Source organism: Pholcus phalangioides, unplaced genomic scaffold (assembly GCF_987345545.1).
Source record: "Pholcus phalangioides strain wild (caught in Gottingen) unplaced genomic scaffold, Ppha-v1.0 ptg000005l_1, whole genome shotgun sequence".
Classification (NCBI taxonomy): Eukaryota; Metazoa; Arthropoda; class Arachnida; order Araneae; family Pholcidae; genus Pholcus; species Pholcus phalangioides.
In genome coordinates this window covers 14,978,632-15,122,810 of record NW_028301598.1, presented here as the reverse complement: position 1 = coordinate 15,122,810, position 144,179 = coordinate 14,978,632, and the positions used below count along the sequence as shown (strand labels likewise).

The 144,179-nt window shown below is 35.9% G+C and overlaps 2 protein-coding genes and 1 long non-coding RNA gene across 10 annotated transcripts; 1 reads left to right on the top strand and 2 right to left on the bottom strand.

Moving 5' to 3' along the window:
• Positions 1–33,775: 33,775 nt before the first annotated feature.
• On the top strand, positions 33,776–132,400 carry LOC149086349 (uncharacterized). Of its 8 annotated transcripts, XR_016192698.1 has the most exons (7): positions 33,780–34,236; positions 35,796–35,897; positions 45,701–45,891; positions 65,405–65,903; positions 67,421–67,522; positions 127,715–128,041; positions 132,114–132,400. It is a non-coding gene; the product is annotated as an uncharacterized LOC149086349 (long non-coding RNA). The 8 variants fall into 8 exon arrangements; XR_016192696.1 differs by lacking the exon at positions 127,715–128,041 and having other exon boundaries at positions 33,776–34,251; positions 132,114–132,341; XR_016192697.1 differs by having other exon boundaries at positions 65,405–67,522.
• Positions 103,270–103,836, bottom strand: LOC149086351 (uncharacterized). The gene has a single exon (XM_089232368.1). It carries the CDS (start codon positions 103,834–103,836, stop codon positions 103,270–103,272), a length of 567 nt encoding a protein of 188 aa, XP_089088494.1.
• Positions 109,655–110,821, bottom strand: LOC149086350 (uncharacterized). The gene has a single exon (XM_089232367.1). It carries the CDS (start codon positions 110,819–110,821, stop codon positions 109,655–109,657), a length of 1,167 nt encoding a protein of 388 aa, XP_089088493.1.
• Positions 132,401–144,179: the final 11,779 nt, after the last annotated feature.

The window sequence follows — 144,179 nt, the reverse complement described above, 5'->3', positions numbered from 1 at the left end:
GGAAATACACACATTAATTACAGTGCTTACAATCACTTGACTATGTTGTACAAAGAATAAATACTTGATATGATTGCAAAATAATTTTCTACTTTCTACAGAATTATTTTGTATAATGTATATATCTTTCTTATAAAATATACAATTTAAATAGAGCATAGCATAAAAGCTGAAGGAAAAACTGGAATGATTTCATATTCTTGAATTTGAGATGTAAAATTTCTTCAACTGCTTCAATATGTGTATTGGTATAAACAACATGCTGCACTCTGTTCATAGGTGTTTACAAATGTCATGTATGTTATGTTGATTTCTGTTATTATTAAATTGTCTAGGTAATCACTGATATTTTAAAGGACATACTTATTGTGCATAACATTAGAATATATCTAGCAATCAAAATACTAAATTGTAGGACTAAAATGTCTTAATGTGGAGTGCTGGCTTGTATATGGTGCTTAAGAAACTCCTGTATCTTAGTGCAAAAGTAAATTTAAAATATCGAAATGTATATTCTATACACACACAGTAGTTGTGATTCAAAGTATAATAGACTTTAATCTACCTGAAAGTGTTTTTTTAATTCAATACATCTATCTGGTTGAAAAAACCATTTGACAACATTGATATTAAGTTTCGAAACTGCGTTTCTGAGGTAGTTCTGAGGTATTTTAGGTAAAATGAGCCATAAAATTTGTGTATTATCTATTGCAGACTCTTTGTGTGTCAAAAAATTCAAAATTGCAAATTATAATTGGTATTTTGTTTTAATTATTGTAATAAATTATTGTTTAATAAATAAAGGATTGTAATATGCAAAAGGGTAAGCTCTTCATCATGTTATATAACTATTGTATTCGAAACATTATCGAAAAGCATTCATTTAATTAGACAGGGATAATCCAAATTTCTCACCAAACACTTATACGTGAAGTGGTTAAAATTACTTTCAAGCTCTTACAGCCCGCGCATCCATTAGGCATTATGGCTAGAGCTTGAGATCCTACAAATAACACACCAACTATGGGCACCTTGGCTAAAGTTTGAGCTCCTTAAATTTTAGGAAACTCGTTTTTTTCAACATTAAAGAGAAGAAATGTTGATTCATCAGCTATGACTTACTGTTCTTCTAACGGTGGTTGGTTATACTCCTGGATTTTTTCCTTTCTTCAAAGTGGCCCACCAGTTTCAATTTCTTATGAAATCCGCCTGCAATTCAATTGATTCCAGCCTCTGCCGCGAAGCTGGGTTGGAAGATCTCTCGGCAACGGGATAAGTTCGGTGTTCATCCATTCATTCAGCCTAGATGCGGTGACAACAAAAAATCAACGTTATCCCTTTTGCCGAGTGTTCGAAGGCCCTTACCAGGCTAGAAATCCTATATTCTACGAATTTCACTCTAATTTACTGAAATGATAGCGCCACATCAGTACTATGATGTGGTTTAGTACAAGAGTTTCCCCTCCTATGCACTTGAGGCTCCGGGCCGTTATACAGATATGTATCTATGCGTCAAACTGGCCCTACCCAGGAGCCTATGTGATGTGACGCCCTTCTTCTTGCTTTTCGAAAGGTTCCTCTCCGGCAACCGCTTTCAAACGGAGAAAGAATTATAATTAAGATCAATATCTTAGATTGATTATGTATTTGTATTTTTCTTTAGTACTTTTTAAAGTTTAATCTCATTCCTTTTCCAGCTACTTCGTTGGGCAATTTTGAGGCCTTCGAATTTGTATTTCTACAATATTCATTGTGTATACTGAAATATTATTTAAACTTTTAAAATTTCTCAAAATATTATAATTAATGAAATCAATCAATGAGTAATCAATTTAATTTCTAAATTTCGAAATTTGCGCATAAATCATGAACAGAAAAAGACGCCTCTTCCAATTTCGCTCCCCCACTGACAAAAACCACTGTCCAGGACCTAAGGGATGGAGCTCTATTAGCCCCCCAAGGATGGGTCATCGTTCTGAATGTGTATGTGATGGGAAATCTCGTATCAAAATCATGCACTTTGCTTTCAGTTAGAATTCTTGAAAACCAATATTGATTCCACGTTAGAATCAGATATTGCGCTCAGTTTTAATCAATTCTGCTTTCCGTATACCGCTGTATATCTTCCGTGCCGACGGAAAACATCGAGGGACGCTAGCAGAGGGGCCTACGTACGTTCTTGGGAGGGTGCATAAAACGCTTGAGGGTTCGTTTTCTTCCCAGGAAATTTTGAGTTAACCCCTCTTCAAAAAGCGTGAAATTCGTTGGAATTGGTTAATATCATATGAAGGATATTTTTATATTTCACTTTTTTTTACCAAAATATTATTCTTTCCCCCCCCCCCCCTAATTTTCGGTTGGCTTGGCTTGGGCACCTGTCCCCAAGCCAAGCCGGGTACGCCTCTTTAGACTATCATGCCGGACAGTTGGAGATCACAGATTCCGGATTAATACATAAAAAATATAGAACCTAAGAAAACATTGAATTTGGTGAACATTGTCTCTTCTCTGCATTTTAGGATCCTTTCTGTTTTACGAACTATCCATATAGTTCTAGCTTTTTTTCTTGCTACAACACTTCTGAAATTTATTAAATATGTAGGATTCTAAGTATATGGATTGGATTCGTTCGTTCGCATGGATTGGATCAATTAAATACAGTAATAATATAAATATAATAACATAAACATAAATATTTAAAATTAAGACTGTGCGCAAAATGTTTTTTTCTGGACCATGTGTGTCAAACTGGAATAAGCAAATCAAAAGTTAAATAATTGCACTGCAAAACATGTTATAATAGTCTTTTAACATTTCTCGAGTCGCAAGCACTCTAATCTATCCATCAACAAAACAATAGCCCCCTTTCCGCAACTTTGATATGTACGTATGCCTGAAATCTGCATATTTGTCATCCTTACAATTATATTGCAATTATTACAATTGCATAATTGAAATACATTGCGATTTCTACATTGTGTTTAATTGAGGTGTACTTGTTCAAGTGCCCGCGAGCACGAAATCATGCATACGCACAGTGACATCTTAACGCGTGCACTCAAACGGGCACGTCCTGGGGTGCCTCAAGTGCAAAAAAGAGCCTTATGGAAATGAAATTTGTTGGAAATTTTTTAAAAATTGATAGACAGGCATTTCTAGCCGGGTTATCAGAAAACGCAGGCCTCAGAAAAATCACCGCCCAGTGGCCCATGATGCTATTAAGACGGTCCTCCATGCGCATTGAGCACTGTTGGTGCTTCCGGGAGCACACCATGGTGCTCGCGAGCAACAAGTTAAAGATGGATGTTGTAATTAATACAGAAAGATTAATTATAATAGCGAAATCATATTTCTCTGAGATTGAATCATACATTCAATCAATTCGTATATATGAATCATACATTCAATCTCTGAACATGCAGAAAAACGTGCGAAATACGTACAGTATCTGGGAGAACATATACTCAATGTATGTGTATATTTCACCTTGTTGTCCATTTCTATTGTATTTAAAGCCGGTTGCCCCCCCCCCGCCCCTCCAAATCACAGGCTAAAGCGATAAATTCATAAAATATTATTTTATTCGCATGGCCAGCTTAAGCGAGGGTGCAAGGACTCCGGCGCACCCGGGTGGCACCGTAGACTTTAGTTAAGACCCCAAAATTTAACATAGTAAAAAATCACATGACATCTCGCTTTTCAGTCATATCTCGACGACAGAAACGTTGAGAAAATGGACAGGGCCAGTAATACCAGAAACAACAATATAAGCTATCTTGGCAGCTCCAGACAATCTGTACCCTATTACTAACTTATTTTTTGCGTCTCTTGCCTGTTGCCCCTCCCCCATAGCTTCTACATCGTGCTTCACACCTTTGAAAAATTTCTTAGTAAAAATAATCTCGTTACATATCATCTTCACAGGATATGTGATAATCGCTCACAAAAAAAAGTGCTGTTTCAAGGATTAAGTTATTTGGCATTATTAAGAACGGTAAAATAATTCTGCAGTGAAAAAAAACCACAAAAATCTACTTCAAAAGCGGGACTTATGGTCGCGCACATTTTGTTCGGTAAATGATGTGCCGCTTTCTGCTGAAAAAAAAAAAATCAGGTTTATCTCGAGGTACCCTTAACTGAAGCCCTGTCAGTCTCCTGCCAGTGTGGCCATTAGGGGCAGCATATGAGGCTTCGCATCCGGGCGGCATGTAAGCTCGAGCCGCCCCTGCTTGAGTGTGTGTATTCCTTGTTTGTGTGCTGGAGCCCTCCAGGCCCCACCCAACTATGGGATCATTTCCATTTTCCATCCAGTTTGCAAAATGGCCGTTTTCGAGAATATCTTCCTGACCATGAATTGGTGGTTTCTATCTTCCCCCATGTTCAGTTCCTTTCTACTTGCGAAGAATATCTAGTATTGGTTCTGAAGGGAGAGAGAGGGGCGCGAGGTGCGTTGGGAGCAAGGGGTAACACATGTCAACACCAATAGATTTATATCTACTGTAGCTGGTGTTGCAGCTACGTGCTGGGATTATAGAGAAGGGAGGGGAACGGTTGTTGGGAACAGGAAGCAGCTACACGTGCCTTTCTTATCTCGGGTGACTGCTACTTCTACCGTCCACAGAAAAGGTTACTAGAAAAATCATGTACATTTTTTGATGGCGCGTTTATTGTGAGGATTTCCATGGCCTTTGCATTAACAATACCCTCTCGACACAGGGCCGTAATTTCAACTTTTTCCAGGAGGGGGGGGGGGGGCAAAGCACGTGTATTCAATGAATGTATATATATATATATATATATATTAGTATATAGCATTTTTAATGCATTTTCAAAAGCCAGGGCCATGGCCCACACAAGGGGTGGGCTGACAAGGCTGCAGCCCTGGAGCCCGGTACGATTTTCACAATTTTTTTTGCTTTTTCACGCTATAAATTCATCATAAAGGGGCCCGTCAAAGTCTGGTTGGGGGCCCCGCAAAAGACCCCAGCCTAGGGGGCCCTGCTCCAGGATGTGGGGGGCCATGGCCCAGGGTGGCCCCCTAAATGACGGGCCTGACCCTAGATATTAACAATGTTATGCGGAATAAGAAAAGATATCATTGTGGAGGGATTATCCAGAGGCAGAAATTTCACAGAGTATAGAAGTTTCCAAACTAGACTTGAAAAAATATCGTTGTGGAGCAGTGATTCTCGACCTCAGGACATAAGGGCGAGGGGAGGCAACTGCTCCGTGCATTAACGTGGGAACAAAGAACACCGTTTAAAATTATCGAATTCTAAAGTTGAGGGGTGGAAAAAATCCTAGTTACTGCCCCCTTACGGTACTGTGGCATTCTAAGGGAGCCACTGGTGAAAATCAGATGATAGGGGAGCCACGACAAGTGGTGAAGGAGGCTATAACGAAATAAATCTTTGTTGTGAAATACGTTGGGAAAAATATGACAACTTTCAGAATCCAGCAGAGTTGTTCATAGGGCCACGGCCATCTTGAATTACGGGTCCATGTGGGCATTGGCCGGGGTCCTCATATCCATATGGACCTTGCCATGGCCCCCACTAAGGGGGGGGGCTGGCAGGGCTCTAGCCCTGGGGCCCGGGACAGTTCTCATTTGTTTTTGCTTTTTATGCTATAAATTAACTACAGAAGGGGCCCGTGAAAAGTCTGACTGAGGGCCCCGCAAAAGATCCCAGCCTAGGGGCCCCGCTCCAGGATGTGGGGGCCCTGGACTCTGCAGGATGATCATTTGATCATTTTTGTCGCACCACGGTCATTTTCTGCACACGAGGGCTAATTAGATCAGGACCTACAATTTATTGCCGATTCCGAAAGGCAGGCTTGTTTTTATACTCGTCGAGAGGTTGGTCATGTCGCCGTTTCTGTTGTACCCCTGTGTCAGGAAAATTTTTTTTCTGACAAAGACGAACCGGATATCGAACTCACGACACCTCTAAACACCTTTTGGTACTTTCGGCGAGTATCTTATCGACCTGGGCTACCGCGCCCCTGCAGGATGAAATCAGGTTCTATGATTTCCGAATGAAAATATGTTAATATTTAATTTGTTCCTTTCAGCTAATTATGGGTGATCCATGAGACGACCATTCATAAAATACCCCAGGAGAAGGGAAGCTCACTGAACCCTAGCCTAGGGTAGGCGTTGATTCAAGGTAATGTATTGGAAAGGTCGATGTATTGTGTTGGTTCTAAGCAGGGTTGGCAGGTTTTTGACACATGGCAATTTTTGACGTTTTAAACTGTCACGTCAAAAACCCCTCTGTCAAAAACCTTTGTCAAAAAACCTCAAAAATATTGCTTTCCAATAAAAAAAATTCCCATTGGAAATGCACACGTTAATTGTATGTAATGTTTAAAGTGACTGTATAAAAAGAATAAATATTTAATATGATTCTAAAATCATTTTCTACTCTCTACAGAATTATTTTGGACAAAAGAATATATATATATGGTTTTTTTCATGTAAAATATACTATTTGACACATTCTCTGACTCAAGATGATTCTCTCTCTTGACCTTCCAAAATTTTTTCAACTGCTTATATATGAGCTTTGATATAAACCATTTGCTGTACTCGTTTCACGACAGATGAGTGTTTAAAAATAGTTTATTACATGATATATGCAATGCTGATTGATTATTATTAATGTTGATGATTTCTGTTATTATTAAATTATCAAGATGATCACTAAGATACTCTTATTGTGCATAACATTGAAATATTTCTAGCTATCAAAATACTAAATTCTAGAACTAAAATGTTATTTAATTTGGCAATGCTAGCTTGTACATGATGCTTAAGAAACTCCTGTAACTTATCCTTAGTCAAACTTATTTATTCTTACTTCTGCACTATGATATAGTATATTTATAATGCAATGGTTTTCGAATTGAAGCTGTATTTAATTTTTAATATACAAAACAAATGCTTTGGGTATCAAGTTCTATTGGCTCTGCTTTGGTTGAAAATACTTTTTAAAACTGAATTTATACACCCTGAGCTCTAAGAAATTTTTAGACGAAAATAAATGAGTTTAATTAGTGTATTAACAGATTCTATGTGAGAATTTTTACATGGAATAAAATTTTGGACAGATCAGAAAATTTAAAATATCAAAATACATTCTCAGTAATTATAATTCTGAATATAAAACCCTTTAATCTATATAAAAGTAAGTGTTTCTTTTTATTTAGCATATCTATCAGGTTAAAAAAAGCTATTTCACAACATTGACAATAAGTCTAGAACCTTCTGAAGTCTAGAACCTACCTCTGTGATGCTCATACATATTTTGAATAAGCAGCTCTATTCCACTTAGCAAATTGAACACGGGTAATCAGTAGCTTAGATAAAATAAACCACAAAACTATATTTTATATGTTCTAGACCAGTGATTCCCAACGTGGGCGCTAACGCCCTGTGGCGGGGCGATGAAATGTTCCAGGGGAGCGGTAGAAGCTACGGGTATAACATAGGATCCTATGGGTTAGATTGCGTTGGGGGGCGATGGGAGAAAAAATTTTCTGAAGAAGGGGGCGATGGGACAAAAAGGTTGGGAAACTCTTATGTTGAAAAATTCAAAATTGCAAATTATAATTAATATATTTTTTGTAATAAATTAATGTTTAAAAATAAAACATTGATAAAAATGAATGATGATGATAAAAATTGAATTTTTTAATTCCTAAAAAAAATATGAGTTTCTTGAATCATTTGAATTTTAAGCATTCCAATATTTTGCTCGCAGAAATGTGTCACATCAATTTTCGCTGTGGATTTTTGGATTTCTTTTTACATAATCGACCGTACTTGTTTCCCATTTCGGTTGAGGAAAAAAATACTACCATCATTTACCTAAACTGTTCCGTGGTTTTTTTACATTGGTACCTCGTGTTATCAGCACGTTGTGCTTGAATTTGATACTATCGTGTACACACGACTTTGGATAAACGTCGAAAAATTCGGTAAAGTGTCAAAGAAACATTAATATATAGTTCAGAAGTCCTCAACCTTTATACAGTCGTTAGCACTGTCTGTACCGATCATCGAAATAAGAGCATCCTTACAACAAATTTGACATACGAACGCATGAAGTGACGATGATTTCAATCCTTGAATGCAATTCCTCCACGGTGTTTATTTGCCGATACTCAACTGCCTCTTTTTTTTCAATTTTGTTCCTTCTTTTACCTTGGGGCATCGCCAACCTTTGTCAAGGGCGTCACTGTGAGCTTTCCTTATTAATGGGTGCCATTCAATACCATTAGGCAGTTCTTTGCTAGACTATTCTGGAGAGCCGCGGCTACATCTCCACTAGAGCAACGGGAGCCAACAGAAGACAAAAGTGTGAACCACTGCCAAGGTCGTAACTAGATACTTGGTTAAACAGGGCAAGTACGTATTTATTTGTCCCCTCGTAGTGCCGAAGAAGAGGTTGAAGGGTTAAATTTGCGTTCCCCCTATTGTCCTGCGCTCGGGGCACCACCCCTATAGTTGCGACCCTGACCACTACCAATACTACCATACTCCATACAGAAATTAGTACTATACGTATGTTATAATTAAATTATAGAACCATGCATACCACATGCATGATCAGAAATGCCTGCCTATGAATTTGCATGCGTAACTATCGAAACGTTTAATCAGATCTCATTTTCATGAGGTCCTCGCCATCTGGATCTGAGGCCCCCCCGGTAGGCACACGCTTTAAAACTCCCCCCCCCTCCCCGAAATTATATTTTTCGCAAAGTTCAGCCTATATCCTCCCCCCCCCCCCCGATCCAAAATGTTTACCCTATCTTTTATAATACCGTATAGCAGAGCCGCCCACCTTTGTCAGGGGCAAACAAAGATTTTTCGAAGACATTCTTTGTTAAACTGCTCTGGGAAGCTACGGATAAACATTCATTAGGGGCGATTCAAGTATTACGTAAGCAGATTTTCAGCCATTTTTGACCCCCCCCCCCTTGTCAACAAAACACTGACCCCCCCCCCCCCCCCTACCCCCATCAGCAAAATTTCGTCAGCAGCTTAGAATATTTCATATCTTCAAAAAAGGGGGAGGGTTGATGACGTAAGTAACCTTAAAACCCCCCTCCCCCTTGTCATAAAAAGTCAACAGATCAGAAACCCCCTCCCCCCTCGATGCTAAGCTAATATTTTAATGACCCCTTAGGGTAATGGACGCCGCAGGTGGATAAAGTTTGAGAACTTCTGCTCTATAGAATTGGTGGGTTCGTGTCCCCACCTTAACCTTTTAAGCCCTCCCAGTATTTTCAATAACTTTACGCTTATGTAACCAGGGCCGCAACTAGAAACGAAAATTTACTCAGGTGCCCCGGGCCAGTGTCAAATTCAAAGCTCTTTCTGATACAACACCTCTGAAAACAGACTCCCCCCCCCCTCCATGCCCTTTCCCTAGATGAGGCCCTGTATGTACCTATAAGACTTTCGTCTCTAACTTCCATGGCTCCCTTGCCCTGGTGGATATGTATCCGCGGCTCCCCAGGATAGTCTTACAAAGAATCGTTTCAAGGTATTGAATGGGGGCACACGTTAACAGGGACAGCTCAACGCAGCTTGGGTGGTTGGTTGCGCCCACTTTGCCGCGGCGCACACTTTGATAACCACTAAACTATATTTATCGGAGTGGAGAAAACGTGATTACATTCTGATTTCTTACACTTCCCTGTTTATCAATACTTTTATGAAGGTCTATTTTGTTCATTCGAACCTTTCCTAAAGATTTCCCCGCAAGTTTCAGCACTTTGTGGGGTCCTGCCAAAAAGCCTCCTAAAAGATACTCCTTGGAAGGCAGCTTTGATCGTGCTGTATGTGTTTATGCGAAGTTGATTTTTTGAGCGATTAATAGCCAAACATAGAAACCCTAAGTATATGTGTCTCACCCACATATTCTTTCTCCTTTCTAAAAAGTGACCTCATCTTCCGATATACTGAAGCTGTAGCTGTAGCTGTACTGACGTGGATGATAAAGCTGAAAGGATGTGGGGTGGAGGAGGGTGAATGTGGAAGAGCTCTTAGGCAAGATTACCTTTTTCTGTTACAAACTTTTAGCTGAGTTTCCCCATCTTTTCCATTTGAAAAGGAAAGCAAATGTCTCTTTTTTTTTTTCCTTTCTTTTTTTCAGTTTTGTTCCTACCTATACCTATACCAGGGTTTTCCGGGGAACCCTAGGGTTCCGTGAGAGCTTTTTTGGGGTTCCGCGGAATCGAAAGGGATCCCCAAAAATCCCGGAACCCTGGTAAAAAATTTGAAAGCTTGAAAAAATTTTCTTGTCACTGTTTCACCTGAAGCAATTTTTTATTTCAGTTGAAAACGGGTATTCTAAAATAATTCAGAGTAAATATTGGATAATCGACCAGTAGAAGACATCAATATTCTTGTTGGCTCCTTTCTTTCTTCCTATTCTAGCACACAAGTCCTTCAGATGACAACAGTCAAGATGACTTCCTGGGAATTGGTATTAACAAAACTCTCAATAGGATTTTTATGAGGGTCCCCCTTCAAAGATTTGGAAGTATTAAATTGTTCCTTTGCATTCTACGCTCCACCCTCCCAGCCTGCCTCTCTTTCTTGGAATCGCCAATTGAAATTCATGATGTCGGATTCTTATCACTTTTCTGACTAGAAAATCCTAAATAGCAATCCTAAGACAGAGAAAAGGGAAAGCTTTTGCCTGAGGTTATATTCTCCCATGCTACAGATTCGTTACCACAGTTCGAACCTCGTTTACACAACGTGCAAGAGGCCACGTCAAAACGTCGTTTAAGGGTGAAAATCGTACAATTGAAACTTCCTTGAAAACCACCCCCCCATCCCATAGACGTCACATAAAATATCACAAAAATTCAATGGTTTCAATTGCATTTTGTTTGTTATATAATAAGAATTCTTGAGAAAAATTACCCACAATATTAAATTTTTCAAAACAATATTATAAATAACTTGGATAACTAATTCGCATTTCATCAGTGTTCCTTAAATCCTGAGTATCCTTATATTGTTCTTCTGAAGATTTGAAAAAAAAACCGTAACTAATATAATATAACGTAAATTCTTTTTTCCTTCCCGCACCTCTCAGAGCAATGCTACTTATCTTCCCGCACCCCTTTGAAAAAATACGTTTTTTATCGGTTAAAAAATTCGGGGTTTTTTTCTGCAATTGATTACATTACAAATACATTACATTGCAATTGTAACATTACAATTACATTACATTGCAATTATTACATTCCAATTACATTACATTGCAATTATTACATTCCAATTACATTACATTGCAATTATTACATTCCAATTACATTACATTGCAATTATTACATTGCAATCCAAATTCTGAAATTTTTCTGTCATTAAGTTTAGATTTTCTTCAAATATGGAATTTTCTCCCTCATTTATTTTGAATTTTCAACAATTCTGAGAGATTTTTCTCTCTTAATTCTTAATTTTCATCAATTTTCGGATTTTTTTACCGCTCATTAATTCTGAGTTTTAATTGATGAGTAGGTATTTTTCAGCATTCCTGTATATTCTGTAATACACGAATCTTTGGGTGGCGATTCCTCAACCCCACTAAATATATAAAATCAAATTATTTTCGCACCGGGCCTCGCGTCTCATAAGGGTGGCCCTGTATGTACGTACTTGTTCTATGTATCTAGAAGGTATTGTCACGGCCCGTGGTCTCAAGTGTAGAGGGGGCCACGTGATGAAGCATGTAAATATGCGAGCAATCGTTTCTATTCATGTAAAACGGGTAGGGATGGGGGAAACATAATGCATTCAAGACTACCCTGATTACAATTACGGTCTGCTTCTCGCATGGACAAACAGGACACGTGCCCAGAGCCAACAAATTTTCGGGACCCCAATATAGGCTGCTTTTGTATTTTAGGCGTGGGCCCACATGACGCCCCACCCTTTTCTAGTGCATACGCCTCTGCCTCAAAGAACATTACAAATTAGAATGGAGTGATAATAGTGATTTGGCCAAAAAACCGAATATTCGGCTAATGTTTTGGCCAAGTACCGAATATTCGGCATTCGGATATCAATTTCCTTAAAATTCATCATTCACATTCTTCACTATTAGTCCATCTCTAACTATCAAGGGCAAAGAAAATTCAAATTTTCTATTTAAGACGGCTCTGATTATAATCAGGGTCTGCTTCTCGCATGGGCAAGCAGGACACGTACCCAGAACCCCACGAATTCCCAATTCACAACCGAATATTCGGCAAAAGGGCCGAATACGGAATACAAGCTTCACCCCATCTTTGCTACGTATAAATATAAAGGGGCCCGAAAATTCACGTTTCCCCAAAATGCGAAATTTTGAAAAAGCCCTCATTCCAACACCTCCACATGCCTCTCGATATGTGCCCCACTCCTCCTTCTATTCTCCACCTTCCACCTCGCCCCTCGAGCGTTGGGTCGTTTTCCAAACCTAGAGGAATGAAGGGTGGGGGGGGGGGGGTACCGAAAAAAGCTCAGGGATTTTTCTTCCCCCAAGGAACCTCATTTCTTATGCGTCGTATAAGCCAATAGTTGAGCGTGGGCGTCTCTGTGACTCAAGGTTTCTGGAATATATAATTAGTTTGTGACTCCTTCCCTATGGACAAACTGACCGCCTACGTTGTCAATCAAGTATTATAGCATTTTCTTCACCTCAATCTCTTCTCTGTTATAGAAAGAATGACATCCTCCCTCTTTTCAAATTCATACCATACTGGGTACCTCTTTCCTCTCAGACATTAAATTTAGTCCACTATAAATCATTTTCAATATCAACTTAAACTGTCGGAATGAATTTCAGCTCAAGAACTGCAATCGAAGTGGAATTTGTGATGGGTGTTTATGTTCATCTTCTATTCTCGTGGATATGTTCTTCATTTATTGCTGATATGCTTCCTTTTGTTCTCTCTGAAAATGGCGCTGTTTCCCTATGAAGGTGAGTGCTTGGGTCATACTAGAAAGTAAAAAAGACATGAGAAAATAGTTTTCTTTCTGCGAGAATATTCCACTGGATGTGAATATCGGAGAATAATCGATAACATTCATTTGTCTTTTAAATAATTAGTTTTTTTTAATAATTTCGTTTATGGTGGAAATATTTTTCAGTTTTCATTGCCGGGAACATTTAAAACAAAACAATCTGTGGCATTGTGAATCACCAGAGCCGCAACCAGGAAGAGCAGGCAGGTCTCCTGCCCTGTGCGCTGGACCCGAGGGGGGGGAGGGGTGTGTAAATTCCATTCAGAAACGTCTCCTTCAACATTACAAGGGGGCGTCAAAATGTGCGCTTGCCCCGGGTGAGCAAGCATCTAGTTGCGGCCCTGGTAATCACCTCGGGAACAGGTGCAGTATAATCCACCGCCAGAATGTAGTCCTTCCAGAGTTTGTAACTTAGATTAATGTAATCTTACCAAAAAATTTTGTACTCATCATCAAAATAAGAGCACCCTACATGGCCGTCTTATGAGCATCATGGGCCTCGGGTCAATTGATTTTTTCTGAGCCCCTTCACCTGGAAAATTATCAAAAATTTCAATTAGTTCTCATTTTTGTGAGGTCCTCTTCTCTTGAGGCCACAGGCGTTAAAACGACACTGGCACCCTAGCGGCAAATTTGACATACGAATGCATGAAATCAAGATGATTTTAATCCTTGGAATATAATTTGTATACAAGGGGTTTAATTGGTAGGTATTAAGTGCTAACGAGCACGAGATTAGACACAGGCATAGACAACATATAACAGACGCTATGTCTATATAGATGGTGATTCCATGGAGACCTATGGGTGCTCTTGAAGTTGGCTGATTTAACTTGATATTCATGCTTGACACTCCCAGCATGTTCAAATTACACAAGTACTGATGCTTTGAACAATGTCTTTTGTCAATATTGTTATTGTATTGTTTTTTTTTTCCTTTTTCATTTTTTTTTTTTTGGTTTATCTTATGGACTCCACAGATTACTGATTTGTCTGCTTTGCTAGGTTACAATAAGCATACTATAATAAAGCATTTAGATCAAACATTACTCCAGTGTGATGTTTGATGATTAAGTTCAATTTCATCAATAATTATCCATTCTTATTGTTATTTAAGATGACACAATCTCAATGGCTCTATATATATCTCTACCTTTTATGCAAAAAATTTTATTTTCATCAATTTTTCATTTTATTTTTATCAATTCTATTTTTTACATGAAGACACATGTCGTTTAGGCTAGATCATATGGTTTCTCAGAATTTTATTCTTGTTACCTGTTAAAAAGGTGCACAGTCAATGACATCTGAGGAGGGCTTGACAAATGCCAAGTCACCATCGCAATTTTTAAAATTGACACAAAAAGTTTGCACCAAAAAAAAAATTCTCAGTGTAGTTACTAAATTTGAGTCAGCACAAAATGTTTGGAATTTATATCAGCATATCTGCCGACATATAACAAGGACGCTCTGCTCTGGAAAAGTTGAATGATACATTATTTTGGCTGAGTTTTTCTCAGGTAGAAAGTTTTCCGTCTCATAAAAAATTTGTCTGTGCTTAGATTTCTAAGCAAGCCCTGATCCCCTAAACCAGAATATTTTGTATTCTGCAATTAGCCCTCAGCTGACTAGAAATGTTCTTCAGTATAAATTTTCATAATCACGTTTTCTAAACTTTCCTTAAACTTTCCTTCTGTCCTGAGATTGCTCTGCGAGGTACAACACAGTTTTCTACATATTCTGCTTTGAAGTGCTGATCCAATGTTAATTGACACATTAAAATGTAAACTGGAAAATTTGATTTCTGCATTTTTGCCCAGCTTAACTATCAACATGTCAACATTGCTGTTTCCTCAGCTGGCCACAATACCCATTCTTTTAGTGCCAATTGCAACTTGGCACCAAGGATTTCTCCAAATCTTGTTACCTGATGTTTTTTATATTGCCACACAAATCAAATCAGGGATACAGTTTTTATTTATTTGACATGGGCAGCATTGTGGAGATCTCCATATATGAAATGCCTTAAGCTAATTAATTATCTTTGCTTTGAGAAGCCTAGATATAGTCGACGCTCGTTGTAAGGACTCCCACATTATAGTGACCATTCCATTGCAATGACTTGTAGGGTAAGTCTGAAATGCTTTTGTATAAGAAATACTACAGGTAATATAAATGTGTACCTTTCAATATAACAACCTCCAACAATATAGTGTCAGCTTTCGACAGAAAGGGGGGGTCGTTATAATGAGCATCAAGGGTTTCTTGTAAAGTAGATTTCTATATAGAACATCTTCCCCCTCTCATACAGAAGGGGGGGGGGGTGCACTCACTTTGCAGCCATAATTGCCTTTTTGTGAGCCATATTAATTCACATTTTTCTACATTTTGAGTTTAGCTTTAAAAAACTTTCCATTCTTCAACCTTATTAATTAGTTCTTGTAAATTAGATAATGCTGTCATTGGTTTTTTGTCCGTGCATATCATTATCACATCATCAGCATAATGCCCTAGAATGCCCTTAGGAACTCTCGGAAAATCATTCATAAAAATATTATGGATTATAGGTCCTAATATGATTTATACCAGCTTTAATTTTTTTCCCCCAGAAATTGATTCATTTATTTTATCTTGAAATGTGTCCTATTTGACAAATATACATCCAAAAATTTTACAAAAATTGATGGGAAACCCCTTCTAATCATTGTGCACAACAATTCTTCGTGCCATATTTTATCAAATGCATGTTTATAATCAAGAAGGACTGCTACTGCATAGTCTTTATGAATTTTTGCATCCTGTATACATTCAACTATCCTCAATAGTTGCTCAATTCTACTTAAATTATTTTCATCTATAAAAGCAATTTTAATCTACTTGAAAAAAACCTTTTCAAAATTTTTTGAAAGATGTGGCAATAAAGAGAGAGGTCTTATGAAGAAGTGAAAGCTGCAGGTTTACCAGCTTCAGTTATAATTCTTATAAATACAATTTTTCCAAAAATTTGGAAAATAAGCCAATTTAACAAGAACATTAAAAATATTAACCAATGAAATTATAAAATTAGGTGCCAGCATTTTTATTGCCTTGAAAGTGATTCCATCCATTCCCGGAGCTTTCCTTGGTTTTAATTTTGAAATAATTCCTTCCAGCTCATTAACATCTGTGGGTGGCAAAAAACTGTTATCCATTGGAGGTAAATTATTGAAATAGTCATGAACTATTCTTTTTTTTATTCTCCTCTCATGTTCATAAGTACAATTTAAATTGGGGAGAATTGTAATTCGAAATCTTCTGAAAACTCTTGTGCTTTCTCATCATTATGATATTAAAGTCTACTATGTATAGTTGGAATTATTGAGTATTTGTTGCTCATCTTTTTATAAACATCATATATTGTACCATCTACAGCATTTGCATCCCTAATCCAATTTTCAAAGAAAATGAAGATTTTGAAAGTCCCTGATTTCTTGTTTAACTTTTATTGTATGTACATTATACAATTGTTTATAAATATTGTTTATAATTGTTTATTATATCTTGTTCTTTGATACAATCTCCTTATTTTATTTTTATCTGGAATTTTATTCTTTAAATGTTGAGGCAATTTTAGTGGATTTATATTCTTAACCTTTTCTCTAGTGGATACTAAAAAAGCCTCATGCATATCATTTGAAATTTCCTCCACCATTTTTTCAATTTCTTGTTCAGTTTCAATTATAGGTACCAAAACTGGTTTTTCCTGCAATACTTGCTGATATTTTTCCAGTCAGTAAATTTGTACATCACTTTTTTTGCTGGAGCCAACATATCAATTTGAAGTTCAACAGGTAAATGATCAGATTTTAAAGCATTTAATACCTCAGCATTTATTTTACAATTTATATTTTTTAACAATGAGATGTCAATAATATCAGGTGCTTGTATTGTATTATATGGTACATGAGTGGGTTCACTAGTATCCAATATGTCGATACCATTTCTATCACAAAATTTCTTTAATTTTTTTACCCTTTTTATTAGTGATCCTAGATCCCCAGTAGTTGTTTTTACAATTTAAATCCCCTACCATAATATCATCATCATCAACAACCATTTTCAATCCACTGTTAGATGAAGGTCTCGAAATTTTTTCATTCTGCTCTGTCTGATGCTTTAGCCATCCAGTTGACTCCTGCCACTTTCCTGATCTCGTCAATCCATCTTGCGTGGTGACGCCTTCTCGGACGGGGTACCACTCTGGAATACTTATGGTTCATCTGTTGTCCTGTCTTTTTGCAATATGTCCAGCCCATTTCCATTTCAAACGTTTGATTCTTTCCTTGATATCATATACCTTTGTGTGTTTCCTTATCCAAGTGATTCGTTTTCTGTCTCTTCTTGTGATGCCTAACATACACCTTACCATGCTCTCTTGCATTGTCTGTAGCCTTTGTATCCTCTTGCTTGTAAGTGTCCATGTTTCAGATCCGTAAGTCAGTGCTGGTAACACACACTGGTTAAAAACTTTTCTTCTCAGACATAATGGCAAGTAACTCTTCAGAATTACACAGTTTTTTGCCAAAAGTGTTCCATCCAATCCTGATCCTTCTGTTTATTTCATTAATGATTCCATTATCCATGGTGATTTCTTGTCCCAGGTATACATAGCTTTCTACTTCTTCTATCATCTTCTTCTATATCTCTTGAGCAAGATTGTCCTCTTCAACGCAAACGGGTTGAATATAACTTTAGTCTTTTGCAGATTCATTTTCAAGCCCAACGTGAAGATTTGCCTTCGTCAATTCTTGTATCATTTCTTCTAGTTCGTCTGGACTACTGCTGATAACAACAATGTCGTCTTCAAAATGCAAATGGTTGAGAAACTCTCCATTTATTTTAATTCCTTATTTATCCAGTTTTCTGAATACTTCTTCTAAAACAGCGGTAAAGAGTTTTGGTGAGATAGTATCACCCTGTCTGACTCCTTTTCCAAGTTTAATTTTTGCTTTTCCTTTATCCAAATGTATCGTTGCAGTTGCTTTGTCATATATTTTCTTGATGATATTGTGTGATGTAAGTCTTCTCTACCCCAATTACATCTAGAGCTTTAACAACAATAGATGTGAAGGCAGAGTCAAATGCTTTCTCAAAATCAATGAAGGCCATACACAATGATAATTTGTATTCCTTATGTCCCTCTGTAAGTTCCCTGATTGTTTGGATGTGATCCATTGTACTAAATCCACTTCGAAATCCTGCCTGTTCTTGTGGTTGAGCATCGTCCAATATGGATTCAAGCCTATATGTCAGCACTTTGGTGAAGATTTTATAAATTACTGATAGGAGACTGATTGGTCAATAGTTATTGATATCCCCTTTTTCACCCTTTTTGTAAAGAAGAACCATCATTGCGTTATTCCAATCTTCAGGCACATCCGATTTTGTTTGACAATTTGTGAACAAGGCAGCTAGCATATTGGCAAATTCTTCTCGTGCTTCTTTAATAATGTCTATTGAAATCCCATCTTCACCTGGGCATTTCCCTTTCTTTCATAATCTTATAATCTTGTAGACTTCCTCTTTCATCACAGGTGCTACTTGTACAAATTTGGATTAATTTTCTTTTCTTTCTGCTCCCTTTCCTGTCTCGATAATGTTCTTCGTGTTTTTTTTTTATTAATTTAACAATACACAAATATACATATGAAATTGAGCGCTGAGCGCGCACACAAACAATAAAGACATCTATGTGGCCCCAAGGAACAATTGTCCTTCCAGGAAGCCGATAAGAATTATATCTTATCTGTTTACACAAGCAAAATAAGAGATAAAAAAAAATAATAATTAAATTAAATAAGAAATAAAAAGAAAAAATAATAATTATAAAAGTAAAGGTAATTATAAAGTAACCGCTGTGGTGGTCGAGTGGTTATAGTGACGGACTCGCGATGCGAGGATCCGGGTTCGAACCCCACAGTGGTGGTCGGCTGAAGTTGGTTTTCTGTGGTTCCCAACTTCAAGGCGCAAATGCGAGCCGATCTCCCTGTTAAAAAGTCTCGCCACAGAGAGCAACAGTCCTACAACGATAAATCATTCAATCATAACAATTCACTCATAGTTAGAAAAAAAACTGGTGGCAGATGGCAGCATTACACAGAAACAAACTTTACGTCAGGTTGCACTACACGTACACGCACATTCCCGCATGTACTGATTCGTTGGGGGGTGCATTTGGGGTGTAGCAGTAGTAGGTAGGGCCTCCAAAAAATGGCCCAGGGATCCATGATGTTCTTAAGTCAGCCACCTCGTTGGGCAATTTGCCTGTTGTGGCGTTGTATTTGTATTGTATTTGTATTGTATTGTATAATACAATGAGTGATACATATATATATTTTTTTTTTTTCTTCTCTCTTTCTTTGAATATTTCTATTTGTTTAGCCGCCAATTTGAACCAAAGTACATTACAATGTTATTAGGTTTTCTATTTGCATGAAGACATAAAGCAATGGAATAAAATTTATCAGAGAAAAAAAAAAAAATAGACGATTGTAACCTCACAATTGTGAAGGTTTCGCAAAAAATTCGAGAATTATATATATTGTAGGTGATTCAGTGTGCAAGACATAATTTATGTAATAGTGTCTAGATATGCTATTGGCAGGACATGTGAAAATGAAATAGAGCAATTAAAACATTTCATAATGCTAGGAAAATATCATTTTCATTATTTCAGACGTTTTTACATATTGATATATTTCATACTTTTTGTTAGTGTTGTTAGTTGTTTGGTACTCCGATTGGAATAAATTCATTATTTTAGGTGCATTGAAAGAGAAACTTTTCTGGAAGAGATGTTTTTTCGTTTTTGGTATTTGATATTCGTTTTTAAGTCTTACCGAGAGGTTCTATTTGTTTTTCTCTGTAACCATTCGTTGTTTCTTGTTAAGAAGTTAATCATTCTGTAAATATATAGCTGTCTGATGTTAAAAATATAGCTATTTATATTATTATTGTTTTCACGATATGTGTCCATTATCATACTTCTTATTTTATTATATATGTTGCTTAGTTTTTCAATGTTGGTTTGGTATGCACCTCCCCAAGCACATAAGCCATAGGTTATTATCGAGAAAACCCAAGCATAGAAAATATCTTTTAGAAAGTCTGCATCTATTAGGTACTTCAATATATATATCAGGACTGTGTGTAATCTGAGTTTTTTGACAAGTTTGTTGCAATGAGCACTCCATTTTAGGTCATCTTGAATGATTATTCCTAGATATTCATACTCGTAAACTCTTTCTATGAGTTCACAATTACAGTTATGTTGTGGGTGACAGCTATGGATTTTAACGTGAATTTCAGTGTCATGATGAATGCTTAATGCATTGATATTTTGTTTTACTAATGTTTAGTTTAAGTTTATTTTTTGTCATCCACTGATTGATATTTCTAAGGTCATTTTCAGTTTTTATTAAAAGATTTATTATATCGTTATCTTCTATATATAATGCTGTATCGTCTGCAAATGAGATTAGCTGTCCGTTCAGGTGAATTTTGCAAAAGTCATTTATATAAATTAAGAATAATGTGGGACCCAACACTGATCCCTGGGGAACACCTTTTCTGGTTTCGTGGTAATCACTAATTTCCTTATTTATAGTAACAGCTTGGTGTCTATGTAAATAATAAGTTTTGAACCATTCAAGTACATGTCCCCTGACTCCAGCCTTATGTAATTTTATTGCTAATATATTTAAGTCTACGTTATCAAATGCTTGCTTTAAATCCAGATAGACTATTATGCAATATTTGTTATTATTGTAACCATTATTTAGATAATTAGACTTTTAGTATAGCCATTTCAGTATTTTTGTTTTGCTGGAATCCATACTGATTACATGCAATAAAGTTGTTATGGTTTAAGAAGCTAATTAGTTGGCCATTCTTATGTTTTTCAATAACTTTTGAAAATATTGGAAGAACTGAGATTGGTCTGTATTTAGCCATATTGTTAGGATCTCCTTTTTTCTAGATTGGATGTACAAGGGAGAACTTAAGTTCATCGTAAAAGTGACTTTTACTTACTGAAGAATCAATTAGGTTTTTTAAGGTATCAATGTGGTATAGTGCAATAATTTTCAACATTTTTGGTGTTAGCCCGTCATACCCATTTGATTTATGTTCATTTAAATCATTTATTAATTTTTTTAAAGTGGGTATTTCAATTTCCATGCTGACCATTGAATTTGAAACACATTCATTGTCATCTTCATACATGTGTTCATTATCTTCTCTATCCAGGTTTCTTGTAATAAAGTCTATGTTAAGTTGATTTGCCAATGTTATTGAGTCTTGGTGATTTGGAAAAATTTTATTTGAATTATTTTTGTTGAGTACAAAGTTGTTTATATATTTCCATTGTTTTCTTTTGTCTTTATGACATTCAAAAAATTTGTTTTTTTGCTATTCACATTTGGCTTGCTTAATTTGGTTTTTCAGTGTCTTATCATAGTTTTTGTATTCCATTTCATATGTAATGGGTAATATGTAATGCCTGGATACTTTTTGTATTTTTTATATAATTTTTCTTTGATGTTTATTTTTTTTATGAGCTCTTTTGTAATCCATTTATTTTTACCTGTTGATCTTTTTGCCTTTTTTTTAGTCCACAGGTTTGAGTTAAGTGTGTTAAGTGTTATAATATCTAGGAAGCGTTTATATTTTTGATGGACGAACTTCTCATCACAGACGTTTTTAAAAGAGATATTTGATATAAAGTTTTCAAATTTACTATAGTCAATTATGGTTTTGGTACATTCAATATTATTCGTTACTTTTCCTATATCTTGAAAATCAATGTATCCTAATATTGGATAATGGTCTGTTAGTTGAGTTTTGAACACATTAAATTTTTGTGTAGTATTTTTCTTCGTTCTATAAAAAACATGATCCATACATGTGCTTCCTACTTCAGTTTCTCTAGTAATAGATTCCTGTAAGGACACAAAGCCACCAACAGCCATTATATCTAAGTAATTAGAGATTTGGTTATTGTTATCAAGTATATTTATATTTATATCACCAACAATTAGCATATTTTGTCTTTTGCTTTGAATAAGTATCTTAAGCTCATCATTAAATTGGGATATGGTGAAAGAATGTGATCTATAGAGTAATAACACTTCAACATCATAATCTGGGAAGTTTATCCATACGCTTTCTGCAGTTTTGAATTTGCTAGATTATATAGTACTTTTAAGGGCTTTATTTACATACATAATGACTCCGCCTGATTTGTTGTATGTTCTACAATCAGAATATGAATAGTAGTCAGTAATGCATTCATAATTAATAATGTTATAGTTGAACAGTTCATCCTCCTTCACCTATTTCTACCTTTCATATTTCTGAAAGACATATTATATCTATTTGAACTTGTAGAGATCTTAAGAATACAAGGAAAGTATCAAAGTTAGATTTTAAACTTTGTATATTTACAATTAGGAAATTTATATACTGGTTAGAATTTTGAGAGTAATTAAAAAACTTATTTACATCAGTCAATTCCTCCAGAACACCTTCGTTCTGTTCCAGTTCAATATAATTTATATATTCATTGTTCGTCATTTCTGTTCAACTTCCTGAGGTCTTCCTCATCTCTAATTCTCCATACATGGCCGTTTTCAGTTTTCCGGAGAAAAATTTTCCCCTCTTTTGTCCATGCATAATTATAATTATAAGTCCTTTTAAACTCTCTGACCAGGTAAAATAGATGCTTGCTCTCTTGGGAAAGATGCTCATTTACATATACCCTGTGAGGTTTGAAGTTGGGATCAATTTTGTCAGCTTTAACTTGATTCTCTTTTGCCTTCTGTATCCACAGTCTTTTGGAATCTTCATTCACGAATCTCACTATTATGGGCTTGCTTTTGGCTGAATTTCTGGTAGGCACTCTGTGTAAGTTTTTTATTGGTGTGTCTTCCTGTATGCCAATCTCCTGTTTTAGAGCATTGACAATTTCTATAACACTTTCTTGGGCTGTTTCAGGAACACCGTTGATCTCAATATTATTTTTCCTGCTCCTATTTTCCAAGTCGTTTACTCTTATTTTCAGCTCCTTCATTTCATCCTTCAAGTTTTTATTTTCTAGTTTCATCTCCTTATTTTCTTTGTCAATTCGCTCTATATATACACTGCTGGCCACCCAAATTGCAACACCAAGAAAGACAAGAGATATCGCAACAATATTTATTTTGTAGATAACATGTTGACCAAGCATCAAATGATTAAATTTATAGACTTCTGTGAAGTGTGGTTCCTGCCAAAATCAGTAGCCAGAGTAGCCGCCATTGTTGGAGATCACCGCTGCCACACGCCTCGGCATTGATTCAAAGAGACTTTGGATGTGTTCTTGGGGTACAGCAGACCAAGCAGCTTCCACGCGTTGCCAAAGTTGATCTGGTGTGGCAGCTGGGGATGTAATCTGGGTCAATCGTTGAGCAACCATGGACCACATGTTTTCTATCAGCGAAAGATCCGGAGAGCGAGGTGGCCAGGGAAGCAATTCAATCTGGCGATTGACGAAGAACCTTTGGACAATGCGTGCCACGTGTGGTCGCGCATTATCCTGTGGAAATATGGCTGTGGGCAAGCCCTGAAGGTAAGGAAGGACAACTGGCTCCAACACCTCGGAGATTTAGCGCTGGCTTTTTAAAGTACCGACAATGCGTACTAGAGGAGTGCGAGAGTGATATCCAATACCGCCCCATACCATAATACCCGGTGCAGGACCAGTGTGGCGGTGCATAACGCAGCTGTTCAGCATCCTCTCTCCACGGTGTCTCCAGACTCGAATCCGACCATCGTGGTGTTGCAGACAGAAGCGTGACTCGTCAGTAAAGACAATTTCATTCCATTGTGCCGTCCACATCCTTCTTTCATCGCATCATTGGCGGCGGAGACGTCTGTGGTTCTGCGTAAAGGGTAGACGAAGCAATGGACATCTTGCGGACAGACCACTCTGCTGTAAACGGCGTCGAATGGTACGCGCAGACACTGGATGATGCGGTACAGACTGAATGTGCTGTGCTATGGTTCGTGATGTGGCTGAGCGATCCGCCACTGCCATACGCACAATACGCCTGTCATCACGTGAAGTGGTGCACTGAGGTGGATGCGATCGAACACGTCGGTCCGTCGTACCCTCCTGCATCCAACGATCACATATCCGCATTACAGTTGTTTGGTTTCGTCCAACACGACTACCGATTTCTCTGAAAGATAATCCACAATCTCGGTAGGCCACTATCCTTCCTCTGTCGAACTCGGATACTTGATCAAAAGATGATCGCTGTTTTCTACGAGGCATAATTGATCGTTTTTTTGAAAAAACCACAAGAAAAACACAATTGCCGTACTTCAAATCGTCGAAATCTCCAAGCATTAAATAGCGCTTTGAAGTGGCACCACAGGCGCGCGTGATGTGCGTCTGCGCTGAAATTCTAATCATTTGCATATCTCACCTCCGCTAATGCATGTTGTAAATTTCATATTATTTGCATGCTTCCTTCAGGGTGTTGCATTTACGGTGGCCAGCAGTGTATTTTCATGTCATTAATTTTTTTTCCAAGTTCTTCCATGCATTCTGAGTTGTAGGTTATGGCTTTTACTAGTCCACTCGTTTCTTTGCTTGTCTCTTCATATTTTTCCTTTAGATCTTTGATGGATTTATTAAATGAAGCTTTCATTTCCTGTCGAAGATCTTGAATAATTTTTTGTATTTTATCCAAAGAGGGACTGGAATCAGCACTATCCGGGTTGATCTCTTTCAAACACTCAAAACACAGAAACGCCTCCTTTTTTGTCCTTGATATTTTTCTAAAGGATCCCTCAGTTGTTCCCGCACAGACAGGATGTATAAATCGCGAAAATTTTTTACATTTGAAAAATTCTGATTCATCTACAACGAAATCCCTACACTTTATACACTCCATGTTTACTATGGTTTTCACCTTCAGATTCCTGCACTAGATGTCGACACTATCGTTCTTTGTTATTATCGCATGTGATTATACTTTATGTCACATATATTAATTTTAACGCATGCTTTTCTAATAATTAACGCTTATTTAGCTACTTGTTTGGTTCATTAGTCCAAAAATTCTCACCTTTCATACATTTTCTGGTAAATATAAATCCAAAATAAAATTAATTACGGAGAACACTTTTTAGCGTGTTTGTTTACATTGGCGGCGTTGCCAACCTTCGATAGAGTATTATAAAATTCCTCAACAATACTAATGATTTCATTTCCATCTTTTCTTTTTAGTGCAAAAATTACCTTTCTCCCAACACACAGTTTTCGTTTCGCTGATTTTAAGCTCCTATTATCTTCCAATGCTTTCTTTACAATATTGCAATTAAACTTCCTGACATCTTCTGTAATCCGCTTTCATACTGTCTTGCAAAGTTCTGCATATTCCACTTTTGATTTAGGATCATTCTTCTTATTCTGAAATTCTCTCTGGTCTTTCATAAGTTTCTTTGTTTCTTCTGTTATTTTCTTCACCGGTTTGATTTCTTTTTCTCCAGCAACTTCATTTGCTACTTCTTTTAGGGTGGTGGTTTTGTTCATCGTGGTGACATCTTGTTCATCCTCAGTGGTGTTATACAGCAAATCAAATTAGTTCTTCAGCTCTAACTGGAATTTATATCCATGTTCTTGAAGCTTTACCATATCAATGACAGTTTTTCTATTATTGATAAGTTTCGCTCTTTCCATTCTAGTGTTAACCCTTATTCTGCATCTAACCAGTCAATGATCACTTCCTGTATTGAATTTGTTGAGAACACTGCTTTCGCCATTTCTTCTCTCGCCAATTCTGGCATTGAAGTCACCCATTACTATCTTGATATGATGCTTCCCTTTACTATTCAGCTCGTCTAGTTCTTCATATAAAAGTCTTCCACTTCTTCCTCAGAATAGCTTGTTGTTAGTGCATAGATTTGTATAATCTGTATCCAGTATCTGCATGATGTTTGCAAAACCAGCTTTGCAACTATATCAGACGTACTGTCTAACTCAACTACGTGATCTTTCCACTTTTTATGAATGAGAAATCCTACTCCACTGGTTCTTTCATTATCTGTTCCCTGTAGTAAAATACATGTCCACTGGCAAGTTCGATTTTCTCCTCTCATTTCCTTCTTATTTCACAGATGTCTAAGATGTCCCAATTTATTCTTTCCAGTTCTTCTTCCAACTCCTGCAAACAATTTTCTGAAGAAAGAGATCGTCCGTTATACATGGCCAAGGTCATCATCTTATGGCAGCCTGGTCCAACCCAGAGATTCTTAGCACCCTCTGTCTTCATGTCTTGCTGGTTGCTGCTGTAACCGGGGACACTCAGACTGCTCGGAAGTGAGGGCCTTAGTTTATTGACAGAGTTCATATTTCTTTTTTAGAGGGTTTTTGGCCATAATTCTCCACACTGGCCAGTGCGGGTTGGAGGAAGCCCACGTGTCCTTTCACCACGTGTTAAACATGGCTACTTATAGGCTGCACCACGAGAAGGTGCGGATTGCACTTTAGGCCTCTACTCCTAGTCGATTCCTTCAAGTCCTTATAATGTCAATTAAAATGTCTTCTCCTAGTTAACAACTAAAGACTATTCAACAGCCCAATATATATATATATATATATATATATATATATATATATATATATATATATATATATATATATATATATATATATATATAGTAGGTAAATAAGTCTCAAAAATCTTTTAAATCATGTTTTTCATCAATTTCATTACCTGGCGGTCTATAAACAGAAGAAATTCTAATTTTAACATTCCTGTTTATAGCAACTTCCATTGCTATTGCTTCCATAGTTCCACTGGGCGAATTAATTTGAGAAAATAGTAAAATTTACGATTTAAATATATGGCAACTCCACCTTTCCGATCTGTTCTATCCAATCTAATACAATTAAAATTTGCAATTTTTGAATTTTTTCCAGGTTTAAGGAATGTTTCCGAAATACACAATATGTCTATGGCTCAGTCTATTACCAGTTCTCTCAACTCTGGTAAGTAAAAATACCATTAGCAGTCCATTGTACTATGGTTGAAGGTTTATCTCTATATTTTGCCATTTAATGTGCAAATAGCTTTTTTAAAAATTAATCCCTTGTATGTAATTTTCCAAAACATTTTTTTTTTCTTTTAGATTTCTTCAGTATTAGGAATCATAGCATTAATTATACATTCCTGAATTTTACTTATATCTGTATTTGGTGCTATTTCTGACAATTTATTCATACATCTCATTAGTGTAGCAAGTATCTTATTTATTTGCATTTGTACTAACTTCTGCTTGGTTCATTTGTATCAACATCATCAATAGACAGTTCACTTTCAGATACTTGAGAGGAATCAGCATTATTTTCTCTGTCTGATCTGACAGCTTGTACGTATGTACGTCTATTTGTGAATATATTTGTTATTTTTCAGAAAGTCTTTCATTTTATTATTAGTTTTTTTTTTGGTTTATTTTATTTTTATCAGTATTTGCCAAAATAAGTACATTTGTTATATTATTTACTTTATAATGCTATTTACTCTCATGCTATAAGATCTAATTTTATATATTGACACATCCAATATTCTAATCCAACCTTCACATTTCTCTGTTAGACTCAATCATTCCAAAAAATTACAGCCCATCTTTGCCAGATTATCACAAATAACCTTTCAGATTATCACAAATTCAGCTTTTTCCCAAGAACTATTATCGACTGGAACAACCTACCATCAAATATTGTAGATTGCACTACGATTTCTGAATTTTCTCGTACCATCAATCGACACTTTTGCCATATATAATTCCGCATCCTCTTGTGTAGGCCTCGGCCAAACAATATTGTATAAATAAAATATAAAAATCTAGCGTTAACTTTATGTAAATATTTTGGATGAGCTGGACACCCAGACCAGATTGATATGTGCAATCCCTGACAGACAGTTGCAGCATTTTCCAGGTCTTTCCATATTTTCTTTTTACTACACCTGTATGTCCAGTGTCCCCATATTTCATACAGCTTTCATTATTACTACACTGACTTTGCCCATGATTGAAGCACTGACATTTGTAGCACATAGTTGGTCTTCCAGGTCTTTTATATGCTTCAATGACTACATCAGAACTAAACAAAGTTTTAACATTATATATCTTATCAAAGTCTTCATTTTTGTTAATCTCCACTAATAAATATGGCAAAGGTTTTTTGGCCTTATAACTAGTAAGTCTAGTTACCGGAATAATATCATGACCCATTTCTTCCCATGTCTCTTGAACTTTTTTTGTTTCACAAGTTATGTGAAGTCCACTTTATAACCACTCTCATTGTATCCTCATTAGGTTTCCTGAATGTATGATATTGAATTTTGTTGGCCTTCAGATATCCAGTTATTTTACTATGATCTCTCTCTTGCGGGCAATCAACAAAAATTTTAACGTCCTTACCCATGGGCTTCGCCTTAACTTTTGAACACGCATATTTTTTTTATACATGTTTCCAAATTTATCCAGTCATTTACTTCTGTAAGAAGTATTCGCGTAGGCTTGCCATATTTTTTTTTACTTCCCTGACAACACTCTTATTAACTACAGTATTATTATGTCACTATTATTATTTTCACCAGTATTACCATTTTCATGTGTTGACTCTATAGTATAAATTGTATCCTTTTCCTGTACATCACAGTAAATATCAACACTCTTGTTTACAGTCTATGTTTCTCTATCAGTATTTAACACATCTGATTCTATACACCTACTTGACATTATTTCACTCATATTTTCTTTTTGCAATCTAGTTCTTTTACTTGAATAGGTGTCTCTTACTTCCTATTCCTCTTCTGCTTCCCATTATCAGAATTATGATTACACCCTTCCCCAAAAAATATTTACAATCCAAAATAATATCTTTTGTCGTCAAATACTATTTTTCATGTCATTTTACTACAATCTGTTATTCTTCTAATTAGATCAGCAAACATATCTTGCACTACTACATTTTATATTACTTTGAATCCCATTTGCATATTTAGCATTAGTTAGACATGCAATTTCGCTAAACAAATCCCAATAATGATTTTTTCCTTTCTCTGTATCTGAGCATAATTGCCCTAACAACTCCATTTGAAATATATTACTACGCAGGAGACCAGGAGGTTACCTTCCAAAAATACATGACATATTAGGTGCCATTGTAACACAGCAATAACACAGAGAAAACCCCTATCTTTTATCTGAGTCTTCCCCAGTTTATTTTCTGTCGTTCAAAGGTCTAGCTGCGACCGTTGTTATTTTAAAACTCTTCTTTTCACAATAGTTATTCTTCCCTCTGTTTCATTGCTGTATCACTGTCTGTTTAGCCATTTCAAGCCTGAACTCGCTTTCACCGTTGATCTCACTCACAATTTTCGAAGAAAGCAATTTCAGTTGCTGGTGATTGGGCTAACTACGCTTGTCATGTATGGATATAGCCATTATAAAGGCTAAAGTGGTCAGGGGTCAGATTATAGACAACATAGGTACATAACGTGGTGTCAGGAAAGAAGAGCTTTCTAAGATGATTTGAGATAGGTCCCACTCTTATTGCTTCTTAGATGTACGGTGCTGCTGCGAACTGTTGTGTTCTATAAGTTAAAAGTTAAATAAATGGAGACATTTAAGCTACCTGGAGAGTTGATATTCAGCTCCATAAACCTGTCTGATCAATGGGTGAAATGGAAACAAAAGTTCGCGAATTTCATGCTTGCTTCCGAGAAGATTGAGAAAAGCCTGATGAGGTTAAAATTGCAATTTTGTTGAACGTCATTGGTGATGAAGGCGTGAGTGTATTTAATACATCCTTTCATTTAATACTGAAAGTGCTACAAAATATGATGATGTCTTAGCAAAGTTTGATAGATATTGTCTTCCTAGACGTAACGTTGTGTTCGAACGTTTTAAGTTCTTTTCATGTTCTCAGAAAGAGAACCAAGGTATAGATGTATAACTTACAGAACTGAAAACTTTGGCAGCCTCATGCGACTTTGGAGAGCAAGAAAACAGCTTAATTCAGGATAGGATTGTCTCGGGCATCCGTGATTCTAATCTGCAAGAAAGACTGCTTCGAGAACCTGATCTTACAGTAAGCAAAGCCGTTGATAGCATACGTGCTTGTGAGATTAGCCGACGACAGATGGAGAAAATCCATGAGCCTCATGTGGGTCCTGAAGTTGATGCTATAAGGTCCAGAGGTAAAAGTATATTCATGCCCGAGAGAAACTGTAATTCCTGTGGTCGAAAACACAAGAGAGGGCATTGTCTTGCATTCAATAAGTTGTGCAATCTGTGCAAAAAGAAAAATCACTTTGCGGTAATGTGCAATGAAAATTGTTTTCCTAAGCCACAATCTGCTGGTAATCATAGACGGATTGATGAGGTCCTCCACAGAGACAACTACCTTCCATACAGCAACAACGACATAGAAAGTTTATACATTGACAGTGTCTTGGAAATTAATATGATCAGTTCCAGAAATGAATGGCTCAAGGCTATATCAGTTGAAGGAAAAGTAGTGGAATTCAAGCTTGATACTGGGGCACAAGTCAACATCATTCCACTCAAAGTATTCAAAAAATATTCTCTAAACGTCGAATGTAAACAGAACTTATCGCCAACTGATGTTGTTTTAGTTTCGTATGGCAATCACAAATTAACTCCCGAAGGAGTCATTTTCATTATCTTGTAATACTGAAAAATGTTCTAAGCTGAAACTATCTGTGCTGGTTGCCATTGTTTTTTATTGAAATTCCATACTCTTACTCTTTCACCATTGTTTAGAATTCCTAAGGGGTGAGCATTTCTGTCATAATATAGTTTCTGCTTTCTTTATGGCAACCAGCACAGATAGTTTCAGCTCATGGATCTCCAAGATCATACATAGCGAAAACACCCTGTGGTAGAATTCTGCGAAGAAACAGAAGTCATATTCGACCATCACAGTGCCAAACTTTCAAATACAATGCGTCACAGGAGTTTGATTACCTGAACATTGGCTCTGAAAACTATGAGCATATCCAAAACGATCTTCCTACACTGCCTACAGACGTTAATCAAAAGATTGCTCGAGTGGGGAGAATTTGCAATATATTTGAATGACTACGTAACCTAAAAGCTTAAGAGAGGGATGTCATGTATGGATATAGCCATTATAAAGGCTAAAGAGGTCAGGGGTCAGATGATAGACAACATAGGTACATAACAATGCTCATGAGATTTTTCATGCCCTGGTTGCTAGTAGCCAATGACATAGCACATAACAATTGGTGTTATGGAGATATGCTCCTATTACACTATGCAGGTTGTTGTCAGGGTAAGAACATCAACTTTATCTACAGTCTGACAACAATCGATAGATGATGCCTTCAGGGACTCCCACTCGTCCTGCTTTTCCTACTTTTTCATAAAATGTCCTACTTTCTTGGTTTTTTCCTACTTTTCTTTATCAAATCCTATCAATGAAATTTGTGTAATTGATTTTAATTGAGGAGGGAATCATTGATATATTGTCAAATACAAATGTAGTAGATTGCAATTAATGATTCTGCCAAATCAGAAATTGTATTCCTTTGAATGTTATTTTCTGGGGGGGGGGGGGGTGTATGTAGATCATTTATTTTATTAATTTTTTGTTAGCTTAACAAAAAAACAGGTAGAGTAGTCATTGAAAACTTCGGTCTGGATGGGGAAAATAATTTTGTATTTACTGCTTCGTGGGTCTTGTACAGTAACTGATATTAATCATTCAAAATTATTGTGCACATTTTAAGGGTTTAGGTGAAACAACAGTGTGCATAATAAAGCAGTTGGGCACATAGGCCTATTTTAGGTTTTCTGACTATGATGCTACCCAATAGTATTCAGTTGTCTTCTGTATTTTTAAGGCATGCAGAGGCATAAACAATATTTACAATGCTCAGCAAAGAGCTAGAAATAAAAGTGCTTCATTTGTCAAAAGCGATTACTCTGGCATTGAACACTAAAATTTTAACAAATCTTTTTAAAAAAAGGATGGACAATGCAACCATCTAGTCCACCTTGCTTGACTTATTTATACCAGACCTTGTAGTTTACACATTTTGCACTGCGCTATTGGAACTATTGGAAAGTGGTCTCGAATGAGTGCATTTTTTTTGTTGAAGAGAGAGTTCACAGACTGGACTGTGAAAGCCTCCAAAAAAAGAATGTAATTTATATTGTGAGGAGAGACAAAAGAATTTTCTGGGGTTGCTAGTAGGAAGTTTTGGCTCAAAATTGTTTTTTTGACCAAGTCATTTCTGTCATTTTGCTTTGTTTCGAGTCAATCTTACAGGATACCATTGAAATAGTGCTATCAAATGATTTCTATTTGTGTATAAAAACAGGTATTGCACTCCTGGGGGGGGGGGGGGAATCTGTGACAATACATACATACCTTGTTATATAATTCTGTTTCAGAGGAAGAAAATGTATTTGGGCATGAATTTGATCTAATCTGTCGCTATTGGTATTAGCAGAGTTTGGCATTTATTACACTTGAATTAATAATGTTGATATTCTTGAGATATTCACTTTTTGATTTTTTATAGGCTTTGTAGCAAGACTGTTGAGAATTTCTATTATGACTGTCCCACACTGGCTGAAAGGCCTAGTGTGGCTGATGAGGCCTGATATTGGCCGAAACAGTCAGTGATCACATATATAATTGAGTACATTGAACGGAAACTTTCTTGTATAAAATTCTTGATGAAATTATGCAAGTGTAAGTATAAATGATTCACTAAATTTTAATGATAAAACATAAGCCATTATATTCAAATCATACTAAAGATTAGTATATCTCCATAAAATGGTATTTCATTCAAATCCTCTTGCTGGTGCTTTCATTTCATTGACCAGTTCATGCATCAAGTTATGTTGGGATGGTTTTTTGAGGCGGATCTATTAATTTTTTTTTTCTGTGTGTTGGTTATTGTTAATCAGGCAGATAACCTAGGAACACATTATGTTTCTTAAAAACTCGCTACGCAAAAAGTATTTACTTGAGCAGATTTTTTTTTTGATGCATTTTCATGCAAGTATTGGATGGACAGTTTGTTATCCAAAAAACAATGTTAGTGGATGCTTGGAAATTTTAATTTTTCGCCTCCTAAACGTTTTATTTCAGTTCAGAATGACGAAAATTCAGGGGATCTCTGAACATAATATTTGTTGCTTGGGGACTAATGTTTGTAAACACAGATATCCATCTGCTCCAACGCAACAGAAGCGCCATCTGACGCGTATGATTGAGTTAAACTGGGCTTGCATTACAATTCTGCATCAATTAACTTTTCACACGCTTTCGGTGTAAGGACGAGTTTTGCCAGGTAACACCGAATGAAGGAAAAAAACGTTTGCTAAGGCACTACTTCCCCCACCTTTCTCTAAATAAGGAATCAAGAAATCCATTTACTGAGCAAAGTAGACCGGCGCGTCGCTTAACGGTCATAAATGAATAAGATATATTAATATTTCACACTGCCATCTATTGTTCAATCGTAAAAAGGCATATCATTGTGTTTTTATCGTATTTGTTAGCGCCATCTAGTACTTCGTGCAGTAGAAATATATACCCAAAAAAACTTTAGACATCGTGTTTCAGCGCCACCTATTCATTTTAGTTCAGATGGTTAGAAGTTGTTTATATCAAATGTTTTAGCGCCACCTGATATTCCTATCGCATTTCCAACTCATCAAATTTTGTACTGCCATCTAAGTAGTTGCAGAGAATATGAATTTCACCTATGATATATCACATATTTTAGCGCCATCTATTAAAACAAATAATGTCGGACATCGTTCATATATTTTTAGCGCCATCTATTAAATCAGGTCATGTCAGACATCGTTCCTATATTTTTAGCGCCATCTGCTCCTCCGCAAAATATGGATTCGTATATTAAAGGCGTTTGTGGCGGGTCTTTGCGATCCCGCCATTGTCTACAATCCAAGATGGCCGCTGCTGTTGTCAGAGCGAACAATGGGTGTTGTTGTTTCGGTCCTAATATATCTCCTTTGCCATGAGACAACAGGTTTGTTCCGTTCAACAATGCGATCGTCAACACTTGCTGACTGTTTTCGTGAGTATAATCATGGTAACATGTGTTTATTTATTTTCCCTTCCCTTATGTAGTGCACATTTATTGGACTGATACCCTCGGTGTTTGGGGTAGTTACGTTCAGGGGAGGGGGTGACAGGCAATAACCATAAATATTTGTATTCCACTCAACTCGCGCGCACCCGTTTATGTTGGTTCTAGTGTAGCAGGTGTGTGTGTGGGGGGGGGGGGGGGTGCTCACTAATTCTTGGCATAATTTTCTAAATCAGCTCCATAATGTGTGTTTCTTCTTTATTTCAGTTTAAATTTCAATGCTTCCTCTACTAATTCTTCATGTGCTGAACGTGTCATTGATGGGTCTATAGTGGAAAAACTCTGTACCAACTTGAAAAAGCTATTGGTCTATCTTCCTTATAATGATTGTTTTCTACATCTTGATCATCATGTGGTATCATTTCAGGTGCAGTCAGTTTCTTCTAGAAGAAGCTAGAGAACTCACTAGGTTTGTTAGTGCCGAGAACTTGGGTGTGGAAAATAACTCACACTCGCGTGGACTGTATGTGACAAACTGATCCTTACTGCCACTTAAAGCGCACTGATTATCAAGACGAGAGAAAACTGACTTTTTTTAGTTTTGAGCGGGAAGTGAAATATTTTACGGCATGAGAGAAAATCTCACACAGCAAGTCCTCCTGGGTGAATGCTCCAATTTCATCTATGTCTACATCATTGAACCTTTCTCTATTGATCTGTTAGCTTTCATTCATAACCTCCTCCGATGGTGCCATATAAATGCATCTGACCTCTGACACACAGTTTCATTCAAAAGTCTCAACATAAGTTGACAGTTTCTATCTTTATTGGATTTCACAGTTCTAGCAATGGCACTAATGCCAGGATATGGTGATGTTCTCCCATGTTTTGAGAAGGTTTGTGCATTTACGTTTTCTTTTGATAGCTTGCACAATCATTATAGAGTAATGCCTAGTGTATAGCCCTTTCAGTCCAAGCTTGAAGGATCATACAGGTGAAATATTTAACAAACATTCATGTTTCAAAAATTTCCTGGTCTTCAAGGGATATCAAGCTATAAATGTTGATACAACTACCGAACAAGTTGCTGAATGCTAGATATTGGGTTCAGAGCCATTATCTGGTATTCAAAGAACTTTGAATGTAACTGTGACCTCTATGACATACCAGTAATGCAATATATCAGTTGCATACCTTTTTAATCGCAACCACATAAAAATAATTGTTTTTACTAGAGACATGTGTAGATCGTGTTTAGTTCATGCGAAGATTTCACAGGTGTCGCTATGACAACAGCCAATCAAATTTTCAGTTTTTTTTACAATATATCTGATTGTAGATCCATTGATGCAGTAATAAGGGGCAACCATAACGATCAAGCTAACTAAAGTCGATATTGCACATTTTCCTTGTAAATTTTCCCTTTCAAAAAAGTATTTTAGAAACATTTTCAGAAGTGTTAGAGAAACATTTAGTTAACATGCGCAATTTATGTTTTGTTTTATATTCTTCGATCCTGAATGTTCATATGTATAATATTCTCATAGCTTTCCAAGTTTGTTGGTGCATCATCTTATTTTCTACTTATGAACAACAATAGCTACATTTCCAATAACTGGTTTCCATTTGACAAGCTGATTATGAAGATGGTATGTAAAAAATAATCCAACCTAAAGTAAATAAAATTTATTCCTATAGCATATTTCCAAATAATATTTATTTTATGTCTAATGTAGCATTTAAAGATAAACTTATATGTGTCATATGTTTATCCATTACTTTTTTTATTTCCATCTCTTGGTATTTGGGCGTGGTAGTCCAGGTCGATAATATAGGCTTGCCTAAAATCAGGGTTGTTTGGTTTAAACCATGGTTTTAACCAACTGGTTTTTCTAAAAAAACTACTTTGGTTTTTTTCAAAAAATCAGATAAAAGTGGCCTAAATATCATTTTTTTTCCCTGAAAAATATCATATTTGTTCATTATTAGCCAAAATGTTTCATTTTTACCTCATTTTATATCCTTGGGGTACATTCTGACGGTATATCTTTAAATGACATAAGATTTTATAAGTGGTTTTTTTCAAAAAGTCTCATAAAAGTGGCCAGATTATATATATATTTCATATGAAGTATCTTAGTTATTTAAAGTTATATACAAAAGCCAAAATTTCTCATTCTTACAACATTTTCTAACCTTTGGCTACATTCTGATGCTCTATCTTTAGCAAATTCATGAATAAGGATTGCATCACACATCTAAATGTAGTGGTGTATTACATATCTCACAGGGTTTCTTTTTCCCTTCACAAAGAAGCAGCTACAGTAGTGACACCATCATGCTAGGGGCAAGTGTTCCTATAATCCAATAAAGACACCAGCTGTCCTTAAAGGACAAAGAGTAGTGTACTAGTTGTTACATTACCTCACATACATTTTCATTCCCATAAGAAGTAGCACATTTCCTACTGTATATCTCCCAGTCTTAATATTCAATAGTTGTTTTTTTTATAATTTCACACACACACTGTTAAGCCCAGTTAATCAAGGTTCTACTGTATAGTAGTAACAGATTTATAAAAAATAATCAGCTATATACAGGGTGATTATAATTTAAGTTTTGATTCCAAAACTATACAATAAGTACTGATCAGAATGACCTGAAAATTTGCATGGATACTCCTGAAGCAATGGAAGTTTCTTTCGCAAAAGAAAAAAGTGCAAATTGTGCAAGTAGACGATGCTGTACTTGGCCAGCAGTATAATCTATTTTGTGCAACCACATCATTTCGGCACTTCCACAGCATCAGTGTGTGGATAGAACTTCTATCAAGATGCACATTGCAATACCAGCAAAGCAGCTGCTGAAGACCCATTTTGACAGGATGCACCTTAACCCTTGTAACTTCTGGCTGTGGGGGTACCTCAAAATGTTATAAACAGTGGTCAGATTGCAAACTTTGGTGAATTGTAATCTCCAGCACATTCCCTATATGTTAGAAGTTCCTCATTCCTCAGGAATATGAACGGGGGAAAGGGGGCGCGTTTGGTTTAATAAAGCTGAATTGCAAGCACATCCACATTATGACCATGGCATACTCCGATTCTGCTGTTGAACAAGAATATTTGTGCTTTCAGCCTCATAGCCAGAACACGCGGTGGACAACATATTTAACATTTTTTGAGTAAGTTGTAGTTATTTACTATTTGTTCAATTACTTCATTTTTTTTTGTGATGTTTCCGTGAATTACGGACTCGTGCAATGCTATAATTATGTTATAATTTTCCCATGACTGGCTATCGTTTCCATTCTGCAAGCAAATTTCCCACGTGTTGGATGATGTCATTAATTTTACATTTTTGAGTATTTTTTCCCCTTTATCAAATAAAATTGAATTTTTTCAGGAATATTCATGTCAATTTTCAAGTCATTCTGACAATCGCTCTTTTTTTACAGTATTTTGAAATCAGAACCTTAGTTATAATCAATTTATGCTTCATTAAATGCATTATATTCACCTAATTTATATTACTTTTTGCAAAATAGCTTTGTAATTAAGTATACTGGAAGTAACTGGAGAAAAACCTTTATATATTATATGATTAATAATAACATTAAAAGAATTTTCAAACACACAGTAATCCATTGAGTTAAGCAAAAAATAATTAAATGGCAAAGTGGTTTTTGTTAAAATGTAATAAATATTTATTGATTAATTAGCATGGGAATAGTGTTAATTGCATTAATAAACATTTTATTTTAGTTAATTATTACAAGTTTGAATGATTTTTCAGAAATTTCATTGTTTTTAATGTTAATACTATTTAAAACAAAAAAAAAACCGGTTTAAACCAAAAAAACCTAGTTTAAACCAAAAAAACCATTTTTTTTACCAACCCTGCCTAAAATACCAATGGATGTTTAGAGGTGTCGCTAGTTTGATACCTGGTTCATCGTTGTCAGAAACTTTCATGAAGCTGGGGGTAACAGAAACAGCAACATTGCCTCAGAAAAAGATTGCTACAGCAGGAAGTCCCACACTGAAGAGTTAATGTAGTAACCTCTCTGTGAGTGTAAAAAACAAAACTGCTTGGAATCTGCAATAAGTTGTTAGTCCTGCTCTAATTAGCTTTTGTATGGTGCAGAAAATGACAGTGGTGCAACAAATATTGACATATCTCGATAAACATGTTGGGGTAAATTAAGAAGCTATCCATGCTTAGAATAAGACAAGTATAAATATTTTTTATGGGTGTTGTATAATATTTTATTATATAGGCCTATATATCGTTTTTAGTTTTTTAGAAATTATGACATATTTATTATGGGCACCTTTTTCTCAGCCACCTTAGACATTTTACCTGTTGCATAGTTCCCAAGTCTCTTGAATTTTCCGGGAGTCTCGATTTTTAGCTTCATCTCTCGACCTCCTGAAAAGTTTTTAAATCTCCCGAATTTTTACGAGTCATAAAAAATCCCTAATTGTCCCTAAAAATTCACTGCTTCATTTAGAAAGACGCTTCTAAAAACAATTCCTGAGGAATTTGTTTTTTCCCCCTTTCGAAATGACATCACAAGTCGTAAATGGGGGAATAGTGGGAAATTCCTTCTTTAAGGAAGTTTTACAAACCCTCTGATGGTAAAAAAAATTGTTTGTCTTGTCATATTTCTTGTTTTTAAGCAAATATATTTGTTTTTTTGTATATTTAATTCAAGTTTATTTTTCTTAAGCCAAGTGTTGATTTTGTGTAGGTCCTCTTCGACTTTTTTTTAGTAAATTTGCAGTTTTGGTATCTTCAACATTTTGTATTCTGTCGTCTCCGAATGAGATTAATTTACGATTTATATTTAGTTTGAATATGTCACTTATGTAAATAAGAAATAATATCTGTCCGAGGACAGATCCCTGGGGGACACTTTTTTTTTAACTTCTATGATTTTAACTATATGATTTCTTTATTTTAACTGCTTGTTATCTATTAAAGTAATATTTTTAAACCAGTTTAATGTATTATCTTGTATACCAGCTGATGACAATTTCTCTGTTAGTATCCTTAAATCCACATAGTCAAAAGCTCTTTTTAAATCGTGAAAAACTGTTATTGAATATCTCTTATGGTTAAATCCGGTATTTAAATAGTTACTAAGTTCTAAAATGGCTATTTCTGTATTTTTATTTTTGTAAAACCCATATTGGTTAGGTGCTAGAAAGTTCTGATAATTTAGGGAACTTATGAACTGTTTTTTTCATACACTTTTCTATTACTTTTGAAAAAATGGGAAGAATTGATATGGGCCTGTAGTTTAATAAGTTATATGTCTCTCCTGTTTTATAAATGGGATGTACTATGGCATATTTTAACTCGCTATGAAAGAATCCATTTAGTATTGATGAGTTGATTAGGTTTTTTAGTATATCGATGAGATAATGTGCGACTATTTTTAACACCTTAAGGTTTATTTGACCGTGTCCACTTGCTTTGCTATTCTTTAATTTTTTTATAATTTCTTCAATCTCACTATCATTACTTAAAAAAAAAAATCATTGAGTTGTTAGAATTAGCTATTGTTTTCTCCTCCTCATAATCGTCTAATTTCCATCTCTTCTATCTTTTTCGCTAGTATTTTATTGCTGTCAGAGATTGGAAGTGTATTATGCATTACATTTTTATTTAGAACATTGTGATTGATACATTTTCATTGCTGTTTCTTATTATTCTCACATGCCCTAAATTTATTCCTAATGTGCTCCTGTTTTATTTTTTTAATATACATTTTCAGATCTTGATTATATTTCTTGTATCCGAATTCGTGTGAAACACAATATTTGGGTATTTTTTATATTTTTTGTACAATCTTTCTTTATAATTAATTCTTCTTACTATTTCCTTGGTGATCCGATTGTTTTTACTTTTTTTGGGTTTCATTTTAACTTGTTTTTCCAGAGATTAGAATTTGATGTTATATCTGAAAATTGTAACATATTTTCTAAACATCTTTCCTCTAGGACACTAACCAAATTTATATTTGCAATAAAATCATTGAATTTATTGTAATTTATTATATTTAAATGTTTTTGATCATTTTTTCCTTCTGGTTCCTTTTGTATGAAATTCATATATCCTATTATTGGAAAATGATCTGTTTGAGTTTTGTATACCAAAAATTTTTGTGTAGTGTTTATTTTTGTTCTCTTAAAAATGGTGTAGGGATGTTTCAATCATATTGATGATTTAAATCACATTATTTAGCATGTATGAACTCTCTCTAACTGAAATGTGCACTCTGGGGTCTTCCCGATTTTATTTACCTTCTATTGAAAAAATAATTAGGAAAATTCATATACAAATTTCTAAAATATACCCAATCGTTTACAATTTTTTGCTAGTATATTATGTGAATATTACAGTATCTAACTTAAAATTCATTAAATTTCCAATTAAAATTGTACACTTGTGCTACGTTTTTCTGCATGATAACATTTTAATTTTTAAATTGGATGTAGAAATTGATGTTTCCTCCGGGGTGCTGGTAGTTATTATATATAAAACTACATTTTCTTGGAATATCTAGCATAAAATTCTCTGATCTTGGCACTCTGGAGGAGTTCATTAATTTTCTTCATACCCAAAATATGCATGATTATGATAAATTTTATGATATTAACATTGTTCACTTCAACATTCGTAGCATAAGAACAAATTTTGACCAGCTGATGGTTCTATTGAATGAATCTATGGATTATATTGATATTCTTGTATTGTCTGAGGTTTGGGTTTTTGAGGATGAGGTTGATCACTATAGATTGCCAAATTATAATTTATTTACGAGATGCAGAGATTATAATAGTTCAGGCGGAATTTTCGTTTATACAAAAAAATCCCTTCAGTTTTTCGAACTTGATTCTATAGTAATGCAAACAGGAGAATTGATAGTTATTCAAGAGCCTACATTAAAATTTACCATCTTCAGCTTGTACAGATCACATTCATTCCCGCAAACTCAATGTATTGAAGAACTTGATTCACTTTTTAAAAATATCAAATATAGAGATGTTTTACTAATTGGTGATATAAATATTGACATCCTTAAAGCTGATTCTGGTACCCACTCAAATTATCAGGACATGTTATCCAATCATGGATTTACCCCTTTAATTTTCAAAATAACAAGACCTCTCTCTAACTCCTGTATTGATCATATTTTTATTCGTAACTCATTTAGAATCAAGGAAATTTCTTCATCTATATTTACTACAGATTTGACCGATCATTATCCAATTTCATGTAAACTCAAGTTTTTATTGATTAATCCAAGAACTGATGATACTGACAGGAAATGTTTTAAAAAAATTGACTTATCTGGAATCGCAACCTATCTTCAACATTATAACTTTGTTTTTACAAATGAAAATCCAGGATTGGTTTTTGATGAATTCATGGTTAAACTTGAAACCATAATTAACAATCATACATCATACTTTCAGATCAAACCGAAAAATAAAAAAAATAAACCTTGGATTACCTCTGACATAGTTGACTTAACCAAGATTAAACAAAAACTTTTTTTGAAAACAAAAAAATACCCATTTGACATAATAGTCAAGAATGCTTACAAAAACGTCGCAACATATCTCAAAAAACAAATTAGAGCGACAAAAAAAAATTATTACTCTACTTGTTTTTCGAATTGCTCTACATCATCCGAACGTTGGAAACTAATTAACAAAATACTTGGATATGATAAAAAAAACTACACTCTGCCTTCGGAAACTAATTTGCATGTACTGACTAATGATTTTAATAACCATTTTATAAATGTTACACAACAAACCCACGAATTTGGAAATTTTGAGCAGTATATTCCTCGCAGTGACAAATCAATATTTCTGGCCCCCACAGATCGAACTGAAGTCTACAAAATAGCAAAATCTCTTAAAGACACTGCATCTTGTTATGACACCTTGACTACTAAAATTCTAAAGAGCTTTCCTGAATGTATGTATCAACTACTGGCTGACCTAATTAATAATTGCATTGAAAGGGGTGAATTTTCTGAATCACTCAAATCAGCCATAGTTATTCCTATTTTTAAAAATGGTAATCAGAATAACCTCAGCAACTATAGGCCCATCTCAATATTGTCACCTACCTCGAAAATAATTGAAACACTTATTAAAACTAGGATTTATTCTTTTTTAAATAACAATAATTTCTTCTCTAATAATCAACATGGTTTCCTACCAAATAGAAATACTGAATCTGCTCTTTTAAACTTTTCTGAATATGTCTACAAGAATATTGACCAATCTAGAAAAACAATAGGTATCTTTCTGGACATGAGAAAAGCATTTGATAGCGTGAATCATGAAATCTTGCTCTCAAAATTGTGCTCTTATGGAATTAGAGGAAATACTTTTAATTTTATCCATTCTTATCTCACTAATAGAACTCAAAAAGTTAAATGCAATAATTTTTTAAGTAAGGCCATGAAGATAATCAAAGGAGTCCCACAAGGATCTAATTTAGGACCATTATTATTTATAATTTTTATCAATGATCTATGTAATTTAAATATCAATGGTAAAATCATCACGTTTGCAGATGATACTGTAATTCTTTATTCAGGAGATTCCTACCCAACACTTATCAACAATATAAATACTGATCTGTTAACAGTTCGTAATTGGTTTATTGCTAATGATCTTCATATCAATATTTCCAAAAGTAAATTTATCAACTTTTCCTTACGCAATATTCCACATATTGACAATGACATAATTTTCCATGAACCAAATTGTACTAGTAATAATTCATGTGGCTGTCAACGTATAGAACAAATATCCTCTATAAAATATCTAGGTATTTATATTGATCAAAATCTAAAATGGATATCTCATTGTAATCATTTAAAATCAAAACTTCGTTTCATTTTATACAAATTCTTCAACCTGAAACCATATGTAAACCGATCTTTCTTGTTAACATATTATTATTCAATGTTTCATTCACACTTACTTTATGGTCTGCCACTCTGGGGAAGTGATTATGTCACCAATATTGCACCCATTATTTCTTTACAAAAAAAAGTTATTAGAATTTTGGCAAGCAATTACATCACTCCAACAAATGAACTTTTTCTTCAATTAAACATCCTTCCTTTAAGACATCTATATTTTTACCGATCCATACTTATAATTAAAAAAAACCAATTCTCTTTACCTCTGAACTCGTCAAGAACATCTAATAGACACAATTTTATTTACTCAATGCCTTTAGTTCATAAAACTATCCTCAAAAAACATTTTAGCTTTCTCATTCCTAAATTTTTTAATAGCCTTCCAAATGATCTCATACAGTCCCCCTCATTTTCAATTTTCAGAAAAAACCTCAAAAAACACATGCTACAAATTTTCAATATTGAAAATTATTTCTGATTTCATCCACAGAATCTCAATCACTCCCTGTTGTAAGTGTATTACTGTCTTTTCACCTCCAGCTGTCGAATTATTCATCAAAATACCCATGCTGTCAACTCTGCTCTGCCAGTCTAATTCATACATAATCATATGTTGATTTATAGTTTTTTTTTATGATCACTAAAGCACCCCCCTGTGACCGTTGCATTATTGCATTATTTATATATATTTGTATTTTATGTATTATATGTGTTTGTGTGTAATCACATTCCCCCCCCCCCCCTAACCCCCCTTCCTATTTTGATGTTTTTTCATGATTTTTTGTTTTCAATCTCAAAAATCAGTAAATAGTGACTATTTTACACTGTATGATAATTGAAATGTTATTGAATTAACTTCATTGTAACAACCAGTATGGGACCTTGGTGTCTCCTTGGTGGTTTTCACTAACCTAATGTATTGTTATCATTTATCTAACATATTAATAAAAATTGAAATTAAAAAAAAAAAAAAAAAAAAAAAATTAGTTAATTTTTCTTGTATTGCTATTATGAAGTGGTAAAAATTCATTTATTGCATTTATATCGAGGTATTTCGAAGTTTCAGAATCTAGGTTATGTAAGTTTATGTTAAAGTTTCATTAAAGAAACATATATTATAATAACAATATAATATATATCTGTGTGTATCATAGTCTGGAAGTTACATAATGCTTCAGCTGAGAAAATTTTAAATGGTTTTTCTTTACAGATTTGATTTTGTTATTTATATAAACCATTTACCTCAACTATTGAACAATTTACTGGTTTTTTTACATTGGTACCTAGTGTTATTAGCATGTTGTGCTTAGATTTGATACTGTCATTAATACATGACTCAGGAAAAACGTCAGAAAATTTAGTCAAGTGTCAAAGAAATAAATTTAATTTAAAATTTTATAAATAAATTAATTTATAGTTGTTGTGGCTGGAATCATTAAGTGAAGAACTATTCAATGAACCTTCTTTTCCAAATCTCAAAAAATATTAAAAAATATAATTTTTTTTTTCATTTTTGAATTAATTAAAAAAAAAGTCAATAATTATATATTAGCCATAACCAAAAAGACATTAGAAAATAAGTGAAATAATTCATAGAAATTAATTATTGGGTAATTAACGTAATGAATTACAGAAGAAAAACATGAATTTTCTAACAGATAAAAAAATTTATTAATTATCCAAGGGGTTGCATGGGAAGGTAAGTTACATTGCTCTGGGGGTGCAGGAAGAAAAAAGGTTGCTGTTTTAGAGTAATATATTGTCTGATGTTGGTAATATTTTTATTTAGATGAAAATCACTTAATTTGAACCACAGAATGATGTAATTTTTCCATTAAGCTACCTGTTTTTGTATCAAAAACATGTTGAAGCTTTTGGTCATTCAAATATAGCCTATAGATCAGTGTTTCACAATGTGTGTGTCATATCTCTAAGGGGTGTCATGGCAAGCTAGAGATATTGATTTGTGTGGCTATTAATTCTTTGAAGACAAAAATATGTGCTAAACTATTTTGGGGTGCCACAGATGGATCATGAATTTGGCAGGGTAGCTGTGAGTGACAAAACACTGACAACCACTGCTATACATTACAAATATTTTAGTTTAAATAAGCAGCTTCCTAAACAGTACGTTACTTGTACAATGTTGCATCTTGCAACACCCTCAAGCAGAATATGCTGAAAACTGAATTACATTGCAGCACAATCAGTCTTGATGAGAATTTTAAGTAAAAGACTCTTCTTTGTAAAAAGCACTATTATTTGAATTTTTACAGCAGAACATTTTCAGTTGAGAGGACTCAATGCAGAAAAATGCAAAACATTCTGCTTTGAGGTTTCAACATCTGTTTTATTAAGTAAAGATACAACAAAAATTAATCTAATATTTGTTTTGTTCAATCACAGCTGTCATGAGAGTATTTCCTGTAAAATTGAATCTCAAGAGATCCCTTTCATTCTGAATATTAAAAAGGTTTTTTTATTTTATCATAGGTTTCAAAGTTTGTCTGCATCATCAGCAACTTCCAGCTGCATATCCACATTCATGTTCTGCCGTGTGTGTTGTCTATAGAAGTCGAATAGTAGAAGTGATTTGTAATGATGTATGCTCTATTCCTTGTGAACTACAGTAACAGCTGCATTTCCAAATTGGTTTTCATTTGTCAAACAGATTGTAAAGAGAGGTATGTAAAAAATATTTCAACTGATGTGATGTGAAATTTACGAACACATTTTTTTTAATGATAATGTAGCATTTCATAATAAACTTTTATGTGTAGGTTATATGTTTACCCATAATGTTATTCTTCTTACTCTTTTTATCCTGCTATGATTTTGATGAAAGTTTCAAAAACCTCCCCATGATAAAAATGACAGTATCATCCAGAAACCAGGTATTTGAAATCAGCTAAAAACAGTCTAGGTTAGCAATACCCAACAACAATGCAATGCCATAGAGGATATTTGTTATAATCTTACTGCCAAACAGGAAGCTGTGTTAAAATTCTGTTTTTTCTTTGAAATACTGCTGTGATTGTATGCAAGTTTTGTACATGTCAATTTTCCATGATGGCTCTTCCTGCATTAACTACATGTGTGGCTATGATTATCATGTACAGGGGCGTAGCCAGAAATTTCGTTCGGTGGGGGGGACCACTTTCATTTTGGGGGGGACCAAAGTGACAGAACAATTAATTTGGCCATCTTTTTCTCTTTTTTCGGTCATTTTCTCACATTTCGGGGGGGGGGGGGGACCAGATCCCCAAGTCCCCTCCCCTCGCTACGCCCTTGATCCTGTACCATATAATACAAAATAATTTTCTTTAGTACAAACAATAATCTTATATGGAAAGTATCAAAAATTAAATTTCATTAAAAATAAGACCAGTGTGCCTTAACTCTTTACCTACCAGAGGGGTGAAAATCTATGGACCCTAGAATTTCCGAGAGCTTCTTCGAGACAAATTTCTTTCCCCCCGTATTTATTTCATCTATTCTTCTACTGCACATTGTAGAACCTTTCGCAGCAATGACTGGATTACTCGTAGAAAGCAAAGTATTTCAATGCTCTCCTGTCCGACCAAACAAAGCGAACGGGTATGGAAAGAAGATTCGTCTTTCTTCACACAGTAAATTTCCTGTGATGCAAAGTTTTGGCTACTTATGCTATTTGCCATAACCAACTTCGCCAATTGTCCTCATCAACGGCATTTTGTAACAGCAGAAATCGGATTAAACTTATTAATCGATAAAGATTTAAGAGGCTGAGTGACAAAATATTTTACGACCTGCTGTTTTAAACAGAATATGTATCAAGACAAGATGACGAAAACTAGAGAAATGTAAGGCTTAAAAATAATCCCTAAACTAATCACATTACAGAATTGTGTGGACCATTGGGGTACGCAAGAAGGGGGGGGGAGGAGTTGAGCTAAGATTATAGTGCAGGATATTTTGCAGGAAAAAAAGTGAAAACCCCTCCCCAGAAGAAAAAAATCTGAAAACCCCCTCGAGAAAATTCTGCGTACGCCTATGTTGTGGACAGTATTGCTTATAACTAGTAGCATGTCTGTTAGTAGAAGACATAGTTTAGTAGACTATATAAACATCCCACAAATTTTTAATCCTTATTTATCACACAATGGAACCCAATACCAGACGCATTGGTGGTCCAAAAAAGGTGCCCTGGGAAATACACGAGAATAAAGGGAGATTTTCTCTAATACAACACCTTTGCATTTCCCAACAAAGTACTTAATCTTTGAGTTCTCTAAATTACACGCCACTTGGGGTCAGCTAGCTTTTCAGTCCAAGGAGCCCCAAAGCTGTCTTTCACAATAACTCAAAACTTATTCACGAGACAAAAAGTTTTTCTTTTTTTTGCTAGTAAACTACACTGTATTATTCTTTTCTTAGTTTTACTGAAGAGCCACGTGTACGTACCCACAGAGCCGTAGTTCTCCACTCCCAATCTATGAATCGATAAAAAAAATCCTCTTTTTTGAAAAGAATTTTAAATGCCGTGTTTCCAGATAAGTAAGGACCTCCCAAATTCCAATCGCAGGAGGAAATCATTCAAATCATTTTGAAGCCCCGAATCTTTTCACCGTAAGTCTTTCTGTTTTCAAGAAGACTTTCTTTTGCAGTGTCCTGCCCATGGGCGAATATTTTCCTTAATCCAGCCGTTGTTTTGATACAAACAGAACGAGAGCTTAAAATGAAAAGAGATGTCCAAACACGAAAAGCAGCAGGATAACAAACAGCACAACAAACCGATGGTGAGAGCCACAACCCAAATTCTGCTATTGTTACAAGCATATATGTATTGGGGTAGTATAGGCCAGGCCAATTTTTCTTGGAACTCGCCTGTATAACAGCCCTTACTTATCTTCTCATACAACTATTGTCCACTTTGCGATAGTGAATTCTTCAAGCTCAACCCTTCTGTCAAGTGGATTAGAAGCGGAAAATGTTGGAGACAAGGAGTGGCTAGTTTTGTTATCACCAATTTTAAGCCGGCAGGGCAGTGTTTCTCAAAGTGTGCATTGTGGCTCCTAGGGGTGTTCCTACTTTTTTGTGAGGGGCGTCACGACGAGCTGGAAATACTGATGTGTATGTGTGTGCCTATTTATGCTTTGAAGTGGTTCCTTTATGGATGTACAATATCTATACTAAATTATTTTGCGAGCCACAGATGAACTATGAACAGGGCAAGGGAGGCACGAGCATGACCAACACCCACTAGAAAACATAATAAACCCACTAGAAAATATTAATTTAAAAAAAACTTCCACTTTCTGTTGATTTTTTTTCTCTGTAGGTGTGCGATATGAAACTTGATTGAGAAAAATTTCATTTCAGTTATAAATTTATTTTCCTAAAACCCATTTTCAAGGAGGAAAAGGATAATTTTTTTCTGTGGCTCATATTTTCAATGGTTCTGTGAACCTAGACAAGTACAGTGAATTTTTTGTATTTTTGTCTGAACTTGGGGGGGGGGGGTGCGAGTAAAATAAAAAAATATGAATATATATAATCTAAATTCATCTAGTAAAACGTTGAGGCAGAAATATTTCATAGCACCAATTTTACTCGCGGAATAATAAATGAGTACGGTACATATATCAAGTCGATTCCACAGTGCGTAGCGCAAGCAGTCGCCTAAGTTTAGTGACGTCACGAGCTCGTGTTGCGGCCTTGAAAATTCTCTAGTAGATGTTGGCATGACCTCCACAAGGGTAGAGCTGACAGGGCACCAGCCCCGGGGTCCGGGATTATTCTTAATTTCCCCCCCTCCCGCATAAGAAGGCCCGTGATGCAGGAGATCCGAGCCAATCTGATTCAATATGTGGGGGGGGGGGGGCATGGCCACGAGTGACGAAAAGGTTGAGAACCACTGCAGTTGGATGTGGAAGATGGAATTCGCACTAAATCCAAAACAAATAAAAAATAAAAATTTCCCTTTCAGTTTTACCGATATTTAATTACTTTTTTGACGGAAACATCTTATTTTCTTGGTGTGCGTATGTTTTGCTAGAAAAACACAAACAGCTAGAAAAAATAGGGAAAGATCGAACTTCAGTAATCTTAGTTCTAGAAATCATTTGAAATTGTACGTAAGTTAATTAACAATAACGACAGTGATGTGCAAATACAATAATATTTAGTTGTCCGACATCGATTCCTTCAAAATTTAATGGGTCCGATGTACAGTGCATCTGAACTTTTTGAGTGTTTCATAAAAAATGTCCCAAAATAAAATTTTCGTAAGTTTTTAATCACAAAAAGAAATTAAGATATTCTGATATATTAAAATTAATGTTCTTTTTTTTTCTATTGTATTACGGAAAAAATTCTTCGATTACTAATTAAACCTATAGCTAGCTGGCGGATCTTTTACTTGTTTCAAAGAAAACGAAATAAACTTTCAATGAAAATCAGAATGTTGGCGAAATTTCAAAAAATAGTAACCACGCGTCTTTCTCAAAGCTCATCCGAAATATTGTCATTGTCAATAGTCATTCTTTCACAGGCAACTAGCTGTAAAATAATCCCCTTTCTCCGACAAGAACCCCACTCAGCAGCCGTCAACAATCCGTCACTGTGCCCCGCCCACGGAATAAAAGAATGTGAAATGCCTATCCCCCCTACCTCGGCCGGCTGGGCCGGATCTGGTAGTCTGCATGACGGGCCGGATCGGCCGGATATAGTAGGGAAAGAGTTTAAAAAAAAACATAATGGTAATCAGGGCAGGGGAAATATCAACATCATACAGTAGACTTGCATGAGTATGGTGCACCTTGCTATGACTCTCCCTGTTTCCAGTGTGGGCGCTACTTGACTACAAGGTTTTCTGTAGAAGTGACAACAGTTTACCTTTTCTTCTCTAGGCATCAAAGATCAAGGTCAAACACATTTGATGACAGATTTTGTTAATTTGTAAAAAAACAAGAGGCTGAGCTGAGATCAGTTGTAGTTAGTTGTCCATCATTATATTTGATAAAAAATGACATGATAGATATAAATAGAAATAATTTTGGGACCTGTCATAACAGTCATTAGAACAGATGGTCCTTATAACGAGCATGGACTATTTGTTTTTTGGGGCATTGTAAATGAAGCATAAGATTTTTGGTGATATAGAACTTTATTATATATATATCCATCCTGAAATTTTTTTGTCTAGCATCATTAAATTTCTATTTGGTGGTCAGCTCCTTTTTTGCTGAATGCTAAGTGGCCGTCACATTTCACATGGGAGACATTGCTTGTTTATCAAGTTCAAATTTGTTAACATCTTTGCCCATCTGCGAATCACTTGTAAATTCAGTTACTTGTAATACAAATTTCTATTGTATCTATTTTACTTATTCTCTCTTTGGTTATCATTTTTGTGATGCTTCAATTGGTATAAAGATTATGGCATGGTTTTTAATCCACACTTTTATCATTCTGATCCCCAGACTGCCCTTCCCTTGTCACATGATCTGGATAAACATATCACTTTTATCTTGTTAAACTATTTGTTCTTGCTGTATTAAAATCAGTTATTCAGGGCTCCCACTCGTCTTACTTTTTGGTAAAATGTCATACTTTTGTCCTACTTTCTGGTTTTTGTCCTGCTTTTCCTATTTTTTTTTTCTCATCCTATCTACAAAATTTATGTTATAGGTTTTAATTGAGCAGGGAACCATTGATATATTGCCAAATAGTACAAATATTGTAGATTGCAATTAATGATCCTGCCAAAGCAGAAATTCTATCATTTTCAAGGTTATTTGGAAGGGGGGGGGGGTGCATATGTGGCCCATTTGGTTTATTAATTTTTCATTTGCTTAGTTTGAGGGTTCAACAAGTGGAGAAGTCATTGAAAACTTCTGTGTCTGGATGGAAAAAATATAATTTTGTATTTACTTTTCATGGTCTTGGACAGTAACTAGCAATCATCATTCAAAATTATAGTGGACATTTTGTGTATAGGTAAAACAACAGTTTGCATTACAAAGTAGTTGGATGCATAGACCTTGTAGGGTTCGTTTTCAATGACTGATTGCCACAATCATAAGCACTCTCTGCCACTTTTATATATAACACTTGGTTTAATCATAATTTTCAACAATAAACATTATACTATTAACACGTCCTTCTCGCTTACAGCGAGCCTTTGAAACTACTTCCTGAGTCCACAGGAGCCACTCTCTAACTACTGAAAACACACCAAGCTTCTTTACTCTTCTCCAGTGGGGGCCCTTCTTCCCCCACCCACGCTTTCTAATCCCATCATGCCTCTTCCAAATGGGTGAAAACCTTACATTACCCCCTTCCTAACTAAGCGTGAAATATGCATAACATATTTTACAAGACAATCTGATTACATATATTGATACGGATAATAGAAGCTAGGATATGATCTAATAACACGATACTGATAGCAATAAATATTTACATAATTTGCAAGAAAACGCAAGTAAACATTAATGTTCATTATTTCAGTTCACACAGTTCATTCTGTTCGTAAACGTGATAACACGTCTGCGCTTACATTGTCTGTCTCTGCGTGCCCGCTTCCAGGTGCTGTAATTATGGTCAGCCAGTTTTGAGTTTTCGTTCTGCCCCTGCTAACGGCATAATTGGAGCTCTGAGACTTTCCTTTCAACTGGCAAGCTTCACATGTACATACAAAATCCCTTCATATCCTTGACAATCCCCTCCCAATAAAATGATTACCTGATTCTGTCATTTGTTTCTTAGCACTCTATGTCCCTCAAAAGAAGTTTTATGGGCCCTTCACAAAAAAAACTTTTTTTCTTCTTTTGGTAAAACCAACCCCAGTTTCTCTTTGTGGAAGAGCAAAACGTCCTCCGTACCCTCCCTTACCCTCTGCTGTTGACTCCCATTTGGCAACCAGTGGCTCGCTAATGTTTTGAGTTCTTCGAAATTCTTCTTGTGGGGGTGAGGGTGTGCTCTGTTTATGTTTTTTCCTCTCATCCACTTCATCTCTCCCACCCTGGTTTGCCTGCATTTCATTGTTTGTTATATCCTTCTTGTTCACAGCTGCGAACTTTTGGGCCTTCACTTCCCTTTGAGTAAGCTGATAATTTGTGGATGCAATATGGCCTCCTCACTTATGTGGGGCGTAATAGCGCACAAAATAGCTCTGTGGTGGACAATGGCCAGATTGATGTGTCTCAAACCTGCCAAAATAGGCTTTCCAAATGCAGGTTTCAAATACATCTTTGCTTTAGATTCTGTCTTGTGGTGAGGAACCAAATCTCCTCTTAAGACAGAAATTTGGCAACCTGAATCAATCAATGCATTCACAATTTTTTCCTCAATGCTAATTTTAATTCTGTTCAATGGGGTGATAGATTGGATATATCCCGAATCCTGTCTGATATCGTCACTGATACCGATTCCTGTTACTGAAAACGCTTCTGGATCTTGTGGTACACTTTCCGTTTCTATCTGGTGTACTCTAGTATCCAAATTACCTGCTCTTCTATTACTCATGTTGACTCTGTTCGTATTTTCAGGACAGTTCCTTTTTACATGGAATCTTGATGAACAAATGAAACAGTCTTCCTCTCGAAGTGGCTTCCGATCAGAATATTTCTTTCCATGGTCACGATCCCAAAAATATTTATTATGTTGGTTGTCATTATATCCTTTGTCAGAAAAATTAGTATAATTTCCTGACTGTGAACAGCTGTTATTCGTCGCACTCGTGTAATTATCTACTTCTTTCGCGAGTTTGACTGCATCTAACCAACCATCTGTTTCTTTCAACTGTATATAAGTTCTGATGTTTGGAGACAGGCCTTCTTTAATTCTATCAACGATGACCTATTGTTTCAGATCCTCCAACGTGCTAACTTCCCTCGACTTGAGGTATAAATCGACAGCTGTTTCCACCCTGACCGCATATTGACTACACGTTTCCTCCGCTTTATATTTCATCGTATCTAGATTATTTTTATGTTCAATGGGAGTGATTTGAAATTATTTCAAAATCACCTCTTTGATTCTGTTGTAATCATCAAAATCGGGTTCTGCCTGTCTCATACGTATGCATCCAGCCTTCCCCTTCAAGGCACATAGTATAATTTTCCCGTGGTATTCCTCCGGGACCTCATACAACTTGAACATAGTTTCTGCTTGATGAAAGAAAAAAGGCCAATCCTCTATGTTTTCCGTCACCTCTGGCATTACACCTTTCATTAAATTCAAATACCAAATAATAGTGCCGGACTCGTGATGCGAGGATCCGGGTTCGAACCCCACAGTGGTGGTCGGCTGAAGTTGGTTTTCTGTGGTTCCCAACTTCAAGGCGCAAATGCGAGCCGATCTCCCCGTTAAAAAGTCTCGCCACAGAGAGCAACAGTCCTACAACGGTAAATCATTCAACCATAACACTTCACTCATAGTTAGTAAAAACTGGGGGCAGATGACAGCACTACACATAACAAGCATTACACAGGAACAAACTATACGTCAGGTTGCACTACACGTACACGCACATTCCCGCATTTACCGATTCGTTGGGGGGTTCCGCGGGGGGGGGGGGGGTGCATGTGTGGTGTAGCAGTAGTAGGTAGGGGCTCGGGGATCCATGATGTTCTTAAGTCAGCCACCTCGTTGGGCAATTTGCCTGTTGTGGCGTTGTATTTGTATTTGTATAAAATCATTATTGGTATCCACGTGTTCCACGTCTCTCATTATGTTTTATTCTCTCTACCTCTAATTCGTGGTTTCTTGCTTCTCGCTCTGTTCTTTCATCCATAATACTATTTAGTAATTCTTTCACAAATTCTGGTTCATAATGAGGGCTTTTCACAATTAGCTCTTTCAAATCCACAACCTTTGCATCTTTGGGGACTTCCACCCGTAACTCGTCTGCTAAAATCAGCAGGTCCTCTTTTCGTCCTCTGGCAAAGACGGCCATTTTTAATATTTTTCTTTTCTTAAATCAGTATCGAATGAAATTACTGTACGAAAATAGTTCGATTTCGCCTAACGAACAAAAACAATGTGACCGCTCACCTCAGTATAGGCGAAAGTCCTGATGCTTGTTTGTTTCTGCCGATGTTCGAGCTTTCACATAAATATTCCGATGTCTTGAGACACTGGTGACCACCCAATGTGTGATCAGCTACGCCAAGTGATCAGTCCTGATCCTTCTATTCTGTCAACTGCTTAACGATGATTTATTCCTGCGATCACCTTTGCACAAAATAGTCAGTTTCTATTTCTTTTCATTCAGTATAGTTCTACTGACCCCACTCCTGACACCACTATATAGGGTTCGTTTTCAATGACTGATTGCCACAATCATAAGCACACTCTGCCACTTTTATATATAACACTTGGTTTAATCATAATTTTCAACAATAAACATTATACTATTAACACGTCCTTCTCGCTTACAGCGAGCCTTTGAAACTACTTCCTGAGTCCACAGGAGCCACTCTCTAACTACTGAAAACACACCAAGCTTCTTTACTCTTCTCCGGTGGGGGCCCTTCTTCCCCCACCCACGCTTTCTAATCCCATCATGCCTCTTCCCGATGGGGGGAAAACCTTACAGACCTATTCTACGTTTGGTGATTGCGATGCTACCCAGTAGCATTCCATTGTCTTCTGTATTTTTAGGGCATGCAGAGGCATAAGCAATGTATACAATACTCAGCAAAGAGCTAGAAATGAGAGTGCTTCATTTTTCAAAAACAATTACACTGGTATTGAACAGTAAAATGTAAACAAATTCCTTTTAAAAAAGGATGGCAATGCAATTGACTTATTTACATTGGAACTTGTAATTTACATATTTTGCACACTGTGCTTTTGAAAGTGGTCTCGAAGGAGCGTCATTCTTAACAATCTTGCATGCCTTCGTAATTTGCTGTACATTGTCAAAAAGAGTTGACAGGTTGGACTGTGGAAGACGCCAAAAAAAAAAAAAAATTGTAATTTATAAATTGAGTGACTAGTGCACTGTTTTGGCCAAAAATTGTTTTTCTAACCAAGCCATTTCTGTCATTTCCTTTGACTTGAGTCAAACTTATATGATACTGAAATAGTGCTATTAAACAAAATTAATGGGAAAAACTTTTAAATAAAAAGTTTTAGGAATTTTTTTTTGTTATGCTATGATTATATATTCTAAGGGGGATACCCTCCCCCATCCTACTTTTGCTAATTTTTTGAGTGGGAGCCCTGGTTATTGAAAATTTTATTAATTTAGAATCTTGGTAAACTTTATATATTCTCAGGTCAAAAAAGAATTACCAACAAAGCCTAAGTAACTTCCGTGGGAGTTTGATATTAGCATTTCAGGTATAGCATCAGCCAGTGGTTCTCAACCTTTGTAAGCCTGCTGCTTGGTTGATTTCTTTTCTGTAATTGCAAGTCCTGCCCATGCACACAATTACTTAGGTAGAAATTTGTAAAAATGCACTATTCAATGACCTGGTTTGACTGATGTGGGGACTTGTTACTGAGCCACGACCGGCGGTTGAGGAGGAGCACTGGTCTAAGCTTTTCCCTTCCAATTGATTTTCTGTTGTTAATTTTTATTTCTCGCTTCTTCTTTTTAATTGTTTCAGCTTACATGTTGGAACTTGGCTCAATTATATCACTTGTTTTCTTCTCACTTACAAATATTCATGTTCTGAGAAATGAAATGATCCATTTTCAATGTTTAGAGACATCAATGTCTGATTTACAATACAGTGAAACTTGTACAAGTTAAGTACCTACAGTGTAACAGTCTTGTGGTCAACTAACGTGCTCAATCCTTTCAATACTAAAAACAGGCAGTAATGTAGTTTGTAATACAATAACAATTTGCTTCATACTCCTGTTCTTACATTCTCTGCAAGTTTTTCTCATTGAATATATTCAAAAGTTTTTAAAACTGAATAATTGTTTAGTGAACTAAGAGTAGTTATGCCAGCATTTGCTAATACAGTAGACCTGTTATGGTATGTAAAGTCATCTCATCATTATCGCTTCAAGAATTTGTGATATTTATAGTTTTCAATAACATGTTTTTATCAAAAAATTGTGTTCATGTAACGTATTGTAATCGTTACCTCCCGGTTCTTTAATATTTTCCCCCCCAGTAACCATTGAGTGGATGACTACAATAAAATAGACAAAGGTTTTGATTGAACTATAAACATTTATTCAATTATATGTTAAACTATTAATGTTACGTTTTATCAACAATTATCACAGTTAGGCTTTTCTCTCAATGTTACAATGAAACAATAAAAGGGATCGATCTCACCGCCATGTGTCTACACATGTGGTGCACACTCCCAGGTGTCTACCTCACAGCCAAAGACTCTCTGGTACCAGCTTCCATAGCTGCCAAGTCTCCCGAATTTTAGCTTCAACGCTCGACCTCCCGAAAAGTTCTTAAATCTCCCGAATTTTTATGAAAATCACAAAAATCCCTAATTGTCCCTAAAAATTCCCTACTTCGTTAAAAAAAAATCCCCGCTCATGGAAACAATCCCTAAGGAATTTCTTGTGGGGCATGAAACCTCTTTTTTCTCCTTTCGAAATGACGTCACACGTCGTAAATGGGGAAATTCCCTTTTTAAGGAAGTTTTACAAACCCTCTGATGGTAACAAGAAAGTTGTTTGTCTTATCGTGCAGGGCAATGGCTTAGCAGCCAATAGTCCTGGATAATAATTGAAGATTATAGTGACGCGCATATGGTCAAAATTTCTTTTGTTGAAGTTACGTACGTGCGATATAACAAAACATGACTACTGATGAACAAAAACATATTTAATCAATTTTAAAGATACTTATTCCGATGAATTTCCTTTCATCAAACGTTCCAGAAGAGGGCCGACTTTTCCTTTTTGTACAAGTTGTGTTACAGACATAAACATTGGTCATGGAAAGACTGCCATCATCACTCGTGAAATAAAAAAAAAACCATCAAGCAAGTGTCACAAAAAGTCAGTGTTCTTCAAAAATTGACGGTGTTTTCCTTCATCTTCGGATGATTTTGGGGTCATTCGCGCAGAATGTTTGTTCACAGCGTTTCTGATTGAACACAATATTTATTGAAGTTTTGGCCTCCAATTTCACTTGTTTTTTGCGTAGGAATTTCACATTCCCAAGAGTTTTACTTCCATGTGTGTAAAATCCCTATTTTAATTTGACTTCAGTTTTTGAGTAGGTATTTTATTCCCTACGCTTTAACTTTTATGTTTGAAAAATCCCTATTGTATTTATTAGGGAGTGGTTTTAGCATAAAATACGGGTTTGTGCGAAAATCTCCCGAAATTTTCAATTTCAAAAGTTGGCAGCTATGAGCTTCAGTCGGGTTTGATGTCTTCAAACACTCGTTGAGACCAGAGCTCAGCCGCTGCACATGGAATTGGAAGCGAAAGTTCACGGGTAGCCGGTCTGGCCACTAACCAATCCACTGGATCACGACGACGTTGAAACCTCACGTGAAGTCAAGCGATGAGATGGGTTAAGTGCCAAGGCACACTTCTACAATTATAATTTCATTGTATTTATGAGACGATCTAGCTTACACCATAACAGGGCGTGACGCCTTAGTGATTAAGTAGCAGAATCAGTCGTAAGTAAGTAGTAAGCAGTGAAGCACATCTCTAACTGGCTTTTATATAGTAGCGTTCCCATAATGCCTCACGGAAGAACCAATCACAACATTGAAGGTACGGCATTAACTTGTATCTAATTTCCATAATTTCATGAGAGAAAAGGAAATATTGTAAACATTCTAATATTGAATCTGGCAACCAAACATAACAAATTGGAGATCTGGCCAGGATCCACAACTTTTAGGCCTATTGCACATTGTATAAACTTGTGACATTATAAACCGTGAGATGGTCCTAGGAACCACCGACTGCGTGGAGGTAAAATATATTGCACATTTATATAACACTTTGCTGAACATTTATATAACACTTTGCTGAACATTTATATTATATTGCACGATTAAAGTACAGTTTGCCGATGACAACTCGCCAGGGCCTCCACTGACGAACCACGGGAACCCGCCCCCCCCCCCTCCAGAGGGAAAGAGAAGGTAACTAGACGAGCTATTGGGATCTCTGACATGGATGTAAAGCGGAATTTATATGGGACGTTGGCAGCCCGACTTCTGGCCCCGTTCTCGCCGGACGGCTAGGAGACCCCACCCCCCGACCGTCAGACTAAGCAAACTTACTGACCCGAACCGGAATGTCAGCGGAAGCCTCGGGTGGTTTCCGGTAACCAACGAACCCTGGGACCTAAACAAGATTAATTGAACAATAGGATTGTAAAAGATCCCAGGTCGTCATGTTACACTTCCTCCCCCTCTGCAAAAGAAAATTTTATACCCTAAAAAAAAAAATTTCTCAACTACAGAAGGAAAAAAAAAATTTTGCCCACTCAAACAAGGCGTCAAACACAGACAACATAAAATAATATCTAACCTAAACAGAACAATGAAAGTTTTTTTTTTTTTTTTTTTTTTCAGTGCCGTCTGTCCACAACACGATAATTATCTCCCTGTAAAGACTTTTGACCATTGAAACAGATATTTTAAACTCGAAGATCAGTATCCTGTTGACTGAGATAACTGAGAACTTCCACTGAGCTACGGAACTTTAAACCGTCAGGATTATAGTAGTATACGTCCACGCGAGGTCCTTTCTTTCTCTTAACTAGCATTCTTTGCCAACCTCGTTGTAGAGGGACCATCAGTTCAAAAAATCTACGAGGATTATGAAACTAGAACGAGTTCTAACCTTTGGCACTGTCTCGTCACTAGATACATGTTCAATTGAAAGATTCAAATTTCGACTAGACTCACCATTAGATGCAATAGCATTTTGACTAGAATTAACATCCTCTGACCGATATGTCTGTTCCTGAATAGGGGAGGCCTCTTGACCCGTAAATGATTGACTACTTTCAAGATTAATCTCTCCACTCTCTCCAGCCACAATAAAGGCATTAAGATCACAGGCATTATATTTACCAACAATCACAAAACTCTGAATAAACAACAGGTGATATTTTTTTTTTGAATGAAAAATGGTCCATCCCACCTAAGTTTCAGTTTGCCCATAACATTTCCAGGGGCGCTGGATCTGTAATGAGTACGGACTAACACACTATCTCCCACCTTAAACTCATGTTGAATTCTCCTTTTATCATAATAGTACTTCTGTCTCCTTTGCTGTTTTTTAACTCTTTCCTTAACCTGTTGAACCAAAACATCTGGTATATTGGCCCTTTCCCATATTGGGGTATCCAGGGCCCAGTCAAAGGGTAAAGCAAGCTCACGACCGAGAAACAACTTCGAGGGAGAGACACCAGTGGTTTCAGACGGAACAGACCGCAAAGCCAAACCAAAGAAGGATAAATTTTTGTTCCAAGTACGGTGATTATCTGAAATAAAACAGGCAATCATCTTCTTCAATGTTTTATTTATTCTTTCTGTCAAATTTGACTGTGGATGATATGGGGTAATAAATCGCTGTTTTATCTTAAGGACATTACAAGTTTCTTTCAACAAATTAGAAATAAAACAGGGACCATTATCGGAAACAAGATTTTTTGGAAAACCAAATCTTGTACAATACTCAAAAACAAATTTTTTGGCGACCACAGAAGCTGTTATTCTACGAAGAGCAAAAACTTCAACCCACTTTGAATAGTAATCTACCACTACCAAAAGATGCACATTTCCCCTAGAGGAAACAGGAAAAGGACCCACGGTATCCACTCCTACGACCTCACCTGGGAAATTTACAGTCGAGGACATCATAGGACCCCATTTTTTTATAGTCAAACTTTCGTGTTTGACAAATAGGGCAACTAAGTACATAATTTTTGACATCCCTTCGTATACCAGGCCAATAGGCTCGCTTTAAGCATCTTTGATAGGTTTTTCCTACCCCCATATGTCCAGAAGTGGGATGATTATGCATCTCCATAAGAAATTTTTTTCTACATGCATTAGGAATAACTAATAATTTTGCATGTTTATGTAAATAATACAATTTATCTGATTCATAAAGATAATATTTTTCTAATTTATGGTCAACAATTTTATTTCCCAAATTTTTTTCTTGAAAATATTTTATGATGTCTGTGTATTCCAGTCTTTGTTTGGTAACCAATTCTGAAACATCCAAAAGAGAAAATAAAAATAATCTGTTATCAATACATTTCTCAAAATCCATTTCATCCGTGACAGGGCATCGGGAACTTGCATTGTTGAACCTTTGCGGTACTCGAAACAAAGAGGATATTCTTGCAAAAGTTGGGCCCATCTACTGAGCCTTCCTTTTAGATTTTTTGCGTCAAAAAACCAGGCTACAGCCCTATGGTCAGTGACCTCAGTTACAGGCTCTCCTGTGAAGGAACCTCTAAACTTATGGCATGCCCATACTACTGCTAAACCCTCTTGCTCTGAAACTGAGTAATTCTGCTCTGCTGAGTTGAGCGTACAACTAGCAAAAGCTAAGGGTTTCTCGCCCTCAGGTTCAACTTGCTTTAAAACAGCGCCTATTCCTATACCCGAAGCATCAGTATAGATTTTTAATCTACAACCTTCCTTTCTGGTTGTTAATACTGGAGTATCAATTAAAGCCCTCTTTAATTTCTCAAATGCCTGTTGATGGATCTCTGTCCAATGAAATTTATGTCCTTTTTTTGTCAATTGATATAAAGGATATGCAATATTACTAAAGTGAGAAACAAATTGTCTATACCAGCTACAGAGTCCAAGAAATCGTTAGAGTTGTTTTACATTTAATAGTTTCTTGTATTGAGAAATAGCCTCCGTTTGTGTGGGCTTAACATGCCATCCTTCACGGGACAAATTTAGACCCAAAAATTCTAAATTATTCTTAAATAGACAACATTTTTCTGGTTTTAATGTTAATCCCGCCCTTTGAAGACAAGAAAAAACAATTCTTAAATTTTGTAAATGTTGTTCAAAAGTTGAACTGTAAACAACAATATCCACATAAAATTCTGTACACCTCCCCACCAAATGACCAAGTACCATAGTCATCATGCGCTGGAAGGTGGCAGGCGCATTATTAAGTCCAAACGGCAGGACCTTAAAGCGGTACATGCCGGAGTCTGTGACAAAAGAAGTTTTGTCACGATCCTCAACCTTTACTGGCACCTGTCAATATCCTGACGCTAAGTCAAAAGTGGATATAAAGGCTGGACTGCCAATTCTTTGTAGTATCTGATCAATCGATGGCAAGGGGTACCTATCTGGAGCGGTAATTTTGTTAAGTTTTTTATAGTCAATAACAAATCGCCAATCTCCCGTTTTCTTTTTGATAAGAAAACAAGGGGAACTCCAACTAGTGGAAGCCGGTTCTATAATGTCATCTTCCAACATTTGTTTAACCTGTTCTTCGACCAATTGTTTTTTCCACCTGGGTAAGGGAAATGGAGACCTAAAGGTAGGGCCACTCTGTGTAACAATTTTATGTTCTATTAAATGTGTTCTACCTGGTTTATCCCGAAAAAGATTTTCAAAATCTGACAACAAATCAAACAATTTTTTCTGATTATCACAAAATTCAGAAGATTCAATTAAATTTGTAATTTTTTGTTTGTCAATTTCCCCCCTATATTGCTGAAGTCCTCCATTCAATTCCCTGTGTTTGAAATCAATTATTAATTCTAATTTGGACAAAATGTCTATTCCCAACAAGACCTCAGTGGGTGCTCTGCGAAAACTATCAAATCCGTGTCAATAGTACTATTTCGTACTTCGACCCGAGTCATTAGAACTCCAACGGGTTGACAACACTCGCCCGAGGCAAACTGAAAATTACCTCCTATGTAGGGTCTAATTTCATTTTTGTTTTTGCACACCCTCTGTGCCAATTCAAAGCTAATCACCGATTTATCAGCCCCAGTATCAGTTATAGCTCTTACATAACTGTCATTAATTTTAACAATTGGAAATAAAAAATCAATTTGAGAGGAACTAGAAACCACAGGAACAACACCCCTCTTTATGTACCTGTAGGCCCGTTTCCCTGTCTACTGTTTTGTTGTAAAGGGCAATTTCGAACTACATGACTGGGTTGATTACAACCAAAACAGGTTAATTGAGAATATCTCGTTGCCTGGACCCATGGCGTAGGTGATCTAGTAAACTCCTGTTCATTACGAGACTGAAAGGGCACTCTTGGTAAATTCGGCCTCTGAAAAGATACATTTCGATAATTTTGAGAACTTGAATTTTGAAAGGAGTTGTATTGATCCAACAACACAAATAATTTTTGCAACGTATCTGGTTGACGTATTTCCAAAAAGGTTCTTACCCGCGGTGGAAATTGTTTGATAATCAATTCAATTTTTTCGGATGCCGGTATCTATGAATCGGAAGACTTGAATAATTCAAGTTTATGCAAGACAAAATCCAAATAGGAGCCACTCGAATAATTTTGAGAAAACAAGGCCTGAGCCAACTCAATCCATGTATGATGCGGTGAAAATGTTTGTAGCATTAACTTCCTAAAATTTTCCCAAGGATCCCCATAATCCATTTTTTGAAGTTCATCATTGCCTATATTGGTCCACCACAATTGAGCTCTACCCTCAAAGGCACTTACTACAATTTCAATTTTATTCCGGACATTTTGTAGGGAAAAGAAAATATCACACTTGCTCAAGAAAAGCCGCTGTGGTGGTCGAGTGGTTATAGTGACGGACTCGCGATGCAAGGATCCGGGTTCGAACCCCCACAGTGGTGGTCTGCTGAAGTTGGTTTTCTGTGGTTCCCAACTTCAAGGCGCAAATGCGAGCCGATCTCCCCGTTAAAAAGTCTCGCCACAGAGAGCAACAGTCCTACAACGATAAATCATTCAATCATAACACTTCACTCATAGTTAGGGGAAAAAAAACTGTTGGCAGATGGCAGCACCACACATAACAAACATTACATAGAAACAAACTTTACGTCAGGTTGCACTACACGTACACGCACATTCCCGCATGCACCGATTCGTTGGGGGATTCCGTGGGGGGGGGTGCATTTGGGGTGTAGCAGTAGTAGGTAGGGCCTCCAAAAAATGGCTCGAGGATCCATGATGTTCTTAAGTCAGCCACCTCGTTGGGCAATTTGCCTGTTGTGGCGTTGTAATTGTATTTGTATTAAGAATTCTCGTACATCATCCTGTCCTGAAAATGTTAAACGACCGTTACTCGGACAAGCTGGACTAGCAAATGAATTGCCGGAATTCAATGGGATCGCGGGTGGAAACCCCGATCGAGTCCGATCGTCATTCCCGAAAATAAGATCATTGTGATCGGATTCAACTTGTATACAAAAATCACCTCTACCTGAATATCCAGGCTTACTATAATTCATTGTTACAATTATACATTAATTTATCAAAAACTATTTGCAAAAATCCCGCTAAAAATATTAGAATCAAAACACAAGTGCAAAAAAAAAATATTAAATCGAGGTCGATCATCGATCACAACATTTTCAAAAAGTTCAAATTTATCATACGATCATAATATTTGACTAGATATAATACCCACGACTACATCGACAAACAGAACACAAACGATATTCACGATCGCTCGTTGAAACACAAATTTGCAATGCGATCGCTCGTTAAAACATGAATTTGCGATGTGATCACAAAAACTCAAACCCAAGCTTAAAGATACGCTCTCAATATTACTCAAAATTGTCATCCAAAATCAATGAAATTTTATCGGTCGAGTCCCCAAAATTTATGTAACGTATTGTAATCGTTACCTCCCGGTTCTTTAATATTTTCCCCCCCAGTAACCATTGAGTGGATGACTACAATGAAATAGACAAAGGTTTTGATTGAACTATAAACATTTATTCAATTATATGTTAAACTATTAATGTTACGTTTTATCAACAATTATCACAGTTAGGCTTTTCTCTCAATGTTACAATGAAACAATAAAAGGGATCGATCTCACCGCCATGTACAGGTTTCCACGTGTTAGTTCTCATCGTCCGATAGACACTCCCAGGTGTCTACCTCACAGCCAAAGACTCTCCGGTACCAGCTTCAGTCGGGTTTGATTTTGATGTCTTCAAACACTCGTTGAGACCAGAGCTCAGCCGCTGCACATGGAACTGGAGGCGAAAGTTCACAGGTAGCCGGTGTGGCCACTAACCAATCCACTGGATCACGACGATGTTGAAACCTCACGTGAAGTCAAGCGATGAGACGGGTTAAGTGCCAAGGCACACTTCTACAATTATAACTTCACTGTATTTATGAGACGATCTAGCTCACACCATAACAGGGCGTGACACCTTAGTGATTAAGTAGCAGAATCAGTAGTAAGTAAGTAGTAAGCAGTGATGCACATCTCTAACTGGCTTTTATATAGTAGCATTCCCATAATGCCTCACGGAAGAACCAATCACAACATTGAAGGTACGGCATTAGCTTGTATCTAATTTACATAATTTAATGAGAGAAAAGGAAATATTGTAAACATTCTAATGTGAATCTGGCAACCAAACATAACAAATTGGAGATCTGGCCAGGATCCACAACTTTTAGGCCTATTGCACATTGTATAAACTCGTGACATTATAAACCGTTAGATGGTCCTAGGAACCACCGACTGCGTGGAGGTAAAATATATTGCACATTTATATAACACTTTGCTGAACATTTATATTATATTGCACAATTAAAGTACAGTTTGACGATGACGACTCGCCGTGGCCTCCACCGACGAACCACGGGAACCCCCCCCCCCCCTCCAGAGGGAAAGAGAAGGTAACTAGACGAGCTATTGGGATCTCTGACATGGATGTAAAGCTGAATTTATATGGGACGTTGGCAGCCCAACCTCTGGCCCCGTTCTCGCCCGACCATCAGACTAAGCAAACTAACTGACCCGAACCGGAATGTCAGCAGAAGCCTCAGGTGGTTTCCGGTAACCAACGAACCCTGGGGCCTAAACAAGATTAATTGAACAATAGGATTGTAAAAGATCCCAGGTCGTCATGTTACATTCACAATGTTTGTAATTTTTATTCATAGAATTATTTTTGTTGTTTCAAAGATGATTCATATAAAAGCGATTCTGTTTTGCTAATACCTTTCTTTTTTTCCAAGATTAAACATGTGCTGAAGTTTTTTTTCTTCAATTTTTTGTAGGTGATGCCAGATTCTCAATTGTGCAGGTTGACATATCATATAGGGAAGTGGTGATATTTTGAGAGTGAGCTACTTATGCGATGGGATTTTCAAAGTCACTCACACAAGTCCAGAGAAATTGAAGCAAGGAGTGAAAGAGTTTACCATTGATGAAGAGAATCCATCAGTAGGCACACAGATAAATGCAAACCTGATGGTGTACTGAGAAGTAGAAGCTGACCATCGGTTTCAGAACAAATTGTTTATAAGTTTGTGCATCTGTTATACCAGTGTATCTGATATATACATTGTAAACTGTTGATGCCTGCAACAGTAGTTCACGCAGCAGTACACCAAGTGTTATTTTTTCTTGCTTACAAAGCTCACTTTTGTGAAAAGTTGTATCATTATTGTGATTGAAGTGCTTCATTGTTTTCTCATAGGGATCTTGTCCCTTCCAAGAGGATATTGTACATTTAGTATTTTCAAGGAGATCAACTTAGCATTTCAAAGTCCTTTGGTATATGCTTTACTCTTTTTGAATTTCTTTTGCAATTATTTAGTCCACCAATTTTTTGAGTAGACTTTAGATTTTTCAGGCTTGAGTGGACATGTCTGATTTGCAGATCACCTCCGTCAGAATGACAGCGTGGTGGTCCAAGTCATCTACTGTTAAGATCTCGTCACCAGGTTTCCGGGATGACAGCCCGCAGATGAAGTTGGCCAGGCACCAGATCTTCATTGCATTTACTAAGCAGTTTTAGAGATTGGTTAGGATTCCTGTCTCCAGGAATCCAGAGAAAGAATTTTTTCATTGGTGGTCTATTACCAGGTCCTAAGGCAATGTACCCAGTGTGACCATCAATGTTTGGTGGAGGTGGTAACCCATTGATCACAGTTTCCAACCACTCCAGGGTGGTCTGGTCTCTACATATAATGTGAAGACCTTCCTCCCTAAAGATGGTTCGGTCGACGTGAGGGTAAATACCCCCAGTGTCCTCCAGCATCTGGTCCTTCACTGAGGTGGTAAAGTAAGACACATCAGCTGGAGTCGGTTTCCTTTCTGGATCCTGAGGGTGCCTTTCTTGGTAGCCTTGCAAGGCTTCCTGAAATTTGATTCTGGCGTGTCACCAGGGACTCTTCCACGCTTGCAAGTAATGGCCCCCTTTGACTGTGAGACCGCGACAGTGCTGATCCAGGCGTGGCAGCCTTCTCCTCATTCTTCGCATCATCCTCTCTGGGCGGTCATGTCTCTGTCTGTCTGTCTGTCTGTGTCTGTCTGCCAAGGTCACATTTGCTAGAGCCTTTCTGTTTGGTGTTTCTTGATTTTCTTCTCGCTGGCTGAGAGAAGTTGATTTCCCTCTGCAGCATGGTTCCTGGCTTCTGCTTGTGCTTCCCCACGGGTGTTTCCACACGATTTCAAAACACTTTTAAAAAAAACCATCGTTAGAATGACTTCAAAATTTACATGAATATTCCTGAAGCAATGGAATTTTAAATGGCAAAGGGAAAAAAAACAATTTTAAATGTAAAATTAACAACACTGTATTCATCCAACATGTGGAAAATTTGCTCGCAAAATGGAAATGATAGCCAGTCAGGGCAAAATGATAACTTAATTAGTATTGCACAATGTCATAATTCATGGAAACATCACAAAAGAATGAAGTAATTGAACAAATAAAACTACAACTTAGGAAATGGTATATATGCAAAATTTGGTGACGATCAATCTAAAATTGTAGATTTGTATAGAGAACACACACACACACACAGAAAATCAATTTTATATATATATAGATTTCTTCAAGCATTTTTAGAATAAGCAACTTTGGCTCTTAAACAATATATTACTTAAACAGTGTTGCATCTTTCAACATCTGTTTTATTAATTAACAATAGAATGGAAAAGTAACATTTAGAATGGATCTAATATATATGTTTTTTAATCAGTTGTCATATGAGTTCCCTATGAAAATGACAGATTCTTCAGAGATCTTTCGATTCTGAATGTTCATATTCATATTTTTCTCATAGCTTTCAAAGGTTGTTGGTGCATCATCATATGTTCGACTTGTGAACTACAACAGTAGCCGCATTTCCATATTTTTTCTATTTGTCAAGCTGATTATAAAGACGGTATGTAAAAAATAATCCAAGTAACATAATGTGACATTTGCAAACATCATTTTTTATTAATAATGTATAGTATTTGAAGATACATTTTAATATATAATTTATTTATGTAACCATAACTCTTTTTCTACTTATGGTTTTTGATGAAAACTTCAAATCTCTCCACCTTGTAATACAGAATAATTCTTTTCAGTACAAACAAAAAACTTACATAGGAAAGTATCAAAAATTAAATTTTGTAAAAAAAATAGACTATAGTGTCTTTTGCATGAAAAAGTGATATTTTACTGCCCACAGTCATTGACTTTTTTCTTTGATGAGGGATGGTGTCCACTGCTGTTGAATATTGGACATTCATAGAGGTTCAAGCATTAACAAACTAACAAATGATTGTGAAAGACTCCAAACGTGTATCTTTTGTGTCTGTTGGGTGAACAGTGCCTCTTTCGACCTTAGTGTGAGTGCATGTCATTTGGTTTTCATAAAAGTGAGCTTCTCACTTCAAATCAGTTATCGCTTTAGTAATAGGCTTATTAGTTTATTCATCCATGTGCCAAAAGGAAAAAGTTTACAACAAAGCTGCTTAAAGATTTTTTTTTGTGTGGCTTTCTATGGAGCTGACTTGTTTATAGAATTTATCTCTGTTATCTATTGAAATAGAACTTATTAATTTGCAGTACTTTCCTATTATTAGCATTATTTCAATATTGATGAAATTGGACCTAGTGCCCTTCACCTCTGGCATACAGATATTAAAGCATGTTTTTTGTTGCAACAAATCTAAGAACACCAGCTCCATTCTCCAAGATAGATTCCCCAAAGCAGAATATGCTAAAATGTGAGGCTTGCATCGCAGAACAATCTGAGAATTTTAAGAAAAGTGTAGCCACAATGCTAACGGAAATGCTAACTGTTAAACAGAATTTTTTAACAGTTAAAAAATATCGGTGAAAAATATCATATTTGTCCATTATTAGCCAAAATGTTTCATATTTACCTCATTTTATATCCTTGGGGTACATTCTGACGGTATATCTTTAAATGACATAAGATTTTATAAGTGGTTTTTTTCAAAAAAGTCTCATAAAAGTGGCCAGAATATATATATATTTTTCATATGAAGTATCTGTCATTTAAAGTTATATATAAAAGTCAAAACTTCTCATTCTTACAACATTTTCTAACCTTTGGCTACATTCTGATGCTCTATCTTTAGCAAATTCATGAATACGGATTGCATCACACATCTAAATGTAGTGGTGTATTACATATCTCACAGGGTTTCTTTTTCCCTTCACAAAGAAGCAGCTACAGTAGTGACACCATCATGCTAGGGGCAGGTGGTCCTATAATCCAATAAAGACACCAGCTGTCCTTAAAGGACAAAGACTAGTGTACTAGTTGTTACATTACCTCACATACATTTTCATTCCCATAAGAAGTAGCACATCTCCTACTGTATATCTCCCAGTCTTAATATTCAATAGTTGTTTTTTTATACTTTCACACACACACTGTTAAGCCCAGTTAATCAAGGTTCTACTGTATAGTAGTAACAAATTTATAAAAAATAATCAGCTATATACAGGGTGATTATAATTTAAGTTTTGATTCCAAAACTATACAATAAGTACTGATCAGAATGACCTGAAAATTTGCATGGATACTCCTGAAGCAAGGGATGTTTCTTTCGCAAAAGAAAAAAGTGCAAAATGTGCAAGTAGATGATGCTGTACTTGGCCAGCAGTATAATCTATTTTGTGCAACCACATCATTTCGGCACTTCCACAGCATCAGTGTGTGCAATACCAGCAAAGCAGCTGCTGAAGACCCATTTTGACAGGATGCACCTTAACCCTTGTAACTACTGGCTGTGGGGGTACCTCAAAATGTTATAAACAGTGGTCAGATTGCAAACTTTGATGAATTGTAATCTCCAGCACATTCCCTATATGTTAGAAGTTCCTCATTCCTCAGGAATATGAATGGGGGAAAGGGGGCGCGTTTGGTTTAATAAAGCTGAATTGCAAGCACATCCACATTATGACCATGGCATATTCCGATTCTGCTGTTGAACAAGAATTTTTGTGCTTTCAACCTCATAGCCAGAACACGCGGTGGACAACATATTTAACATTTTTTGAGTAAGTTGTAGTTATTTGTTCAATTACTTCGTTTTTTGTGATGTTTCCATGAATTATGAGATCGTGCAATGCTATAATTAAGTTATAATTTTGCCTTGACTGGCTATCATTTCCATTCTGCGAGCAAATTTCCCACATGTTGGATGATGTCATTAATTTTACATTTTTGAGTATTTTTTCCCCTTTATCAAATAAAATTGAATTTTTTCAGGAATATTCATGTCAATTTTCAAGTCATTCTGACAATCGCTCTTTTTTTAGTGTTTTGAAATCAGAACCATAGTTATAATCACCCTGTATATCGTAAATCATTGCTAATTAATCTGCATTATTTATGCTTCATTAAATACATTATATTCACCTAATTTTTATTACTTTTTGCAAAATAGCTTCCTAATTAAGTATACTGAAAGTAACTGGAGAAAAACATTTATATATTATATGATTAATAATAACATTAAAAGAATTTTCAAACACACAGTAATCCATTGAGTTAAGCAAAAAATAATTAAATGGCAAAAGTTGGTTTTTGTTAAAATTTAATAAATATTTATTGATTAATTAATATGGGAATGGTGTTAATTACATTAATAAACATTTTATTTTTGTTAATTATTGGAAGTTTGAAATGATTTTCAGAAATTTCATTGTTTTTAATGTTAATACTATTTAAAACAAAAAAACCTGGTTTAAACCAAAAAAAACCCGGTTTTTTGGTTTTTTTCAAAAAAACCGGTTTTTTACCAACCCTGAAGACTGGCATGGAATTATATTCTTCTCAGGGGCAATGCAGAACCTGCCTTGACGGGGGGGAAATGTAACTTTTTCTTAATTTATTAATTTTTTTTTTTCAAAATTTTTTATGAACGTTTTTTTTTTGATCGAGTCTATCAGTGTCGGGGGGGGGGGGGGGGTACCCCCCTCGGGAGAATCTCCGGATTTCTGTATTTCAAAAGTTGGCATGTCTGCATGTATCTCTTCATTTCTTTCCAATGTGTGTCTTAATAAAAGACCATTTTTGAGAATATAATTAAAGAAATTTGAAAAATTATTTAGTGAATTAATGCCGTGGTTCTCAACCTTTTTTGGGCTCCCTTTCAACGATTTCTCATTTCTGTGCCCATCCCCTTTGTGACTGATTAATTTCCTCCTCCCCCCTTCCGTTTTACCCTAGAAGATAGTTATACCAATACAACACCACAACAGGCAAATTGCCCAATGAGGTGGCTGACAATGGTCAATATTTAATGGTAGTATTGAAATATGGTTTGAAGTATAAACATATTTTTGAATTAAATTAAATTAATTTTTAATTTATGAAAATATGGGAAAAGCAAAATAAACATAGGATGTTTATTTTGCAACAAACCACGTTGGATAGAAATCGTGGTTAAGAGATAGGTCGCAACGAGTTATGGTGAACGGGGAATTCTCTGGTTGGACAGGCGTCACAAGTGGAGTTCCTCAAGGAAGTGTCCTTGGCACCATACTTTTGTCACTTTTTATCGATAAACTCGATCAGGGTATCGATGGGATTACTAGCAAACTCGCAGATGATGTGAAGTTAATGGGAGTAATCGGGAATCAAAGCGATAGGGAGTTGCTCCAGACCAGTCTAAACAGGATTGCAGCATGGGCAAATGAATGGAGCATGACGTTTAGCATTGATAAGTGCATAGTCGCTCATTTTGGTTCGAGCAACCCACGGTTCTCTTACGAGTTGAATGGTGTCACTATCCCAGATGCAGCTAGGGTCACTGATTTGGGAATTCTCATTGACGAGCGGGTTAGGTTTTCTGAACATTGTTCAGCGAATAGAATGCTTGGTCTCATTTTCAAAAAGGTCTCTTCACGTTCTCCTAAAGTCATTCTTCCGCTTTTTCGAGGTTTAGTTCGTCCTGGACTGGAGTATGCTGTAAGGTTTTGGAGACCATACCTACAGAGGGACATAGACTTGATTGAAGGGGTGCAGAGAAGAGCTACGCGTGTCCTTATTGGCACACAGGGCTTGAGTTATGAAGAGAGACTTCATTTTTTGAATATGTTTACATTGCATGAACGCAGATGTCGCGAAGATATGATCGAAGTGTTCAAAATTTTCAATGGGATAGATAGGATGGACCATGAACTTTTAGTACACCGCCAATTGACTGCTTTTACAAGGGGACACCAGTATCGCGATTGGTGAGGGAAAATGCAAGGCTATGGTGTCGCAGGGAATTTTTCTCTAATAGGGTTGTTAATAAATGGAATAATTTAACCCCGGAGGTAGTAAATTGTAACACAATTGACACGTTTAAAAAGAAATACGATAAACATGTTGGGGTAAATCGAGAAGCTATCCATACTTAGAATAAGACAACTATAAGTATTCTTTATGGGCATTGTATAATATTTTGACATGTGTATATATTGTTTTCTATTACATTTTTAATTGGGTTGCTTTATTTTTGAAATATATAACATCCATATTTGTTATGGGCATCTTTTTCTCAGCCACCTCGCTGGGCATTTTGCCTGTTGTGGTGTTGTATTTGTATTTATAAGTTACAATTGAATGCAATCAGCAAAATAACATAAATATAAATAAATAAACATAATACACTTCCATTTATTTATTTAAAATGTTGCATATGTGTATTAATAAAAATTCTCAAAAATTTGGGGTCTCTTATTCCACTTCACATGGTACAAGACCCGTTGTACCCCTTCCCTTACTTTTTGTTAAGATGCTACTGTCTACAAGTGGCAACGCTTGTCGCAGTAATGAAATCACTGCAGCCACGAAATTACTGTTCAAAAGAGGCCATAAGTAAAATTTAAACAAATTGCAGTTTAATTACATTATCAACATTCATAATTTTCTGGTGTAAGAAGCAAAGAAGAAAACAATATCTATATAAACCATAAAAAGTAATCAATTATTTCAGCTTTTTATTTTAAATTTCTATTTCGATGGGCAGATTGTTAATAAAGTAGAGTTAAACAAGATAATTCATGATGAATTTTATAAAGCTTATTGAATTCTACCATTTTTAGTTTTTTTTGAGTGAATGATTAAGTAATGTTGTGTGACAATGTATCCCTATGGTCTGTGACGACTTGCCCCGTATATGGGGTGGGTTGTCACACTTGACAAAACATTTTATCTTTCATAGAAAGAGTGATTTTTTTTGTATCCGCAAAAAGCTCTAGTACACTCCGAATGTTTGTGCTTGATGTAGATGCATTAAACAGTTGGATTTGAATTACATGCCCAAAATTAACTGAAATATATAAAGCATGATGACCATCCCTGGTCTCTTCTATGTATTTTGCATAGCTGAGCATTTCTGCGTATAAGTATAGAGATGAATAGTGTCTCCGAATTATTGTCAAGCTCTACATTCTACACTAACTTGTTGAGGCTCTGAACAAACATAATGCTAATTTATCACTTTCACAATACAAGAAAAACAAAGCTTGTAACTTTATTCAATTTTTTTCTTACAGTAGCTAAATACGTTCTCGACTTATTTCTGTTAAAGTCCTTATTTGATATTTTAAATTAAAATTGGGAAAAAGACAATGCAAAAGAGTCTTACCTTACAAGATTCATAGAAAGACTGGTTATTTGTGGAGATGAAGATTACAAGGAAGAAAATTCATCACTGCCCCCACGGGGACTCGAACCCCGGTCTCTCGCTTGCCGGACGAGTGCTCTACCATCTAAGCTATGGCAGCAGATAGAATATTTCAGCCTTGGAGCGTATATATATATGTTGAAAGGCACCGTACATGGACGGCATCAACAATCAACTAATAGCTTGTGAATGAAAAAGGCCAACCAGATGGCCGTATGCATATAGAAACGTCCTCCCCACTTGTCAATACAAGATTCATCGAAAGACTGGTTATTTGTGGAGATAACTTTTTAATGCTCCGTGGGAGCAGTGATGAATTTTCTTCCTTGTAATCTTCATCTCCACAAATAACTAGTCTTTCGATGAATCTTGTGTTGACAAGTGGAGAGGATGTTTCTATATGCCAGTCTTATCTTCTTTTAGATTGCATAAAATAATGCCAGATTTAATAAAGTGACATTGTACATTCGCCCCCCCCCCCTGTATTCGCAGGGGTTACATTCCGGGTGTGACCGCAAATACGGGAAATCTGTTAACAACAAACCATAGTTTTTACTTGTATATCTCGTTTATTGAACAGTATGAGAAGAGCAGGGTGATGTAGAGATATAAGGGAATGTAAAAGAGTGCAGCAATTGTTGGCGATGTTTTCTGAAAGAAAATTGTGATTTGTGTTTGCCGTTTCTTCATATCATCAAGTACAGCATGTTGGAGTATGTTGACAAGGCTTCTTCTACAAATTTTTCTACATGTGAATAGCGTATTATAGAGGGATCTGTGTGTCATAAAAACAATATCGCTGATTTAAGTGTGCGAAGCCCTTCCGTTATGTTGCACATGATGATGAACTTGTCTTCTATTTCTTGATCTTCATCTGGTACCGCTTCAGTTTCAGGAGCATTCAATTGCGTTAATTTCTCCTCGATCAATACCTCTGAATCGCTATTAATTAGCTGTTTGACTTCCATATCCATATCATTGGACCTTTCTCCACCCACTTGTTTTGCTTTTATAGTCTCTTCAGTTGGCTCTGTAGAAATGGTTGTGTCCTTTAGCACACATTGTGGCCAAAGATTGATCTAACCTGAGGTGACTGTTTCTCTCTTGGGAGCTGCCACGGCTCTAGTGATGACAGTAATGTCATTAGCGACCCATCAAAAAGTGAGTCATGCTAAACTTTGTAAACAAAGCACATGAATGACGATTTCTGAGTGTTGTAAAAAAACTTCCAGTGAAGGGAAAAAACCTGCGGATACGGAAACCTCAAATATGAGGGGGCAGACTGTATATACAGGGTGCATAGACAACAGAGCGTATGGTATTTTACTGATGAATCGTTGATTCTATTGTAGATGTTGCGACTCCCACTGCTTCCCAACAGAGGGAGGCAGAGGTACCATATGTACAAGCTGTATTATTATTTCTTTTTCCTTTTTTTGTGTTAGTATTTTTCAGTAGTACACATCATGTAACTGAGTAGAAAAGAAGGACAGAACGTCTTCTGTCACTCTGATTTAAGAAAAGAAAAGACTATAATGGTTTTGTTTTAGACTAAGTGTTGTTTAATTCTTGCCCAGTGTATTATTTTATTCATAATGCGAGAGGGGTAAGTTTTTAATTTTTATTTGGTAGAAACATGATTTAAAATTAAATTTTAGATCAACCCGGACGGGTTCCGCTTTGTCGATCCCTAAACAGGAAGTATGAATGAACGATTCATACTTCCAATAGAATCAACGATTATATTATAACTTCCAATAAAATCAGCGATTATGTTATAACTTCCAATAAAATCTACGATTATATTATAACTTCCAATAAAATCAACGATTATATTATAACTTCCAACAATAGAATCAATGATTATATTATAACTTCCAATAGAATAGACGATTATATTATAACTTCTAATTATAAAAGGTATCCAAATAACGTGAACTACTCAGATATGTCATTCACATTACAAGTTGTTTTGTATAGTTATTAAAATAGAAATGTTTTAACATTTTATATAGACACCCTGTGATCAAAAACTCAATGAGAAAGTTGTTGCCCTGTCTCTCCTGATGACAGCTAAGCAATTTTTGTGCTTCTAATCAGTGTTAAATGCAGGGGAAATGGTTTATCCGTATTTTTAAAGCAGTTTTCTCCCAACTTTCCTTCATTTTTTGAATTTTAATATCTCATTACACTTAGAAGCATGGAAATTTCTTAGTTGTCATCAGGAGAGACACAACATTAACCCTCTCATTGGATTTTTGCTCACACAGGGTGTCTGTATAAAATGTTAACATCTTTATTTTAATAATTATACAAAACAACTTGCAACGTGAATGACATATCTGAGTACTTCACGTTATTTGGATACCTTTCATAATTGGAAGTATACTTCTAGCATTAACGGTTTGCCAAGAAAATGTCATATGCCCCGTAACCTATGCATTTACATGCTAAACGTTTTTTCATTTCCTTTCTCATGTTAACCCATTTACGCCGAAGGTACTAAAAAATTAAAAATTTTGAACAAAAAGTGAATATTTTGTGTTTTACTGGCCTAAAGTAATTTAAAAAAAAATTCCGTAAAATTTTGAAAAGCAGATTCAAAGTACTGAGCCGAACTATATATAGGTCGCTAGACATTTAAGCTACCAAGCTATGAAAAACCTTGAAGCATTTTACATGCAATCCAACATCACATTTTCCATGAATTGTGGTTTTCGAATGGCACTGAGCACATCTTGTTTGTTTCTGTTGAGGAATCGCCCAATGGTTCATTCCATTAAATCTTGCTTGAGGTATTCCATGTGATTGCCTCTCACATTGACTTGGTTCTCTATGTTTTCCAAAGGATTCTAGATAGAATCGTGTAAATTTTCTTCTAAAATTGAGCAAATCCAGCTGATTATCTCTTGCGCAAATTCTGTGTAGTTGCCAACCATTATTTATGGCCTGGTTCAAAATGTATGTTGTCAAACAAAAGTACCATTTCTTTCCTCAAATAGACACCCTGCATTTGTTCATATTCTGATCAAGTCGATCAACTCCACCCATATGTTCATTATAAACTTTCATCATTCTTGGCTGTTGCACAGTGATACAGCTTTTCTTTGCTGATGAAAGTCTACTAGCAGTCGCCATTAGGACCTCACCCACAACATTAGAGCACATTACCACAACATTATTGTCATTCCATCGGCAAAGGATGATTTCGGCTATTTAATCCACTTTGTAGTCACATGCTTCTCTATATTTTTTTAAAAAATCATTTTGTCTCACCAGAAGACACTTCTCTATTCAGTTTTCTCTAATGATACCTGTGCCTTTTGTACCCATAGCTTTTAGTTTCTCCATCAGTGTGAGACTCGTAAAAAGATTGTCACAACAAATGTGATAATTCAGGGGGGTGTGGTTTACGTATGATGTTGGCAAATTTCACCACCAGATCTCCACCCATTCCTAAAACAGAATCATTCCTCTTGCTATTTTTCTCTTGATATGGTTCAAACCATAAGACATATCCGAGAGTTATACGTCCAGACTATACTTTAAAACCAAATCTTATTGACTTGCCTCTGAGACATTGCTTGCAGCCATGGTGTCCAAAATATTTGCACATGGATTCATCTGTGCTGTAAAATTCCTCTAGGAGCATGCCATAAATAGTTTTCACTCAGTTTTTCAATTAGGGGATGTAGTTTTGCATATTTGTCTTCCACATCTAAGTTTTTATTATCAGCAAAGTGAATGTTAGAACAAATGCTATCTATCCAGTCCCTTCGTATAGTACCTGCAATGAGCTCACAATGTGAATCTGAACTGTTTTCCCAGTACATCCTTCTATGTGGAACTTGAATGCATCCGCTAACAAGCAATATCCCAATAGTGCATTTTATTTTTTTCAATTGTGACTCCTAAATTAGTATTATGTTACATAGCGTATCTGTTTGACTCGGTAACCTCCAACTCGAACATACCATCATCAAAATATAGTTCGAAAAGTTAAGTAGAAGTCAAATTTTTTGACTGAAGTTCATCTAAACCAGGAGATTCATCTCGTTCCATATCAGTCATGAAGTGAAAAAAAAACATCAAGCAAGTGTCACAAAACGTCAGTGTTCTTCAAAAATTGACAGTGTTTTCCTTCATCTTCCGATGATTTTGGGGTCATTCGGGCAGAATGTTTGTTTTCAGCGTTTCTGATTGAACACAATATTTATTTTTACATCATTGAAGTTTTGGCCTCCGATTTCACTTGTTTTTTGCGTAGGAATTTCACATTCCCAAGGGTTTTACTTCCATGTGTGTAAAATCCCTATTTTAATTTGACTTCAGTTTTTGAGTAGGGATTTTATTCCCTACGCTTTAACTTTTATGTTTGGGAAATCCCTATTTTATTTGGAAAAATCCCTATTGTATTTATTAGGGAGTGGTTTTAGCATAAAATACGGGTTTGCGCGAAAATCTCCCGAATTTTCATTTTCAAAAGTTGGCAGCTATGATATATCAGCATGACTTATACCAGCTGCATCCTCACACCCCTGTTCTTCAATACCAGCTAGTAAATCACATAATCCTTTTGGCATCTTATTTGACCCATAAAATTTGCTTGGAGGTACTAAGGTAAAAAAAATAAATAAATATACAAGTATATTATTAATTGTTGTTATTATATACATACACTTATTATTATATACAAGTACATATATAAAAAATTCCCTGGACAGATCCTAGCGATCTCTTGGGAATACATGCTGTGATCACATATTATTATTATTAAAAATAAATACATTTATGAGTTGTTTAGGGTACTTATAATTTATGCATACACCTGCTAAGATTTGATTTGCATCATGATAAAAAGAAGCTACCTTTTATGCCTAGCGTCCTACATCACCATATTTGTATACAATATTATGAACGCTACAGCGCACATGCATGCTATTTGACATTTGCACATTACTTCTCTATATAATTAGGACAATCATTACCAAACATATTCATATCAACTGTTGTTATAAAGAAAGTATCTTACCTGGAAATAGACGCCATTGTAAGTTTCAATATTTTTCCGGCAACCCGAAGATACGATGGTCTAAACGGGATGTGCTAGAACATTTGTTCCAAGGAAGCCCTAGTGTCACTATCTTCTGTTATTGCCTTAAATTCAGAACTTAATAATAATATAATGAACCGTTCTACATTTAGGATTATAGGTTTAAATGAGTCAATGTTATTTAAATGGGGGAAAATTATGGATAAGATATTCTATGCATTTTGTTTACAACTTTCACAAATTTCTTCGCGGGGGAGGGGGGGCCCCTTATCAGCAGCTGTTGCTCCCCTTTTGCAAGATTTTCATCCGATGCCCCCTTAGAATATCCTAGGGTCCACCTGGTTGAGAACCACTAAATTAATTCATAGATGAATGCAGTCATGTAAAAACTTCATTGCTTTTATGAAAATTTCTTTTGGATAAAAAGAACAAAATCGGATAAAAACAAAAGGAAAAGTTATTCTTTTCCACTCTGAAAGCTTTTGTTTCAAATTCTTGAGTGAACTTTGTTGGCAGTCTCTTTGTAAATTCCAACAGTAATCTGCATTTATATGATCCCATCCGCCCTAGTATCGGTCCTCTATTGTCTTTATGTGCTGGTGAAATCATTCCTCTTGTTCCTCGCTAGTATTTCTTAGATTTTCAGGAAAACAGTAAATGGTTGTGCAAGTAATGAACTCTTATGCTCATACCAGAAATGGTAAAAAAAACTTTTTTTTGGTTTAAACCAGGTTTTTTGATTTAAACCGGTTTTTTTGTTTTAAATAGTATTAACATAAATAAATACTATTTAATAAATACTATTAAATAAATACACAATAAAATTTCTAAAAAATCATTCAAACTTCTAATAATTAATTAAAATGAATGTTTATTAATGGTAATTAACACTATTCCCATATTAATTAATCACAATAAATATTTATTACATTTTAACAAAAACCAACTTTTGCAATTCAATTATTTTTTGCTTAACTCAATGGATTACTGTGTTTGAAAAAATTCTTTTAATGTTATTATTAATCATATAATATAAAGATGTTTTCTCGTTATATTCAGTATGCTTAATTAGGAAGCTACTTTGCAAAAACTATAATAAAAATTAGGTGAATATAATGTATTTAATGATTACAATAACAATATAACTAAGCTTCTGATGTCAAAACACTGTAAAAAAATAATGATTGTCAGAATGACTGAAAATTGATATGAATATTCCTGAAGAAATGGAATTTTATTTGGTAAAGGAGAAAAAAATACTTAAAAATGTAAAATTAATTACATCATCCAACATGTGGGAAATTTGCTAGCGGAATGGAAACAATAGCCATTCATGGCAAAATGATAACTTAATTATAGTATTGCACGATATAGTATTGCATGTACCATAGAGGGACCTATGTCATGAAAATAATCTATTGCTGATTTGAACTTGCAAAGCCCTTTCACTATGTTACTCATGGTGAACTTGTTCTCCACTTTTTTATCTTGACCGTCTTCATTTGGTACAGTTTCAGTCAGGTGCATTAAATCCTCCTCGGTCAATGCCTCTGAATCGCTATTAATTAACTGCTCTACTTTTTCTAAACTCATATCATTGAACCCTTCTCCACCTACTTGTTTCACTAACGTGACAGTGTTTTTTATAATCTCTTCAGTTGGCTCTGTAGGAATGGTTATGTCCTGGAGGACCATTGTGGCCAAAAGTTAATCTAACCCGAGTTGACTTTCTCTCTTAAGAGCTGCCACGGCATTAGGAGCCGTTCAAGTATTACATAAACAAATTTTTAGCCATTTTTGACCTCCCGTCAGCAAAACTTTGACCCCCACCCCCCTTGTCAGCAAAATTTCGTCATCAGCTCTGCCCCTCTGAATCCTAACGCATATTGGTGGGATCAGAGATGTTGGCATCATTGAAGAAGTGATAAACCATTGTAAAGGCATACAGTATACACGTCTGAAACGCATTGCTAGGGAGCCACGGTAGCTAAAATAAACATTCTGAAAGTGATTGTTGAGGCCCAAAATCCATTGTTGCCTGACAGTTTTTTGCCCATGTCTGACAAACTTTTAAAGTAGCCTATCATTCGAGTTGGGTCCTATTTGGTATATATGCAAAATTTTGCAACAATAGATCTAAAATTGTAGATTTGTATAGAGAACATATACACACACACAGACAATGAACGCCAGAACTTTGCCACTAGGACTTATCCCGTTGCCGAGATCTCTTCCAGCCCAGCTTCGTGGCAGAACACATACAGACAGAAAATCATATATATATATATATATAGAGAGAGAGAGAGATTTTTCTTGTAAAGTATTTACTTCTTTTTTGTATTTTTGAAGCATTATCAGTAGCACTAGAAAAATGAGTCATCCTAAACAAGCACAACTCAAATTTTGTAAACAAAACACATGAATGACGATTGCTGAGTTTAGCCAAATTTTTTTTTAAATTTAAAAAAACTGAGACTACGAGGGACCAGCCAACTGAAGTAGTTAAGTTTTATGTAGATTAGTTTCTCTGCTTTTTTCTTCTCTATAGTGCTATCAGCTGATTGTATGAAACCGTATTTATTGATATAACCTAGTGATTACATTTAACATAACTACTGTTCACAGTTGGGAGGGTGTGTATACATAGCAGTCGTGTTAGTTTTCTCTTTTATGTGTTATTTTGTATTCTACCAGGGGGGGGGGGGTGTCTGCCCCCCTTCCGCCTTTGGCGACAAATACCCCCCCCCCCCCCCCCCATTTTCTCTTCACAACATATCTTGTTTATTTCATCCCACTTAATCAGCGTGCTATGGAAAGGAACATGTGAAAGCACCAGCTTACTGAAAAAGTATTTCAACTCAGTATACATCACTTAAGGTGGTCGCCTTTGGGTGAATCGTCCATAGTATGACATAATTCGTCTCACTGGTGCTTGGCACATCGTCGGCTGGTTCCGGATCCATCATGCCTCCTCTCTAGTCATCCGTTGTCCTGCCGTCGTCCCGATTCCTGACATCGCTCGTTCTTCATTTGGCTTGGCGCCGATCGTTGCTTCTGACCGCCTGATCGTCACCTCTGCTCTAGCTGTTGAGCCCGCCATTCTTGCTGCCACGTGGAGTCTCGGCTCGTGATCTCGCTCTCTCCCATCAAGGTCAATGACGTACGTCACTGGTCAAGTAATTCAAGATCGTCGAACTTCAATCAATGTATATTTTGAAATATTTTTAAATGATTTTTTTTAGGAACAAAAATGTGATAAATAATTTTTTGGAATCACAAAAAAATCCTTTTTTATAATTCTTCTACCTGTTTTTTATGTAAGCATTTAGGTACGAGATTCACTATATATATTGTAGGTCTGTTGCTATGCATGACAGGTTGTCTTGTATAAAGTGATATTAATATACAATAATGTTATTGACATTTGTATTTAATGATAATTCATGTTATTCTGTAGTTTTAAGTTCCCAAAAATGGCTAATTTGGAAAGTGGAAAATAGCTCCAGACTAATGAATCCTCAGAATGACTGCTATCTCCTCCTCTTAACCAGATAATTTTTTAATTATTACTGCTCCTTTAAAAGTATTTCAGAATTTAATTTAATGAAGTAGGGATATTTTTTAACAGTGAGGAATTCAAGAAAAAGAGAAGCATGAACACTTTTGGTTACATTTTCTGCAGGGTTTGAAAAATTTGGAGAAAAAAAAATTCAGGCACCATCCTTATTTCTCAGAATTTTCATTATCCAAATTCATTTATTTTACCACAAACAATCTTCTTGTGACAGTTCTGCATACAACTCAAGTTTCAGATACAATTATGCAGAAGTGGGTGTGTGAACAATTATTCTCTTATAGCAGCGGTTCTCAACCGGTGCTCCGTGTGCACTTCTTAGGGGCTCAGCGGTGACTTAAGGAAAATAAATAAGTAAATTTGATAGATATATATAAAATGAAAAAAAGAGACCTACAGGGTTCCACCATAAAAATTATATACAAAAAGGGCTCCGCGAGTCAAAAAGGGTTGAGAACCGCGGCCTTATAGTATGGTCAATTTTAATGATCAAATACGTAGTTGCATTACATTACATTAAAAATGTAAATTTAGACATAATATAAGATGTACACTTAAAGGATGTACATTAGCGTGGGTGGAAAATTTTTTATTTTCAAATCGGCATAGTGCGGAAAAGTAGCCTCCTTTAATAAAAAAAAATGTAAAAAATTTAAAATCTGTTGACATCTTCCGGTTGTGAATCGTACTTCAAGTTTATGAAAATTGACAAAATTGAACATTTCTCTTAATTTTTTAATGTTACTTAAAATTTGACGATCGACATGCAAAAGTTTGTTATGCTTATTTTCTGGTTCAATAAAGTAAAATAAATTAAAACATCATTAACATTTCAATTTTTATCGCAATGTATTCAAAAAACTGGAATTGACCAAATTTTTGCAAGTTTCATTGTGCAGCTCTTCGCATGCTTTGTCAGAACAAAATGACCCAGAATTTACCATGTTGAGGTGGCTGCACATTCAGTTTCACCCACACTGTATCCAAACAACCATCCAAAGTAGGAGAGAGTGTAATTTACATTAGTTACCAAAACTGACTAGGATTTAGTGGTTTAGACTTTCTTCTATTGTTCCTTTTCCAAGTGTTCACGTTGTCTAACAAAGTCTAACTTTGGGAGAAATTAGGCTTGACTAATTTTGGTAACAGCATAGATATGGTGTAGCAATCTCTATGGCTTCATCTCCACATACTTTAGTTGAGGATTCAGTAACAAGTCAGGCACATCTCTCGACTGCCTGAGTGGGACTGGAGCACATGAGGCAAGACCACTACAATGGATCGTGTGCCTACTACACTTCAACGAACTCCCTTTTTCAGTCAAATTTTTCATCATATAGATGGTGCACCCACAGGACCAAAATCTTTTTTCTGGGCCCATTGGATAACAGCTTACTGAGTTTGAAAAGCTCAGTGTGGTGGAGTATGAAATGATAATCATGAGATTATTTGATTCTAGAAGTAGTCAGAAAGATGCTGTGCAAAGACCAGCAGCACTGTATTTCAGGGTTGGTAAAAAAAACGGGTTTTTTTGGTTTAAAGAAGTTTTTTTTTGTTTTAAATAGTATTAACATAAAAAAAAAATTGTGAAAAATCATTCAAACTTCTAATAATTAATTAAAATAAAATGTTTATTAATATAATTAACACTATTCCCATATTAGTTAATCAATAAATATCTCTTACATTTTAACAAAAACCAACATTTGCAATTTAATTATTTTTTGCTTAACTCAATGGATTACTTTGTGTGTGTATGAAAATTCTTTTAATGTTAATCATATAATATAAAGATGTTTTCTTCAGTTACTTTCAGTATACTTAATTAGGAAGCTATTTTGCAAAAAATATAATAAAAATTAGGTGAATATAATGTATTTAATGATTACAATAACAATATAACTAAGCTTCTGATGTCAAAACACTGTAAAAAAATAATGATTGTCAGAATGACTGAAAATTGACATGAATATTCCTGAAGAAATGGAATTTTATTTGGTAAAGGAGAAAAAAATACTTAAAAATGTAAAATTAATTACATCATCCAACATGTGGGAAATTTGCTAGCGGAATGGAAACAATAGCCATTCATGGCAAAATGATAACTTAATTATAGTATTGCACGATTTCATAATTCATGGAAACATCACGAAAGACACAAAATAATTGAACATATAACTACAACTTAAGAAATGTTAAATATGTTGTCCACCGTGTTCTGGCAATGAGGTGAAAGCACAAAAATTCTTGTTCAATAACAGATCAGAGTATGCCATGGTCATGATGTGGATGTGCTTGCGGTTCACCTTTATTTTACCAAACGCGCCCCACATTAATATTCCTGAGGAAATTCTAACATATAGAGGATGCGCTGAAGCTTGCAATTCACCAAAGTTTGCAATCTGACCACTGATCATAACATTTTGAGGTACCCCCACAGCCAGAAGTTACAAGGGTTAAGGTCAAGTGAACTGATGGCCAGCCAGGTGTCGTGCCATCCTGCTATTGTCAAAATGGGTCTTCAACAACTGCTTTGCTGGTATTGCAATGTACATCTTGATAGAAGTTGTTCTATCCACACACTGATGCTATGGAAGTGCCAAAATGATGTGGTTGTACAAAATAGATTATACTGCTGGCCAAGTACAGCATCATATACTTGCACATTTTGCACTACTTGCACTTTTTTTTCTTTTGCGAAAGAAATTTTCATTGCTTCAGGAGTATCCATGCAAGTTTTCAAGTCATTATGACTTGAATTTTCAAGTCAGTACTTATTGCATAGTTTTGGAATTATATAGTGTAATATATAATAGAATACTACTCGTACACTAGTCTTTGTCCTTTAGGGACAGCTGGTGTCTTTATTGGATTTTAAGACCACCTGCCCCTAGCATGATGGTGTTACTACTGTTGCTGCTTCTTTGTGAAGGGAAAAAGAAACCCTGTGAGATAATACACCACTACATTTAGATGTGTGATGCAACCCTTATTCATGAATTTGCTAAAGATAGAACATCAGAATGTAGCCAAAGCTTAGAAAATATGGTAAGAATGAAAAATGTTGACTTCTGCATATAACTTTAAATAACCAAAATTCTTCATATGCAAAAAAATATATATATTCAGGCCACTTTTATGAAACTTTTTGAAAAAAACCACTTATACCATTTTATGCCATTTAAAGATATACCATTAAAATGTACCCCAAGAATATAAAATGTGGTAAAAATGAAAAATTTTGGCCAATAATGAACCATTATGACATTTTTCAAGGAAAAAATAATATTTAGGCCACTTTTATTTGGTTTTTTTAAAAAAAATACACTTGGTTTAAACCAGACAACCCTGCCGTATTTATTAGACATACCCAAAGCAATATATATATATACAGTAAAACCTTGTTAAGTCGTCACCCTAATAAGTTGTCACTTTGGTTAAGTCACCGTTTTACTTCAGGCACGTCTAGCTTTCATAGAAAACAATGTTATTAAACCCTCATTTACTCGTCGCTAATTTCGGTTAACTCGTCACAATGAAAAAGTTTGAGAGAGAGGAACAGATGATTTCTATGGCTTCCTTTAAAAATAGCTTGTTAACAGTATTGCCATATGCTCAAAAGTTGCCATAAAAGCCTTATGTACCAAAACGGGAACAGTTCAGTTACGCTGGGGAAGTTCATTTGCCGACCAAAGATTTTGAAATGTTGGGGACTGTTCTAGCTAGATCTGGTTTCTGAAAGTGTCCCACTAATTTAGGACTTATAATTTTAAAAAAAATTATCTTCGTTGAAAAACCAGCCATTTTTTAAAGTTGAGGTCTTCTAATGTGTGCTTTTCCCTACCCAGGACCCCCTGATGTCAAAAGTGGACCCTGTCTTCAAGATTACCTTGTTGATAGTATGTAAAAGATTACCTTGTTGATAGTATGTAAAAGATTACCTTGATAAATTTTACTAGGATTGCCTTGTAGCTGTATCATGAAATACTGATGAAGAATTAAAACTCTAAAATTAAATTTCATGTGCATGTAAAATTAATTTCTAATAGTTCTGTTGTGAAGAAAAGCTAACTATTCTAACAGTTGCTCTGATTAGTCTAAATTAAAAATTACTACTATAAATCAAAGTGTACCACATTATATTTTACCACAATAAGTAAAGTAATAAGAGCTCAAAAAAAGGTAAAAAAAAAATCCATTACTTTCTTTTGTAATCTATAAATTTTATTAATATTGCAATTTTAATTCATATATTTTAATAAACGTTATATTACTTTAAATTTACACAATTTTCACAATATTGCACATTGAAACTCACGGCACTTCAGTTAAATCGTCACTCTGCTTTAGCCATCATAATTTTTCGATAACATGAGGTGACGGCTTATCGAGGTTTTACTGTATATATATATATATATATATATATATGTTGTATTTCTACGTAGAAAGAAACGTTCCCTCATGTACTAGGTGCTGGTGTACCCCCCATGTTTTCGGATTCTTGGAATGTGCTTGAGAATGGTAATGTAAATATAGGTCATGCTGTCTGGGGGTCACGCTGTCTGCGTGGGAGTGTATAGAAGAAGCCCATGTACTCGCATCAGTTGAGGTTTGTCTTTTGCAAAGGGTGGCAGCAGCTCTCATCTGCTCTCACCACTTTAAATAAATTCTCATTATTCTTGATGTTATGGAATTGCTCTGCTGAGTGTCTACGTGTCTATATCTTAATATAAATACACTACACATTTCTTTTTTTAAATACAACAAATAAGTCGGCAGGATATTAACTCAGTGGAATTGTCAAGGCAAGATATCAAGGAAAAAAAAATGCCAAGAAGAAGAAGATCTCAACCTCTTCCATCGTCATCATCATTTTTATTCCCTATGCCATCCGTTCCTGTATCAAATCTACCACCATCGCTGAAATTCAAACCACCTATATTCGATGAAAACTCGACCATGGCAGTGGAGGATTATTTGAAACTCTACTCATCAATGGGTAAGATTATCGGACTTGAAGATGCGGCACTGGTAATTCTTCTTCCTCAGTTTCTTGGAGGCCGCGTGCTGGATTCTTTCTTGACTCAATATGACGTTCATATGTCATGGTCCACAGCATCTGAAATTTTGAAGAGTATCATCCCCACAAAACCGTTGAAGTATTTCACACTCTTCAATGAGACCAAGGTGTTCGACCTTCCTGATGGACTTGACAACTACTATGCTACCAAGTGCAAATACGGGAAACTCGCGAAACTAGAAGATAAGCAAATCATAGAAGGACTCACCCATGGATTACCTCCTAATATTCAACGACTAATTATAGTTAATGAGCCAAATACAACCGAAGAGTGGTATCAAATTGTTTACAAATTGATAAATGTTGCGGAAAAGATGCACTCGTCTCCATCACACACATCAGATCCAAAACCCGGAATTCAAACGAGAGTCAAGATGCCTTTTCATGTACCTTCTCCTGAGCGGCAAATGTTAATTTCATCAAAAATGCCTAAAGAACCTTGTCCAAGACATCTCCAGCAGAAAAATCAGCGTCATTATCATTGGCTGTCCGATTGCTATCTTCCAAGGGACCAGTATCGCAAGAATAATCCACATAACAATAATATGGCATGCTCATCACAAGCTACCCATGGATGTCAGCCAAGCCAACCGAATAAGTGCAACTGCGACAGTGGAGAGAGCACGAAACCAAAGCAAGGATTCTGACAGCTATTGATTGAAGGTATATCAAGAGGACAAAAGACTATACCGATTTTTCCAGACACAGGTGCCAGTATAAATGTCATTCCTCTACACCTACTAGCGAACTTTCACAACTGTCCCGATATCAACGGAAAGGACAATGTAACTGTTTCTACATTCGGTGGCGACATTAATAGTATCGGTTCCGTCAATTTGCTGATCAGAATTGGAACTATTTCAAGGTATCTGAAATTTTTTGTCTTAGACGTTCCTCAAAATTTTGCGTTATTATCTTTAAAGGAATTTCGGAAATTTGTCTTAAAAATTGATTTTGTAAATTTCTGTGTTTTGCAGTTTGATAAGGTTATTTCTATTTCAAATAGTAATCATAATATCGGTATCGATAGAAGTTTCTATATATCTCCTATGATTCCTATTTCTACTAGAGTTGAAAAGAAGGACTGCTCTAAATTAGAAGCAAAGGAACAACACATTGAGTCATTGGTTAAACAATATCAAAATATCTTTGCAAAATCAAAATATGATGTTCCACCTTTAAATATTGATCCCCCTAGATTAATTTTGAAAGACAAAACACCGATTCACCTTCACCCTTATAGACCGACCTTTTCTGATTCATCAGAAATTAGGAAACAAATTTCGGACTTGGTGAAAAATCAAATCATTGAGCCTTGTGCATCACCGTGGGCTTTTCCAGTTTCTCTGGTAAAGAAAAAAGATGATGAAACTACGTCTAAAACAAGATTAGTATGTGATTTTAGAAAACTTAATATCGTCATGAGATCTGAACATCATCCAATCCCTAGAATAGACGATGTATTAGATAAATTGGTATGCGCAAAAATATTTTCATCAATTGATATCGCTTCGGCTTTTTGGCATATCCCTCTCCATCCTAAAGATCAAGAAATAGTATCTATTGTCACCCAAGAAGGGCAGTACAAATGGAAAAGGTTGCCCTTTGGTTTAGCAAATTCCCCCTCAATATTTGAGAGAGTATTAAATACAATCTTGCAAAAATATGAACTTCCTTTCTTGGTCCACTACTTTGATGACATAATTATTTTTTCAAACAATGTTGATGACCATATATCACATATCCGAAAGTTTTTTGAAATTTGTCAAAAAGAGGGACTCAAAATTAAATACTCAAAATGTCAATTTCTCAAGGAGAAAATTAATTATTTGGGATTTGATATAACCCCAGGGCATTATTCTCCATCTATATCAAACATCGAAGTGATTAAATCGTTGTCAGTCCCAAAAAATGTTAAGCATTTACAATCATTTTTAGGAAGTGTAACTGTATATCAAAGGTTTATACCGAATTTCGCGAATATTAGACATCCGTTAAATCAACTTTTGAAGAAAGGGGTTCCCTTTATATGGAATGATGATTGTCAACAGGCATTTGAACAGTTAAAAAATGCGATACTGTCAAAACCCATTTTGAGGATGTATAACCCTCAATTACCTTGTTATCTGTATTGTGATGCGAGTTCCACAGGAATTGGTGCGGTTCTCAAACAGCAATATCCAAATGGTGAAATGCATCCGGTTGGATATTTCAGTCGTGCACTTAGAAAATATGAGCTCAATTGGACTATTAGTGAAAAAGAATGCATTGCAATTTTAGATGCAATCCAAAAATTTCATGTGTATCTTCACGGACGTCATTTTACTGTCTATACTGATCACTCAGCTCTTCAATATCTTCAAAACATAAAAAATCCCACGGGTAAGTTATTCCGATGGTCATTGCGTCTTTCACAATACGACTTCACTGTAAAGCATATCAAGGGAAATTCCAATGTTGAAGCAGACATGTTATCACGTCTTCCCATGGTTCAATTTTTGTCACCTACAGAAATTATTAATTCACAAGACGATACAATTCTGTCTGACAAAAGATATTTCAAAGATAAAGATGATGTCATTTATATTCAGAGAAAAGGCATTCGAAAGGTTTTCGTACCGGAATCCTTAAGAAAAGAACTCATTCTCAGAGCGCATACAAAACATGGCCATACTGGTATTACTCAAACTATTAAATTGCTTTCTCCTCAATATTATTGGCCCTACATAATTAGAGACATAAAAAATTTCATTAAGTCTTGTACAACTTGTCAGACTGTAAAAAAACCTGTAGGACCAACATTAGGGGTTTTAGGAAATTTACCGGAAGCCAAAGTACCCTTTGATTTACTTGCTATGGATACAATTGGAGGTTTGACCAAGTACGGAAGTACGAAATCTTATCTTCACGTGGTTGTGGATCATCATTCTAGATTTGCATGGGGTTTTCCTTCCAAATCTACTTCCATCAATGCGTATATCCAATGCCTTAATAAGGTTTTTGAAACTGGAAAACCAAAATTATTATTAACAGACAGAGCACCTTCATTTACGAGTCCCAGATTTCGGAAGTATTTAAGTAAACAAGGGATAAAACATATTTTGACATCAAGCGCCAACCCATCTACAAATGGTTTAAATGAAAAGTTAAATAGAACTTTAACTGAAAGGTTGAGAATATTGTATTTTGAGAATCAAAAAAACTCTTGGATAAAGCATATAAAAACGGTCTTGGAGCAATACAATTCAACTCCTCATATAATTACAGGATTCCCACCTCAGTATCTCATATTTGGAGATCTTTCTTCCGATTTGACAGAGCATGTAAACCCATATCCACCTCTGGAAGAAGCTAGACGTTTAGCATATTCTAGATCTCAAAAACAACATGAAAAGAGCGCTGCTCTCCACGATAAGAAACATCCACCACATAATTTTCAACCAGGTGATAAGGTCATGGTTAAGGTGTTTCCTCATCCAGATAACGGAAAGTTGTGCCCAGCTTACACTGGACCTTACACTATAATATCAATATTAAGTCCACAAAATGTTGAAATAGACAGACCGAACCAACCCACACGAAGGAATAGTGAAGTTATACACGTGAATAAGTTAAAACCATATTATTGTGATGTTCAAAATGAAAACGATGATAGCATTGTTGAAAAATCATGTTATTTTAGTGAATTACCATTTTTTGATAATGAGCGAACTCTTAAATTAGAACAAATTCAATCTGATTTATCTCCATTCGCTCCAGAATTTATACCGTCAAATTCTTCGAGCAGTTCATCGATTGAGCACAAATCAGTTGAAAATCAACATGTCTATGCTGTTAGTAATTCAGAATGTTCATTTTCAGATATTGGTAACGCTTGCATAAAATTATTAATATTTTGTATTCGGAAAATTCCATTTCATTTCTTATTATTGCTATTGTTATTTCTTCCTATTTCATATGTGTGCGTAATGCTGTATGTAAAATTTATGGTTTTGTGTCATATAGAGAATGTTACAATCATCGAGAAAACATCTTCAATTATTAATATTGATGTGAAATCATGTTTCGTCAATGTTACTGAATATGCTGATAAACTCTCAAGCCAGTCATGTCAGAAGACTTGTACATAACCAAAAGCACATTCAATCGTGTATTGTTTTTATTTTACTCTAGAAATTATGATTTTGTATTTTTGTGATATTTTTCTTAGTTTTGCAATGCCATTCTCATATGTGGCTCTTATATATTTTTATATTATTATTATGTATTCCCAGCCACCCTCCCTTTAAGTGCAGAGTTTCACTCTTGTTATTGGGGGAGTATATGTTGTATTTCTACGTAGAAAGAAACGTTCCCTCATGTACTAGGTGCTGGTGTACCCCCCATGTTTTCGGATTCTTGGAATGTGCTTGAGAATGGTAATGTAAATATAGGTCATGCTGTCTGGGGGTCACGCTGTCTGCGTGGGAGTGTATAGAAGAAGCCCATGTACTCGCATCAGTTGAGGTTTGTCTTTTGCAAAGGGTGGCAGCAGCTCTCATCTGCTCTCACCACTTTAAATAAATTCTCATTATTCTTGATGTTATGGAATTGCTCTGCTGAGTGTCTACGTGTCTATATCTTAATATAAATACACTACGCATTTCTTTTTTTAAATACCACATATATATAGTCGAAACATTGTCCAGAGGATTTGCCAATTCAAGATGCTGGCCCTCTGTTCGGTTCAACATCAAAAATTAAAAGTATTTTAGTGACGTGCTAATCATGCTTTTCTAGCAGTTGAAACATTGCTGTACTTATTTGACGACTTACTTCACGTTGTTACTCCAATAATTGAACACAATGGATTCTTTGCACACCCTTAAAATTTACTATTGGTGATGATCATTGATGACAGAGAACACATTCGATAGACATTGGGTATAGAAGACAATTTAAAAGCAAGATAATCCGCCTCTAAATTAAGAACTATTGAACACTTCATGCTAAGCTTAATTGCATTAGCCTAGCTTAATTGTTATTTTCTGTGTTACATTTTTAATTTTCTCATTTTTCTTTTCTCCTGATCCCTTTATTAACCGGCCGGACTACCGACTGGAGTTTTTTCCGGCACAACTGCATCCTTCTGGGCACTGAGCTTACATTGCTAATGTGACAGAGCCTGGTTGTGCTCGGTTTGTTCTCAAATCAGACACTTCATGCCACCTAAGATTAACTTTAAAGCTACTGATTACCTTCAGATTATTTACTGGAATACTGGCCTGCTGTATCCCCCAATGCTACGGGAAGTATGTAATGATATTATACTCATCAATTCCGACACTAATATCAGAGCCATCAAAAAGTTTCTATTACACTCACAGCCCAGAGATGTGTAAAACTTGTTAGAGGCCACTCAACTAAAGTATGTAGACATGAAGCTAGAGATGGCTACATCAGATGTACACTATTATCAAGATCAGTTACGCCTGATTTCTCCTAATTGTCAGATTTTGAACGTGTCAATTTTGGTAAATAGTTTTTAAATATATTAAATATAATGTAATTTACACACATACTCCTACTTTGGATGGTTAATTGGATAGGGTGTAGGGGGGAACTCGACGTGCAGCCACCTGTTCGTGGTAAGTTCTGGGTCATTTTTTTCTGACAAAGTAGGTGAAGAGCTGCACAATGAAACTTCCAGTTTTCGAATACATTGCGCGACCGATACACATTGAAATATTAACAGGGCTCGGCACAGGTCACTTTTATTACGTATTTTCAAGCCCAGGTCACTTTTTCCACTTCTTTTAGCAAAAAACCTCGGTCTCTCGCGCTTTTCTGCTGTCAGTGTTTTTCTTTTCTTCAAGGAAGAACTTTAAAGGTTCAAGGTCGCTAATTTTCTCCCTTCATTGAACTACGATCGTTAGCTGCCTTCCCGTAGAACCCCTATACATGAAGGCGTCTTATCTTCCCTAGAGCATACCATGTGACGTCAGCATAACTTGATTTCAAGGCGCTTGGAAAGAAAGCTCTTTGGTTAAAGAGTCATTTTATAGAAAAGCCGGTCGGAAAAAAATAGCGTAAAAGGCGTACTTACAACAAAGAATCCCCCCCCCCCCCACTACCATTCTTTCTTATTTCCCCATGCGTGCACACTCGTTTTTTCATTTTCATCTTATTTTAAAATTGCTCCTTTATTTTATTTGTTTTAAAAAGTTTTAGTCCTAAGGGCCGAATTCCTTTCTTGGAGCATCGAGCAAGTTACATTTGTTGTTTGTTCTATCGTTACTTTTGTTAATTTTTTCTAATGTGATTTGAAATGACGATTTAAGAGAGCCCGTGCAGAAATTAACTTAAGCGCAGCGGGAGAATACCAAAGCGCACATATTAAAGATGTGTAGTATTAATACGTATTAAGCATATTATTAATACGCTTTGGAGAATACTCTTGTAGGTGGAAAAGGTTAAAGAAGCTCGCAAGTATTTTGAATTTACTTACAATAAAAAAAATCATCCGACTGAAAATCGCGATCTATCTAGAAATAAAATTCATACTATTTTTCTAACTGGATTTAAATCTCAGCAAGAAACCGTAGCCCCAGGTATGATCGAAAGGGGAACTGTTTATGAAAAGATCACAGAATCCTGCAATTCAACGTTTAATTTAACACAAGGGTTTCCAAATCAGATGAAAATTGGTCATCAGGCTGATAAAAACTCAGTTAACGTGCATGCGAGCTGTAAACAGAGGCGGATTTAACGGTGGGCACACCGAGCTCGCCTCTGACCCCTACTTTACACTTTTTTTTCCTAATTTAAGGGGCCCCTAACATTAATTTTTTTTTTTTTTTTTACGCCCGGGGCCGTCAACAACTGACCTTTATCCGCTTCTGGCCGTAACTTCATTTAGAGCATCTTCACGATACTGATTGTTGACTTAATATTGGTGTTGTGTAAAAAAATCCCCTTTTTAGACCGCGGAAGTTATTAAAACGTTTTTGTCTCGAGTTGCTGTTATGACCACAACAGGAGAGGCGGGGTCTGGTTCCACGGGTGTTGAACGAGGAAGGGTGCCAGGGTGCCGAGTTTACTCTTTTTCTGTTGAAAAAATAGTTACCGGTCCCGGGCGATAGTAAATTTTTATTCGTACTTGTGGCCCGAGTTGCTACATACCGTGATCAGATCCAAAACTGGGGGGGGGGGGGGCGCGCAATGCCTCGAACGGCATTTTTGATGGAATGGTATATTTAAGAAAAGACAATTCAATTTCTTTGCAAAATTATCGAATTTCACAGTCAAGGGGCAGTAAAATTACATTTCCCCCCCCCAGAAAAAAAAATCGTATTACGACCATGGGAAATCGGACGCCCCGGGTGGGGGGGGGCAAATTCACTGTTTTTGTTCGTTGAAAATTACCGGAGGAGTCGGAGCTAACGTGGCAACTTTTTTTCGCGCTAAAATATGTAACCCTGACAGCAGCATCCATAAACTCTGTATCAACCGCATTTATAAACCCTGTATGTCGTTGACAGGGCCGTCTTAAGAGTATCATGAGCCCCCGGGCCAATTGATTTTTCGGAGGCCCTACCAAACATTCTCGAAAATTTCAACCAGATCTCATTTTTGTGAGGGCCCTCTTCGCTTGAGGCCCCCGGGCCTTAAGACGGCACTGGTCGTTGATTCGATTTTTGTGTTCATTTTATCCTAATTTTCTGTATTTCCCGATATATTTCTATCGATTTTCGCATATTAGGTTGATTCATATTATAAATTATATATATTTTTTGTAATTTTATGTGACCTATGTCAGCCATATTGAATTGACCGCTGCAAAACGGCGATTGATTGGCGCGGAAAAAGCCGCCACGTTGGTGCTTACAAGGTTCATGGGAAATTTACCGGGGAAGGCCGCTGAGTCTTTTTCTGTTAAAAATTACGGGTGGAGGGGCCAAAATTATACTGTTTTTCGGTAAAGGAGTAAATGTTTTTTTTGTATGTTGTGTGCAAAAAAAAAGAAAAATATATATAAAAAATTTTTCTCTCAAACCAAACAATTTCAAAACTGGTTTATTTTCTCCCTCAGAAAGGGCAATATTATTTTGGTGCCCCACCCTTCCCAGTCCAGCCATAGGTGGAGATAGACTTGAAGGTCTTAGGGGTGCAGCAGATGACAATTGATATGCATCATGTATGCATCAGTAGGCTCTGCCATTGACGCTGGGTGTGGATTGCCCTCTCTCAACGTATAACAATTAAAATAATTTAGTTAATTTAATAATTAAAATAATGTAGTTAATTTAATAATTAAAATAATTTAGTTAATTTAATAATTAAAATAATTTAGTTAATTTAATAATTAAAATAATTTATTCAATTTAATAATTTATTTAATTCAGTAATTTAAGTAATTTAATTTAATAATTTAAAATAATATTGTAAAAATGTAGTTTTATAGTTTTTTTTTTTAAACCATTATAGAAATTTCTTAAAATTTGTTGGAATGTATTATACAAACTACAAACTTAGGTATGTAAATAAAATTTGTACTAGTTAAAAAAAGTTTGAGTACATTTTGTATACTGTCATTCATAGCATAACATGAATCAAAAATCCACTAGAATGTAGATGGGACAAATTCTCTCATCAAATTTTGTGTTATTTCATTTTTTTTTCCTTCTTTGAATGTGAAAATTTTTTCCCGTTTTTGAAGTTTTTCCTCCTTAAATTGATTTTAAGATGGGTTGTGGAAAGCAACATGGGAGAAAGGCATTGCTACTACTCTCACACATAGTTGTTGATAAACTTGATAAGTTATTCAAAACTTTTTTGGTTAGCAGAATGCATTTGAGTTTGATTTATTTCACACTATTATGTAAAACAAGTAATTTCAATGAGTTCCAGTAAAATACAAAGTTTAGTAAAAACTAAATTCAATTTCAATTCATTCAATTTGGTAATAATCAAAATTCAATGTCCATTTGGTCTCTGTCTAAAATTATTTTGGTCACTATTAGGTTTCTTTTTCAAACATTTTGGTCACTAGTTTTGAGGCCATGATCCGTGCTGAGCCCTGTATTAATGATGTTTTAATTTATTTTACTTGAACCATAAAATAAGCATAACAAACTTTTGTGTGTCGATTGTTCAATTTTAAGTAATATTTAAAAAATTAAAAAAGAATTTCAATTTCATCAGTTTCCATAAAGGTCAAGTACTATGCGCAACCGGAAGATATCAACCAACCAATTTTAAAATTTTTTGTTGTTTTTCTTCTTATTAAAAAAGGCAACTTTTCACTTTTCTGCACTATAGCAGTTTGAAAATAAAAACTTCATTTTTTTTCAACCCACCCTATCGTACATAAATGTTTAAGTTACATATTTTGAAGTTTTGAAAAATAGAAATTAAATTTTCCTCCCATTTTGCCCAAAAAACTCGCCCGGGCTGTAAGTGAACAATTATTCCCTTATTGTATGGTCAATTTTATAAATCAAATACATAGTTTAACGAACTAAAAATATATATTTAGGCATAATAAAAGAAATACGATAAACATGTTGGGGTAAATCGAGAAGCTATCCATACTTAGAATAAGACAACCATAAGTATTCTTTATGGGCATTGTATAATATTTTATCACGTGTATATATTGTTTATAATTTTTATTAATTGCATTTTTAATTGGGTTGCTGTATTTTTGAAATATATGACATCCATATTTTTATGGGCATCTTTTTCTCAGCCACCTCGTTGGGCATTTTGCCTGTTGTGGCATTATATTTGTATTTGTATAATGTAAGATGTACATACATGTTTAAATTAGATATTTTGTGGTTGTAGGGAAAAAAAATTCAATTTTATCTATTTTGCCCAAAAACAAGGGTTTTTTTTTAGAAAAACCCGCCCAGGCTGGGTTTTTTACAACCCAAGTGAACATGGGGTCCCCCGACTTGGAAGGTCATCCCCCGCTGCGAGTGCCATGAAAAATTATCATTTGTATTCATTATACCAACCAATAAAATCCAGGGCATACAACCAATTACCTGGGACGCCAATTCACATACTTTTAGTGGGGCCCCCAGATTGGCTTTATTTCGGGCTACCAATGTTGCAAATTTTACAATGTTAAAAAATAAAAATCAATGAGATACATCCAGGGGCCCCAAAATGAAATGGGGGCCCTGACTCGAAAGCTTATCGGGCATCCCCCCCCCCACCCCGTGATTGCACTGGCAAATGTTTATTTGTATTCATTTTACCAACGAATAAAATCCAGGCCCCCCTCAATTACCCATGACCGAATTTGCAAATTTTATGGGCCCCCAGGCTGGATATATCTTGGGCTTCCACTTACGCAAATTTTTCAATGTTAAAGCATCAAGAAAACAACGAGATCTATCAAGGGCCCCTAAAAATGAAACCTTTTAACTTCCCCATGAAGGTATATGTGCAATCTCCCGGGTACCCCAAACCTGAGTGTTGGGAGCACTGGTGATATATGTGCATATTATATATATACACGTGCCTCTCGGCATGAACCCCACAAGGGCAAGGCTGACAGGGGCCGAAACGATTCTTATCACTTTTTGATTTTTCACACATAGGGGCTATTGGAAAACTGGTTTGGGAGCTCACCATCTATTCCAGCCTAGGGTCCCTGCTGTAGGATGTGGGAGGCTCTCAGCACATGCACATAACTTGGTCCCGACATATATATGAAAGAGTTAGATGAAAACTTGACCCAAAATCGTAACCAACTTCTTTAACACAAAACATAACAGATTTTCGCCACTCAAAAAACGTCACAGATTCCCGTTACATAAAATCGTCACCAATTTCAGTTGCATAGAAACAGGCCCTTTTTGAGTTTGTGATTTTATATTATAGAGTAGATTTCTTCTTGCTCCGTGTGTCCAAGTTAAATGTATGTTGTCCGGCTTTCATAAAGCATGGTTGTTGAACACAATCTGGATCTAAATAAAGGTTTTAATGTTTTTTAATCTGTTCCAGGATTCTCATTTTGCAAATAGTGAACAACTAATTAACTATAACAATAAGTTATAAAGTTATTTGTTTTGAGGGCTGATGATAAGAATGAATGACATTCAGTCGAAGTTGTAATAATCATCCCTGATGTATTTTGCTACATACGTGGTGATTACACTCTAAAAGAAACTGAAAAGCCATTTCTGATGTTGAGCTGAACTTGGGTATTTCAGCATTAGGCTTGGTGACCAAGATAAAGTTTGGACTCCACACACAGTGTGTAAAACTTGTATAGAACATCCACCACAATGGACTAATGGGAAGAGAAGGGGTCTAAAGGGATCAATACCCATTGCTCACTCAACCAAAATGAAAGAGGAATATGATACTATTGCTTTGGTCATGAAGAAGATGAAGTCTCATGAAGTTTCACGAACATCAATGAGTAATTTTTGTGGACTTGAAAATTGTTAACGTTCTCCATGATCAGCGAGGGAGCTACACAAAATATCCTTGCTTCTTGTGCCTATGGGATAGCAGAACCATACAATATCACTGGATAGAAAAAAAGTGGCCACTCCACACATTTGTTGGAGAAAGAAATGTTGTTCATGGACCCTTAGCCAGATGAGATAAAATCACCTTGCCTCCACTGTATAAAAAGCTAGGATTAATGAAACAGTTCATGAAAGCTATTTATCAGGACAGCCCTTGCTTTGCATACATAGGACAAAAAATGCATGGAATACGTACAGAAAAACTAAAGCTGGAATTTTTATGATCCTCAAATCAGACAGCTCATATATCATCCTCATTTTGTAGAATCCATGAATGAAACACCGTGGATCTCATTTGTCCATGTTGTCAAGAAATTTCTTCATAACCACGAGGCTGAAAACTATGTTGAACTAGTTAACATTATGCGCAATAACTTTAGAGACCTTGCTTCTAGTATGAGCCAGGGTTGTTTGGTTTTAACCAAGTGGTTTCTTTTTTCAAAAATTTAAAAAAAAAGTGGCCTGAATACCATTTTTTTCCTTGAAAAATATCATATTGGTTTATTATTAGCCAAAATTTTTCAATTTTACCACATTTTATATTCTTGGGGTACTATTTTAATGGTATATCTTTAAATGGCATAAGATGGTATAAGTGGTTTTTTTCAAAAAGTCTCAAAAGTGGCCTGAATATATATATATATTTCCTATAAAGTATCTTAGTTATTTAAAGTTACATACAGAAGCAAAAATTTCTCATTCTTACCACATTTTCTAACCTCTGGCTACATTTTGATGGTCTATCTTAAGCAAATTCATGAATAAGGATTGCATCACACATCTAAATGTAGTGGTGCATCATCTCATAGGGTTTCTTTTTCCCTTCACAAAGAAGCAGCAACAGTAGTAACACCATCATGCTATGGACAGGTGGTCCTATAATCTAATAAAGACAGCAGCTGTGCTTAAAGGACAAAGACTAGTGTACTAGTAGTTACATTACCTTCACAGACATTTTCATTTTCTTTCTCATAAGAAATGTACCACATCTCATACTGTATATCACCCAGTCTTAATACTCAAGTTTTTTTTTATACTTTCACTGTTAAGCCCAGTTAATCAAGGTTCTACTGTATAGTAGTTTAGGCACCCAGTTTAGGGACCGATGCAGGGCACCGGTGTGTAGGCGCCTGTATGTAGGACCGGTTGTAGAGCTCCATTATTAAATATAATAACAATCAGAAGGTTTTAAATAATACATGTTTAATTTGGTACGGACACATAAAAATGAAAGACATCACATAACAATGGTTGCTTGCAGACTGCGAAGAAAAACATTCGATTTTTTATCGCAACTTGCGTTGCTAGGTAACAAATATTCGCATCAGAAAATTGCGAAGTGCAACGTCATTATTTTTCCGCAATCTGTAAAAGTTCAAGTAGAGGTCGCTACACACTCCCCCCCTAGTGTTAACGAAATGTCGTGGTCGAGTATCTGTCGGGGAAGTGGACATGACGACCGGAACGAGTCACAGTTGCTGGTACTGTACTTGGACGGACGGGTGACGTCGAAGGCACTTGGGTATGCTGGAGACTTAAGAAAGCTGGGATCAACCGATCGATGGAGATTCTCCTGGATGTCCCGTTGAAGTCGATGTCGAAGAATTTATCTCGTCGATCTTTGACCAGAAATGGGCCTTGATACGTTGGTTGCAAGGCAGAGTGTGGTGCATCGTTACGCAGGAAGACATGAGATGCGGATTGTAGACATGTAGGAACATATGTTGGTGTAGATCCGTGAGTTGTTGTAGGTATGGGTTTCATTGAACGCATTAGTTTTTGAAGTTGATGGACGAAATCGGATTGGTTGATGTCTGGTATTGCGGAGAAGTACTCGCCAGGCAGTTGCAATGGTGATCCGTAGAGGATTTCGGCGGAGGAGCATCCTAAATCTTCTTTCACTGCGGATCTCAGGCCTAGTAGTGCTAATGGAAGAGCGTCAACCCAAGCTGCATGGGATTGGATTCGGCCTCTTAGGGCAGCTTTCAGAGATCGGTGTTGTCTCTCGATGAGTCCATTCGCCTGAGGATGATATGCGTTCGTCTTGTGATGCTGGAATCCGAGGTATCTGCTTAAGGTTTGGAAAAGATGACTCTCAAACTGTCTTTCTTGGTCTGTGATAATCTTCTGTGGTATGCCAAATCTGGCAAACCAGGTCGCAATTAGGGCTTTGGCGACTGTTTCGGCAGTTTGGTCTGGCATAGGTGCGGCTTCGATCCATCTGGAATATCTGTCTATTATCGTTAGGAGGTACCGTGAGCCTTGGCATAATGGCAATGGGCCAACCATGTCGAGATTGATGTGTTGAAATCTATTGTTTGGTACTTTGAATTCGGCCAGAGCGGAACGAGTGTGTCGGTGAACTTTAGAACGTTGGCATGCAATGCATGCTCTGGTCCACGCCTGACAATCTTTTTTGATGTTGCGCCAGATGAAGCGTTGAGAAACCAACTTGGTAGTAGCTTTGATACCTGAATGAGAAAGCATATGGAGTGATTCAAAAGCTTGTCTTCTGTGTGATTCTGGAATATAAGGACGGATGTGTCCCGTAGAAATGTCACAAAACAAGTGCTTCGTTATATTACTGTCCGGCAAACGCAGTTTGACGATTTTCAATGATGAGCTTTGTTGGAGTTCACGTAATTCATTGTCACATTGAGAATCGGCAATCGCATCGTAGTCGATTGGTGATGGAGAAGCAATAGTTGCGATGCGTGACAAAGTGTCAGCAACTACATTGTTTGGTCCGGGAATATACCTGATATCAGTAGTAAATTCTGCGATATAATTTAATTGCCGTAGTTGTCGAGGCGAAGCTTTGTTCGGGTCTTGTTTGAAGGCATACATCAATGGACGATGGTCACTATAAATGGTAAAATGACGTCCTTCTAGCTGGCATTTGAAATGTTTAACTGCGCTATAAATAGCTAGAAGTTCTCTGTCATACGCACTGTATTTTACTTGAGACTGGGAGAGTGTGCGAGAGAAAAAACTGAGGGGTTGGATCACACCGTCATGCTCTTGCTGTAACACTGCACCGATGGCATTGTCCGATGCATCTGCTACGAGAGAAATGTGCGCGTTTGGCTTTGGATGAACGAGCAAAGTGGCGTTGCATAGCGCTTCCTTGACATCGGCGAAGGCTTGTGAAGCTTGTTGAGTCCAATTGAGTGGTTTCCGGCTGTTTTTCGCATGACCTGCTAACATAGCGGTGAGTGGTCGCTGCAGGTCCGCACACTTAGGTATGAACCGGTGGTAAAAATTCAACATGCCCAGAAATCGGCGCAAGGAAGTGGCGGAAGTGGGTTGCATAAAGTTCTTGATGACATCTACTTTGGCGGATAACGGTTTGAGTCGATTCTTGCTAATTTCATATCCCAAGAATTTGATGGTCGGGACGCCAAATATGCATTTTGGCACATTTATGCACAGTCCGTATTCGTCAAGTCGATTGAATACTTCATGTAAGTGTTGGAGATGAGTTTGCTCGTCTGGAGAAGCTACCAGGATATCGTCTAAATAACAGAATACGAATTCCAATCGTTGAAGGATCGTATTCATGAATCTCTGGAAGGTCTGCACTGCATTGCGTAATCCAAAGGTCATATACGGAAATTCGAAGAGTCCAAACGGTGTAGTAATTGCTGTTTTTGGAATATCCGGCTCGTGCACTGGAATTTGTTGATACGCTCTAATCAGGTCGATTGAGGAATATATTGTCGTTCCGTGGAGAATGTGTGAGCAATCTGTGAGGAAAGGAATCGGGTAACAATCAGGAACTGTAATTTTGTTTAGTGCTCTATAGTCTCCACACGGTCTCCAGTCGCCAGATTTCTTTGGCACTAGATGGAGTGGACTAGACCAACTGCTCTTCGAAGGCTGACAAAGTCCTTGTTGCATCATGAACTCGAACTCTTTTCGCGCAACTTTCAACTTTTCCGCGGAAAGCCGTCGAGGTCGGGCAAAAACTGGTGGACCTGTAGTCTCAATGAAGTGCTTGATATTGTGCTCTTTAATTTTCTTATTTTGGATGCGTGGATGGAGAATATCAGGAAACTCTTTGACTATATCCCAATATGGCGATGATAATAGATCGATACCGTTCAAGCAAAAAGATGGAGCTGCGATATTTCTTGCAATGGAATTTCTTGCAAGTGGCAGATAGCAAGGTCGTTCCATCGATGAGGCGATGATGTTTGCTATCGACTATCAGATTGAAATGCGATAGAAAATCTACACCAATAATTGGTCGGGTTACGTCGGCTATGATGAACGGCCAAGCAAATGTCCTTCGGAGGTTCAAATTCAATGTTAGAAGTTTGGTACCGTAAGTTGAGATAGAGGAACCATTGGCGGCTGTAAGAATCAACTTCTCGGGTTTCTTGTGGGTATTGACGACAGTTCGCGGGACGACTGACACATCAGCGCCCGTGTCGATCAAAAAAGTCCAGTTGGTGGAAGGATCGGCCAGTATGACTCTGTCGACGAATTGGCAGTCGTGGCCTTGGCCGGTGGACGACTGCCTTATTAGTTTCCCGGTGAGGTTTTGAAGGAGCAGGGCTGTTGACATTTCTTAGCCTGAGCTCCGAAACTGGTGTGATAGAAGCAGAAGCCATTTTCAGCTTGTTTGTATTGGGCTCAGCTGTGGGATCGCGAGCGAGAATACCGTTCTCGATGACGGAATCGAGGTCTAGGCTGTCGCTGTGAAGTGTGAATAGCGGCCTTCAGCTCACTCAACTCTTTGGTCAGAGCTGTGACTTGTTTTCCAGTGATTGGCTGATTGCGTTCTCAGGTCGACCGGATGCTGAACAGATATTTGGAATGGCCAACTCAGCGATTTTATCTGCCATCGAAGCGAGTTGTGGAAGCCCTTCGCTCGAAGCAGCTAGTATAGCTTGGATGTTAGCGGGGAGTCGCGCTAACCACAACGATTTCAGCAAGTCATCACTAAAGTTACGTCCGGCAAGCTCACGCATTCGGGCAAGCAGATGCGATGGTTTTTGATCTCCTAGTTCTAAACCTTGCAGTAGCGTACGGATTTTCGATGATTCGCTCTCTGCGTAAACCTGAATCAATCGTGTCTTCTGCGCGTCGTATTTATTCTGCTGGGGAGGTTCTAGAACTAAATCTTGGACTGTCGATAAAATATCGGCATCGATACTAGTGATAGTATGGTTGAACTTCGTAGCATCGGCAGTTATCGCTGCGATCGAGAATTGTGCTTCTAGTTGGATAAACCACAAGTTTGGATTGTTTCTCCAAAATGGAGGTGGCTTTATAGCGACGCGATCAACATTCGGCGGATTGTTCATTTGGAACGGAGTAAACGATTACTCGCTTACCTTGAGAAGCTTGCTGTTCGAAATCATGGTGCTGTTCGAAATCACGTCCGGCGTCGCCAGTTTAGGCACCCAGTTTAGGGACCGATGCAGGGCACCGGTGTGTAGGCGCCTGTATGTAGGACCGGTTGTAGAGCTCCATTATTAAATATAATAACAATCAGAAGGTTTTAAATAATACATGTTTAATTTGGTACGGACACATAAAAATGAAAGACATCACATAACAATGGTTGCTTGCAGACTGCGAAGAAAAACATTCGATTTTTTATCGCAACTTGCGTTGCTAGGTAACAAATATTCGCATCAGAAAATTGCGAAGTGCAACGTCATTATTTTTCCGCAATCTGTAAAAGTTCAAGTAGAGGTCGCTACAGTAGCAACAAATTTATGAAAAATAATCAGCTATATACAGGGTGATTATAATTTAAGTTTGATTCCAAAATTATACAATAAATACTGGTCACAATGACTTGAAAATTTGTATGGATACTCCCGAAGCAATGGAAATTTCTTTCGCAACAGGAAAAAAAGTGCAAGTAGATGATGCTGTACTTGGCTAGCAGCAGGGTTGGTAAAAAAACCGGTTTTTTTGAAAAAAACCAAAAAACCGGGTTTTTTTGGTTTAAACCGGTTTTTTTGTTTTAAATAGTATTAACATTAAAAACAATAAAATATCTGAAAAATCATTCAAACTTCCAATAATTAACTAAAATAAAATGTTTATTAATGTAATTAACACTATTCCCATGCTAATTAATCAATAAATATTTATTACATTTTAACAAAAACCAACTTTTGCAATTTAATTATTTTTTGCTTAACTCAATGGATTACTGTGTGTTTGAAAATTCTTCTAATGTTATTATTAATCATATAATATATAAAGGTTTTTCTCCAGTTATTTTCAGTATACTTAATTAGGAAGCTATTTTGCAAAAAGTAATAAAAATTAGGTGAATATAATGTATTTAATGAAGCATAAATAATGCAGATTAATTAGCAATGGTTTACGATATACGGGGTGATTATAACTAAGGTTCTGATTTCAAAACACTGTAAAAAAAGAATGATTGTCAGAATGACTTGAAAATTGACATGAATATTCCTGAAAAAATTCAATTTTATTTGATAAAGGGGAAAAAATACTTAAAAATGTAAAATTAATGATATCATGCAACATGTGGGAAATTTGCCCGCAGAATGGAAACGATAGACAGTCATGGCAGAATGATACCTTAATTATAACATTTCACAATTTCATAATTCATGGAAACATAACAAAAAACAAAGTAATTGAACAAATAACTACAACTTACTTAAGAAATGTTAAATATGTTGTCCACCGCGTGTTCTGGCTATGAGGTTGAAAGCACAAAAATTCTTGTTCAACAACAGAATCAAAGTATGCTCCATGGTCATAATGTGGATGTGCTTGCAATTCAGCTTTATTAAACCACTTAATCTGACCACTGTTTATAACATTTTGAGGTATCCCCACAGCCAGAAGTTGCAAGGGTTAAGGTGCATCCTGTCAAAATGGGTCTTCAGCAGCTGGTATTGCAATGTGCATCTTGATAGAAGTTCTATCCACACACTGATGCTGTGGAAGTGCCGAAATGATGTGGTTGCACAAAATAGATTATACTGCTGGCCAAGTACAGCATCGTCTACTTGCACATTTTACACTTTTTGCTTTTGCGAAAGAAACTTCCATTGCTTCAGGAGTATCCATGCAAATTTTCAAGTCATTCTGATCAGTACTTATTGTATAGTTTTGGAATCAAAACTTTAATTATAATCACCCTGTATATAGCTGATTATTTTTCGGAAATCTGTTACTACTATACAGTAGAACCTTGATTAATTGGGCTTAACAGTGTCTGTGTGAAAGTATAAAAAAAAACAACTATTGAGAGAGAATATTAAGACTGGGAGATATACAGTAGGAGATGTGCTACTTCTTATGGGAAAGAAAATGAAAATGTATGTGAGGTAATGTTAGAACTAGTACACTAGTCTGTCCTTTAAGGACAGCTGGTGTCTTTATTGGATTATAGGACCACCTGCCCCTAGCATGATGGTGCCACTACTGTAGCTGCTTCTTTGTGAAGGGAAAAAAAACCCTGTGAGATAATACACCATTTTATTTACATGTGTGATGCAATCCTTATTCATGAATTTGCTACAGATAGAGCATCAGAATGTAGCCAAAGGTTAGAAAATGTTGTAAGAATGAGAAATTTAGGCTTTTATATATAACTTTAAATGACTAAGATACTTCATATGAAAAATATATATATATTCTGGCCACTTTTATGAGACTTTTTGAAAAAAACCACTTATAAAATCTTATGTCATTTAAAGATATACCATCAGAATGTACCCCAAGGATATAAAATGTGGTAAAAATGAAACATTTTGGCTAATAATGAACCAATATGATATTTTCAAGGGAAAAAATTTATATTTAGGCAACTTTTATTTGATTTTTTGAAAAAAACCGAAGTGGTTTTTTTAAAAAAACCATTTGGTTAAAACCAAGGTTTAAACCATGGTTTAAACCAACGTGGTTTAAACCAAACAACCCTGGCTAGCAGTATAATCTATTTTGTGCAACCACATCATTTCAGCACTTCCACAGCATCAGTGTATGGATAGAACAACTTCTATCAAAATGCACATTGTAATACCAACAAAACAGCTGCTGAAGACAGATTTCGACAGGATGCACCTTAACCCTTGCAACTTCTGGCTGTGGGGGCGTACCTCAAAATGTCATAAACAGTGGTCAGATTGCAAACTTTGGTGAATTGCAATCTCCTGCACATCCCCTATATATTAGAAGTTCCTCAGGAATATTAACATGGGGCGCGTTTGGTTTAATAAAGGTGAATTGCAAGCACATCCACACCATGACATAGTCTGAACAAGAATTTTCATGCTTTCAACCTCATAGCCAGAACACGGTGGACAACATATTTAACATTTCTTAAGTTGTAGTTATTTGTTGAATTACTTCACTTTTTGTGATGTTTCCATGAATTATGAAATCGTGTAATGCTATAATTAAGTTTTTTTTTTTTGCCATGACTGGCTATCCTTTCCATCCTGTGAGCAAATTTCCCACGTGTTGGATTGTCATTAATTTTACATCAAGTTTTTTTTTCCCCCTTTACCAAATAAAATTCCATTTCTTCAGGAATATTCATGTCAATTTTTAAGTCATTCTGACAATCATTCTTTTTTTACAGTGTTTTGAAATCAGAACCTTAGTTATAATCACCCTGTATATTGTAAATCATCGTTAAATAATCTGCATTATCTATGCTTCATAAATTCCTTATATTCACCTAATTTTTATTAGTTTTTGCAAAATAGCTTCCTAATTAAGTATACTGAAAGTAACTGGAGAAAAACCTTTATATATTATATGATTAATAATAACATTAGAAGAATTTTCAAACACACAGTAATCCATTGAGTTAAGCAAAAATAATTAAATTGCAAAAATCGGTTTTTGTTAAAATGTAAGAAATATTTATTGTGATTAATTAATATGGGAATAGTGTTAATTACATTAATAAACATTAATTTTAATTAATTATTAAGAAGTTTGAATGATTTTTCAGAAATTTTATTGTTTTAATGTTAATACTATTTAAAACAAAAACCGGTTTAAACCAAAAAAACTGATTTAAACCATAAAACCCAGTTTTTGAATTTTTAAAAAAAAACGTTTTTTTTTACCAACCCCGTTCTTGAGGCATGGTGGTTGAAGGGAAGGATTGCTAGGTGGGCTTTAATATTGCAGGAATTTCCCTTGGTTTTTGAGTTCAGACGAGGTAGTAGTATGCACACGCGTAATGCCCTAGAGTCATTGGAGGAAATAGATTTAAATGAACTTTATGGAAAGTTTTTTTTTATTGATAATTCAGGCCTTATGTATCGAAAAACTAGAAATAGTGCAAAGACAAGAGTTTTCTGATATATTCTCTTATTTTTTTGGTCAGAAACATTTGTATAAGCCATACTTTGATAAGTATGTTGTAGAAAATGACAAGTTATATTTTAATGTTGGTGAGGAAAAAAGACTCGTCATTCCTACAAGTTGCAGATCGGAGTTTCTACATGAGTTACATGACCACCCTACCGCTGGCCATATGGGTGGTAATAAGACCTACTTACGTTGTAAGAGTCGAGGGTTTTGGCCTGGTATGTGGGAAATTTGTTAAGTCGTATGTTCTTGCTTGTCGACAATGTCAAACGTGTAAATACAATAATATACGAAAGCATGGTGTCATGCGCAGAGTTTCCCAGAGAGTTTGGTCACTACCATGAACTCAAACCCACACCTGTATTTTTAAACTCAACAAATTTTAATTCTGTGAGAAGGGTGATTCAATAATGCGTGACTGAAAAACGCTGGGGGATTACATAAGACAACCTCCCACTGGAGGGTTGTTACATACACTCTTACACATTTTTCTCCTTAGACAGGGAGAGAGACATAATAATAATAAGAAGAAATACACAAGAAAAGAAAAGCGAAAGTTGACATCAACTCCATCTTGTGTTGGGAGCAAGAGATAAAAAGTTAGGCGTTTCCATCCCACCCGGCGTTGTAATGCTAATTACAACCAATATCAATTTAATACAATACAAAAGAAATTAAAAAATGCTTGAAATCAAAACTTGTAAACAATACATATTGTAAAAGTAATTATGAAGAATCATGAGCATATAACTATAATGGTAATAATATATTTGCAAGATAAATGCATCTTACTTGTATAGGCATATCCTATCTTAGGCATCAAAATGAACTGAAACAAATCTAAATACATCACTGCTGTAATCAAACACGCGTTGCAATTAATTCGAAATGCAACAAACAGATGTACAGTCAATTCAAATTAATATCCATTCTGAAAAGCTTAAAAAAAACATCATTATCATATGCAATGAAATTATGCAGCTAAAATGCACAAATGAAAATACTAAAATATATCCGATTAAATATGATAAACAAAAACACTAGATAAAAAATTACATGAAGACCAAGTCACTTCATTTCTCTTGAAGCGGGAGCAAACAAATTTTTGCTATGGATCGTTTGATTAGTCCATTTTTAGTTCGTACAGTCACAATGCGAACCTTGTGATCTGGAATTTAGTACGAAATTAGTACCATTGTCACTGAATATTGATGAGCATTTCCCACGTCTAGCGAAAAACCTCTTTAGACATGCAATAAATGCGTCTGCTGTCAAATCTGATACGAATTCTATGTGGATTGCTTTACTCACAAAACACACGAATAAAGCAACATATATTTTATGCAATTGGCCCCTTCTCTGACCCTTGAATTTTACGTAGAATGGGCCACAAAAATCTACTCCACAAACGTTGAATGGAAAGGTTCTGTTTACTCTTTCCTTAAGCAAGTTGCCCATTATTTGCTCGAAAGTGGTCGGTTGTGCACGGAAGCATGTTACACACTCATGAACTATTTTTCTTGCAAGGTTTCTTGCACCAACAACCCAAAAAGTTTGGCGAACGAGATGCAGTAAGTTTTGAGAACCTACATGCAGATGTTTACGGTGATAGTATTCGAAAATCAGTCTCGTTAGGCGGTGTTTGGCTGGTAGAATTATCTGGTGTTTTTGATTGTACGAAATGTCTGCTTCATTTATGCGGCCACCAACGTGAAGCAATCCTTTCTGATCGATGAAAGGATTAAGATTTTTCAATTTGCTTTTAGTGGAGATGAGCCCCTTGCTTCAAGTTCCTCAATTCCTCACCGAATTCTCTTTGAACTGCTGAATTATTTTTATTCTTGCCACGTCAAGTTCTTGGGCAGTGAGTGGACCTGATTTTTTGTGTGTCTTAGATCTCGCATTAGAACAAAATCTAAGCACATAAGCAACTATTTTAATGATGGCTGTGTATCTGCTGGCTTTCATTATTATGGGTGTTATAACATCATCAACACTTGCTACCAATGAATGTTCAACGGATTTCTTGAATTCACTAGCAAATGTCTCCTCCTCTGCTGCCAACGTAGGCGGATCCAAATCAAAACTAAGTTCTGATCTCAAATAATCAGGATCGCTCCACCATAATTCATTGTGAATTAATTTGTCAGGAGACAAGCCACGTGACACCAGATCTGCTGGATTGTCTTCGGATCTAACGTGGCACCACTTATACATACTAGTTATTTCCTGAATAACTGCCACTCTATTGGCTACAAAAGTTTTCAACAAATGAGGTGAGGTGTTTATCCATGTCAGAACAATTTTTGAATCTGACCACAAAATAATTTTCTTAAGGTCTAACCTTAGAGATTCTACGACTTTACTGATCAACTTGGACAGCAACACTGCTGCACAAAATTCTAAACGAGGTATAGTAGTCACCTTGAGTGGAGCCACTTTTGACTTACTACATAAAAGCTTAACATTGTACACATTTTCAGAAAGACACAGCACATAAACTGCTGCGCCATAAGCCTCAGAAGAAGCATCGGCGAATCCATGTATTTCAATTGATCGACCTTCACCAGATAAGCAATAACGATCAATGTATACATCATTAACAACATGCAGGGCAGTAATAAACTTGCACCATTCGGTTGCTTCCTTTTTTGGAAGCGTATCATTCCAGTCCAATTTCAACAGCCACAAACGCTGCATGAATATTTTGGCTTTAACTATGATAGGCCCTAGCAAACCCAAAGGGTCAAACAGTCTCGCTATATCCGAGAGAACGGTGCGTTTGGTGTAATTAGAAGATAGGTTTGAGCTTACCTTGAACGTGAAATAGTCCTTTTGGGGATTCCAAGCCAAGCCCAATGTTTTCACAATGACATTGTCCTTGGCATCAAAATATCCATTCTCGCCATGGTTGACTGCGTTTAGCAGTGTCGAATTGGAACACCACTTGTGAAGTGTCATTCCACAAGTTTGGAGCATCTGTATCAATTGACACTGAAGCTCTAGAGCGTCATGTAGCTCATGTGCACCAGACAAGATGTCATCCACATAAAAGTCTGAGAGTGCAATCTTGGATGCATAAGGAAACCGAGATTGTTCGTCTAGCGCAAGCTGTTTCAGCACACGTGTAGCTAAATACGGAGCACAAGCTGTACTGTAGGTGACAGTCAATAATCTAAACACCTTAACAGGATCGTTCAGATTTTCTTTCTACACGATTCTCTGCAAATCACAATGGCCGGATTCAACCAGAATTTGCCGATACATTTATACAATGTCGGCGGTGAAAGCATATCTATGTTGACGAAATCTCATCATAATTGAGAATAAATCCTGTTGAATAGTTCCACCATTCATGAGCAAATGGTTAAGAGACACCCCTGAAGAAGAGACGGCGGATGCATCAAAGACAACGTGAAGTTTTGTACTCGCACTATCAGGTCGGTGAACGCCATGATGTGGCATATAGTAGGTGTTGTGATCAACTGCAACAGAGGTGAGTTCTTCCATGTGTCCCAAATCCTCATACTCCTTCATGAAGGACACGTAAAGCTTTTTCATATCTTCATCCTTGTCTAGTCGTTTGCACGTTGCGTTCAATCTTCTACTAGCCATGGCCAAAGAATCTCCCAATTGTGTTTGATCTGATTTAAGAGGTAGTTGCACTACATATCTACCTGCCTCATTTCTGGAATGAGTTTCACAAAAATGCTTTTCACAAAGAAATGCCTCAGTACTTTCAATAAGCTTGTTTTCATTTATGGATTCCAAGTCCCAGAATTTTCTTAAGGTGTTATCTAAATGTTCTAATTCATTCGATAAGTGACAATATCGTACATTACTTTCGGTTTGGTTTTGCATGCACCGCAAACTATCCAACCAAAAACAGTTTCTTGCAACGATATTTTAGATGTGGTAATCGGATGTTCGCATAAAATCTCAAAAAATATTTCGGCACCCAATAAAATGTCGATTCTATTCGGAACATTAAAGTCGGGATCTGCTAGCCGTATATTCTCTGGAGGGGAAACTTCAGATTTGTTGATACATCTGGAAGGACTGAAACCCATCACTTTCGGAACTATTAGCAACTCCAATGAGCGCCTAAACTTGTCATCTGAAGATGAAATTACCACATGCAGTTTCTGGTTTATGTTTACTGGTAAGCCCCTCAACCCAGACACCGAGACGAAAGTTTTATTTCTTTTCAGCTCAAGTCTCTTTGCGCATTCAGTAGTGACAAAGCTTGACTGCGATGCACTATCCAACAGCACTCTACATGGTTGTAAACAACCTCGTGAATCCCTCACGTATACCACTGCAGTAGCCAGAAGAAGGTAGTTATTTGTCACTTGTCGACGAGTGCTGTTTATGAGGGACGATGTGTGACTGACTCCCCCCATCTCATTGAATTGTTTATCAGCAAGCGGGAGTACGTTTGATGCTTGCGGTAATGACTTTCCTTCTTTTTTTGTTTTGTCTTCTAACGAGTCATTTCTTTTAACTCTGTGAAGGAGGGTGTGATGTTTGTAACCACATATATTGCAGCCCTTGGACATGCATTCAATTACTGTATGGGAGCTGTTGAGGCAATTGAAACAGAGGTGTTTCTTTTTCACTATATTTTGCCTCTCATTAATGCTTAGCCTATGAAACTCAGAACAATTATAGATGGAATGTTCTAATTTGCATACAGGACATGATTTCCCGTAGTTAGAGGATTTTACAGCAAAGGTCCTCGATTTATTTATAGGTGAATTGTGAGGCTCACGGACGGGAATGGTTCGCGTGATACCTTCCAAAAATTGACATCTGCTTTCCAAAAATGAAATCAAACTGTCCCATCTAGGAATTTCTGTAGATTCTAGGGTCATTTCAAATTTTTTTCATGTTTCTCTGTCCAATTTTCTGAGAATTAAATTAGATAATATTACTTCACTCAGAGCATCTGTTTTAAGATTTGCAATGTTTAATGTTCTCAGGTGCTTTAGAACGTTGTCTAGCAAGGCTCTCAAATCTTTAGATAACTCTTTGGTGATTTTAGGGATTGAAATTAATGCATTGATATGTGTATCAACAATTAAACGTTTGTTTTCAAACCGTTTCTCTAGTGCAGAGAATAACGAATCAAAGGTGTCTTCAATGCTTTGAACTTGTCTAGCTTCACCTTTCAAGGCAGCTTGTAAATAATACAGTTTTTGTACATCAGAAAGGTTATTATTTTCGGTGATCAGAGAATTGAATTGATTTTTGAACAGAGTCCACTCTTCATATTTACCACTAAATTGTGGCAGGGGAATTTCTGGCAGTTTTACGTTTTGCTTAGAAGTATTAGTTTCGATTTTACTGGGAACGAAACTCAACAAATTCAAATGGATTTCAGTGCCCTCTAATTTTTCTTCAATTTCACAGAGCTCTACATTTAGAACTTCGAATTCATCATCTTTTAACACTTCATAATATTTCAATTTCAACTCTTCAAAATTGTTTTTTGTCATGTTTAATGTTTCTTTTCTGCATTTAATTACTGCCTCACTAGCACTTTCATTATCTGACAAGAATTTATCAAGTCTGGTGATTTGGGCCTTGACGTTGCCCTTACGTCGACTCAACACAGTTAAATTTGCCATCGTGCGAATCGAAATATGAATTTGGTGAAATTCTACTTTGAGAGCCAAAATCACCAAGTCATATTTTTGATTCCAAAACTATACAATAAGTACTGGTCAGAATGACTTGAAAATTTGTATGGATACTCCCGAAGCAATGGAAATTTCTTTCGCAACAGGAAAAAAAGTGCAAGTAGATGATGCTGTACTTGGCTAGCAGTATAATCTATTTTGTGCAACCACATCATTTCAGCACTTCCACAGCATCAGTGTATGGATAGAACAACTTCTATCAAAATGCACATTGTAATACCAACAAAACAGCTGCTGAAGACAGATTTTGACAATAACAGGATGCGACTTAACCCTTGCAACTTTTGGATGTGAAGGAGGGGGGGGGGGGGTACCTCAAAATGTTATAAACAGTGGTCAGATTGCAAACTTTGGTGAATTACAATGTCCAGTACATCCCCTATATGTTAGAAGCTCCTCAGGAATATTAACATGGGGCACGTTTGGTTTAATAAAGATGAATTACAAGTGCATCCACATCATGACATATTCTGATCTGTTGTTGAACAAGAATATTTGTGCTTTCACCTCATAGCCAGAACATGGTGGACAACATATTTAAAATTGCTTGAGTAATTTGTAGTTATTTGTTCAATTACTTCATTCTTTTGTGATGTTTCCATGAATTATGAAATCGTGCAATACTATAATTAAGTTACTTTTTTGCCATGACTGGCTATCGTTTCCATTCTGTGAGCAAATTTCCCACGTGTTGGATTGTCATTAACTGTCTTCTCGGTAGGAGCGCCTTTAAACGCTCAAATTTTCCATGTCAATTCTGGGTGAGAGCGCCTTTAGACGCTCGTGAAAGCTAGTTCCTTTCCCCAAAACCCTTTGTGTCGTGATTGACAAGCTGTAACTCAACTTCTCATTCAGGTGTCCCTTTGTGGCTACTTCACAAGAGCAGAAAATTATACTCGAGGAAAGAGTGCGTATTTTATTGTGTCCTTTCAACAAGACCACCATGTTTATGTTTAAGTACCGCAGACGACAGGCTATAGACATTCCCAAGCCATAAATACAATAAAATGGCTTTGGTAAAAAGAATATAATGGCTTCCGTAGAAAGCTGCATACTTCGGCATCGCTCACGAGATGCCCAGTTTTGTTAATCGACAACTACAATTGTAAGTTGTTTATTCATTCTAAAAATGGCGGGAAAAGGGTTTTGTACATGACTGTTTAGAGTTAATTTTTTCCACATGCATAGGAACTAGCTATTTCTAAGAAATACAAGGGTGAAACACAAATTACACACACACAATTCCCTTCAAGGGGAAATAATTATTTAGAGTAGCTGAAGCCTCCCATATGCCAGGCTTCATTTTTTTCTAGTTTTTCTTTTTGTCACTCAGATATTATTGACAAAATCGTTTTTTACTGTCATGATCCTACGACAATAATATATGTTAAAGACAACTAAATTATGGATTGGGGGGGGGGGCACAAATATAAATTCGACCAATAATACGATCATTGTAGTGCTCTCTAATTTTTTTTTATCCGACACCAGAGTCAAGACTATATGTATTGTAACATTTTAAATTTGGTACAACATATTATATTCACACAAAGACCAATATAAGAAATTCCGAAAGGAAGAAAAATATGTACAAAGGAAAAGGAGGAAAAATAGATGGCATACAGCACAAAAAAAAGTACAATGGTGTCCCGAGTTGTGACTTTACATATAGTTTCATTGATTTCCCTCCCCTTTGCTTCAGAAAATTAACATTACAATTGTTTGTAGGATATCAGTTCAGTATCAGCTGGCTATTTTTTTTTAATTTACTACTTCACCGATTGTATTTGAAGGAACGGGGAGAAAAATCACAGCGTTTTTGAATTTTCAAAATCCACATAATTGCTAAGAACAGCGGTTCTCAATCTTTTTTGACTCGCGCAGCCCTTTCTGGTCTATAATTTCTATGGCGGAGCCCCGTGGGCCTATTTTTTATTTATTCATAAAAGTTACTGATTTATTTCATTTAAAATATTTTTAACTATTTTTTTTCAAATTTACTGTTTTTTTTTTTTACTTTCCTCGAGCAGCCACGGAGCCGCTGTGGAGCGGAGGACTGGTTGAGAACCGCTGGCTAAGAGTATACAAATGTCACCTCCTTGATGGTTGCCACAATGTAAATAGATAAAATAACGTATCTCCGGAATTACACTATAAAAGTTCTTTTGCAAAACTTGAAAAAAAATCAATAAACACATCGGTTACATTCACTCAAACGTAACCCATGCTCTTATTGGTTGTATTTTTAGTTTTATTAAAGAACTTTTATCAAAATTTTACAGAGTAATCCCGGCAGGAACGTCATTTCAACTTTTTATGGGGGGGGGGGTGGCAAAGAACATGTACTCAATGTATGTATATATACATAGGCCTACATACACCATTTCTAGTGTACTTTAAAAAGCAGAGGGGGGGGGGGGCAACGGCCCCCCTGACACCCCCCCCCCCAAATGACGAACCCTGATTCCTAGCCTAATCAACCAAAGCTGCAAATCACGGACGAAAAGCAAGCGTAATGCAAGTACAACCGGTAAGGACTCATTTCCACAAACCAACGTGCAATTTTAAAATAAATTAATAATAATTAATTTTTTGCCCATATGTTTATGACATTGAAGTCCAGGAAAATTTCTGGGATCGGATCACATTGATACTATATTTTTCAGGATTGGGATAAAAGCCCAGGAAACGTTGGCCTTAGTTATGAAAGAGCTGGATCTCGAAAAATTTAAAAAAAAATCTCATTAAATCATTATCATTTCAGAAAAGTTCAGTTGAACTCGTTTTATGTCAAAAGTGTATACAGAATTTTTGTCAAGGAGGGGTGTATTCATCAACATTTTTTTTTCTTCCGAGGAGAGAGGGTTAATTTCTACTCGCAACAAAAACGCTTCAGAAAAGGAGGAGGGTTAAACCCCTCCCCCCTTTTGTATGCCAGTGTCCTGCATACAACATTTCCCATCAAAACATCGAAACGTTCTGTTCAGGGCCGCAACTAAATGATGGGTCACCTGCGGCAAGCGAGCATTTTGATGCCCCTTTGTAATGTTCAAGGACAGGTTTCAGAATGAAATTTGTGCTCCCTCTGGTCCAGCGCCCGGGGCACACGACCCGCCTGCTACCCCTAGTTGCTGCCCTGGTTCTGTGAATTCAGATTTTCAACAAACAACTAAACTTCTTCGATAGTGCAGAAAGGTTTATTTACAGGGGCCCGTATAAAATTAATACGTGTCTGCTGAGGGACAAAAAAAGTGACCTATTGAGTTTGCGAGCATGTGAGTGACCATCAGAGTGACCTTAGTGAGCAAACAGATCAGTCAGTAACCAAAAAAGAAAGACCTAGAATTTGGGAGCATGTGAGTAACCAAAGGGGGAGTGATCTAGAGCAGCGGTTCTCAACATTTTTTGACTCATGGAGAACTTGCAACTAAAAAATTCTACGGCGAATTCCCGTAGGCCAATTTTTTGATTATTCATCAAAGTTACTGATTTATTTTTACTATTAAAAAATATTTATAATTATTATTTTTTTAATTTTACTTTTTTTTAAATATTATTTTCCTCGAGCAGCCGCGGAGCCCCTGGAGAGTGCACAAGGAGCTCAAGGGCTCCGTGGAGCACCGGTTGAGAACAGCTGATCTAGAGTATGAAGAAGGTGGTTGGTGTATGGCCAAAAGAGCAAATAATGAAGTATGCAGGCAGTGAGTAACAAAAAAAGAAAAACCTAGAGCAGCGGTTCTCAACCTTTTTCGATTGCGGAGCCAAACAGGCATCTTTTTTAGCTTTATCAAAAATTTTCTGATTCATTTTAATTTTCTCAATTGGCCCCGGGGTCCCCGTGAAGAAGTGCACACGGAGTCCTGGTTGAGAACTGCTTACCTAGAGAGTGTCTGAGCATGGGAGTGATTGAAAAAGCGAGGGAGCTGGTCAGTGAGTTACCGAAAGGGGGACCTATGGAGTGAGGAACGATGTTGCTGAGCAACCAAAAGAACGATTTAGAGCAGTGGTTTTCAACGTTTAGAATCTCGCCCGGTTGATTCTTTTTTTTTTTTTTTTTTTTGAGTGGAAGGCCCAAAAATAAACACGACTGATGGAAAATTTATGGAAAAAAAATAATATGATAAATTACTCACGGCCCGGTTTGACTGATGACAGTGGTTGGTACCGGATCGCAGTCCGTCGGTTGAGAAGCACTGATTTAGGGTGTACAAGAGTGCGAACAACCAAAACAGGGTGCAAGCAAGTGAATGATAAAAAGAGTGCCCTTGAGAGCAAAGAGCCAACGCAGTAAGTGACCAAATAAATGACCAAGAAAGTCTGCAAACATTTGAGTGACCATAAGAGTGATTTAGAGACAGACATATTTACTAGAAGCGGGGGGAATGGATAAGCGGGCTGCAGCCTAATGTGGCGAATTTGAAGAATGTGAAATCAAGAAAATTAGACAAGAAAGGGCGGCAAAATTTACGCCACAGGCGACCAAACCATAAATCCGACAAGCGTTCAATCAGTGCCATAGTTTTCAATTCATGGTCAGTCTATAACTGGAGGGCTTGCCATTGCTTCTAGCAATTGGTACCGCCTATACTTCATAATGGCTTCCTAGTTAAAAACAAATTGAGACAAAAAATTAGTTTTGCTTTTCTGCCTCCATATACAATGTCGACTTGACAAAGGATGAAGGTCATTTTACTATTTTCATTTAGTTTCTTGTGTCTGTACTACAGTGATTCTTATCAGTTCAGAATCGATAAAGCTTCCTCACGAGCATCTTATATATAAATGTGAAAGTATGTATGTATGTATGTATGTATGTATGCTCTTTATACAAATCTACAGTTTTAGACCGATCGTCGCCAGATTTTGCATATATACCAAACAGGTCCGGGATTGAACCGTAGGCTACTTTAAAACTTCGTCAGAGCTGGGCAAATGCCCGAAATGGGCAAAAAACTGTCGGGCAACAATGGTTTTGGGGCCTCAACAATCACTTTCGGAACGTTTACTTTGGTTACCGTGGTTCCCAACAATGAATTTCAGACGTGTATATGTCTTTACAATGGTTTGTCACACCTTTAATTCTGTTATTATAACAGTTTATTATTTTATAACGGTTTGTCACTTTTCCAATTTAATTGCAGAAAACCCGGGAAGCGCCGGGTATTTCTGCTAACCTATATACAGGTTGTCCTGTAATCCTGTAAGTGATAATGCGGCCTTTATCTCATCAACCGCCCATCGTATAGGTATAGTTTCAATTTGAAAAATGCGTAAAAGGCGTTTGAATAATATTCGCTGCACAAGCTGGACGTATGACGTCGCTAACAACAGAGAACAACAACTACGACGACAAAACTCAGAATAAAAATGTTCAACGCCAGCTGATGAACTCAATTCTTGCCTCCAATCATCAACACTCTGGCACGAAGTTAAAAAATTATCATTATCCACCAACATGCGAGTTTAACTGCAAAATGACTCAGCACTGCTATCATTTTCACATCAGTTGACCAACCAGTAGACCCAAGCACCGGACCGATTACGTTCCCAAATCGATTTTGCCAGTTTTTAAACTCAGTTCAAGAGCTTGCAGACAAAGTCTTCCCAAAAATTCAACAAAATGACCAAAACAATGAGTGGCTTTCTGAGAGCGATTCTGGCACCGAAAAATGACAGCGTGAACAAGATCAACGAAAAAATCCTAAAAATTATTCCAGGAGACTCCACATCTTAAAAATCGGTTGACACTGTCACAGACACAGCGCAGACATTTAGTTCTGTATCCTGCAGAATTTCTGAACTCCTTTGGATATTCCGGGTGTGCCACCACACAATTTGACCCTCAAAGTCGGAGCACCTATAATGCTTTTAAGAAATTTGGACACACCGAGACTCTGCAATGGCACCAGACTCTGCGTGAAGAAATTGCATCATTGAAGCGACGATTCTAACTGGATGTGCCAAAGGAGAGAAGACGTCTTCGTTCCACGTATCCCAATTATCACTGAAGAAATGCCATTCACTTTCAAGCGATCACAGTTCCCGATTCGTTTAGCTTTTGCCATGACAATCAACAAAGCGCAAGGCCAGTCGTTAGCAGTGGCAGGTATCAACTTACTTGAGCCCTCTTTTTCACACGGACACCTTTTCGTCACCTGTTCACGTGTTGGTAAAATTTGTACATCTACACACCAGATGGACAAACAAAAATATTGTGTATCCACAAGCGATTGCCTGAAGATTTTAATTAGATTTTCGAGTAAGAAATAATTAATAAGCTATACATATATAAATTTTTTACGGGGCGGGCAACGTCGCCGGGTATCAGCTAGTAATATATATATATATATATATATGTCGCTATCTCATTCACTTCAGAAAGAAATACCCGACACGCACCTGTTCTGATGGGTGCAGCTCTGTCTAGGTCCTACTGAACAAATTGAGGCGTAGGATCTCTATTGTGCAATGGCCACTGAGCAAAGGGGAAAAAAACAACTTTTGATGTTCCATCAGTCTTTGTTGTTGAAAATGAAGTAAAGAATGTCAACAGTCATGAACGACTTATTTGGATATTTTCCCGCGCACACTTTCCCCTTATTCTGTTAATGGAACAAAATTGAAATTCTTTCAATAAACTGGCCAGTTATGGTCAATCGTTGTGTAAAGCAATGGTTCTCACTGGTGGCACTGGGATACCTCAAGGGGGGACCACGGAAGAAAATTCAGAAGGGGGCCATGATAGGTGGTTTGGAGGGCTGCAGAGAGCTGAGAAGAAAAATTAAGGTGTGAAGAAATAAAGCTTTTATATTTAGTGACTATATACACTTATACAGTATCCACAAAACTTCACCCACAAAACCAGGGCTGTCTTAGGGCATGGACCCGTCCGGGCCTCACCACCTACATTTTGTAGTAGGTTCCTTAGGAGGTTCCCCACATTTGTGAAGGGTCATGCTCGGGGGTCTCATGTCCATAAGTGATCCCCCCTTATGATATTTTGTATAGTACAATAAATTTTGTAAATAAGTAGGAAATATGTAGGCTGTTTATTTCCGACTAAGTATAGGACTACCATAGCATCACTTTGCCTAGGGGGCCCATGATGTTCAGACAGTTCTGAATAGAAGTCGGATTAGCAGGGAGCTCAATAAATTCTAGGCCAGTGGTCTGGAGGCCAATCTTATTTGCAAAATTTTCGTTCAGTATAATTTCACCGAAAAAATCAATTCAATACGTATAAAGAACCTTGCTTCTAGATGAGGATCGAAGACTCTGGGTAAGACAGGAAAGCCACGAGAAAAAAAAATGCTTCAAAGGGGGCCACAGGCAAAAAAAGTTTAAAAAACGCTGGTGTAAAAGAATGAATGCGTGAAAAATGATCAAATGACACCATCAAAGAACGGAAAGATGGGAAAAAATTGTTTCTCGTATTCAGTGACACTTATAAGCCAAAATAGATTGATGGAACTAATGGGAAAAACTACCACTTTCTCTTTTTACGGGGAATCAAAATGACTGATTGAACCGAGGATAAAAGGTGAATCATAGTTTTATTTTGGCATGCTACTCAGGAAAAAAAGAGAGACGCAAGACCATAAAATATTTGACCATTTAATCATTTTTGTCGCACCACGGTCATTTTCTGCACACGAGGGCTAATTAGACCGGGACCTACAATTTATTGCTGATTCCGAACGGCAGGCTTTTTTTTTATACTCGTTGAGAGGTGGTGCGTTAACCCCTCGATGAGGGACTCCCTGCGGTAGTAATTTCTGTTGCGGCCATGTCGCAGTTTCTGTTGTACCATAAAATATAACACTCAAGACAGATGCGGACCCAGGACGATGTGACGGGAGGGACGAATTGTGTAAGTTTGTTTCACCGTCCCATATTGATAAGTTATGGGACAGACAAATATTCACATTTTATTTGGCTCTTGGTAGGGGGTGGTTGTTCCCATCGCCTCCTCAATCCTTGCCTGAGCGAAGACAAGCATCTTCAGCGGCTAATATCTTCAGCTTCGAATGGAATGAAGTCGGATGTCTTCAGCAGCGAATGAAGCCGATGCAGATACAGTAGAGCATCTCAATGGTCACCCATGGGACCAAAACTTTTGTCCACTAACGGGAAGCAGAGCCGCAGCAGGGACAAGCAAGCATTTTGGCTCCCCTCTTTAATGTTGAAAGAGAGGTAAAAGTGTGAAATTTATGTCCCTTCTGGCCCAGCGCCCGGGACAGCAGACCCGCCTGCTCCCCCCTAGTTGTGGCCCTGATGGGAAGTGTCGATTTATGGGAGGTACGATAAACAGTGAAACCTCATTTATACAACTTTCACATCTATTCGACGTTTGACTTCAGTCGCTATTGGTTTGTATATTGAATTTTAATGTTAAAATGCTCTATATATATATATATATATATATATATATACATATATCATAAATTTATTTCTAACTGTTTTATACAGTAGAAGTGGATATATTTTGCAATAAAAATTTAATCAAGTTAACATAAGTTTGAAGACGATAAAAACATCTATAAAACCTTTATCAGTCTTGTAATGTTGGCTTTTTTCACGCCTATCAACATGTGCAAACAACACCAACGTTGCCATTCGGAATCATCATCCTGGACCAGAGTTATGTTCAGTTAATCAAATAATTAATTGAAAGATTATCATATTTCCCAAAATATGAACTTGGATTCATACATAATCATTGTGAGTATTATAAATTGAGGCATCTTTTACACCAATGTACACGTTATTTTGCAAACGACTATCAAGCTTTGACATTTCGAGTTTCTTGATCAGATATCCATTTTAATTTAATGCTCCCCATGCATGTACAGTGTCATTATTTGGTCCTTTTTTTCGTTTTTTCCTTCTTTTTCCCAGCAATGTAAATGCAACTAACCTTTTGTGGATGTAAAGGAATAAATAAATCTCCAACTGCGAATAGATATCGGTCCAGTACGTATCCAGCTTTTTTGTGTCGGTGCATCGGATAATCCCGTATTTTACGGGACAGACAAATTTTCCCAATATTATTCGTCTCCCCCTCTAGACCCACGCTTCCCCTGGGTAGGGATTGAAGAGCTCACAGTTTACGTAATAATTGAGTGACCGCTTTTTGTTCATGAGAGAAACAGCATTTTTATTTCCCCTCACTTTTATCAAAATTTAAGAATGGAAAATGTTTATTTTACCCGACTGTTTTTTACAGAACATGTTACAGATATGTACGAGTAGTAGCGTGAGCAGGATTATTTCGGGTGGGGGGAACTTTTCCTCCCTAAAAGCGAGGGTTCGTTTTCACTGCAAAAAAAATATAAACTGGAGTATGTCCGAAACTCCAAGAATTTTTTATCTGAAAGAAATGAAAAGTCAATAAATGAACAGAATTCTGAGTGCAAGTTCTTTTCAACTAGTTTTTGGAGTCAATGAGGAGACTTTCGTTTTTACCGCCTTTGAATGTGCCGTATTGCAAATACCGTAGGGGAAAGAAAATGTTTTGTACTGAAGAGGAAAAAAGTGTTACTGACTGGGCGGTACCGAAATGTCAATCTTTATTATCACCACACTGTCCGGGGTATAATATACCGTTGTTCGCAAGGGGGGTAGGCATCATGTTTTACTAGAGAAGCCTGCCCATTTTTGAACAATTTTGTGTTTTTGACTTGCCATTTTGAGAAAGATTCGACAAAAAACTCGTGCCCGGTGGATGGTTAATTTTGCATTGTTTTGTTTTCTCTTTTACCAAATAAAATTCCATTTCTTCAGGAATATTCATGTCAATTTTTAAGTCATTCTGACAATCATTTTCTTCTTACAGTGTTTTGAAATCAGAACCTTAGTTATAATCACCCTGTATATTGTAAATCATCACTGAATAATCTGCATTATTTATACTTCATTAAATACATCATGTTCACCTAATTTTTATTATAGTTTTTGCAAAATAGCTTCCTAATTAAGATATACTGAAAGTAACTGGAGAAAAACCTTTATATGATATATGATTAATAATAACATTAAAAGAATTTTCAAACACACAGTAATCCATTGAGTTAAGCAAAAAATAATTAAATGGCAAAATGGTTTTTGTTAAAATGTAATAAATATTTATTGATTAATTAGCATGGGAATAGTGTAAATTACATTAATAAACACTTTATTTTAGTTAATTATTAGAAGTTTGAATGATTTTTCAGAAATTTCATTGTTTTTAATGTTAATACTATTTAAAACAAAAAAAACGGTTTAAACCAAAAAAACCGGTTTTTTTACCAACCCTGCTGAGGATGAACCACGAGTTATTAATATGCCGTCAATCAACTGCTTAGTGTTGTCTCCTTGCGAATCGTTTAGTAAGGGCTAATTCCAAGTTGTGGCATCGCAGGGAGTTTTGCTCTAATAGGGTTGTTAATAAATGGAATAGCTTACCTCCGGTGGTTGTGAATTCTAACACAATTGGCATATTTAAAAAGTAGTAAGATAAACACAGTGGGGTAAATTGAGAAGCTGTTTATAATTAGACCAGACAACCATAATCGCTTTTATGAGGCAGTGTATTATACAGGGTGTCCTGTAAGTGCTAGCATGGCTTTTATCTCATCAACCGTCCATCGTAGAGGTATAATTCCAATTTAAAAAATGCTCAACAGGTGTTCAAAAATTACCCTGTACCAGTTTTGAGAGTGAAAATACAGTGTGTCACAAAATAAAAACTAAATTTGTATATGGTCCCCCCTTCTCTAACTTTCAATTAGTTGCCCCGTCTTTCCTGATGCCAGAAAAAAACATTCCATGTTTCTGAGTGCAATATTCACAGAGATATTCAAATTCGGAATGAGGAGGAAATTTAGGAAAGAAAAGCGTTATAGTCCGTTTCAGGTTAACTTTGCAGTGAAGGGGAAGCTACGAGGGAACCGCATCACTCGTTGCTATGGGAACGAAAGCCTCTTAACCAATGTATCGATGCGCGGCCTCGGTAAGGTATGGCCGAATCTCGCCAATCTCACTGAGAAAAATATTTTTTACGTGTAACGTAATTGCACAGTTAAATTAGTAATAATTATAGAATTAAAAGAAAACCATTGCCGATACTTGCAGAAATTAAAGTGAGGTTTTTGAAATCATTTGTTTTGTTTTTTGATTAGAAAGTGTTTTAAAATTTAGAAAAAATAATTATCTTCTATCAGCGTGTCACTTATCTTCATTGATGTGCCATTTTGACAATAGCAGGATGGCACGACACCTGGCTGGCCATCAGTTCACTTGACCTTAACCCTTGTAACTTCTGGCTGTGGGGGTACCTCAAAATGTTATGATCAGTGGTCAGATTGCAAACTTTGGTGAATTGCAAGCTTCAGCGCATCCTCTATATGTTAGAATTTCCTCAGGAATATTAATGTGGGGCGCGTTTGGTAAAATAAAGGTGAACCGCAAGCACATCCACATCATGACCATGGCATACTCTGATCTGTTATTGAACAAGAATTTTTGTGCTTTCACCTCATTGCCAGAACACGGTGGACAACATATTTAACATTTCTTAAGTTGTAGTTATATGTTCAATTATTTTGTGTCTTTTGTGATGTTTCCATGAATTATGAAATCGTGCAATACTATAATTAAGTTATCATTTTGCCATGAATGGCTATTGTTTCCATTCCGCTAGCAAATTTCCCACATGTTGGATGATGTAATTAATTTTACATTTTTAAGTATTTTTTTCTCCTTTACCAAATAAAATTCCATTTCTTCAGGAATATTCATGTCAATTTTCAGTCATTCTGACAATCATTATTTTTTTACAGTGTTTTGACATCAGAAGCTTAGTTATATTGTTATTGTAATCATTAAATACATTATATTCACCTAATTTTTATTATATTTTTTGCAAAATAGCTTCCTAATTAAGTATACTGAAAGTAACTGAAGAAAACATCTTTATATTATATGATTAACATTAAAAGAATTTTCATACACACACAAAGTAATCCATTGAGTTAAGCAAAAAATAATTAAATTGCAAATGTTGGTTTTTGTTAAAATGTAAGAGATATTTATTGATTAACTAATATGGGAATAGTGTTAATTATATTAATAAACATTTTATTTTAATTAATTATTAGAAGTTTGAATGATTTTTCACAATTTTTTTTTTATGTTAATACTATTTAAAACAAAAAAAAACTTCTTTAAACCAAAAAAACCCGTTTTTTTTACCAACCCTGAAATACAGTGCTGCTGGTCTTTGCACAGCATCTTTCTGACTACTTCTAGAATCAAATAATCTCATGATTATCATTTCATACTCCACCACACTGAGCTTTTCAAACTCAGTAAGCTGTTATCCAATGGGCCCAGAAAAAAGATTTTGGTCCTGTGGGTGCACCATCTATATGATGAAAAATTTGACTGAAAAAGGGAGTTCGTTGAAGTGTAGTAGGCACACGATCCATTGTAGTGGTCTTGCCTCATGTGCTCCAGTCCCACTCAGGCAGTCGAGAGATGTGCCTGACTTGTTACTGAATCCTCAACTAAAGTATGTGGAGATGAAGCCATAGAGATTGCTACACCATATCTATGCTGTTACCAAAATTAGTCAAGCCTAATTTCTCCCAAAGTTAGACTTTGTTAGACAACGTGAACACTTGGAAAAGGAACAATAGAAGAAAGTCTAAACCACTAAATCCTAGTCAGTTTTGGTAACTAATGTAAATTACACTCTCTCCTACTTTGGATGGTTGTTTGGATACAGTGTGGGTGAAACTGAATGTGCAGCCACCTCAACATGGTAAATTCTGGGTCATTTTGTTCTGACAAAGCATGCGAAGAGCTGCACAATGAAACTTGCAAAAATTTGGTCAATTCCAGTTTTTTGAATACATTGCGATAAAAATTGAAATGTTAATGATGTTTTAATTTATTTTACTTTATTGAACCAGAAAATAAGCATAACAAACTTTTGCATGTCGATCGTCAAATTTTAAGTAACATTAAAAAATTAAGAGAAATGTTCAATTTTGTCAATTTTCATAAACTTGAAGTACGATTCACAACCGGAAGATGTCAACAGATTTTAAATTTTTTACATTTTTTTTTATTAAAGGAGGCTACTTTTCCGCACTATGCCGATTTGAAAATAAAAAATTTTCCACCCACGCTAATGTACATCCTTTAAGTGTACATCTTATATTATGTCTAAATTTACATTTTTAATGTAATGTAATGCAACTACGTATTTGATCATTAAAATTGACCATACTATAAGGCCGCGGTTCTCAACCCTTTTTGACTCGCGGAGCCCTTTTTGTATATAATTTTTATGGTGGAACCCTGTAGGTCTCTTTTTTTCATTTTATATATATCTATCAAATTTACTTATTTATTTTCCTTAAGTCACCGCTGAGCCCCTAAGAAGTGCACACGGAGCACCGGTTGAGAACCGCTGCTATAAGAGAATAATTGTTCACACACCCACTTCTGCATAATTGTATCTGAAACTTGAGTTGTATGCAGAACTGTCACAAGAAGATTGTTTGTGGTAAAATAAATGAATTTGGATAATGAAAATTCTGAGAAATAAGGATGGTGCCTGAATTTTTTTTTCTCCAAATTTTTCAAACCCTGCAGAAAATGTAACCAAAAGTGTTCATGCTTCTCTTTTTCTTGAATTCCTCACTGTTAAAAAATATCCCTACTTCATTAAATTAAATTCTGAAATACTTTTAAAGGAGCAGTAATAATTAAAAAATTATCTGGTTAAGAGGAGGAGATAGCAGTCATTCTGAGGATTCATTAGTCTGGAGCTATTTTCCACTTTCCAAATTAGCCATTTTTGGGAACTTAAAACTACAGAATAACATGAATTATCATTAAATACAAATGTCAATAACATTATTGTATATTAATATCACTTTATACAAGACAACCTGTCATGCATAGCAACAGACCTACAATATATATAGTGAATCTCGTACCTAAATGCTTACATAAAAAACAGGTAGAAGAATTATAAAAAAGGATTTTTTTGTGATTCCAAAAAATTATTTATCACATTTTTGTTCCTAAAAAAAATCATTTAAAAATATTTCAAAATATACATTGATTGAAGTTCGACGATCTTGAATTACTTGACCAGTGACGTACGTCATTGACCTTGATGGGAGAGAGCGAGATCACGAGCCGAGACTCCACGTGGCAGCAAGAATGGCGGGCTCAACAGCTAGAGCAGAGGTGACGATCAGGCGGTCAGAAGCAACGATCGGCGCCAAGCCAAATGAAGAACGAGCGATGTCAGGAATCGGGACGACGGCAGGACAACGGATGACTAGAGAGGAGGCATGATGGATCCGGAACCAGCCGACGATGTGCCAAGCACCAGTGAGACGAATTATGTCATACTATGGACGATTCACCCAAAGGCGACCACCTTAAGTGATGTATACTGAGTTGAAATACTTTTTCAGTAAGCTGGTGCTTTCACATGTTCCTTTCCATAGCACGCTGATTAAGTGGGATGAAATAAACAAGATATGTTGTGAAGAGAAAATGGGGGGGGGGGGGGTATTTGTCGCCAAAGGCGGAAGGGGGGCAGACACCCCCCCCCCCCCTGGTAGAATACAAAATAACACATAAAAGAGAAAACTAACACGACTGCTATGTATACACACCCTCCCAACTGTGAACAGTAGTTATGTTAAATGTAATCACTAGGTTATATCAATAAATACGGTTTCATACAATCAGCTGATAGCACTATAGAGAAGAAAAAAGCAGAGAAACTAATCTACATAAAACTTAACTACTTCAGTTGGCTGGTCCCTCGTAGTCTCAGTTTTTTTAAATTTAAAAAAAAATTTGGCTAAACTCAGCAATCGTCATTCATGTGTTTTGTTTACAAAATTTGAGTTGTGCTTGTTTAGGATGACTCATTTTTCTAGTGCTACTGATAATGCTTCAAAAATACAAAAAAGAAGTAAATACTTTACAAGAAAAATCTCTCTCTCTCTCTATATATATATATATATATATATGATTTTCTGTCTGTATGTGTTCTGCCACGAAGCTGGGCTGGAAGAGATCTCGGCAACGGGATAAGTCCTAGTGGCAAAGTTCTGGCGTTCATTGTCTGTGTGTGTGTATATGTTCTCTATACAAATCTACAATTTTAGATCTATTGTTGCAAAATTTTGCATATATACCAAATAGGACCCAACTCGAATGATAGGCTACTTTAAAAGTTTGTCAGACATGGGCAAAAAACTGTCAGGCAACAATGGATTTTGGGCCTCAACAATCACTTTCAGAATGTTTATTTTAGCTACCGTGGCTCCCTAGCAATGCGTTTCAGACGTGTATACTGTATGCCTTTACAATGGTTTATCACTTCTTCAATGATGCCAACATCTCTGATCCCACCAATATGCGTTAGGATTCAGAGGGGCAGAGCTGATGACGAAATTTTGCTGACAAGGGGGGTGGGGGTCAAAGTTTTGCTGACGGGAGGTCAAAAATGGCTAAAAATTTGTTTATGTAATACTTGAACGGCTCCTAATGCCGTGGCAGCTCTTAAGAGAGAAAGTCAACTCGGGTTAGATTAACTTTTGGCCACAATGGTCCTCCAGGACATAACCATTCCTACAGAGCCAACTGAAGAGATTATAAAAAACACTGTCACGTTAGTGAAACAAGTAGGTGGAGAAGGGTTCAATGATATGAGTTTAGAAAAAGTAGAGCAGTTAATTAATAGCGATTCAGAGGCATTGACCGAGGAGGATTTAATGCACCTGACTGAAACTGTACCAAATGAAGACGGTCAAGATAAAAAAGTGGAGAACAAGTTCACCATGAGTAACATAGTGAAAGGGCTTTGCAAGTTCAAATCAGCAATAGATTATTTTCATGACATAGGTCCCTCTATGGTACATGCACAAAAATACTCTTCACATGTTGAAAAATTGTTAGAGGAAGCCTTATCAGCATACTTGATGATATGAAGAAGAAACGGCAAACAGGAATCACAATGTTCTTTCCGAAAACATCGCTGACAGTTGCTGCACCCTCTTTTACATTCCCTTCTACCTCTGCGTCACGCTGCTCTTCTCATGATGTTCAATAAACAAAATATCGGAAAAAATTGATGGTTTCAGTCACCCCCAGAATATAACCCCCACGAATACAGGGGCGACTGTACTCAATGGTAACATATTTCATAATTTAGCTAGGCTGAATCTCAAAAATAGAGCTGATAGAGAAAAACTGATTCCATATTTGAAACCAGCACATCAAAATATATAGTCAAAATCAGTTACAAAAATTCTAGGCACCAAAAAAAAAAAAAAAAAAAAAATTGTTTTTGGAACCCTATGTATGGCATGAATTTTACTTTACCCTTTTTATCATTCTGATCCCCAGACTGCCCTTCCTTCGTCACATGCGTAAAGAATCAATGGTTGTTTTTGAAGTCAGTTAATGACTAAATATCTTTAAAGAAATTTAAAAATCTTTTCGTCCGTCTTTTTAGAAAATATGAAAAAAATAATTCCAAAATAATCTAAAGATGTTCTGAAAAAAAGAAAATCCAAAAGATTATTATTGACTTAAAAAATAAGAAAGAGACTTTCAATGTCCGTGCTTAGAAATATTCTGATCATAATCTTGTCTAGAACTTTAGATTAGCTACTTCTAAAACAAAATTTCATTTTTTTCCCATTTATAGGTTCAATATCGAGTAAAGTATTCTTCTAGGGACCGGAGGGTGGGGACGCACCAAAACCATTCAAGTGCTTAGGGCCTCCAAACGTCTTGATCTGGCCCTGATTATATTCTACTGCATCTTGACACTACCTCCTATATACAAAGCCTCAGGACCGTTTGTGACGTCACCCACCCGAAGGCAGAGTCTGGTTTATGGTATTGCTAGAAACACCCCTTACAGGAGCTTTAGCTCGAGAGTTAATCTTGTACAATTTTTTCTTCTTTTAGAGATTTTTAGACCATAATTTCCCAAACCCCTTCGCCCGTTCTACAGAAATTTTTTCTCTCATCGTCCTCCCCAACTCCAGCAAACCCATAGGATCCTATGTTACAGCCCTAGCTTCCATCGCCCACTTTGGGAAACACTGTTTTAGACATATAGATTTATTTTTACTTAAATCTGAATTTCATATTTCCGAATGATTTTATTATACTTGGAAACCAAATTTCCATAATTTGTGTACGTTAATTTGTTCCAACCTTAATTGGAATTTTTTAAAAAAATTAGATTCATTCATCTATTGGTAGCCGAAGAGATGCTTCTGCTAAAATTATAAACGGCCTATTTACTTATAAAAATATGATGCATTTCCCGAGTTATCCATTAAAGTTTGCAATATACTCATAATAAGTTGTTTGCGTAGGCGTTTCCTTTTTGATATTAAACTATAGATTTTTGATGTAAATCTGAATTTCGTATTTTTAGGCAATCTCATTTCACTCTCCTAGAAACCTAAATTTTGGAATAATTCAGTGTAATTAAGTATTCCAATGCCAATTTGGAAATTCGAAAACTTTAGTATTATCTGAAGAGAGATGCTATTCCTAAATTTCATATAACATGCTCTTATTCATAATATTCATTAAAAGTTAGCAATATGCCCATTTCTGCAGCACTGAAATCAAAAAATACTTCAGAAAAAATTTATTACAAATGCACACTCATCACACTACAAACATGTTTTTTTTATTGTATAAAAAATAAATGTTCATGTGAATTTACTTGCAGAATAATGTTTTAAAAAAATCTAGCTAGCTTAAATACAGTCAAATTCCGTTTTACGGAAAAACGGTATAACAAAAATCTCGTTTTAACAAACACTTCTCTAATCCCCCACATAAGTTTATAGCAACAATGAAAAAACTTGAAGTTATTTTACAATGAAATTTCGTTATAACACAAAACGCTTTCTCCGGTCTCTTTGAGTTTGTTATAACACGATTCGACTATTATAAAAGTGTCTGTAGTTTTCTTTTCTTTCACATTACTTGGACATAAATTTCCAATACTTTCAGAATCTATAAGTTTATTTGCATTTAATTAATTTTTTTCCAACTTAGAAGTCTTGGGTGCATCATTTCTCTTTTTGCAATAATTTCACACACTTGAAAGGCATGTTATTCTGCATGAAATGGAAAAAAATTAAATTTCACATTTTAAATTAGAAATTATGAAATGTTGTGAATCATAAAAGTTATGGCTTACAGTGGAGGTGTAACCTGAACTGCATGAAAGAATTTCCAGAGGCAGGATAGAAGTGTATAAAACTTCAATAGAAATTAAATGAATTAACTAATATGAATTAACTATTCATGAAGGTAGCATGAATAGGTAATGATGTAGCCATGAAAAATATATTATACGCTCGTATATAATATCCTAATTTTTATAATGTTGTAAAATGTTCATAAAATTTTTATATATATTTATTATATTATTTCATTTATTTTTTATTATATATCATAGATTTAATTTTATGTATGTATATTATTTATTACAGGCCCATCATTTGGGGAATCAGAGGATGGCACTTGCCTCCCCTCGGCTTTGAAAAATACACTGGATATGGCATTTATATATACAAATATATATATTCATTGAGTACATGCACCCCCCCCCCCCCCGAAAAAGTTGAAATGACTGTCCTGCCTGTATATGATTTATTATATTTTATAAAATTTTTATGTTGTGAAAATGTTTTATATATTTCAAGTCATTTAAAATAAACAATCCAGCAATATTTGTAATTTCTATGAATAAAGAATTAGAAATATTGATTTTCAAGGTATATGAGAATCTATTTTTAGATACGAGATCCATTAATAAATACTTTGGGTTCTAACAATTTTTTTTTAATTTTAATGCATTCTTTTTTTTTCAAAGTTTTAAATATTAAGTATTAGAGATATATGAAGCTTTGTACTGTCACAGGATAGCATATATAATCGAAAATATGGATAGTAAATTTGAAATAAATTTATGGTTAAATGATATTTTTAACGATATTTCTACTAGACTATACTTTTTCACCAGGTTAAAAGGTAGGAAATTCCTCAAGGTAGGCCTATTGTTAGTAGTATAGTACTTACAAAAACAAGTAATGTTTTAAACAAGTGACTGTGTTGTCTGAAATTCATTTAAAAACATACAAGTTTAAACGATTAATTTAACAAAAAATTCAAAATATACTTACTCTGTAGTTATGAAGAAAATTTGAATCTATTTCGAATTCCACAGTATCCGAAATATCACACAGCATCGCCATAGCTGGTTTCTTCCTTCCCCTCGGTCGTCGGCTTATGGATAGTCACGTGACCACGTCAGCTGTGAAGTGTACAGGAACTTTGTATATAGGAGGTAGTGATCTCAAACAGCGCCTCCTACAGAGTCCCTAAGAAAGAGCAACCTACCTCACTTGAAGTGTAAACCTAGAATTAAGGGCAATTGGCATTCTTGTAGTTGTGTACTGTAAATCTTAGGACTTTCAATTCCAAAATGTTTCATGGTGTGTCTTGTTTTTTGAGTCAATATAGCCATTTTAAAAACCGGAGACGTCTCCACATTGTACATGTTGATTCAAAGAAATCAACAAGTTGAGATAAATTTGATCCATAAGCAAAATTTGTAAAGTCATTTTCAGGGTTTTCTTTGAGGCGCTAATGAGTTCTGAATTTCTTTCTGAACTGTATATAGCACAATTTATGGTATTTTGCTTCTTGTGCAACTAGATTGGAAGATGTTAATTTTGTTAAAACTTTATTCTCTGGAATTTCTCGTACCTTAAAAATAAAACAGTGGAAAATAAGAACGGAATTGTCCCGTTTCCATCGTCCTATTCAACCAAACTGGACATTTGTGGCTGTGGTGGTCGCTGTGGTGGTCGAGTGGTTATAGTGCCGGACTCGTGATGCGAGGATCCGGGTTCGAACCCCACAGTGGTGGCCGGCTGAAGTTGGTTTTCTGTGGTTCCCAACTTCAAGGCGCAAATGTGAGCCGATCTCCCGTTAAAAAGTCTCGCCACAGAGAGCAACAGTCCTACAACGATAAATCATTCACTCATAGTTAGAAAAAAAAACTTGTGGCAGATGGCAGCACTACACATAACAAGCATTACAGAGAAACAACAAAAACTTCACGTCGGGTTTCATTACACGTACACGCACATTCCCGCATGTACCGATTCGTTGGGGAGGCGGGGTGCATGTGTGGTGTAGTAGTAGTAGGTAGGGCCTCCAAAAAATGGCTCGGGGATCCATGATGTTCTTAAGTCAGCCACCTCGTTGGGCAATTTGCCTGTTGTGGCGTTGTATTTGTATTGTATTGTATAGATGGTTCTGATGAACTGTCATAAATCAGTTGCAGTTTTCATTTTAGTGACATATTTCAGTTCTTTTAAATAAATATTTCCTTAATCTTCAACTTGTGAGAAAAAAACAAATATATATCAGACCAGTAATTAATAGTCCTGTAGGATATGAAATAGTGTAAATTGTAATGTGAAAAGGGTGGGGAGTAGGAGAAACAATTATCAAAAGGAAATATTTTAGAATTTTCTAAGTACTTATTTTGAAATCAGCATGGCAGAAAACCCATCATTTTTTCGCTAATGTCATTGGTGACAAGCATATCAAGTTTCATGCAGGTAGCCAGATGTGTAGAATTTTTTCTCCATGCTGACCCACTAAGACTGAAAAGAAAGGGGTATAAAAACTTCTGACCTTGCCATTAGACTTTCCATACTGAATAATTTTTCTTCGGATAAGGAAAAATATATACAGGCAAGTGAAAAGGCTGATTTTCAAAAGAAAACCCATATTCTCGTTTAGGTTTATTTTGCAAAAATGTCTAAAATGAACCCAATATAACATCCTTCAAATTGCATATGTATAAGAGCATGCATGAAAATTATTTTAACAATTTTATTTTCAAACCAGATACATTTTCCTGTTTCAAGCAACAAAAATGAACAATTTTTATTCCACCAAAATATAGAATTCTCATGTTCTTTCCATTAAAAAAATTAAATTCTTAACAGGTAGCAAGCAACATGATCATAAACCCAACTTCTCCGTATCAGTTCTCCTCATAACGCATCTAGCGCACCAAACAGCTGAAAAGTAAGTACAAATGGGAAAATTTCACAGACGGGATGTATTACCTTCTGATTTTCAGTAACTGCTCATTCATATGTAATAATCAGTGTCTAATGAGAGCATTAAGAATACAACAGTGATTAGATTATTGGTCATTTGATGAACAGGAAAAGATATCTTCCTTCCATGGAATGTTGATGCTGACCAATCAATGCCAAGCTGGAAATTAACATTACCATTGAACATTCTTAAATTTCATAAAAAAACAAATATCATGCAAATTGATTACTGTTCTTGCCATTGATGTATGCAAAAGAGGCCCCCCTGAGCCAAAATTGTTATTTTGCAGGAAAAAACTTAAACCCCCCTCGAGAAAATTCTTCGTATGCCTATGGTTCTTGGTAATTTTTAAGCTATCAGTTTAGTCTCCCAAACTTTTTGTTCCATCACCCCCTTCTTTCGAAAATTTTTAATCCCATTGCTTCCTGTTGGTGATATTGCCCACTTTGGAACCACTGATTTAATGAATTGAATTTTAACTGTGAAAAGAGTAGCATGATAGATGTTTTACAATTTCTTTGTCAAAATGGTTACTGTATATATACATATTTAATTTTTGATATTAAATTCTTTATTTGAAGATTCTCGCCAGCAGAAAAGCTAGTTTAGAACCACTATTTTCTTGATTTGTGGGCCTTCACTGGCTTGTTCTGCTAGCTGTGGTATCTCTTCTACCAGTAACAATTAGATGGCAGCTCATCCTCGAGAAAAAAATGTTGACTGATCTGGAATACCTGTGATCATGCATAATACACAAAAGTTTTCTATATTTACTGTGAAAAAATCACTGCAGTGAAATGCAGTAAGAAAAAGCTGATCCCATATTCAAGAATTGTCATGGTAATGAAAAAGAAAAATCATTAAACTGTAATTCACTGAATAAACAATATCTAAGAGAACAAATTTAATTATTATTCACTTATTCATACATGAAAGATAATGGTAGGAGCATGTGATCATATCTCCTCCCTTATTCGTGGGTGTAAAAAAAGCAATTTTGCTCTTTCTAAAGCAGAATTATTTTTTGGCCCAAGCATTTGATAGAAGTGTCCTTGGGCCCATACTTTTTTCATTTTTTATCAATAAACTTGATCATGGTATCAATGGGATGGTTAGCAAATTTGCAGATGATGTGAAGCTAATTGGGGGTAGTAGGGAATCTGAACAATAGGGAGATGAATATGATTGAAACATGGGGTAATGAATGGAGCATGACCTTTAGTGTTGATAAGTACATGGTTGCTCATTTTGGTTTTCGAACAATCCACTTTTCACCTACGAGTTGAATAGTATTACTATCCTGGATGCAACTAGGGTCACCGATTTGGGAACTCTCATTCTTTGATTAGTGGCTTAGTTTTTCTGAACATTATTCTGGTGGTCAAAAAAGAGAATTGAATGCTCAATTTTATGATCTCTTTGTATTCTCCTAAAGTCTTTCTTCCACTTTTCCGAGGCTTAGTTCATCCTGCAAAAGACCATACCTGGGTTTACCATACATACTTACATTTTTCTTTAATAGGGTAGACTTGGTTGGAAGGGGCCAGAGAAGACTATGCATCTGCCTTTGGCACACAAGGCTTGAGGTATGAAGACTTGGTTTTTTGAATGTTTATATTGGAGGCATGCAGGTGGAAAGGGGAAATAATCAAAAAGTTAATTTTTAATGGGATGGATAGTGTTGTCAACAGTAAAAATTTTCCATCAAAAACAACTAGAAACCTGGCTTAAACGCAACCAGAATTAATTTTTTAGTTATTCAGATGACCATATCTCCTGTATTTTCACTAATTTGATAATAGACTACTATTAAACAGGAAAGTACTTTGAACAAGAATAGGAAAACTTGGAAAAAATATCAATCTAGTTATTTTCTTGTTGTTTTGCAAATAAATGGCTGATAAAAGACCAGATCTAGTAGGAAAACGACCAAGTTGGAAATACTGAGGAATCAGGGTTGTTTGGTTTAAACCAACCTTGGTTTTAACCAAGTGGTTTTTTTAAAAATACCACTTTGGTTTTTTTTTAAAAATCAAAAGTTGCCTGAATATCATTTTTTCCCTTGAAAAATATCATATTGGTTAATTATTAGCCAAAATGTTTCATTTTTACCACATTTTATATCCTTGGGGTACATTCTGATGGTATATCTTTAAATGACATAAGATTTTATAAGTGGTTTTTTTCAAAAAGTCTCAAAGTGGCCAGAATATATGTATATTTTTTTCACATGAAGTATCTTAGTTATTTAGTTATATACAAAAGCCAAAATTTCTCATTCTTATAACATTTTCTAACCTTTTGCTACATTCTGATGCTCTATCTTTAGCAAATTCATGGATAAGGATTGCATCACACATCTAAATGTAGTGGTGTATTATCTCACAGGGTTTCTTTTTCCCTTCACAAAGAAGCAGCTACAGTAGTGACACCATCATGCTAGGGCCAGGTGGTCCTATAATCCAATAAAGACACCAAATGTCCTTAAAGGACAAAGACTAGTGTACTAGTAGTTACATTACCTCACATACATTTTCTTTCCCATAAGAACTAGCACATCTCCTACTGTATATCTCCCAGTCTTAATATTCAATAGTAGTTTTTTTTCATACTTTCACACACACACTGTTAAGCCCAGTTAATCAAGGTTCTACTGTATAGTTGTAACAGATTTATGAAAAATAATCAGCTATATACAGGGTGATTATAATTTATGTTTTGATTCCAAAACTATACAATAAGTACTGATCAGAATGACTTGAAAATTTGCATGGATACTCCTGAAGCAATGGAAGTTTCTTTCGCAAAAGTGCAAAATGTGCAAGTAGATGATGCTGTACTTGGAAAGCAGTATAATCTATTTTGTGCAACCACATCATTTCGGCACTTCCACAGCATCCGTGTGTGGATAGAACTTCTATCAAGATGCACATTGCAATACCAGCAAAGCAGCTGCTGAAGACGCATTTTGACAGGATGCACCTTAACCCTTACAACTTCTGGCTGTGGGGGTACCTCAAAATGTTATAAACAATAATCAGATGGCAAACTTTGGTGAATTGCAACCTCCAGCACATTCCCTATATGTTAGAAGTTCCTGGGGAATATTAACGGGGAGTGGGGGGCGTTTGGTTTAATAAAGCTGAATTGCAAGCACATCCACATTATGACCATGGCATACTCCGATTCTGTTGTTGAACAAGAATTTTTGTGCTTTCAACCTCATAGCCAGAACACGCGGTGGACAACATATTTAACATTTCTTAAGTCAGTTGTAGTTATTTGTTCAATTACTTCGTTTTTTGTGATGTTTCCATGAATTATGAAATCGTGCAATGCTATAATTAAGTTATCATTTTGCCATGACTGGCTATCGTTTCCATTCTGCGAGCAAATTTCCCACATGTTGGATGATGTCATTAATTTTACATTTTTAAGTATTTTTTCCCCTTTACCAAATAAAATTGAAAATTGACATGAATATTCCTGAAAAAATGCAAGTCATTTTGGCAATAGTTCTTTTTTTACAGTGTTTTGAAATCAGAACCTTAGTTATAATCACCCTGTATATTGTAAATCATCACTGAATAATCTGCATTATTTATACTTCATTAAATACATCATGTTCACCTAATTTTTATTATAGTTTTTGCAAAATAGCTTCCTAATTAAGATATACTGAAAGTAACTGGAGAAAAACCTTTATATGATATATGATTAATAATAACATTAAAAGAATTTTCAAACACACAGTAATCCATTGAGTTAAGCAAAAAATAATTAAATGGCAAAATGGTTTTTGTTAAAATGTAATAAATATTTATTGATTAATTAGCATGGGAATAGTGTAAATTACATTAATAAACACTTTATTTTAGTTAATTATTAGAAGTTTGAATGATTTTTCAGAAATTTCATTGTTTTTAATGTTAATACTATTTAAAACAAAAAAAACGGTTTAAACCAAAAAAACCGGTTTTTTTACCAACCCTGCTGAGGATGAACCACGAGTTATTAATATGCCGTCAATCAACTGCTTAGTGTTGTCTCCTTGCGAATCGTTTAGTAAGGGCTAATTCCAAGTTGTGGCATCGCAGGGAGTTTTGCTCTAATAGGGTTGTTAATAAATGGAATAGCTTACCTCCGGTGGTTGTGAATTCTAACACAATTGGCATATTTAAAAAGTAGTAAGATAAACACAGTGGGGTAAATTGAGAAGCTGTTTATAATTAGACCAGACAACCATAATCGCTTTTATGAGGCAGTGTATTATACAGGGTGTCCTGTAAGTGCTAGCATGGCTTTTATCTCATCAACCGTCCATCGTAGAGGTATAATTCCAATTTAAAAAATGCTCAACAGGTGTTCAAAAATTACCCTGTACCAGTTTTGAGAGTGAAAATACAGTGTGTCACAAAATAAAAACTAAATTTGTATATGGTCCCCCCTTCTCTAACTTTCAATTAGTTGCCCCGTCTTTCCTGATGCCAGAAAAAAACATTCCATGTTTCTGAGTGCAATATTCACAGAGATATTCAAATTCGGAATGAGGAGGAAATTTAGGAAAGAAAAGCGTTATAGTCCGTTTCAGGTTAACTTTGCAGTGAAGGGGAAGCTACGAGGGAACCGCATCACTCGTTGCTATGGGAACGAAAGCCTCTTAACCAATGTATCGATGCGCGGCCTCGGTAAGGTATGGCCGAATCTCGCCAATCTCACTGAGAAAAATATTTTTTACGTGTAATGTAATTGCACAGTTAAATTAGTAATAATTATAGAATTAAAAGAAAACCATTGCCGATACTTGCAGAAATTAAAGTGAGGTTTTTGAAATCATTTGTTTTGTTTTTTGATTAGAAAGTGTTTTAAAATTTAGAAAAAATAATTATCTTCTATCAGCGTGTCACTTATCTTCATTGATGTGCCGTAAGTAACACTAACAATTTCAAAACACAGTCATATTTCTCCGCAATATTTCCCTTACCTCAGCTGAAATTTATTTACAAAAAAAAATCCAAACAATATTATGAAATCAACGACTATAGTTAAAATACTGTATATTAACCATGGCTCTCAAAAACTTGGGGATTTTTAATTTTTTCTTCAATTTATATGGAAAAAATTAATGTTAAATAAAACTTTTGAAGCCAGTCAAAAAAAATTAAGAAGAAGCAGATTAACTCTGTTTTCACGTGTAAATGCAGGAATAGCAGCAAATAATAATAATGATACGGAAAAGGTTAGAATTTTTCTACTCACTTTTCTTACCGAAATTTTCGTCGCTTGACCTCCACCCTTCCCCGAACGGTATACGTCGATGCCACTTGTTTTCACGACAGCTTTAGTCTTTTGTTACGGTTGATGTGGTGCGTGGCTATCTCTGGTGAAAATAAAGACACAACTGTCACATAAAAGATGAAAGCCCAAACCACTGTGGACCCCCCCCCCCTTCTCATTTATTTTATCTGAAGAGACACTAAAGGCAAGGGGCATCGAGAGAAACAGGTGGGTGGAAGATGGCGTCCGTTCGTGTGAGTGGAAGTCGCGACTCTGTCAACACTCTCCGTGATCGGAAACTAAAACTATCCCATAAACATGGCAAAAAATAAATAATTAAAAAAAAGGAGGACATAAAACCAAAACTTCTGTACCCATAGAGGGCCTCTCATAACAATATCGGTGCTCTTGTGGAAGAAAAACACTTCTTGTAATCTATGAGTGAATATCTGAACTCACTGAGCCTATTTTTGGGAGAAAATAAACTGATTGAATATTCATTTTTATGTAAGCCTATAACTGCATGTAAAACAATGAAAAATTGTATCGTTATGGAAAATTCTACCAAATAACGAAAAAAATATAAATATACAGTATACAATTGTGTAATGGAAAAAACGAGTGATATTGGCGGGGAAAATTTCTAGGATATCGCGCCAGAGTGTCGTCGCCGTTGCTATGGATTTTTGATAATGGTAACCAATATTTTTTATTATTTAAAAATTTTAAACAAGTAAACATCGGTTCAAAACGATGTTTTTTCAGTATTTTTTCAAAATCATATAAAAAATTGAAATATTCTGTATAAAGGTTCATCTTAAACTTCCGATATATGAGAACTATATTTTACGGCGAAGGAATACACTCTCTACGTTTCTCTTCACTGCAAAGTGAACCTGAAACAGACTATAGATATGGGTGAGTTTAACATTTAATGCTGCTCTTTCCTGTTTTTTGAATATCTCTGTGAATATTGCACTTAGGAACATGGATTTTTTTGGTTGGCATCAGGAGAGACAGAACAACAACTTTATAATTGGAAGTTAGAGGACAGCATAAAAATTTAGATTTTTTTATTTTCTTACACACTGTATTTTCACACTCAAAACTAGTATAGGGTAATTTTTGAACACCTCTGTTGAGCATTTTTTAAATTGAAACCATTCCTCTACGACAGATGGTTGATGAGATAAAGGCTGTGCTAGTAATATATAAGGTACTTAGTAATATTAATAATAATATTCATGGTGTCATGAATATTATTAGTTTTTTGGTAATATATGCTTTTATATTGTGTATTTTGTTGATATTTGACATCCATATTTTGTATGGGCATGATTTTTTTCAGCCACCTCATTGGGCATTTTGTCTGTTGTATTTGACATGGTTTCTCTACTACCCTGTTTAAACATCGGAACTACATTAGCAAGCTTCCAATCCCTTGCTACGATATCTTCGGTGTCACTTTTAGGTTGTTCAACTCAAAAAACACCAAAGAGTGCATTTATGTATGGTCCAGGAAACAAAAGGAAAAATATGTCTTTTGCAAGGTTAGAGATCAATAAGAAATAATAGAAATTCCCGGCGGAGACAAGATGACTTTTCTTTCCGAGTTCACCTCAGCATAATATCTGGAAAATAAAATGTTTCCTTGATATTTTGGGCTGAGAAAAAGCCATCTATCTCTCTAAACCGTCCCACCTGGGGGCCAATTCCTGAAGTTAACAGAGGCTACTAATGCTTCTACTTCAGCAACACAACAGATACATATTTTACCGTCTTGAACATATATGACTCGTTGCTTCATAATGTAATTCTCAAAATTGATCCACGTTTGGAGTTATTGGCTTTATTGTTGTAGCCATCGCAACTGATAATTAATTGCATTAATAACAAAGTAATGGGTTTGTCTATTAGTCCCCATATAAATTTCCATGTTCATCCTCGCCCTTCAACATACAGGGCCAGACCATTTTTCCCCTAATAGTGCATCTGATTAAAAATATCAGAAAAGCTGGCTGTATTAAAAAATTGTGTTTTTTCCCCAAATAGAATTTTGCCCCGCCTATAAATTTCGTAAGGTTCATGTTTTGCCCTTCTTGATCATAAGATCACACGTTGCTTCATAATATAATTATCAAAATTAATCTACGTTTGACAGTGATTTGTACAGAAGGTGCATTTTCAAAATAGACTTGCAATGCGTTATGATAAACAACTTTGGGTTCTTTAGAAATTACAAAATACCGTGTTGATGAATTTGGTTTTCAATGTTTTAACTGTAAAATATATACAAATACTTATTGAAAGCCAGGTTTGGGAAATATAGACAGGCACTAACAATATTTCTTTGAGGTGAGTTTTAGTATGTGGGAAGGGGTAATTCTGTGGATTTTTTTCTAACGTATTTCTAAAGAACCTTCGAATAAAAATGCACTTTTAAAGGAAAATTATAGCCAATAAATTTTATGCAAAAAGGAAAATGGTGGCATTTTCAAAAGCACTATTTTTGATTTTTACCACTTGAATATAGACATGCGAGGTGAGAATATTCTCGAAGAACGAGAATATTATCCTCGATGTAAAAATATTCATTTTTCCTTTGAATAATTTAAATTTTTTTACTAATTTTGTTTATATTGTGAAATACAAATCAGTTTTCATTGCCTGAAACATTTACAACAAAACAATTTTTGTTACAATGACCCCCAATGACAACTTTTAGTTCGAGAATACACTCAGAATATTATCCAGGTCATGATGAGAGGTTTTAAAGATTTCAGAAACCTTTAGATTAAAACCTTGAAAAATTATTTGAAAATTAGATAAATTTTCAGGAATAAATTCTTAACAAAAGAAATTAAATCAAAGTTGATTGATAAAGGAAGCTATTCTTATACAATCACTTTCATTCTAAGCAGATATAGAACTGTTTTCTTCAATGCACATACACACAAATTCTGTATCACTCACATTTCTTTAAAAGTTGTGCAATTCAGCCCTGTTGGTTTGATTTTCTTGCTTTCAAACTGTAATATTGTGGTCTACAAACTTCAATATTTCCATCTTCTTGACGGGAACAGAGAATATTCTCTCAAAGGACTACTATTATAAATTACTAGAGAATATTCTTATCGAAAATAATTATTCTCAAGTTATTTATCGAGATTATTTATTATAACACATGATTATTATTACATATATTCTTGATAATACTCTCTGTAAAGATTTTGGTGACTGAAGAATATTCTCTGTAAGAACTATTATTAATAACTTCAGAATAATTATTATTTTCTATATGAATATTCCTTAGTAATTTATGAAAGTCGTCCTTCCAGAGAATGTTCTCAAGGATATTATATGTAACTATATTATAAATAACAGGAGAATATTCTCATCAAGAACTTATAAGAATATTCTCAAGTTATTTATAATAGCAGTCCTACCAGAGAATATTCTCAGAGAGATTATGCTTGAGAATTTTACATCTCTACTTGAATCACATCTTAGCATAGAATGCTGTGCATCTGTGTATGAATGGGAATCGCATACAATCACATCCATATCCAATCCATAGTGGAAGGAGCAAAGCACCCTATATTTTTCATGAAAAGTTCCTTTCACATTTTTTGTATAAATGACTGAAAATATATATTGTATGTGATGAAAAATAAAGGATATTATATAGTTGAATTGGTCTCAATTTTCTTTTGGTATTCCTTTGATATTTTTTTGGTTAAAATCAACACAAAAGTTCTGAAAAATTAATGCTCTTGGGGAAGTTTTGAGATCAAAAGGTAATTTTTTCAAATAGTTTTTATTAAAACTCTGGCCGATTGATAATTGGAAATAATGAATTATAAGTATAAACTTGGCAATTCGAGTGCTCAAGTCTTTACTAATTTGACCTCTTTTTCTATAACATTGAAAACAAATATAGCAACGTGGGATAAATATATAACACATTGGCGTTAGTGTGTGCTGCTGCTAGAAAACAATCTTACAGGGAAGATGGGGTTTGTAGGACAGATCTCAATGACGTCACAAATCTCGGGGTCGGGCTTTCTGATTTAGAAGGTATTGACTTCAGTGCCACAGTGCGTGAAATAAGGAAGGCAGGGTTGTGTCTCCAGTGG

Bases quoted from the DNA above. Each gene is read 5' to 3' on its own strand.
- LOC149086351 (XM_089232368.1), bottom strand. From the start codon at position 103,836: ATGAACAATCCGCCGAATGTTGATCGCGTCGCTATAAAGCCACCTCCA.
- LOC149086350 (XM_089232367.1), bottom strand. From the start codon at position 110,821: ATGACACTTCACAAGTGGTGTTCCAATTCGACACTGCTAAACGCAGTC.